This window comes from Dermacentor albipictus, unplaced genomic scaffold (genome assembly GCF_038994185.2).
Source record: "Dermacentor albipictus isolate Rhodes 1998 colony unplaced genomic scaffold, USDA_Dalb.pri_finalv2 scaffold_48, whole genome shotgun sequence".
In the NCBI taxonomy this organism is placed as follows: Eukaryota; Metazoa; Arthropoda; class Arachnida; order Ixodida; family Ixodidae; genus Dermacentor; species Dermacentor albipictus.
In genome coordinates, this window is record NW_027225602.1 from 678,538 (window position 1) to 805,385 (window position 126,848).

Here is a 126,848-nt window from a genome sequence, read left to right on the forward strand (position 1 = left end):
TATTAAATAGCAGGGGCGTAAAGTACATACAGGAGCAATAACTAAGCTTCGCCTTTGTGGCTCCTCAACCAAGCGTGCTCGATTGTGGCATAGCTTCAATGGTATTTTAGCTGATAAACTGCAGCCACGGTGCAATATGTTAACCCAAATATACTATCGTGTGCGTTCCTTCTATTCATCTTCCGATAAATTCATTGCCGCAAGGCTGGCCAAACCCAGTACCCGGTCTGTGTTCGCCTGACCGCACAACGCGGAGCGACGCCTGAAGCTAAGTTTCTCCATCGTCTCCACGTTCATTTGCCTGGCAACAAGACAACAGCACCAACAACCATGGGAGTCGCGCCTTCGCATGTCTGGGACCCGCATAGGCCAGTGCCGATGCCAGTGCTCAAGAAGTTCATTGAGGTGAAGGGTAACAGTGGAATTCATATCCACTACTCAGTAAGTATGCACACGTTTTCTATTTTGCCGGGAAATTGTTCAGTGAAAAGCGGTTTTCATTCATAAAGCAAACTCACCCCACGCAGGATTTTCATTACAACGCTATGCTAACATCCTTTCCGAAAAACACCCATCTGTAACTACGGAAGTCTGGAGGCCACATCGCTGAGCCACTACATGCATCAGAACATCGAGTACTGTGGATATTACATAGCTCATGCGATGGGATTTTGTTGCACCTTCATGCACTATGCTTTTACATATACTTCAAGAAAAATGCGGTTCGGTATACGAAGTGCTACGGTAGAAAGGAAAATGGCGGTCTACAAGTACAACTACCCCAGAAAGCAAACGGAGCACGCGAGGGGCGGCTGAACTGCGCCTTCATGTGCTAGCGGCGACAGCGCGCACTACAATGCATGCGCAAAAGTAATCTGGGGTAGCCGCGCGATGCGCTTCTCACCATTGTCTCATCGACGGAGCAGGCGAAGGAGAGCTAATTACAACGTACGCCGCTAGGGAAGCTCTTTGCGCTTGTAGCAAAAAATGGCGGTGATGTTTGTGGCGCACTGACGTGTTTTGCAAGGACTCCGTGGCGGCCACGAAAACGTTTTTTTTTTCTGCGTCCTTTGAGCTTGCTTCTGTTTTTGATTTGCTGATTCTGTTATCCTTTAAATACTAATTGGCTAGTTTTCTTTTTCTTTTCTTTTTTTCGTGTGCGCGGGTGTGTTTCGTGTATATTTGCTTTTGCAGGATAGTCAGAGCGTCCATTCGTGCCACGTTTTTCAAGACGTGCAACCGTGTGGGACGTTAAGTCTTTATAGCCTTTAATGGAAGTGGCAAGACCAGCTGATTATCGTGATTTTAGTCTGTGTGTGCATTAGTATAGGGAATAATGCTTTGGTAGGAAAATGAGAACGCGGCTGTGTGTTCGAATACGTGCGAGCACGTGTCTGTGCACCATTTATTGGTTCTAAAACATCGGTAATAATTACGTTGCGCCATTTTAAGGATTTAGATTCTGTGTGGATCAGCCTTTGGCGGAAGGCACGTGCTCTGAAAGCTTCGGTGTTTGCCTTAGAGAAAGGCAAGTGCAACACACGGCAAGAAAGACGGTAAAGCGTGCAGTGCGCGGGGGGTCCCTCAAGCTAGGCAAGGTGACGGATGAGAATGGAGAGGAAATCGAGCCAATCGGCAGGCACTGTCATGTCGGTGCTAGGCTAAATAAATTGGAGGATTTTCGGTGTGACCTTGTGAAACAGGTCGAAGAGCTCAAAAATGAGCTAAATATGGAGCATGAAGCACGGAAGGTGGTGGAAAAAAGGCTCCAAGCAGCCGAAGGAAAGCTTAACAGGGTCACCATCGTCAACGAGAGCGGTTGTGACAATGTGGCACTCAGGGGGCCAGTGTAGATGTTAATGAAGAAGGCCCCCTAGGGGAACATCAGAATAGCATTGCCGTCAGTAACAGAAAAAGGAGGAAAACAAGAAAGACAGCTGGCTATGCAGTAGGCTACATAAACATGCAGGGCGGCAAAAGCAAGAAAAAGGGGGCCGAGATTGAGGAGCAGTTAAATAGAGAACAAATAGGGGTGTATGCGGTTACAGAAACGCACCTTAGAGACCCCGAAGAGCAGCCAGTGATTAAGAATTATTTTCGCGAATGGTACAACAGAACTACATGGGAAAGAAAAGGAGGGGAGAATCAGAATGCTCATCCATCAGGGAGCCAAATGGAAAAGAGCAAATTCAAAATCTCAAGAGCATTTTTGGTTGTCAGGTACAATGAGTGGAAAGAAAACTTGGCTGGGTGTAACGCATTTGCGGACTGGAAACAATTGCGGAGAAAAGACTCAAGAGTTAGTGAAATGCATAAATGCTGATAATAAGGCTTTCGGGAATGATGCCGAAATTATTCTATTAGGTGACATGAATGCCCACATATAGGATCTAGATCTAGACGACAGCGAGAAGTCAATGTTAGACCTTTGTGAGCAACATAATCTCGTTGTCGTGAATACAGGGCCTGAGTGTGACAGGCAGACCGCATGGGAAGTGGGAAACCGGCAATCGACCATTGATTACTGTCTGATGACAGAAGAAATTCATGATAAGCGGAGAGAAATCGTCATTGACGAGGAAGGGTATAGCAGCATGGGAGTGACCATAAACGCATCATTTTGAAAATGGGATATGTAGTTGGGAAAGAGAGCAAGTAGCGCAAAATGGCCAGTCCAAATTTGAACGCTGAACAAATAACAAATATTGTCACAAGAGTCTAAAAACAACTTGGCAAATCGCCAAGCTCAGAGTGGGAATATGGTGAGCTTCTTAGGGTAATAACAACAGAAATACGGAAAGAGAAGCAACATGCTCTTTGGAAAGGAAAAAAAGAAACCGAAAAGCTGGTGGACCGGGGAGATACAAGAAGCGATCGCCGAACGACAGAAAGCGTACCGAGAGCAGAGGAAGGAAAAAAAAACTCAGTTGCCGCTGGATGAATTAGCCAGAAAATGGGAAATATACCGGGAGAAAAAATTTATGCTTGAAATACTGGTTCAAGCAAAGATAAAAGTTGAAATTGAACGCTGGTTGTAGGAAATACGTGACAAAAAGAAGGCCACATCTAGAATATTTTGGAACCACATAAACTCATTAGGCAGGAAGTCTGGCACAATACAACATATCCTAGACGAAGATGGAAACAGACTGGAAGGGGACGCTACATTAACTTACATCCGAAAAATAACAGTAGGATCTTTCCAAGGCAATGACGGGGATGAATTTGAGGAATATAAGAAAGGGCATGAAAGAGAAACAGATGGAAAAGGAGCTGGTGCTGACAAGTTTCAACTGGAAGAACGCCGAAGAGAAACTTTCTAAGCGCACAGTGACAGGGCTAGACGAGGTTTCCGTTAGGCTGATTTATGAACTAGGACCAAAAAATAAGGAATCTCAGGTGAAAACAGCAGGAAAAACTTTAAAAGATAGAACAACACCAGACAGTTGGCGACAAAGTAGAATGAATTTAATTTATTAAGGTAAGGAGGCGAAAGATAGAATTCACTCATATAGACCGTTGACCATTACATCGGTAATATACAGGTTAGCAATGTAGGCAATTGAATTAAAGCTGGAAGCATAAATATAATATTTGGGGTTTTACGTGCCAAAACCACTTTCTGATTATGAGGCACGCCTTAGTGGAGGACTCCGGAAATTTTGACCACCTGGGGTTCTTAAACGTGCACCTAAATCTAAGCACACGGGTGTTTTCGCATTGTAGGGTTTGAGGACGGACTTCGGTATGAAAAACAAAACTTGGGAAGGTTTATTTTACATTATGTACAGAGAGGTGAGGGTCAAGTAACAGTGGTACAGTCATTACGGGCCGGCAGCAACTCGGACGCTGCGGCCCGCGGCAAGAAGTTCGAGAGAGGTGAATCAGGGAATCAGGGAATGCTCTGGTCTCTCTGGAATGCTTCTTATAAACCCTTCGAGCACTGGATGTCGCGTCATGTTTGACCAATGGCAGAGTCCGCTCAGATGACGCCATTTTCGGCCAATCGTTGGCGCCCGTGTCGCGGTGTCATACCCGGCGGCTCTCTGCGGTCTTGCCTCGCTGACTTGCAATGCACTTCTTCTAAGGTGGAGAAGGGGGGACGCTCATGCTCCATTGTACGAGGGCCCACCTGCTCCCGGTGGTACGGCTCCGCAGTGGTGGCAAATGCCTTCTTCAAAGGCGAAGAGAGGTAGGCTTGGGCCTTCCCGGCACGTCCGGCTGTCATGGCGCATTACCGCCGTCTTGGTTTGGCACCCACTTTACTTCCAACAATGCCGTGCTATCCCCTCGCTTTCTGGAAAACTCAAGCATTGAATAGCTCCTCGGCGGCACACGACCTGGGGGCCGCAAACTTGTTTGCACGTGTCTTGTGGCCTTCAACTTGTTTGCTCGGGCGCTCCTCTGGAATGTGCTTTCCTGCTTCTGCATTCCTCAATTAGCTGTGCTGCGATTCGATGTGGTCTGGGGAACTCGAAGTAGCCTCAGGAAACGGCGCCATATCTAACAGCATTTCGCCCCCATAGAAATGCGGCCGCCGTGGCCGGGATTCGATCCCGCGACCTCGTGCTCAGCAGCCCAACACCATAGCCACTGAGCAACCACGGCGGGTAAGCTGCAAGCATGGGCAGAGCATAATGTCATTTTTGGAGAACATCAGAATGGCTTCAAAATAGGTAGACGTCTGAATGATAACTTATTTGACCTTACTCAGTGTATTGAGATATCCAGAGTAGAAAGGCGAACGTTATATGTGGCCTTTTTAGACATTACAGGGGCGTATGACAGCGTAGATCGCAACATTTTGTGGGATATTCTGGAAGGAGAAGGCTTAGGAGACGATTGTATACAGCTTTTGAGAAAGATTGAGCTAGAAAATACCATCTGCGTTGAATGAAGAGATGAGGACCGAGGAGAAAGTTGATACCAACAAAGGACTCAGGCAGGGATACCCTTTATCCCCACTGCTGTTTATGATTTACATGGTGACGATGGAAAGAGCGCTGGAGGGAACTAATATAAGTTTTACTCTCTCATTCAAACAGGCTGATACAGTAGTAGAGCAGCAGTTTCCAGGTTCGTCTTATGCGGACGAGAGTGTGTTGCTAGCTAACAAGCAAAGTGATATGCAACGTCTGGCTAATGTCTAGACAGGTAAGCGAGTACAGACAGTAAGCGAGAACAGACAGTGGCAGTACGGGGGCAGGAAATACCTCGGTTAAAATAATATAATATCTTGGTATATGGATAAACGAAGGCAATAGACATATGGAAACACTGGAAAAAACAGTAACAGTAAAGGGGAAGAGAAAGACAGCCATAATGAAGCACAGAGCGCTATGGGGATGTAATAGGTACGACGTGCTCCGGGGTATGTGGAAAGGTTAATGGTTCCAGTTCTTACGTTTGGAAATGTGGTTCTTTGCTTGAAATCAGGGGCACAATCACGACTCGATGGGAACCAAAGGTCAGTGGGTCGCCTCGCATTGGGCGCTCAGAGGAAGACTACAAATGAAGCTGTGCAGGATGATATGGGCTGGACAAGTTTTGAAGTGAGGGTAACAGTAAAATTGATTATGAAGAACGACTGAGGATTATGGAAGAAATTAAATGGGCTGGAAGAGTGTTGAGGTATTTGTGCAGGAAAAAGATTGATTCACAGTGGAAGAAAAGAATTAGAAAGCTTACCAGCAAGTATGCGGCCTGTAGGGTGGACAACACAGCAACAAAGAAGGTCAAGCGGAAAATCAGAGAGGTTGAGATAAGCTCATGGGCGGCGGCAATGGAAAAGAAACCTGATGTGAGTAACTACTTAAGAGGGAAAAACGAAATCAGGAAAGAAACAATTTACGATAACTCCAAGGGAAGCTCATTACTTTTCGAACCGAGATCAGGATGCCTTAGAACACGCTCTTATAAAGCGAGATACAACAAGTAAGAAGAATCATGTACTTGCAGCGGCAGAGCTAGGGAAACGACGGTGCATGCTTTATTAAAATGTGTAGATGTCTGCCTAGCGGTCGATTTATGCACCACTGGTCTCCTTGTACCTCTTGGGTTCAGCGAGGGCAGGGGTAAAGTAACCATGGGCCACATAACGTAAAACTATTCTAATATGTTTTTATTCCAATTTCCTGACGTCAAATTTGCGTAACCGGCGACGCAAGCACCGGGCGGTCACCCGCAGGGCTGTCTGAACAGACCAATCAAACGCTCTCCTCGTTCATAGGAGGTCACTTTTGTTTGCTGGAAAAACAAATAACATTGCCTATATACACTGAGCGGCTTATCGTATGTAATTAGCTGACAAGAGGTGAGGAGAATGCTCAAGTGGAGAGGCATTCGATGAGGCCTACACAGTGCAGTGAAAATCGATAACCGGTTGAAGACGGTGGTGCCGGCGTCTGCGATTGGTCCGCTTTCCTTTACTTAGGTTGCGGTGGCTGGTCGAAAATCGCGGCGGCATGCAACGGTAGCTTAAGAACGACGCTAAAACGGATTCTCAGCAAAGACGAGTTGGCAGAATAAGGTCGTAAGCGTGCCGAAAGTGCTCGGAAACGTTACACGGCCACGCAAGCAGTTTTATTATACGCAAATAAACCCATGCTCTCCGGCAGGTGCGAGTAGCCAGCGCCTGAGCGATCGGCGGCAGCCATCTTTTATTCCTTTCGGAACGGAGCAGCCTGCGCCTATTCAGAAGAAAATTCAGTTTTGTTCGGCATATTAATGCATCTTTAATGGGTACACGTCACTTTGACGCTGTGAGTATTCACGGTTTTGTGACGTCGCGTGACAGATAGGTGAAGTGGGGTTGGTCCAAAAATGTTTTTGACCAATCGCAGAGGGCTGATAGCAGAATTGGAATAGAAAAGTTTGGAGTAGTTTCACGTTATAGCGCCCCATGTCCGCAATAGGGATTAGTGAGAGGCGATCGGAAGATTTGTGGAAGAAAGTTATGGAAACGACAAACGGAGGCGTACAAAAACAAATTTCACAGTAAGAGTTCAGAAAGTTTGGTTATGGGAAGACATCGTGGTTCTTTTCTTTTGTTTTTATTTCTTCTTTAATATACTTAGGACATTAAGCAATATAATAAGAGCTTGGTGGTGCCACCCACCACCCCGTTCCAAAGGGGACGCTCATAGCATCTATCCATCCAACCATCCATCCATCCATTCATCCGTCCATCCAGCAACCATTTATCGGTAGCAAGCAGCTCTTGCCAGAAGCGCTTGCTTCCTGCACGTGTGCTGAGTGTCTCTGGCCGAGCTTTGTTTCTTTAAGAAGAAATAATCGCATTGTCAGACTTTGTAGAAGTCTACTTTTGTGCTCCTTGAATAACGCGTGCTAATTGGCTGTCGGTGGGGGTAGTCTATCGCGCTTAGAAATCACCGAACCGCGGCACGACCACCAAGTTTGTTCCCGGTAACGGAGAGGCAATGGCGATCGCCGCATGCCTCGATTAACAAAGCTCGGCCAGTGGTGCTAGTCCCGTGTGCAGGAAGCAAACAATTCTGACCATTGCAAGCAGAGCACTTTTGCTGGAGCCGTCGATGAGGCAGTGGTCAAATGGGCTTCTAACGGCCACAGCAGAGAACTTTTACGCATGCTCTGTAGCACGTGCATGCTGCCGACGCTACAGCGCACGGAGATGCCGCCGCTCGCGTGCTCCGCAAGGTAAATGTACCTGGTAGCGAAGCTTCCATAGGAGCCCATACGTTCAAAACATGGCGGTCCATCGGCGGTCCATGGGGCTTAGCGCCATCTGTATGTGGTGGGAACACTTCCGGCGGAAAAAAAAAATAATGTGACGCCATGTCCGTTAAAAGCAGAAGTGTCGTCATTTTGTTTTCGAAGGCGCGAAATTTGTTTTGTTGTTCTTCCTTTGGAGCTATATATTCAAATGCCCTGCCATTCGACTGGATGGACGTTTCGAGCTTTCAGCGTGGAAAGCGATGCAGGAAAAGGCCAGCCGTACGGTTGTCGAAATCGCATCCCTGCACAGAACATACTTTCTTTGGAGGCGGACGAAAGCTTTAGGTGTAGAGTGCTGATCCTATTGTTGGATGCCAAGCCCGTCGGCCAGCGCGGTCGCACGAAAACAACTGCACAATTATCTGGCGGTCGTAACTCACTACATTTGACTGAACAGATTAAGAAGCAATGAAGCTACCCACTTCACCAAATTCAGACAAACTTTGACAAGCAAGAAAGCACAAACTGTGAGGGGGGCGTATTTCAACAGGTGATTCGAGTGTGCCTTTCTGCCCATTTCAAGACGTGCGTTGCATTGCGAGTGATAGTGGCGTCAACGCCCCCTGTAGCGAAGGGCGCTTAAAAGAAATGCATTTATTAATAATAATAAAATTAAACTTGTATTTCCTTAACTCGTCAAGAATGTATAAAATTGTCTAGGAATTTTATTTTCGCTGCATGAATCTAACTGTGTCTCGTTTGAATTTAAAAAACGCGTTTTTCTTTCCCAATGTTTGTTCCCTCCAAACATAGTCGCGCTTCAATCGTTGCTCCCATAACCCCCCATGCTGATGTCGGTGACAATCTGTACTGAACCGCTTTTCGCCCGAAGCTTCGCGACCTATTTGGATCGACCTTGTGCTCCGTTTGCTTCCTTGGGCAGCTGTACGTAGTCGACGATGGCCCCAGTCTGTGTGACAAGCACTTTCATAACGTTCCGTGCCCCTATTAAAGGCAGCTGGGAACATCGACTTTCGATATTAGGAAAGTGGGAATCGTTCATGCGTTCCACGCCAATGTATTTACCGTTATTGCGCGCTCGTACATTTGTGCATGTCAATGAGTGTTTTGATTACTTCGAGGTACGAGCTGCAACGAGCAAATGAGATGGCATGTTGGTATATACTGCCTGAAACCAAGCCAATTCAAGCCGCTCACACGGCAAGCTGCTTGTGTTAACATAGCGACTGGCTCACGTCGGCGGCGACGCTGTCACTCATCGAAGAGGAAAGAACTAGGAGTTAGCGTGATGTAGCTAATTATAGCGTATCGAAGTCTGCCCAGCACGTAATCATATCGTGATTGATTTTAGTTTATTCCACCGTAGCCCACAGCGCGTGCTTTCCAGAAAATCCAACGCTATGTCAAGTCAAGCGGCTCAGAGGTCGCATGCTGGACTGACTTTTTGAGCTACGGGAGGTAAAAGAGAAAAGAGAGTGCCTTCGCGCAAAGTATGCTGGCGAAGGTTAGTAGAAGTACATCATGCTCCAGTCTCGCTTTTCCTTGTTTTGCTTCCTTAATGTCATCGGCCCTTGACATTGAAAACTACCGAGCTTTGCATCTGAGGTCAAGCGAAAGTCTGCAAAACATTCACGCACCCTCAAGGGGCCAAACGAATCACAAATTTCCACACGTTTGGCATGAAACAGGCTAGCTTGGAGCCGCCATGACGTTTTTTTTTTCCGCTTTACCCCCATACCAGAAATTAGTGGAAGACCTACTTACAAACCGCTTCTGCGGTGAATCCAATAAAGGCGGTAGGCATACGCATTCTCTCTCTCTCTATGATAGCAAGACGGGAAGAAGCGAAATTTTGATACAAATTGATTCCAAATGACTTCTGATTAAAACAAGCAAAAGTGTGCGTCTTAAGCTTCAATCAAATAAATCAGTAACAATTTTCAATCAGAACTGTAACTGTAACTACCTTTAGCAACACTTAAGAAGAAAAAATTCCCGAGTACAACTGTCTACCATGTTTTTCTGTTCTTATCATTCGCCAATGCTAATCGTTGTTGCTAAATATATAGGGGCATTTTTTTAGACAATGCGGATTTTTTTACAAGAAAGCTATAAGCAAAGGGAACATGGTGTTTCTGCGGACTAGTTCCTACACTCTGAGAAAGGTTTGCACCCTTTGAGTCGTATCTTGCCACACAACAATAAACGTCATCTTTCTTGTCCGCATTTCCTTTTTTTTAACGCTGCGAGCCCGGTACTTCCCAATAACGAACGGCATGCGCGTTATCAGCATGACATAGCATTGCCGACAGGAAAGTAACGAGCGCAGCGTTTTCACAAAGAAAGGAAACGCAAGCAAGGCAGATGACGATTATCGTTGTGTGGTAGATATACACCCCAAAGGGTGTAAACTTTTTTTTAGAGTGCACACTCTTAAAACGGCTGCACCCTTTTGGATGTATATTTGTCCCACAACGATAATCGTCATCTCTCTTGCTTGCGTTAACTTTCTTGAAAACGCCGCGCCTGCTGCGACAGATGACGTTTATTGTTGTGGGACAAGATAAGCCTCAAAGGATGTAATTTTTTTTAAAGGTGTAGGCGTAGCCGGACATACTTCGCCGCTAATAACGTGAGCTTCAGAAAACTAAGTAACAAAAATTTATTATTTAAGTTTTCTATTAGTTCCTTAGGGGCAGCTGCTTAAATGGCGAAATTGAAGGCAGTCACTAATAAATGGACCTTGTTGCGTACTCCAGGGTAGCGTATCGTACTGCTGCCGAATTGTAGCGACGCCTGCGTATCGAAGCTCGACCGACGTTACTATTGGGTAGCGTGGCGTTGTCGACGGGCTGCAGGCATCCGGTAGACCATGGCGACCGGGCAAGGACGAGACGATTTCTAGTGCGAAATTCGCACGTTTTATTCAAAGGTTGGTGAAAGATGAAGAGAAGAGAATGAAGTAATCTAAAAAAGCACGTTTCGGAGCCCCTTAAATAGGCTCTCTACAATCGTGGGAAGGATCTTGCTTCCGTCGACGTCACGTGTCCGGCACAGAGTCTGATTCACGGAAAGAAGGCCCCACCTCCTCCGGTTATAGCGAGCCTGCTGCAAGGAGGAGGGCGTCCCGCCTCCAGTTATACTAAACCTCAGGTCAGGGAATTGCAGACATTTGTCCTTCTCTTTTGGGCGTTGCTGGTTCGCGGAAGTTCCCCTGTAGAGCTTGACAGTTCGAGGAAACGGTCCCTCTAAAGTCGCACACACAAAGACAAAACAGGCCTGTAAACACTGCGGGGCTTCCGCCGGACCGGCAGACACTCGAGATGACCATGGCGAATTAGGAAGTCACGCTTCATTTCGATGTGGCATGGTTGAGTGAAAGTCCTTTCTGCACGAGGTGCTAGACGCCAACCGTAACAACCTTCATTTTGTAAATATCTCAGAAGTCGCGCCTGATTCTAGATATTCATCGTTAAATTTCAACGGTAAATCCAGACAATATGGAAACCGAGCGCCGCCTGAGCGCAGAAAAGGCGGCTCCATTATTAGAGCAGTCCAAAACGCCCCGTGATGATTAGGGCGAGGATGTTGGAAACCGAACGTCTCGGCCAGTTGCGGCAGCTACTGATACGGCACGATGTGCTTGGCACGCGTGTGTGGCTGTTTGTCGTGTTGGGATTTGCTGCGGCGCGCATTCGTTCAAACTTCGCCCCATACTTCTTTAGGGGGCGTTGCCGTCTGACGCGCAGTGGCGCGCACTAAGTCTCAATAATGCCTCGTTTGACTAGGGAATTTTATGACGGATACCTCGAACTAGGTGCGATTTTCAAAATATTTAAAAAAGATAGGTGGGCATAAAAACTGCCACCTCCTCCAGGTCTGTCATTTCGAAAACTGTCCTCAAATTACTAATAACAAACATTTAATGAATGAATTTTTATTAGTGTCTTCTGAAGAAGCCGACGTTATTAGCGGCAAGTACGCCCACCTCGCCTAGGAACTCGTCTGCAAAAATGCCACGTTCGCTGCGCTCATTCCTTTTCTATAAAGAATCTGTATTGTCCAGAAAAAAGACACTATTTATAATTTGGGGAGGTGAATTCGGCGTACTATTTGTGGTGTTTGCATATGCATCGCTAACTATGCCATATATTCGAATGCTATAGAAGACTATTTGCCTTACGAGGGGACAGAATGCGTCTACAAAAAGGAATCCCATCACTCTACACGCCGTAGCAAGAGCATAAAATTTTTTGAATATCCTCAATTAATGTTCACGACTACACACCCCACCGGTCCTTCTTGTGCCAGCACAATTACGAACATTAGACATAGATATATAGCGTCGCCCGTCAGGTTACCCATCGCCAACTTTCACCAGTCGTTTCCACGATATTTGTCACATTGTTATAGTGTGACGTCACATATCACTGCGCAGCCGGTGCGCGCATTCCTTTTTTACGGATCACGTGATCCTTTGTCTATATAAGTGCACTGTGAAATAAACGGTCATCCTTTTTCTTTTTGGAATGCTGCCTGTCCACTTTATTGCACACATGAACGCTACATTGCTGCTCAGACGTTATTTGTGGGGTATTTTGGAAGATCGCGTAAGGAATCTCTGGCATAAAAATAGACTAACGACTGATGCTTCCATGCGTGACGAGCAAGCAGGAGTAGACATATTCTGTCTGCACCTTTGCTGGTCTTTATTTCTCCACCTTCCTGACTTTATACCTACACTTTATACCGAATAATGGGCCATCGTTCTAGCTCTGTGCAGGCTGACATCAAATGGGTAGACATCTGCTATTTTAGCAGATTTCCAGTCCGCGTGCTCCGCGCCTATACTGGGAAAAGAAACTCGATTATATTGCGATCATTTCATTCCTTAATATCTTCACATTTACAGTGCTGGGTCGGTGCAGAGTCACTGTAGACTATACTTAAGTGAAGTAGCAAACTCGTTTGGCAACGTTTCCCGGAATGGCCTGGTGGTGCCCGTTTTTCGATTTATGGCGTGCATCTGTTCAGAAAGGCAGAGAAAATTCTGCCTAAATTAAGGCTCCACAAAACTTGGAACATTATGGAATTCTGACTTCCGCCTTTTGCATTTCGCTTGAAGTTATCGATGCTTTCCATCACGTCAGTATCAACTTGCATCTACAAGATTGGGATGCCGCATTCAGTAGGTAAACTTTTTTTTTTTACAGAGTTGGTCTGACGCAGTCCCCTCACTCCCATTTTTTTATTGAATCTGAGACAATTCGCCATTTCTTTTTGTTTTGTTGTCGATTCTCGCTAAAGGAAAAGTATTTTTCTAGGCTCCGTTTCGCCAACTTGGACTGCCATTTCCTTCTCCGATTATCCTTTTTTATCAAGGCATATCTTTCCTATCGGGAATCATCGTTATCATCAGTGCGATCGAACGCGGTTCTACCGGCCAGAGCGGCGGTGGAGACCTAAGCTACTCCGATACGATAATATAATTGCACTGCTTCAAGATTATTTAATGACAATTTCAACCAACGCTGGGATTGCAAATGACTCATCACAGTCTGAATAAAAATAACTCATTGGAATTTCTTGTGCCGAGCTTGATTGGTCTTTTCTTTTCGATTACGATATTTTATGTCAATTTGTTTGGCAGAGCTCATGGCAGTAATTCTCGCCCTGCGTAAATTAAGTAGTTCAAATAGCATAATCACTATTGTCAATGATTCTCTATCCGTCTGTTCGTCCCTTTCGTGTTCAGTAACTCTTCTCTATTACGACTGTTCCTTTCTCTAGTCCCGGCTCACCTGCAATTTATTTGATTTATGAGGGTGTCAGGTCACAATGATTTTAGGCTCACTAGCCAAGGCATCACTTAACAACCCTGTTCTTCCTGCGAATATGCCAGTTTGAAACTGCGGTTAGATTTCGCACGCGTACAGTTAAGGTTGCGTTGCCTGACCCCATGATACTGCTCCTGAACATCGACGCTTCCTATATCGCTGGCGTGTGAACAATTCAATACACGAAGGCTTGAAGTGCCCCTCACCAAATTTCGCTGTCGAATTCCTTTCCTGAACTTTCACCTACACACGTCTGGCTTGAGGCATTCCCCCTTTGCATTTTCACCTACACAGGTCTGGCTTGAGGCATTCCCCCTTTGCATTTTCTGTAATGAGCACGAAACAACAAACAACATTTTCTTTCTTTCTTTCCACAGCCGAACTGCGTCATATATAAGACGCCACGCGTACTACCACCGGGCTCCTCTCTCGCGCTTCCTCCTGGGCACGCTGCGCCATCGAAAACGCCGCCGCGAAATCCGCTAGGCCCATCTCTGAATATATACTCAGACAAACTGTCCACCTACTGGACATGTCATTTCGTCTGCTGCTGGAGCTCTGATTGGCTGGACTGATGTACGCACCAGGAGACAGGTGCACCCAGCCAATCATCCCTTCAGCAGCCGCCGAAATAGACATGTCCGCTAGATGGAAACCTGCAGAATAGCACCCCTAGTATGCGGTAAAGTGGACCACGACGGGAGCCTAGTGGCGAAAGAGTGCCGACGCTGGACTGAGGCACCGCGATCGCGGCGAGCGTAGCCTCCTTGGAGAAGGCAAAGAAGCCTGCCAAAGAGAAAAAAACCGGCTTCCAAGACCACCAGGTTGGTGAAGCGTCAGCTGGCTGCTGCCGACGATCGTGCTTCCAAAGAAGCTGCCAAGCGGCCACGCGCTACACCCGCCCAGGACCCGTCCTCAAAACCGACAAACCACTCTGTGAAGACGGCAACATCAAAAGCCATCGCCACCATGACTGCTGAAAGACTACAAAAGCCTTGGACGGGCCGCCACACGAGGCTGATGTGAATGTTCGGTAGATTAGCCAGGGACTTTCGCAAAAGGTCGGAAGGCGCTATCAAGGAGCTTCTCCCCGAAAACTCTCCATAGAGCCGTTGCCAAATGTTGGCGTCGCTCACATTGTCATTACCGTGGCAGCAGCAGTGGACATGCCGAGATGTGAAGGAGATATTGATATTCGTCCCGCAGCGGTCATGAGTGAAGCAGACTTAGAAGCAGAACACAGCGTCGACAGCAGACGAGGAGGAAGAAATAGGAGCCTCGGATAGAGCCCCGAAAGTGCCTTCTTTGCCACAAGCGCGAGCAACACCATCATCATCATCATCAGCCTGGTTACACCCACTGCAGTGAAAAGGCCTCTCCCATACTTCTCCAATTACCCCGTTCATGTGCTAATTGTGGCCATATCCCTGCAAACTTCTTAATCTCATCCGCCCACCTAACTTTCTGCCGGCCCCTGCTACGCTTCCTTTCCCTTGGAATCCAGTCAGTAACCCTTAATGACCATCGGTTATCTTCCCTACTCATTACATGTCCTGCCCATGCCCATTTATTTGTCTTAATTTCAAGTAAGATGTCATTAACTCTCGTTTGTTCCCTCACCCAATCTGCTCTTTTCTTATCCTTTAATGTTACACCCATCATTATTATTTCCATAGCTCGTTGCGTCGTCCTCAATTTAAGTATAACCCTTTTCGCCAGCCTCAAGGTTTCTGCCCCGTACGTGAGTACTGGTAAAACAAAGCTATTATACACTTTTCTCTTCAGGGATAATGGCAACTTGCTGTTCATGATCAGAGAATGCCTGCCAAACGCACCCAAGCTCATTCTTATTCTTCTGATTATTTCCGTCTCATGATCCGGATTCGCCGTCACCTATTGTAAATTGCTGTTCTCTTCCGAGACTGTTAAACATTACTTTAGTTTTCTGCAGATTATTTTTTAGACCCACTCTTCTGCTTTGCCTCTCCAGGTCAGTGAGCATGCATTGCAATTGGTCCCTTGAGTTACTAATCAAGGCAATATCATCAGCGAATCGCAAGTTACTAAGGTATTCTCTATTAACTTTTATCCCCAATTCTTCCCAATCCAGGTCTCTGAATACCTCCTGTAAACACGCTGTGAATAGCACTGGACAGATCGTATCTCCCTGCATGACGCCTTTCTTTACTGGGATTTTGTTGCTTTCTTTATGGAGGACAACGGTGGCTGGGGAGCCGCTATAGATATCTTTCAGTATTTTTATATACGGCTCGTCTACACTCTGATTCCGTAATGCCTCCATGAATGCTGAGGTTTCGACTGAATCAAACGCTTTCTCGTAATCAATGAAGGCTATATATAAGGGTTGGTTATATTCCGCACATTTCTCTATCGCCTGATTGATAGGGTGAATACGGTCTATTGTTGAGTAGCCTTTACGGAATCCTGCCTGGTCATTTTCTTGACAGATGTCTAAGGTGTTCCTGATTCTACTTGCGATTATCTTAGTAAATAGTTTGTAGGCAACGGACAGTAAGCTGATCGGTCTATAATTTTTAAAGTCTTTGGCGTCCCCTTTCTTATGGATTAGGATTATGTTAGCGTTTTTCCAAGATTCCGGTACGCTCGACGTTATGAGGCATTGCGTATACAGGGTGGCCAGTTTCTCTCGAACAATCTGCCCACCATCCTTCAACAAATCTGCTGTTACCTGATCCTCCCCAGCTGTCTTCGCCCTTTGCATATCTCCCAAGGCTTTCTTTACTTCTTCCGGCGTTACCTGTGGGATTTCGAATTCCTCTACACTATTTTCTCTTCCATTATCGTCGTGGGTGCCACTGGTACTGTATAAATCTCTATAAAACTCCTCAGCCATTTGTACTATCTCATCCATATTAGTAACGATATTGCCGGCTTTGTCTCTTAACGCATACATCTGATTCTTGCCAATTCCTAGTTTCTTCTTCACTGTTTTTAGGCTTGCTCCGTTCCTGAGAGCATGTTCAATTCTATCCATATTATACTTCCTTATGTCAGCTGTCTTACGCTTGTTGATTAACTTCGAAAGTTCTGCCAGTTCTATTCTAGCTGTAGGGTTAGAGGCTTTCATACATTGGCGTTTCTTTGATCAGATATTTCGTCTCCTGCGATTGTTTACTGGTATCTTGCCTAACGGAGTTACCACCGACTTCCATTGCACACTCCTTAATGATGCCCACAAGATTGTCGTTCATTGCTTCAACACTAAGGTCCTCTTCCTGATTTAAAGCTAAATACCTGTTCTGTAGCTTGATCTGGAATTCCTGTATTTTCCCTCTTACCGCTAACTCATTGATCGGCTTCTTATGTACCAGTTTCTTCCGTTCCCTTCTCAGGTCTAGGCTAATTCGAGTTCTTACCATCCTGTGGTCACTGCAACGCACCTTGCTGAGCACGTCCACATCTTGTATGATGCCAGGGTTAGCGCAGAGTATGAAGTCTATTTCAGTTCTAGTCTCGCCGTTCGGGCTCCTCCACGTCCACTTTCGGTTATCCCGCTTGCGGAAGAAGGTATTCATTATCCTCATATTATTCTGTTCTGCAAGCTCTACTAATAACTCCCCCCTGATATTCCTAGTGCCTATGCCATATTCCCCCACTGCCTTGTCTCCAGCCTGCTTCTTGCCTACCTTGGCATTAAAGTCGCCCATTAGTATAATGCATTTAGTTTTCACTCTACCCACCGCCGATTCCACGTCTTCATAGAAGCTTTCGACTTCCTGGTCATCATGACTGGATGTAGGGGCGTAGACCTGTACTACCTTCATTTTGTACCTCTTATTAGGTTTCACAACAAGACCTGCCACCCTCTCCTTATTGCTATAGAATTCCTGTATGTTACCAGCTATGTTCTTATTGATCAGGAATCCGACGCCCAGTTCTCTTCTCTCTGCTAAGCTCCGGTAGCACAGGATGTGCCCGCTTTTTAGCACTGTATATGCTTCTTTTGGCCTCCTAACTTCACTGAGCCCTATTATATCCCATTTACTGCCCTCTAATTCCTCCAGTAGCACTGCTAGACTCGCCTCACTAGATAACCTTCTAGCGTTAAACGTTGCCAGGTTCATATTTCAATGGCGGCCTGTCCGGAGCCAGCGAGTCTTAGCAGTGATTCTTGGTTAGCCGATCACGAAGTCGCGGGATCGAATCCCGGCCACGACGGCCGCATTTAGACGGAGTCGAAATGCGAAAACGCCCGTGTACTTAGATTTAGGTGCATGTTAAAGAACCCCAGGTGGTCCAAATTTCAGGAGTCTCCCACTACAGTGTGCCTCATAATCAGATCATGGTGTTGGCACGCAAAACCCCATTATCTTTTTTAAACCGTCCTTGTTTATCGTTCAAAAGCAGCTATGTCCTTACCTGCTTCGAAAAGAAGCAGAAAATTGAGTGAAATATAAAATGCTAGCTTCTTTCCTTGGTACAGACTAGAAGTTTAAAGTTCTAATTTGTGTAATGCAATGTGAATTCACACTGTCTTCGACACCATATATATAGATCGTAGGCCACCTCTCGCTCACCATTTGTCATGTAACCTCAAGGAAAATTAAAATTAGCTGACTCTGCTGCTGTCAACGTAACGAGTGTGGCCGCTACGCAGACGTTACGCAGACACAGGGATTCTAATTACCTGTCTTCAATGTATACATCGAAATTCTGTCGTATCTTTGTAATTCGTTCGTAAGTATCTGCCTCCTCTTGATGAAATTGCGCATGCGCCATGCGCCAAGTCGATAGCACTGTGCAGCATATCGCCATGGCGAAAGATTAAATGTACTGCATCGAACCGGTTTGTGAACCGGTTCAGTGCTGTAAACCGATTCGCGAACCATTATACATTTATGCATACATTTATACATTTATTATATCATTTATCATACATTTATACATTTTTATACATTTATTATACATTTATACATTAAACAGAAACGGAATTGGAACGAAATCAAAGGGCGCTGAACCAGGACTTGAAAAAAAGCGCTATTTCTTTCGGTTCGACACCCTGGTTCCACACACGTTAGTGCATTAAAAAAAGAAAGAAAGAAACTATTATTATACTAAGTGCGTTGTACAGTAGGCTCTGTCATCACTCACAAGCGCCTCATCATCAGGTGAGGCGTCAAAACGGTAAAACGTGATTACGCGTCGCTTCATGCGCATTACTGCAACACACGTTCTCTAAAACGCCGCGAAGGCTCACCCGCGAACTTAAGGCGAAGAAACAACATACGATGTCTTCTTGTGCAGCACCAACCGAGTAGCGCAGTGGGCCAACCGGTGGATAGAGTTCAGGAGGCAGGGAGAAAAAGAGCGGGCGGAGGGGGCAACTTAGTCACAAAAAGGCTATATGCTCTGCGCACAGCAAAAGGGGCGAGGAGCGACAACTTCGTTGCGGCAACTCTAAAGCCGGGTGTGTCTAGCAGAGATGCTTGTCAAAAAAAAAAAATTTGCCGATCCCTCTTTCAGGGGTATTGCAAATGACACGAATGTGAAACGTGTATCCTTAGGGACAGTGGCAACTTCCTTATACATTGAGAAACGCAAGTACATAAATGTGCACAGAATTTTATTAATTACAGTTTCGCTGGAACGTCGAAGCAATGACAGCAATAAGCAAGGACGTGAAGCCTGCGCTGCAGCGTAAACAGCAGCCCGGTGTCTACCAGTCGTCATAGGTATATCCGAAGCAACTGCGACTGCTCATGTGAGGAAACTGCGTTGTTAGAGCTCACGTGCCATCGCGCGCCAGCACACGTGTTCAATTGGGAGCTGGCGCGCGAAAACGGCGGAAGCCGCATCCGACGCTGCAGAGCCATGACGGTAGGGGGGAGGGGGGATTCCCTTCCAAAAACGCCAGAAATGCGCCGATAATGCCGTCGCCCGTAGTGGCGGGCTGGGTGAGACCACAAGACACGCCCAAGCACTACCATCTTTACTGCTCTTGCACGTGCCGAGCCTGACGGCTATATTATCTATGGAATTACTCAGCGAAAAAGACCTAAATAGACCTTATGTTTGATGTCGCGACCAAAGAATGTCTTTAAGACTCTGTGATTGACCCGCAACCGCATGATACAGAAGAATATGCTCAATTCTCGTTCAAAATTAAATAACGCTGATACTCGCAGCGCCCACCAGTCACTACACCCTCTCTTCCTCCCCCCCCCCCGCCACATTCGTCCCAGATCTGAACCTATCGCTGTTGCTGGGTGCCTTGCAGGAAGATTTATTAACAAAAAATAATCACAGCTTTAATACTGCGTTGTCAAATGCTCCCCCGATTACTGCAACTTTGCACCCAGCCAACAGTTTATTGAAATAACTAGAGGCTCGATTTCACGTGTAAAGGCCGCCTTTTGTACTACTATTGTGGAACTTGTACGACAAACTTCTCAGAAGGGACCATCAAATTCAGTGTCTGGAAATTATAACACAAAAACGCTTAACTATAGAAAAAAGCGGATATCTGTAAATAAATGGTTTGACTTTTACAAACAGAGGTCGAGACACCTGGTGAGTTCTTTTTGCGTGATGCGCTACTGCGACATTTTTCAACTAGTCAAGTACTTAGGTTCTTGCTGAGGCTAGGACTGCTGGGAAACAGCTCGAACATCCCTGTTAACATGGTCGCGAAATCGATGCAAGCTGCTCTTCGCCTCGGCGTCGGTTCGCCGCACTCAACCCAACTGGAAGGTCTTCTTTCGATGGCCAAAGACGCTGGGATGATTTCGTACGCTATCTCCTCCCCTACAAGAGATTATGAGGAACCAAGGAGCTTTTTTCATGCAACAGTCGTTAGGTCGTATAATGTTAGTAGTGGATGCGGGCATGATGCGGCGTCTGTGTGTGCGGTTCCAACCTCGCTACGTGGTAATTATGCTGACGTATTGTGATTTGTGAGCACGAAAATTGCAGTGGTACGTCTCTGCGTGTCCCGCACTGCTCTTACGGCGACGTGAAGTACGTGAGTGGAAAAGCTTCGGCGAAATGGCCCAGTGTTTCGGTTGTAGAGATAGGCCGACTTGTGCGTATCCGAAATGCGCTAAACAACAAGAACGGTGTCAAAAAAATAAAAAATAATAATAACGAATGAAGATGTGGGAGCGTAGTCGTGTGAAAAGAGACTGAGATATATGCTCTCATATATGGTCTGATATATGTGACAAGGCAGGATAGGTATGAGCGCTGCATTCCGGGCAAGATGGTTGCGCTTGGTTGCGCTTGGTGTGTCTTCTCCTTTTACGTCCGTGTCATTTTTTGTTGCGCAATATTACTTGAGCAAAGTGTAGGCATGTCACGTTTGTGTGCTGATCGAGGCGGCGAAAAAGAGCCTCTTCTGAGACGGAAGGGGGGCCGCGTGGTTCTAAGCGAGCGTTCTATATATGTGGCGCTGAGCCGTGCTCACTCAAGGGCTGCAGAAGCTAGTGCTAACGTTTCCTTTCTCCTATATTTGCTTCGTTCTCTACTGCTACTAAACCTCTTCCAAAAATTATTTTTGGTTAAACGCTCCTTCCACTGTCATTTACAAAGTCTAGTGTACATTTTTGATCTGATGGATGGATGGATGGATGGATGGATGGATGGATGGATGGATGGATGGATGGATGGATGGATGGATGGATGGATGGATGGATGGATGGATGGATGGATGGATGGATGGATGGATGGATGGATGGATGGATGGATGGATGGATGGATGGATGGATGGATGGATGGATGGATGGATGGATGGATGGATGGATGGATGGATGGATGGATGGATGGATGGATGGATGGATGGATGGATGGATGGATGGATGGATGGATGGATGGATGGATGGATGGATGGATGGATGGATGGATGGATGGATGGATGGATGGATGGATGGATGGATGGATGGATGGATGGATGGATGGATGGATGGATGGATGGATGGATGGATGGATGGATGGATGGATGGATGGATGGATGGATGGATGGATGGATGGATGGATGGATGGATGGATGGATGGATGGATGGATGGATGGATGGATGGATGGATGGATGGATGGATGGATGGATGGATGGATGGATGGATGGATGGATGGATGGATGGATGGATGGATGGATGGATGGATGGATGGATGGATGGATGGATGGATGGATGGATGGATGGATGGATGGATGGATGGATGGATGGATGGATGGATGGATGGATGGATGGATGGATGGATGGATGGATGGATGGATGGATGGATGGATGGATGGATGGATGGATGGATGGATGGATGGATGGATGGATGGATGGATGGATGGATGGATGGATGGATGGATGGATGGATGGATGGATGGATGGATGGATGGATGGATGGATGGATGGATGGATGGATGGATGGATGGATGGATGGATGGATGGATGGATGGATGGATGGATGGATGGATGGATGGATGGATGGATGGATGGATGGATGGATGGATGGATGGATGGATGGATGGATGGATGGATGGATGGATGGATGGATGGATGGATGGATGGATGGATGGATGGATGGATGGATGGATGGATGGATGGATGGATGGATGGATGGATGGATGGATGGATGGATGGATGGATGGATGGATGGATGGATGGATGTATGTATGTATGTATGTATGTATGTATGTATGTATGTATGTATGTATGTATGTATGTATGTATGTATGTATGTATGTATGTATGTATGTATGTATGTATGTATGTATGTATGTATGTATGTATGTATGTATGTATGTATGTATGTATGTATGTATGTATGTATGTATGTATGTATGTATGTATGTATGTATGTATGTATGTATGTATGTATGTATGTATGTATGTATGTATGTGTGTGTGTGTGTGTGTGTGTGTGTGTGTGTGTGTATGTATGTATGTATGTATGTATGTATGTATGTATGTATGTATGTATGTATGTTATTAGCGTCCCCTTTGGAACGGGGCGGTGGGGTGCAACCAAGCTCTTTCTATTATATTGCCTAATGTACTACCTCCGTTAAAAAACAAAAGGAAAAAAAATACTCACGATGAATTCCCATAACCAAAGTTTCGGAACCCCTATTGTGAACTTTGTTTTTGTACGCCTCTATTGTTTGCCGTTTCCCCACATTTTTTCCACCAATCTTCCCCCAATGTTTATGCGCACGAGTGTTATTCAAATTGGCCCTACTAAAACGTTATTCAGGCGAGTGGGGAGAGGCATTCTAACGGCGATTCTGTGAAATTCTTGACATCGCAGCAGAGTTTTGCAAAACTGTCATCGTCTAGCAGTGCAGAGAACCGACACGGACAGGAAGATTGATCCGTGGGGTAAACAATCCAGAATGACACTGGGGCTTGGAGGACTCCGGATAAATTCCGACCACCTCAAGTCCTTTACCGAGCACCAATGTATATGCGCACGAGTGTTATTAAAATCGGCCGCCGCCAAAACGTGGCCACGCGGCCGGGAATCGAGCCCGTAACTTCGTACATCGGACCCGTGATCTCGTGGAAAGCAGCGAAACAATACAGGCCATGAAACAGCGCCGCGGGCACGGCCAAGAAGAGACGACACATGTGCTGTTCTTACCTACCTATAATAGCACCTACAGACCGAAAACATGTGGTTACATATGATTCAGATGCGCGCAGTCATACTTTGTTGTACAAATGGGCGCTGACTTCCCATGCCTGCATCACGTGCATGCTTGTGAACATGATGCGCTTCAGTCATTTCACGGGTACGCTGATCCTTCTGTCTCATGACAATGTCAGTATTTGCGAAATCCGGTGCGATTGCAACATAACCGCTCACGGAAACAATGCTAGAAATATTGATCAGCTCGTATTATTTTTTTTCTTCTTTCCATGCTCATTAGTTTGGCTGCATGAAGGACATCAGGACAACTCTTCCAACACCATATTTTCACGGCATGACAGCAAGAGTATTTTGCTTTGTCCCAGATACAACGTATGTTTCAACCGTTCTGCATTCATCTGCGGCATAGATTGCTCCCACGTTGTTCATTAGCACCGCATGATGTCTGTCTACGTTGTGGCTCGGCCGGAAACAGCTGTAGAGCCTTTAAGAGAAAGATTTGGCAGCGGAAACAGAAAGTGCATGGGAAAGATAAATCACTTTGCTCGACATCCAGTGCACAGAATTGTATTAGCTTTATCACATTCAAACGGAAAAGCTGAAATCTAGTGACTTACTCAGGTAGCAAACATTTCAGAAGTCGTTGAATACTGCATAATAAAACAAACAATACTCGCGTACCATTCTTGAACTCCATAACTAAGTAATATATATATATATGTATATATATATGTAATCACAATTTACTGAATTGCAGCTATTAAAATTCTTAATGGTGACAAAACTGATGTATTATTCACCAATGTAAAATATGCTAGCAATTCCTCAGTAGGGCTTTTGCAATACTTTCGTAAGCTTTATGAAAATTTCACTCAAATTGTAACGCATACGCGGAGTTTGGGCACTTAGATGTTGTAACAGATGCAGTTAACAGAAACGCAATATCGCTTTTTGGTGCAGAGTTGCGGATTTGTAAACTTCATTCTTCAGTTTTATTATCCACTTTTTCGTGAAACCTACCAATTCCTGCCAACTTTTGTTTCTCACAGCTTTTACAATTTAGGTTTCTTTCTCGAAAGCTACAATGTTCACTCAGATCGGTCCACCGATTGTCCAATGATAGTAGTTCTGCGTTTTACATGTATTTTGATTAGGAAATTTGAGTTGGCGCCCCCAAGTTAAACCTACCTCCGATATCTGCGTCGTTCTACATATGCCCATCCTGGTTTTTATGTGAGCTGTTTCAAATCAAAATGCTTTCTCCTGAGCGTTCTGCATCACATGAGACAGCGCGAACTGGGCGACTTAGACGACCACAGGTAGCCAGCCGGCGAGGGAGAGATTACGGATACTTGCATGTATCGAAGCATTTATTCTGTTCGCGAAACCTTAGACTTCTTTGAGTCTGGCTGCTATAATTATTTACGATTAATTTTGTTTTATACGTGGAAGACAGCGTGCGCACGGTTCTCGCCGATTTCACCTGTTTAGGACAGGGCAAGCTACGCCTGCGTCAGCATCTTCTGTTTGTTCTTGTCTCCGAGATTTGTTCTGAGCACAATGCCACTCTCCGAGTCTTTGTTGCGCATTCTCCCAGACCTTCACTAGCTCCCACCCCCTAGGCGTCGCAAGGGGCCTAATTCTCATTCCCGGGGGCGCTTGTGAGTAATATATTCTGCAACACATATATAGCGCATGACTTACGTACGATGTCATTCACTTTCTTTACGATGCTCGCTTATGTATACACGTTCGACTTCGGTTCTTACTATTAGTCCTCATGGTAGAACACAAAACAATGGCGTTCGTCTGTTCAAACTTCATACAATGGGGTACAGGAACACTTCATTCTTGTGAGGTGCTAGCACGGCTGGTAAAACAGGTATTGGAAGTAACGTCTACACTTTTCACCGTACACTGCACGTGCAGCGGCACTGTTCTTAACGGTCCAATATTTCGTTCCACACACATCACGATGTTCGAAGTTGTCCCGGAAAAGTCCATGGAAATCAAAATTTCGGGTCAATTAAGTACTAGAACACATTTTTTCGAAACACTTCTTCATAAATGGGGATTTCCCACCGGTGGCATGTTCCAGTTAAGTCAGTGGGTCTTCCTGACATGTTTTCAACCTGAATGAAAGAGAAATCAAGACCTTGTAGCCGCCATTCATTGATTTGAAAAGTACGCCTGGCGCATTTTCTAGCGCATTTCATAAAACGGAGGTAATCTCAGTATTCGTACACTTAATCCACCGTAATTAGTCATTTTCCCCTCTCTCGAGAGAGAAAGAGAGAGGGAGAAATGCTGCAGTAACCTCCAAACTATGATTTTTGAAGTTATAAAGATGAAAACGCAAGTCACTCAAAACCGCAACCACGTCAAAATGTCTCATCGATGTATCCGATCATCTATGCAACCAATAAAGCAGTGTCGTTTGACGCGAGTAATTTTGTAACTCAACGTTGCACATTGAGGCACCTAACAATTTTTTGCATCCCTTATTTGACTTTTGGGCAGTATGATTCAGCACTAATCGGAATGGCTCATAATCTTACAATGGAACTTCTGCGGCTGCGAGGAGAGCACAGACCACTTAATGTGTCACGGTCCTCATTATGGCATACAAAGACAATGAATGTCCAATGCACTGAGGCAACTAGATGATCGTCCACTGAAGGCACCGACACTACTGGGACACCGTCCCCACCTATCATCGGCACAGAAGACAGTTAAGGCACTTTTCTGCTTTTTGAAAACGACTGATGTGTGCAACTGACTCTGATTGCGTGGTGCAGCCCACACATGTGGACACATTCACAGCCTCTGTCTCTCTCCCTCATTTCTACTCCCTTTCTCCCTTCCCCCAATGTAGGGTGGCGACCCAGACACTTTTGCGATTGCCATCCCTGTCTTCTCCCGTTCTTCATCTCTCTCTCTCTCTCTCTCTCTCTGTCTCTCTCTGCAGTATATTTAACCCTGCGAGCAGGTCGCAGCACCATACAGGTGTTATTGCAGGCTTGCTTTTAAAAGTAGGCACTGTATGTCCTTTAGTACATTCTACCAGCCTCCATACTGATAACGCAGTCATATTTCAGCAGACTCCTTCGTATATTGCATGAGATTTGCTGTATTGTGTTAATCTGAACTTGTTCCTGTAGTTATTTAAAGGGCATGACTGCCGGGAGGGTAATAACTACTCTAATTTTCAGAACTCTCAGCGACGGTTCTCAGCATTTAAGTGTTCTGATCGGCGCCGCGCAGAGCTCCTCACAAAAGCCCTGAGCTATTATTCTCCATTTCATCCAAATCGCTAGTGCATTCTTCTGGTGCGTCTCGTCGTTTTGCTGGCATATGAAAGGGACCCACTAAGTCATCTGTAGGCTCTCAAGTCAGGTGCCGGAACAATGCACATTATTCTTAGGTCGGTGGCGTGGCTCAAGCATTGTTCTCCAGACCTGTTAGACTCGTACAACTCGACTTCTTGTTTGCGATAGCCGTTTGCGGGATCTTTTTAGTTGATAGTTCGCACTCTACAGAGCAAACTTATACCATCCAAACCTAGTTCAACATTGGACTAAAGCTCTTGCAATGGCCCGATCCTGCTCATAGCTTAACATTATCTGCACAGATCGCAAAGTGCAGATTTCGTGTTCGATCAAGCCTAATTGCTAGGTACATCTTTGGTAAGTTATAAATGGTGAGGGAGGAACATCACAGCGAAGCCTTGTGCATGGTAGAGCTTGGTTCAACTATTGAGCACTGAGTTGACATTCCGCTATGATTTGGAATACCGGGTTCTCGAGGAAAATTCAATATATATAAGCACACATGTCGGAAAGTTGGCGTTTAGCTACTCAACAATCTGCGCTCCTAATCTATCCATTAATATGTCGAAAGAGGCAGCTTTCAACCACTGTCTCAAAATGTTGCTCGGAAGTACATGTGTAAGCTACTTCGGGACACAATGGCTCATGGAAGTATTCGCCGTCAGCTTTCAACACGAGATTTGACTGTGCGGTAAGGTTCGGTGGCTTGCTTTCGTCGCCTCGTTGTTGCTTTGCTCGGCCCCGTCACCACGCACAGTAAGGTACATTATTTTTTGCATCATGCAGTAATTGTCGCCACGTCGGTGCGTCACGTCATGGCACAACAAGCAATCTGAATGAGTCGTCTCGAATTCCTACATATCCCATAGATGAGATGAATATTTACAATTATTGTTAGGGTTTTAATTATATTCGAGTGCTGATTGCTGTGCTATCGTGTGCGTATCATAGCCACGCACGCTTATATCGCCTTCCGTTTCTCTACCACGGGTGCGCTTTAAAACCACGGCGCTGCAATTTTGCTTTCCTTTCCTTCACTCTTCTCCGCCCATATAACTAGCTCTCTTCACTAATACACGCAGAGACAAAGCAACAACGCGCGCATGCGATCCCATAGATGAGATGAATACATATATATATAGAAAATTATCAGTCATAGCTCTCGTAGTATAGCCTTCTGGGCCGTTTCCTTTCTTTTTTTGTTCTTTCTAAAGTAGTCCTATTAGGGTTATTATAATTACACGAAGGTATTTCGCCCTCGTAAGGTCAGGCCTTGAGATAGCTATTCTGGCGGCTAGCTTCCCACGCTATGCGTGCCGCCCTCGCACCTGTTTAAGCTTTTCCTAGACGCTAGAGCTATACTACTATGTCCGCGCAACTTTGAGCGATCGGAAAGCGCGTTTTCCCCTCTTGGCCGGCGGAGAAGGGAGGCTTCGTTCCGGCCGCGAAGCTCCCCACATCTCAGTAAGGTACCTGGTGGTGGTCTCGTGCTGACGATGCCCTCTCGGTGAGCGCATATTTCCCCCCTCATCTTTTCCTCCCCCCATTTTCCCAAGAAATTCAGTCCCTTTCCACGTAAGTATGAGGCTCGGAGCAGGAGCTATGGCGCTTGAAAGTAACCTGGAGCCTGACGAACCAACCAACTGAGCTATCTTTCCGGGCAACATCCAAGGGTCATGAGTTCAAATCACCTGTCATGTTCCCGTTTTTCTTTCTTTTTAATGTCTTTTCCTTTATTTTATGACTGTACGGGAACCCTCCTAAAAAAAATTATATACATCCTCAATTAGGTATGGCGACACATGTGCAAGTCATAAATACCAGGTTCTCTAGCCGAGTGCCATCCGTGCGGTATAACCGAGCTCAGATTGGTCAACCTTGACTGATCAAATAGGGCACCACTGTAGGTTAAATGAGGCGTACAACTCCTGCGGGACCCGCCGTGGTTGCTCAGTGGCTATGGTGTTAGTCTGCTAAGCACGAGGGCGCGGGATCGGATCCCGACCACTGCGGCCGCATTTTAATGGGGGCGAAATGCGAAAACACCCGTGTACTTAGAATTAGGTGCACGTTAAAGAACCCCAGGTGGTCGAAATTTCCGGAGTCCCCCACTACGGCGTGCCTCATAATCAGAAAGTGGTTTTGTCACGTCAACCCAAACCCAAACCCATAATTTAATTTTTAATTTAACTACTACGGGGACGGTAGAGTATCCGTCTCCCGTGCAAGAGGACCGTGGTTCAAATCCCGCTGCCGCGCAATTCTCCACCGGAAAATACAAAAAAAACCGTGTGTTGAGAAAATTGCACAAACAGGCCTGGAGTGCGGCCTGATCCCGGCGACCAGAACCGGTAACGCACTCTCTCACCTGAGCAGGATTGGCCACCCTGGTGCAGTACTTGGCCACAACATCCCATCTGAATACAACAACCAAACCCCCCCCCCCCCTCAGTCCCCAGCAGCCGCGAAGCAACTGACCACGGCGGCGGTCAGATCTGTGACGCTGCAGAGGGTGCTAAGAATACCTGGCTCCGGACAGGCCGCCATTGCAATCTGAACCTGGCAACGTTCAACGTTAGAACGTTATCTAGTGAGGCGAGTCTAGCAGTGTTATTGGAGGAATTAGAGGGTAGTAAATGGGATATAATAGGGCTCAGTGAGGTTAGGAGGACAAAAGAATCATATACAGTGCTAAAAAGCGGGCACGTACTGTACTACCGGGGCTTAGCGGAGAGACGAGAACTAGGAGTCGGATTCCTGATTAATAAGGAAATAGCTGGTAACATACAGGAATTCTATAGCATTAACGAGAGGGTGGCAGGTCTTGTTGTGAAACTTAATAAGAGGTACAAATTGAAGGTGGTACAAGTCTATGCCCCTACATGCAGTCATGATGACCAGGAAGTCGAAAGCTTTTATGAAGATGTGGAATCGGCGATGGGTAAAGTCAAAAGAAAATACACTATACTGATGGGCGACTTCAATGCCAGGGTAGGCAAGAAGCAAGCTGGAGACAAGTCAGTGGGGGAATATGGCATAGGCTCTATGAATAGCGGAGGAGAGTTATTAGTAGAGTTTGCAGAACAGAATAATATGCGGATAATGAATACCTTTTTTCGCAAGCGGGTTAGTCGAAAGTGGACGTGGAGGAGCCCGAATGGTGAGACAAGAAATGAAATCGACTTTATACTCTGCGCGAACCCTGGCATCATACAAGATGTACACGTGCTCGGCAAGGTACGCTGCAGTGACCATAGGATGGTAAGAACTCGAATTAGCCTAGACTTGAGGAGAGAACGGAAGAAACTGGTACACAAGAAGACAATCAATGAGTTAGCGGTAAGAGGGAAACTAGAGGAATTCCGGATCAAGCTACAGAACAGGTATTCGGCTTTAACTCAGGAAGAGGACCTAAGTGTTGAAGCAATGAACGACAATCTCATGAGCATCATTAAGGAGTGCGCAATAGAAGTCGGTGGTAACGCCGTTAGACAGGAAACCAGTAAGCTATCGCAGGAGAGAAAAGATCTGATCAAGAAGCGCCAATGTATGAAAGCCTCTAACCCTACAGCTAGAATAGAACTGGCAGAACTTTCTAAGGTAATCAACAAGCGTAAGACAGCGGACATCAGGAACTATAATATGGATAGGATTGAACAGGCTCTCAGGAACGGAGGAAGCCTAAAAACAGTGAAGAAACTAGGAATTGGCAAGAATCAGATGTATGCGTTAAGAGACAAAGCCGGCAATGTCATTACTAATATGGATGAGATAGTTCAAGTGGCTGAGGAGTTCTACAGAGATTTATATATTACCAGTGGCACCCACGACGATCGTGGAAGAGAGAATAGCCTATCGGAATTCGAAATCCCGCAGGGAACGCCAGAAGAAGTAAAGAAAGCCTTAGGAGCTATGCAAAGGGGGAAGGCAGCTGGGGAGGATCAGGTAACAGCAGATTTGTTGAAGGATGGTGGTCAGATTGTTCTAGAGAAACTGGCCACCCTGTATACGCAATGCCTCATAACCTCGAGCGTACCGGAATCTTGGAAGAACGCTAACATAATCCTAATCCATAAGAAAGGGGACGCCAAAGACTTGAAAAATAATAGATCGATCAGCTCACTGTCCGTTGCCTACAAAGTATTTACTAAGGTAATCGTAAATAGAATCACGAACACCTTAGACTTCTGTCAACCAAAGGACCAGGCAGGATTCCGTAAAGGCTACTCAACAATAGACCATATTCACACTATCAATCAGGTGATAGGAAAATGTGCAGAATATAACCAACCCTTATATATAGCTTTCATTGATTACGAGAAAGCGTTTGATTCAGTCGAAACCTCAGCAGTCATGGAGGCATTACAGAATCAGGGTGTAGATGAGCCATATGTAAAAATACTGGAAGATATCTATAGCGGCTCGACAGCCACCGTAGTCCTCCACAAAGAAAGCAACAAAATCCCAATGAAGAAAGGCGTCAGACAGGAAAATACGATCTCTCCAATGCTATTCACCGAATGTTTACAGGAGGTATTCAGAGACCTGGAGTGGGAAGAATGGGGGATAAAAGTTGATGGAGAATACCTTAGCAAATTGCGATTCGCTGATGATATTGCCTTGCTTAGTAACTCAGGAGACCAATTGCAATGCATGCTCACTGACCTGGAGAGGCAAAGCAGAAGGGTGGGTCTGAAAATAATCTGCAGAAAACTAAAGTAATGTTTAACAGTCTCGGAAGAGAACAGCAGTTTACGATAGGTAGCGAGGCACTGGAAGTGGTAAGGGAATACATCTACTTAGGGCAGGTAGTGACCACGGATCCGGATCATGAGAGTGAAATAACCACAAGAATAAGAATGGGCTGGGGTGCATTTGGCAGGCATTCTCAAATCATAAACAGCAGGTTGCCACTATCCCTCAAAAGGAAAGTGTATAACAGCTGTGTGTTACCAGTACTCACATATGGGGTAGAAACCTGGAGGCTTGAGAAAAGGGTTCTGCTGAAATTGAGGACGACGCAACGAGCTACGGAAAGAAGAATGATCGGTGTAACGTTAAGGGATAAGAAAAGAGCAGATTGGGTGAGGCAACAAACGCGGGTAAATGACATCTTAGTTGAAATCAAGAAAAAGAAATGGGCATGGGCCGGACATGTAATGAGGAGGGAAGATAACCGATGCTCATTAAGGGATACGGACTGGATTCCAAGGGAAGGGAAGCGTAGCAGGGGGTGGCAGAAAGTTAGGTGGGGGGGGTGACATTAAGACGTTTGCAAGGACAACATGGCCAAAATTAGTACATGACCGGGGTAGTTGGAGAAGTATGGGAGAGGCCTTTGCCCTGCAGTGGGCGTAACTAGGCTGATGATGATGATGATGAATTCAAGTACCACGGTATGGCTACGAGCAACGCCATAGCGCAGTTGGTGCCTCGTGATTGTCTTTTTCTACGTAATTTCGTTTTACCATTTTCCGAAATATCACCACACGAGAGCCTTTTTGGTCGACCTGCATTAGAACATATCCGGCTCAATCAGGAATTGTACCGGCGACTTCGTGCTGAGCGACAGCTTCCCGATACCGTTGATCGACCCTGACGGGACTCCAGGCCATGTAGGACAAGTGTATGCTACTGCTTTTTGTAGGACTTTTACTAACTTCCGTTTAAAAGCTATAAGAAAGCATAATTCCTCACTTCCCTAATTGATCATGGAAGAATTTGTGGCAAGGACGTCGAATCAGTTGTTCTGAGAAAAACAGAGTTTGCACACGTTTGTGCGCCCGAGTACAGGCTTAACGCTCAAACTATCACGAGATGCCCTAGCTGTGTTTGCCACCATAAAGTCGTCCGGACGAATGTCGGTTTTTGGAAATGTAAAGCGTGATTGAATTTTAGCCTCACAGTTTCTCTTCTCTCCGACGAACTCCTAAGTTTGGCCAATGCCAGCATACAGGAAGGAGGACAAAGGCTATAGGATATATTTATTTCTCAATTTTTTGGTGAGGTACTGAGGCAAATTTCTCCGAGAATTCGCACTTTGTATGACGTGCTCTTAACTTAAGGAACTACTAGTTGCGCTGCACTTTTTCGTATTTCGCGGGATTTCTTTCAATATCCATCCCTGTTGAGCTTCAACTGCTCTGTTTGATGTATGGGCAGTCATATTATTCCTTGTCATGTTGAATGCAGCCACGTACACTTGGACCTGCGATTGAGTGGACCATTTTCATATGTTTCCACAGCTCTTCGTCTTTCTACTAAACATCACGGCAGGTGTCCACGTACAATCCAAGACACCGTACATTACCATAAAAGGTGCTCATTGCGCACTGACAATTTAAAAACAAATTTCGGAGCCCCTAACTAATGACAGAATGTAAGGAACAGTCTAAAAGTGACGCTAAAAGAAAATGGAGTAATGGTATGGCACAATCTCACAATATGAAACGGTGAAGGCTAAACATCGCCTAGCTGAGAACGTGTAAATCATGCGGTTGCCTGTGTCATTCTTTTCGTTCGGTCTCTTGCGCGCAGCTTGTGATACAATGGATCTCAAGAGAAAAACTAATTTAACGATCGACGTGTCTACACAGTCGAGTTTTTGATGGGGCAACGAAAAAGCGACTGAGCGTAGGCACATAAATGTAAAGGTACATATAGTGAAATGTCGGATAAAATAAATCTAGAAAACCTGAAGCTCTAGAAATCTCCTGAGAAGCAACGGTTCCCTTTATTCCTAAATTTAAGCCGGCTCCAGCTTGGATATTGAATCCTGATTATCTCTGTTATGGCTCAGTTAAACTCGCAAAACAGCTGAAACGCTGTTACGCACGACTTCGCAGCGCCACCGGGTCGCTCCGAAATCACCAATCGAAGATGGCAAAACTTTTTAAATTTAACTGTTTATGTGCAGGAAGCAGGTTGAGCTCCTGATATGCGAAGACGGTCACGAGGACGAATGGTACGCAGGCTTCAATATAACCAACGGTTACGTGTACTACAAGGCGTCGGAAGGCTATCGCGGCAAGAAGACCGCCTACACCTGGTCCAACGCAATCGTAACGGCCTATTACAGCGTCGCCGTTCGGATGGTGGAAGACCACTCGTTCAAGGTACAGTCACGCGCCCTACTTTTGGCACTTTACTTACAGCAGCTTAACTATGGAGAACAGCAGGGTCTTCCACTGTTATCCATAACGAACATTGACTAAACCCGATTTGACATACTTTTTAGAGTCTCTTTTTTGCTACGGCACCGAAAGCAAACACTATCAGGGAAGGCACGGCGTGATCTATAGCGCTCTTTACCGACAGGAAACTGACCAGGTCATTTTCAGTTACATACAGAAAAAATACCTACAATTTTCTCGGCGAATTGCATGGTGCAATGTATGCTATAAGTGTCATTGCGATAGCGCGCAGTGTTCGTGCTCAAAAGGGTGCAATGCCAAAGGACGCGAGTTGATCATTACGGCCTCTATGGGGGTTTAGAAACAACAATTATGCATCCTCACTTATCGTGCAGCGTTCAGAATCCTACTGCTTTAATTTTTCTGGTATCCTTCTTTTTTTTTAACCTTTTGTGCGCTGTCTCGCCTTTTCTTGTGCAGCAATCAAATCAAATGAATCCAAACAGGCAGTTTATGCTAGTTGCAGTACACGGTCTAAGCAATTTTTCCTGCCATGTGGCAGTGGGATGGCGTGCACGGTCTGGTCGCACAGCCTAAAACTTGGAAAGGGAATGCAGGGTGCTTTGCGCCGGGTACAACTCTTAGCGTAGACTCCCAGAAAATTCCTTCGTCGGTAACGTTACCCACTTTGCGTTATCTGTCGTACCTCTTTCACTCAATCACCCAAGTTGTAACAAGATTGAGACGCTAGATATTTGCTGGCTGCAGTCTTGCCGAGCAGACAACATGCGTCCCTGGGTATACACCCGAATAGAAAACTTGTTGGCTGCCGTCTGGCCTAACAGACAACTTCGGCCACTGGGTATGTGATATTGGTATATGTGCGCATTCTTGCTTCGCCAAACCTTCAGAATGTATGTGCTACGGTGGCACAAGGCGTATGTAGCGTTAAGCGTATAAAAGCGATAGCGCTGCATCCACAACAGACGACTATGCGTCGAGCGCGGCCGCTTGATGGAGAGCCACTGCAACGAAGTTGCAGCCAGTATGCTAGGAATACTATGGAGCTTCAACGGGGGTGCTGTGATTAATTACAACAAGATATACTGCGTCGTGGTGTCATTGTGCATTGAGGTTGGCATAGAGATTGCCATTTCGTTCATCCGCAGTGGCAATCCATTTCTTTAATGCTAATTGCATTAACGGCAACATTCATCGTGAGATAGGGAGTGATGGAATGTTGTTTTTACAAGGCGTTGATTACAGCTACAAAAATGAAACGGACGTTGTGCGTCACGTTGTCTTCCTTTCCAGCTTTACTTTGATGACAAGGAAAAGTTTACTGCCAACATGGACTCAATTTCAGGTATGAACGATGCTATCTTTTTTTCATTCTATCTATTCTACCACTACTCTTCATGTCACTACCGCCTATCTCACCCTCTCCTCCCCATTAAGCATACTAGTCAGCCTATAATATACAGGGTGGTTCCTTCTAAAATGGATTATACAATTATTGGGATAGCGATCATATGGGCACTCCAGGCGCATTTCTGTTGTCGCCGTCGCCGTGAAGTTCCGTGTAAAGTCCAAGGGTGATAACATCCTCGCCGCGCGCTGTACTTGCGAGTGGAAGCTTGCCGGGGTGAGCAGGCCAGCGCAACTCAATCTCGCGTGCAAGAGGGGAAGGCGCGGTCCAGAAGCGCGCCCTCTCCTGTCGCGCGCGAGGCACGGGTGTGAGGCGACGGAGGGGGGCGTTCTTCTCCGGCGGCTGCTGCTTACGGCGCGGCGGTGCAGGCGCCGTATCCTGAAAGCGATCTGCGACGTGGCCAAAATGCGCGCCCGCGCGGGCCTCAATCTTCAAAGTGATCTGCAATGCTTTCCGTGCGCGCGTAGTGCCGGTAGCTTCGTATGCGCTGTGCTTCCGCCGTTTGGTTCGCGCCGAAGCGAGAGATCCACCAAGGTAATATCGCTCGCAGCTGCTTCCGCGATTCCTCACTCCAGTATTTCGACAACGAGTTTCCGGGCTAATCGAGCGAAATGTGTTCATGATTACCTGTGCGCGTGTGACACCGTGCTTGTTAATTTAGGTAAAACACGTAGGCAAACTAGTTGGTTGAGTCCATAATAGAATGTGTAAGAGCGACTGAACGAGAACGAAGAAAGAAACATACACACAGAGGCAGCGCTGTCTCTGTGTGTCTGTTTCTTTCTACGTCGTTCAGTCACACTTACGCGTTCTATCATTGTTAATTTAGTTAGTAAGCGAATGTTTACAACTTTATAATCGCGATAATACACTGTGGGCAACAAAGTGTGAATACCTGTTCTTGATTTCTACCTTGCTCTGGTGTCCCGCTAAGGTGAGATTGGTGCAAAAAAATGTCTTCCCAATGTATGCTTTCTACGTCATTGTTAATTTAGTTAGTAAGCGAATGTTTACAACTTTATACGGCCCCTAAAACTGAAATTCTTACTTCGTAATGCAATCTACTAATTTTCTATCGCAATTGCTGCTTCGCCTTGCGGGCGAAACTGCGACATTTCTTTAGATATTCAAGCAATGATTATATCAGCGCCTGCAATGCTCCCCTCCTGGTAGTTTATAAGCAAGTCTCGACTTCAAGAACCTACACGCGAACCGTTTATGTTTTTTTTTCAATTTCAATGAAAATACCCTTGGCCAAAGATAGTGCTGCTTTCATGTGGCTCAACACTGTATAAGTTAAATGCACTTTCAGTGGCAACTTAGACATTTCACTTCCTTACATCAGTGACAAAGTAAGTTTGCATTATTGAAAGTACCTAGGCCGGCGTTGAGCTCGCAGGTACCATGACATTGAACAGCTATTAACGTTTTTTTTCTCGTCACTTGCCACTGCAGGAAAGAAGTGGAACTTGAAATTCACTGTTGCAAAACACGTTTTATGGTCACTACACTACACCGACGAAATCAAGACATACTTTCCTCAAAATGGATTGGTGAGAATATTTATACATTTTTGTTTCACGACATATATAAAAATGGGAAACGATGTGGGCGTGCTAAAGAAAGTGCAGGAACGTGCAATAACGTGTCATGGCACGTTGAATATACATTATAGGATCCATGTAAACTTATGTGGTAGGTAGTGCTGCTCGCAGAGACTCACTGAGTTGCGCCCCTAACATCAATTTCTTTTCTTTCTTTCTTATTAGTTTGTTGTTGTTGTTGCAGAGGAGGTCCGTCGCGTTTATATTCGTGATAAATGTACCAACGCTAAGCTACACACTACGTGAACTGCTACAAAATCTCCATGTGTTGTCGCACAGCGAACTTCGTAATTCCCTAACTCAACATATTTGAACTCTATTTTGCACGATCAGTACCTATGGCGTTTCATCGCACTGTAGTAGTCCTTTGTAAGTTGTTCTCCAGGATGTCCTCTGCCTTTTGCTAGGCGAGTATCGAAACAATTTAGCAACGGCCTTAATGACGTTGAGCTCTCATTTCCTACCATGTTTTCGATCCGCGTGTTTGAGCTATCGCTTGGAATGTAGCGTACGTCCTCGTCGTCCGACGCGAAACACGTCCGACGCGGTTACGTGTATCTCACGGTCAATCCGCGTAGAACACTATCGCTGCTTGTACGTACAGCTACAATTTCTGCTAGTTTGTCTGTCTTATGGAACGTAAGAAATCAGAAATAAATGTAGGCACGGCAAAACATTTTTTAGGGAAAGGATAAATCACATTAAGAATGTGTACGAACGTATTGGGGTACGTCGTAAAAGCGAGATGTTCGCATTTTTCCTTCCTACAGCGCAGTGCAGCCAACCAGACGCTTTTCTTGTTGGCATCTCTGCCTCTCTGCCTTTTTTTTTCTCCTCCTCTGCCGGTGTTCCGAGTGACACGCGTACTGTTCAAGTACGTTAAGTCAAACACAGAAAAAAAAAGAAACGGAAAACAGGACATACTTTTGCTTTAGATGAGCGCGATGAAAAAGTCGCGCGTAACATCAATAAATAACGCTGAAGCCTCTTAGAATGAGTTATCTGGTAATATTAAAGCTTGCATATCCTCAGCAACAACAATTGTAAAGTGCCGTAAACATTTTGCCTCCCCATCAAACCCTTGGCTTGCACCAGGATTGTTGAAGAGCATGCGCAAGAAAAAAAATCTGTATCGTAAATGCAAAAATAGACCATTTAAATAATCTCTTAAGCTTCAGTAAAACTAGTCTTGCACCTTACTAACATATCTACTTAAACAAGCGAAGAAAACTTACTATGAAAATGTAATAAATCAAACCGGGAACGATTCCCGGAAGCAATGGCAGATACTTAATGCGTTTCTGAATAAGAATTCTACTAGGAATAGAATAACGAAAATTCAAGAAAAAGACTGCATACTTACAAACCCTGAAGATATTGCATGCGCATTCAGCAACTTTTTTGCTACTGTGCCTGATATCCGTGGTGGTAATGACACTCGCATGTCGCGCTTGTCACAACAATCATATTATCCCTTCCCTTACTACACCCAGTGAAGTTCCCGCAACTGTTATGAATCTTAAAAATTGCAGTGCTGGTTTTGATTCCATATGCTCGTACCATATCAAAGAAATAGTTGACAGCATATGGGAAGCTTCCAGTCACGTTGTCAATTTAATCTTTAAAACTGCCGTTTTTCCTAGTGACTTGAGAAGATCAAAAATAATTCCTGTGCACAAAAAAGGCGACGTCACCTTACTAGCAAACTAGAGGCCTATATCCATCTTGCCGTGTTTCAGTAAAGCAATAGAAAAACTAATACCACAGCGCCTATCTAACTACTTGGACAAGTTCCAACTATTAACACCAAGACAGTTTGGTTTTCGTGCTGGATATTCTACTAATCTAGCTTTAATCACACTCACTGACAAGATCAAAGCGGAAATTGATAGGGGCAGATTCGTAGGATCTGTATTTATCGATTACTCGAAAACATTCGATTCCCTTAATCACAACATTCTCTTTACTAAATTCAGCGCATATGGCATAACAGGTTCATTTTTAGAGCTACTGCGAAGCTATTTACACAATAGACAGCAACAGGTTTGAATTTCAGGAGTGCTGTCTAACACAAAAATAATTAACACTGGCGTTCCACAGGGGTCTATACTCGGTCCCCTCTTATTTCTAATCTTCATTAATGATTTCCCAAACTGCCTAACTTCTACAGAATGTCTTTTGTACGCGAACGACACCACTGTTTACGCCTCCCATAACGACATCTTTACGTTAACTGAGCGTTTAAATGATGAACTAAAAAATATCAGTAGTTGGTGCAAAAAAAAATTGCTAATTAACCCACAGAAAACAAAGTTTATTGTTTTTAGTTCACACAATAAACCTTGACCTAACCTTCCACCACTGTACATCTGTATTAAATTACGTTTTTACGCGTAACTTTTCTAAACACGCTCATGTAACGCGCCAAACTACACTATCTTACGACTACGCCGCAATGCACCCTTAATAATCGAACCCGTTGACATAGAAAAAATAATCGCATCATTGAAACTCTCATCCGCTCCTGGCTGTGACTTAATTAACACAAAGTTTCTAAAAAACACTAGCACATATTGTTCCATTATTCTTGCAAAGATTTTCCAGCAATCACTTGACAAAGGTTCATTGCCTGCTGATTGGAAGGTGGGGAAGGAGATTCCACTATAAAAAACAGGTACTAAAGATTCCCCACTGAACTATCGGCCTATTTCCTTAACCAGTACACCATGCAAAATTATCGAGCATATTCTGTTTTCTCATATTGCTAACTTCTTAGAAGAAAACTCCTTTTTTTTCTGAGTTTCAACACGGCTTCCGCAAAACATATTCATGTGACACCCAACTAGTATCATTCACGCATTAACTAAACCTATTGCTTGACCACTCTTCAGTTGCAGATCTAATTTTTTTGGACTTCGCAAAAGCGTTCGATAAAGTGTGCCACAGCTTATTAATCTACAAACTGCAACAACTAAACCTTGACCCTAAAATTTTGTACTGGCTTGAGCTTTTCCTCACTAACCGTTCACAGTTTGTTTCAGCTAACGAAGTTACCTCTAATCTGAGTCCTGTTTATTCAGGTGTATCACAAGGCTCCGTGCTTGGACCCCTCCTATTTCTCATGTATATTAACGACTTACCTTCCTGTGTTTCATCTCAAATTCGCCTATTCGCTGACGACTGCGTAATTTACACCGAAATAACTCGCGACGAGGATGTAACCAGGCTTCAAGCTGACCTCAACGCTGTTTCTGCATGGTGCAATTCATGGTTAATGTAACTAAATGTTAACAAGTGTAAATTCATGCGTGTATCTCGAACTAGCAGTGAACCACCTGTGTACTCCCTTAATAACGCTCCATTAGAATTGGTAACAACTTACAAGGACCTTGGCCTTCACATCAACTCTGATCTTACTTGGAATGCCCACATCACCCATATAATAATTAACGCTAACAGAACGCTAGGTTACTTACGACGCAACGTTTCCAAAGCACCTTCTTCCTTAAAATTATTCCTCTATAAAACTTTATGACCACCTAAACTTAAATATGCTGCTTCAATCTGGCATCCAGGTCAAGTAAATCTAATGCACTCACTGGAAATGGTTCAGAATAACTCTACTCGTTTCATTCTTTCTAATTATAATAGAACCGTGAACATCAGTGCCATGAAATCTAGCCTTAGCTTACCGTCCTTGTCATCACGTCGAAGAATGTTCCGTTTTTGCCTTTTTCATAAATTATTTCAACACCCGCTATTACGCAACAAACTTATTTCTCCGCCTCCGTATGTAGCGCCCAGACTAGATCACATTCATAAGCTCGGCATTTCATTATGCAGATCCAACGCTGTTTTGCAGTCATTTGTACCATGCACTGCCAATGAGTGGAATCGCCTTCTCGCTTCGATGGCCACTATCGCAGATCACCAATTATTCAAGATTGGCATAGCTAGCACTGTATAACTAGGAACCTTTTCTTTTCACATTGTTCAACCTGTACTCACAAACGCCATGGCTATATATATATATATATATATATATATATATATATATATATAAACAAATAAATAAATAAATAACTTCTCAGCCAATATTACCATTTAATGATTGCTCATTTTTAGGTATTCAATTCGACGCCCTTCTAAAGTTTCATTTGCACGTCCGCTTCATAAAAAAGAAAGCAGCCTATGGTATCAGGGAGCTTTTAAAGGGCAGACAGTACTTTCAAAAGCACACTCTCCTGACATTGTATTATGCCTTTATTTATAGCCATTTAAATTACTGTATCAGTTCTTGAAGTCTTACATATCGCTGTCATAGAGCTCCCTTGCAGCACATCCAAAATAACGCTGCCCGTATCATCGCTTCAGCTCTTTATAACGCTCATGTTACCCCCATCTTCACTTAGTTAAGTATCCTCACAATAAATAAAATTATGTGGTACAACCACAGCGTCGTTATTTACCACCTTCTTAAAAACCCCCAATTACATTATATCATTGGCAGGAATAGTCTTGCTAATCCTAACACTACCGGGTTCTCTTTACAAAATAACATTTTACTTCCAAAATCACGCAGCAACTATGACAAACTAACTGTTGCCTTTGCTAGTGTGAAAATGTGGAATAATTTACCTGCTCACGTGAAATCCTCACCTACATTATCGTCATACCAACGTTCACTGAGAGTTTATATTAATGCCTTGTAAACTGCATCTCTCCTTTGAAGTATTTTTATGTTGCTTATAATGCACATTTTTTTATGTTGTGATGTGTTGCCACAGTTTTTATTACTTTAACACTCTAGAAATTGTGTAAACCGTTCTTTGTTTATAACCGCACTTGACGCCTTTTTAGTTATATATTATTATGTAACTAAAAACAAGAGGTACCACTGCAGTTTCTAACTGTGGGACCTCCTTCTGTATAACTTCTACTGCATATATGTACCACTATTGAATGAAGCAATAAACTTGAAACTTGAAAAAAAAAAGCGTGAGGTCAATGTCGAAGACACAGGCTTCGTCGAAGCGTGATACGTGGAAATAAACGCAACGTCATCTGGACTTAGGGGCGTACCTGTAAAAGCGGCATGTGCTGCGCTGAAACTGAATACATGGTCACTTTGTTTTCGAACCTCACTCGGCGGCTAGATAGGTAATCTGCTAATGGCCGAATACTGTATAGAGAAAACAACGCCTTAGCTGGTCCTGCACTAGCAGCGTACTTCCCGGTATACTGCGTTTGTATTTCTTTAATCAGTACTCTTACATTTGCGATGTCCTTAGAAGAACCTAGGCACATTCATCGAGCGAAAAAGGCGTGGAATACGCCGAGCTTCGCGGCAGTTAGTGGGACAATGTATACGGATTAGCGAACCTGAGATTCAACCACAACAACGTTGATGAATGCGCATCACAATTTCATTTCCCAGTGAGGCGTTCTGTTACGGTGCGCTTTCTCGCACTTCTGTGAACGCCTGTAACTCAGAAGCACCCCAGATACCATTTCTGACCGTTTTTGTAGAATGCTGCCGATACCGCAATATACTCTCAGTCAAGTGCTCCGCTCCCAAAGAGTAAATTGCAGGAGTATTGAGATCTGTGGGGCGCCCACCTTCCTATCTGCAGGGACCGTCGTTCTGGTTTCCGGGAACTAAACTGGTGGTCGGCACAGTGATCAAGTTTCAGGGTGAAGTCCACCGGTTCAACGAGACGGATGTGTAAGCACAAAATATCCGTTGTCTTGTTAGTTTCCTTGCCATGGAAGTAAATAAAAAAAAGAATGTTAGATCAGTGCTATTTCGTGCGGCACATAGCAGATTTTTTCTCGCTGGCTCCCTCCTTCCTCCCCCCCCCATGTCCCCACCATTTAAATGCCTATACACGGAATTTTGATTGGGGGTCTTTTTTGTCGATTTTGCTTTTTTTTTCTTAGACATCGCCTATACCACCTTGACCTTGAAGACAAACCAGCGGTTTTACTCTCCCCTTCGGGTGTCTGCAGTGGGGCGCTCTCGGCTCATATGTCTCCGCGTACTTCTTTAAAATGACGCGGTACTTCTCGCGTAATACGCCACTACCGAACATTACGTCCGCCCTTTTTTCTTGTTTGAAAGCATCAACTTCTGCTGATGATGACTCCGCGCTTCTCGGCCACATTCTATTGCCGATGCACACGCAGTGCAAAACACGCTACAAGATGTTAAATAAGCTGATTACACATAACGGGCAAGCAAGGCAACAAGGGAGAACGACATTGGAACTACGTGGCGAAAGCATACTCGGGCCGAATTTTATAACGGTTCGGAAGAGAACCGGTTCACTTGGCCTCCTCTGATTGGTCAAAATTTTGCTTGCGTCAGAGGCCATCAGAGACAGCGGGCGGCACCGCAAATTATGATTACATCACGCATCTGTCAATCATTTCCAAAGCGAACCCGTGTTTGGCTAATAGCGGAACCGGCGAAGGGGTAGTCTACTTTGGGTTCCGTTCCTGTGGCTTGGCTGTTGGCTTGCGACCCTGGCCGCGGACACCGGTCGCGCGACCCCGAAGACACGCGGGCGCCGCGCGCGCGTGCGTTGGTTTCTTCTGAGGCTATTGCTTGCCTTTGTCGTCTGCTTAGCGTTGCTCTTTCCGTGTCGACCACGGCTGGAAGTGCGATACGCGTTCAAAGAGGTGACGGCTAATTATTTGCACCACCCCTGCCGGCTTTCTAAGTAGACCTTTTGCAGGCTACGCTATCAACCGGAGGAGACTCGGGTGCAAGCGTACCAGTGGTCATTCCACGCAGAGGAAGCAATAGCGCGCTGCGGTTAATCGCCACGGTCCTGCAGCTCCCAGAGGTCGGTCGGAAGCGAAACATTCATCGGAATTGCCTATATCGCTGCTGCCGACACTGTCCACGAAGTTTATCTCGCAATTACTGTGTTGGCCGGTAGAAGGGCTGCATCAGCTTTCCCGTGACCTCCACTTCAAAGTCAGGGCCAAGGAGATATTTGGACGGTGAGATCGAATTCCCAGTGCAATCACCAGCGTGAATAGCTCGCAAACTGCCGTTCAGCAATCAGAAGGTTCAACCTAGGCTGGTCCAGCGCTTCCTTCGTTAGGGTGATAAAACTATGCAGTCAGGACGGGAAGATATTGTGGAGATCTCTTATTTGGCTGCCCTTTTTCTTCTAGTTCGGGAGTGCGGCACTTTGTTCCTCAATTTCACGGCATAGTGCGCACCGTGTGCACCACGCTCTTGGATTTTACTTCGCGCAGGCAATGCAGGGCCCGTATATCGGGATGTTCGATTTCGAGTTCCACTGCTTCTATCACGCGACGCGCCGTGGGGCAGATCGCAGGGATAGCGGCAGCGCGGCGGCGAGCGAGTCATGTCCGAGCCGATGACAAAGGGTGAAAAAAGAAGGAAAATTGATATAGTCGGCTAGTAAAGGTGACCCTAAGAAGCAGTTCACGGTTTTGTCGTGCTCGCGACTTAGGAAGTGCTGGCAGTGCATTCCTATTGCGTGCATGGTGCGAGCTCCTGCTAGCAGACGGCATAGCGCTGCGCTCTGCCAACTCATTTACGCTTGCGATACCGCCTGTCGGCTGAGAATAAAAAAGAATGACATTAATAAATTGTTTATGCATTGCGTAAACGCCCGGCACCACACGTTCATACTTTAGAACTAGCTGTGTAACATGTAACTTATATTTTATATTTAATCAGCAAGCAGAAACATTCAGCAGATCCTCGATTAGCTCGTCATAGGACGACGTACACTTCAGAGGTAGCACCCTCTCGTCCGTTGGTCGCGTCCTGCCCTTCTTCCACCTCCAGCTTGGTAGTGGCACCTTTAGTGACGAAAGCGGCGAAATGAACGGTTCGTTTTCCGAACCGTTATAAGATTCAGCCCTTGGAAGCCTAATCGAAACAGATGTCCCTAGTATGTAGACCAACCGAGTGACTTTAGCCTGGTGACTTCACGACTTGCGAAGAAGGATCTGAAGTGAAGGCGCGACAACGACGGTGGACGAAGAGGGAATACACACACACACACAGGGCGAAGAAGAGACCGGAACAGTACGAAGAGGAGCACACGAGTCAATTTTGAATTTTCAGATGTTGTTCGAGTGTATTTTAATATTATTTGTACTAAATAATTTATCGGAACCAGTTTGTACAATCCAAACTAATTTTAATAGCTTAAAAACACTGTTCACTTCCAACGCTGTTTCAATCTGTTTCAATTTCTCAATATATTAAAGTTAGTGCAATGTAGAGAAACGTGACGTCACAAAATAAACGAGTGCAATAGTGGATGGGCGCGAAATGTGGCGTTCTTGAGAATTAATGCTCTAAAATGTACCGTAATAGTAGCATGAAGAGCGGAGTCCCTAATTATTTTAGAGATAGTGACTACGCTGCTTCATGAGTACATTAAAAATAACGCAGAATCTCACGTTTTTTTCAAGGTCGAAATGTTATTACATTTACCAAATCTGCACGGTACAGTGAATGATGGGGCTCCCATCAGGCAACCTGGAACGAGAACCAGGAGGGGTGCGTCAACTGTCCACCGCTAATCCCCTGGGCCCAATGCAAGTGAAACGAAAGGGTCCAAAAGAATTGACAACATAAAAATCACTAGTACTCCTCTCTCATACATGCGCACAGATATTATTCATGATTATATTAAACCACTTCCACTTCAGTGTGCTTCAGTGTGTGTAGTTGATGTGGCATAGCATAGACACAATGCTGCAAGACGAGTGTTCTCGAGACCCTTGAAGACGACCTTCAACAAGCTTAACTCTGCCATTCGACGCCATACTAACAAGCTCTCTAGGTCGCAGTGGGCGTCCTTCTGCGCTAGCTTGACTGTTTTTTCCCCGATGACGAGAATTTGGCGAGTCATCGGTAGCCTTGCTGGTGATTCTCGTCGTAGTAAGCCTTTCGAAGCGCTTGCACTGCTCAAGCAGAGACCTCTCGCGTGCTTGGCAGAGGAATTTGCAGATGCATTTGTATGTGCAAGCTCAGGAACTTATCCATGTGCTCTGTCTGCAACACCTACGTCTGTTATGGATGCCCCGTTCACACTTCGAGAGCTGCAGACAGCACTCAGCAGCCTGCGGCGTCGATGTGCACCAAGTCCTGACGAAATTACCAACCAGATGATGAAGAACCTACCTCTAGAACACCGGAAGATGCTCCTAAGCTGTCTCAATCAAGAATGGTAGACTGGCGACGTTCCTCCTTCATGAAAGGTGGCTTGCGTTTTCCCCGTGCTGAAGCCCGGCAAAGAAATGACAAACTTGGCCTCGTATCGTCCTGTATCACTGACGTCGTGTGTGGCTAAGCTCATGGAGAAGCTCGCAAGTGGGCGTTTATCATGGTGGCTCGAAGACAGAAGAGCTCTGCCAACATGCATGACTGGATTCTGCACAGGTTTAAGCGCGCAAGATAGCGTCCTGGACTTGATAAGCCACATTGAACATCAATGAGCTTTCGGTCTCTCAACACTAGCTATTTTTTTAGACGTTTCAAATGTTCATGATAGCGTCCTTCAGAGCTCAATACTAAATAGCTTGCAGGCCATAGGCGTACAGGGCTATCTACTGCGATTCATTCACTCACTTATCAGTGATCCTAAAATTCAAGTGCGGTTAGGAAGTACGACAAGCACCGAAAGGGCGGTATCGCGAGGTGTATCTCAGGGAAGTGTTCTTTCCCCAACGCTCTTTAACGTTGCAATGGCTGGTCTTCCCGCTGAAGTGCAAAAACATTGCAGGCATATCCATATGTGGACATATGCGGACGACATTTGTATTTGGTTAAGCGGATATCAACAAAAGCGTTTAGCTCTGATAACTCGACAGGCATTACTTTCAGTTCAAAATTACCTTCAAGGTGTTGGGTTGACTCTCTCGGTGGAAAAATCTGACTTCATCATGTTTCCAGGTAGAGGAAGACGGTATGCGAGGCTGAAGATAGACCTTGATCAATGTTGCCTTCGTCAATTGAAGCACAAGCGCTTTTTGGGCGTCATTATTGACTACCGTCTACAGTGGCGACGAGCTGTGGACTCTATTGTGACATCCCTGTCTCCGCGTCTTAATGTGATCCGTAGAGTTGCAAGTGAGCAATGGGGAAATCACCGTTCTCCAATGATCAGGCTGCACGATGTACTAGTGACGAGCCGAGTAATGTACCAGCTCCCTTTAATTCACCCCTCGCTATCACAGCTGAAACGACTTGAGGTTTTGCACAGAAAGGGCCTTAGGAGGGCTCTTGGCGTTCCGCAGACTGCTCCTAACAATGCAATAACAATGCAGTACAGTTTCTATCGAGACCTCTTAGCCTAGTCGCTTAACAAAGGTTATTGATGCAAATTGGCCGCATCAGACAGACGATAGCCGGGCGAGCCTTTCTACAGAGCCTTCGAAAGAGATCTCAACTCTTGGTTACCTGGGCCTTGACGCTAGAGGTCAAACTAAGAGGTTGAAACCACCTTGGTTTTTCTCGAGCCTCGATTGTTCGTTGACAATTCCTCACGTTCGTGCTAAGCGGAGTTCTCCTTTGGCGGTCTCCCGTCTCTCCACGTCGGTCGACCTGACCGCCCGCTCTTTGCGATGCTAGAATGAACAAGTTGTTCTGTTAGCAGTCGACTCATGCTTTGCCAGGACCTTCGGATGCTTCCAGTGGTGCTCCAGGCCGCCAGGCCAACGCTACCCTTGGGGCTTGCGACCCATTTGCAACAACTCGTGCCAGCGGTGCGACTGCAATAACGGGTGTCAGCACTGAGGTTCTAACAACCGGTGCCATCGGTGGGATTCAAACAGCGGCAACGCGTTCGTTTGTACTGGAACATCTTGAAACTGAACATGCACGTCATCTTCAAATTCTTACTGATGTCTCTGTGGACAAGGTCAGAGGATCTAGTGCAGCTGCTTTTCACATTCCCTCTCTGAAGTATGATTCGTCGGTTCACTTCACAGCAGTCGTGTCCTCCACAACGGCCGAAAGCGTTGCCATTGAGGCAGCTCTAAAGAAGCTACGGTTTTGTACGCCTCACCTTGTAACCTGTTGTCATTCTTAGATTCGAAATCCGCCCATCAAAGGTTAGAGCACGGGTTCCCTACTGATGCCTTATGTCTAAGCTCCCTACGCTCGGTGCACAATCTCCATATCAAAGGCTTCTCCATATGATTTCAATGGGTGCCTTCGCACCCATTGGATTGATAGGTATCATAGGCAACGAGATGGCGGACAGCCTCGCTCATAAAGCGCTGCCTGGGAATCCTTTGAGAAAAGTGCCTCAAGAGGACAAGATACACTTCAGAGAAGCGGTGTTATGCCACTTCAGCTCTTTGTGGAGCTCACCTCACAAGCCATGTGTGACCAAGGGTCTCAAAAGAAACCAAGCCACTTCACTGCTCCGCATTCGCACGGGCTCTGCTCGTACCCCTGAGTGGATGTATAAGACTGGCCTAGTGTTGTCTCCATTATGTTCAACGCGTGGTGTGTGCGGTGACATAGAACATTACTTATTGTGCTGCACTCTGTATAACGCGGAAAGGAGTGCGTTATTCGGGTCCCTCAAGAAGGCAGGAATTCCCCACAGTTCTCTGCAGGACATTGTTTTCCCGCGCGGGAACCAGTTAGATAGGAAGGAAGTTTCTCGCCTTCTTTCAAATTACCTGCAGGACACGGATTTGGCCTCCATATGCTGACCTTAGGAGTGACTATGTGTAGTTGTGAGGTCTGTGTCTGATTTATATGATTTCGGCATTTTAAGTGTCTCTGCGGTGGAGCAGTTGCCGGCAGCTACCGCAACGCTAATCCCACCAGTAGCCTACAACCACTCAACTCAACTCAACTCAACTTCTCGACAGAAACGACAGCAAGATTGCGCATAAAGCTACCACTTAACGTTACAGTGGCATATTTGCTACCATCCACATAGCCGACAAGGTATAGCTAACGTGCGAAAAACTGGAAAATGGCCACCTGCCATTAGCGCAAGTATTTTGTGACATTCTGCTGATTTGAATTGCACTAACAACAGTTCAAGCGGAGGGTATTAGAAAGGCCTTTATTACAGGACTTCTAATAAAAATTTCTAATAACCATTCGTTTGAATTTCCCTGCATGGTACATACCAACAAAACCAGACAGTAGTCGTCAGAAATGAAAGCGAATCACTTGGCCATTCACTGGGTTCATTTTGATTTTCGGGAGATCCCTCTGCAAAATTGAGTGGATTTATTGAAGAACCATTCCTGTATTGATTCAAACCATACCGAGAAATTTCGAACACTGCCACTTTGGCTATCTGTTAAACTTCGCCGCAACACACCAACGTAACTCAACGGGCAGCACTTTCAAAAATTAAATTTCGAAAGATCAACCTAATTTCACCACGGTTTCGTCAACACCGTGGAGAGTGAATTTCCTGATGATATGTGGTGTTTAATGGCGCAAGGGCCAAGTATGGCCAAAGAGCGCCATGCCAAAAGGTTATTGTGACAATGCATTGTGAATGCAGTGGACAGTGGATTCATCATGGTAAATGTGACATGACTGTAAAAAGGCCTAAGAACTGTCGCTGTAAATGGCGTAAAATAAATAGGTACTAAAATGATGACACTGATTAGGGCATGGACGATGGCAATTTGGTTTCGTTAAAAAAGAGAGCGAATTTCCTGACATACACATTTATGGCACTTAGTGCTAACTACACTGCTGTTTCATCATCATCATCAGCCAATTTTATGTACACTGCAGTACGAAGACCTCTCTCTGCGCTCTCCAATTACCTCTCTCCTGCGCCAACCGTTCTCAACTTGCGCCTGCTAACTTCCTACTCTCATCACCCCGCTGGTCTTCTGTCGTCCTCGACTGTGCTTCCCTTCTCTTGGCACCCATTCTATAACCCTAATGATTCACCAGTTACCAAACCTACGCCTTACATGGCCTGCCCAGCCCCATTGTTTTTTCTTAATGTCAATTAGAATATCGGCTATCCCCATTTGCTCTCTGATCCACACCGCTCTCTTCCTGTCTCTTATCGTTACGCCTATCGTTCTTTGTTCCATCGCTCTTCGCGCGGTCTTTGTACTCGAGCTTCTTTGCCAGCCTCCAAGTTTCGGCCCCATATGTTAGCACCGGTAGAATGCATCGACTGTACAGCTTTCTTTTCAGTGATAGTGGCAAGCTTCCGGCCAGGATCTGACAATGACTGCCGTATGCACTCCAACGCATTTTTATTCATCTGTAAATTTCCTTCTCATGATCAGGGTCCCCTAAGATTATTCGACCTTGGTAAACGTACTCCTTCACAGACTCCAGAAGCTGGCTGGCAATCTTGAACTCTTGTTCCCTTGCCAGGTTATTAGATAGATAGATTTATTTCTCTCAAAACAAAGTATAGAATGAGAGAGCACGGAAGGGAAAAGGCTGCCAAATGCAGCTTGAGGACCTCCTACACCCCACAGAGCAGCAGTGTGGTGAAAAACAAAGGCAATGCGATAGTTTGCAAAGTATACACAACAACAGAATTCAAAATCTCTGAAAAACATTCTCAATACCCGTAGTCTATAGCATATTTGTAATTTTGCACGTAATCTATTGCGTAATTGTGATTTTACACAATTAACGCAATTACACAAATTCGCGCCAATTCCCATTACAGAATTCTAACGCCAACGTAGACAAAAATACAGATAAATAGAATGCATTCAAGTCCCTTACAATGCAGTGTCAAACAGTTACACAGGTAAGCTATTCAATCGAAGGCTCGCGAAGACTTATCAATATTCCATGAAAGTTTGTGTAGAAAACAACCTAACAGAAAAACGATTATCTTCTAGAACATCTAAGTACCTCGGCAGATTGTACGATAAAGATTGCGTGCGGTATTTGGTGCGACTTAACGGTAGGGTCCACGATATAGAGTGAGGTGCATCATATGTAGGTTCATGACGTACTAACTGAAACATTGTTAGCGTAAGGCTATTGTTCGTTGCTACAGCAGTGTTGTAAATTCAAAGCAGTTTGAACACATACAAGGTAGTTATTCTTAAAATATTCAACTGCCTGAAATATTGTCTGGTGTGAGCATTCCACGGCACTTTAGCTATCAGTCTTATCGCACGCTTTTGTACAATAAGAAGGCGCTGTTTACTGTGCTGTGTCGTCGTACCCCAAACTGAGTTGCAATAAGTAGTCACTGGCGCTATATATAAATTTTTGATGAGAAGTTTAACCTGTGTGGGAAGGGTTAACCTATGTTTGCATAACACGCCATTTAACCTGTTCATTTTAGCACGAATATTTTCAATTTGTAGGTCCCAATTGAGCGTCTCAGAGAATACAACGCCAAGAAATATTATACTGGGTACAATATCAATCTTGTCATTACCTAATAATAGTTCGATATCACCACTTACTACTTTATTTTTTGTCCTTTATATCACAGCCTTTGTATTATTCGTATTAGGTTTAAGGCAATTTTCATTGCACCAGTAATGCAAATATTCCAAAAATTGGTTGAAGCGGAGAGATAACTCAGCTAGTGGGTTTCCTGTGGCGAGCATTGTAATATCATCAGCGTAAGCTACGAGATGAATCGGAAAGGGGGTGTGAAAAAGGTCATTTATGTACACTAAAAACAACAAAGGCACTAAAATGCTTCCCTGGGGTACACCAGACGAGATTGGCTCAACAGCTGATGAGGTTTCTTTTAAACACACCATTTGTTTACGGTACTTTAGGTAAAACTGTATTAAAGCAAGACTGATGCCCGTAATGTCATAGTGAGTGAGTTTAGTGATTGAGCTGTGATTTAGTGATTGACTGAGATAGTGATTGAGCCTTATTATTGTCTTCTGCATATTAATTTCCAACTCTACTGTACACTCTCTCTGTTAAGGTCCTCAATCATGTATTGTAACTCGTCTGAGCTGAGCAGGACAATATCATCTGCAAACCGAAGATTGCCGAGATATTCGCCCTTGATCCTCACTCCTAAGCCTTCCCCATTTAATAGCTTGAATACTTCTTCCAAGCATGCAGTGAATAACATTGTAGAGATAGTGTCTCCTTGCCTGACCCCTTTCTTTTATAGGTATATTTCTACTTTGATTGTGGAGAATCAAGGTAGCTGTGGAATCATTGTAGATATTTTTTTCGAGATATTTAGGTAAGCTTCCTGTACTCCTTGATTACGTAATGCCTCTATGACTGCTGGTATCTCTACGGAATCAAATGCCTTTTCGTAATCTGTGAAATCCATACAGAGCGTCTGAGTGTACTCTGCAGATTTCTCGATTACCTGATGAATGACATGAATGTGATCCATTGGTGAGTATCCCTTCCTAAAGCCAGCCTGTTTCCTTGGTTGACTGAAGTGTTGCCCTTATTCTGTTGTAAATTACCCTGGTGAGTATTGGTGAGATTGGTGGTGAGATTGCTGGAAGTAAGCTAATCGGCCTATAATTTTTCGATTCTTTACCGTCTCCCATATTGTGGATTAGTGTAATGGTGGCATTCTTCCAGTTCTCTGGAACTTTTAAAGTCGTGAGACATTTCGTATAAAGGGCCGCAAGCTTTTCAAGCACCATATTTCCTCCATCTTTGGGTAAATCGACTGTTATTCCGTCTTATTCTGCCACTTTCCCTGTTTCATGTCTTGCAAGGCCCTACTAACTTCATCGTTAGTTTTAGAATTAGCCTCTGTGACCTGTTCATTACTACTTCGAATGGAGGTATAGTGGCTGCCATGGGTACTGCACAGGTCAGTATGGAATTCTTCCGCTGCTTTTTCGATATCTTTGAAATTGCTGATGATATTACCATGCTTACCTTTCAGTGCATACATCTTCGCTTGTCCTATGCCAAGTTTTCTTCGCACTCATTTCATGCTGCGTTCATTTTTTACTGCTTCCTCAGTCTTTCTTACATTATAATTTCCAAAATCCCTTACTATCTCCTTGTTGATCAGTTTTGACAGTTCCACAAATTCTGTCGGATCTCTTGAGTTGAACACTTTCAATCTTTGTCGTTTCTTTATAAGGTCTTTCGTTACTTAGGAGAGCTTACATACTGGTTACCTTGGTGCCTTATACCCTACTTGAGATGTAGTGTACTGGTGGTGAATTCGAGACTACCACTTTCAGACCAAAAAAAAAAAGAAAGAACCTGAGGATTTTAAATTCTGACTATGGCAACCGAGCAAACGAGATAGCTCAGTTAAACCCTGCAGGCCGCGAGGCCACCTTATGGCGGAGTCCACCTCCCTTGATTTATACGCCATGCGATATTTTCGACGAGCTTGAACAGCACTCAATAGTAGTAGCGGAGAAAATTTGTGTTTTACAGCTATAAACCTGCAGAGAAGTAAGCACTAAGTGTCATAAATGCGGATGTTATTAGAAGGAAGTACCATCTCGACGTTGCTTGTTGAAACTCGACCAATCTTTTGAAATATAATTTTTGAAAATGTTTCCCACTGACTTGCGCTGGTGCATTCCGGTGAAGCTCAACAGATTGCGGAAGGGACGGCATCGATATTCCTGAACATGCAAAAATTATTAAAGTGGTGAAATAGGCTAACCAAAAATGTATTTCACGCCTTATCAGCCACATACCGGCGGGTAGAAAGGTAGTGACTGGTTGTTGGAATAGGAATCAGAACAATTTTCTTGAATACTAGTGGAAGAAGTAAAAGGTAACAGCGAATATAAATTCGAATTCAAGGACAGGGCAGCCTAAAGCGTTGACTTCCGAAAATATTAAATTGCATAAATACAAAAAAAAAGTGCACTGATATGCGCTTCTCATGATTACACAGCTTTAGTTAGGCGTCCGCAGCAGCTCTGCGTACGCATCGAACCCGCGGAGGCGTCAGTGCGCATGCGCAGTACGCAGGAGCACGCGCGGCATCTTGCGTGCGCCCGCAGCTCTTCAAAAGCTGCGTAGCGCGCGCTGCGGGCTCAGCGGGCTTTGCGGGACGTTCTCGCGTGTTCTCGCGTGTCCACGAGAGCGGATTTTTCGATATCGCTCTTGCCGAATATATCACTCCGGCTTGTGGTTTGATTTCGCGGCCGATATTGGCTACACTATTCCAGAAGGTTGCATATGGCGGCGCTGAGTATGTAGCGCGCTACTGGTTCCTACGAGTGCAACTCAGCGATCCACTTCTCAGCGTTCGCGCCCGGCCAACTATTGCCGCATCGTGGGCGCGCGCTTCGCTACGCACGCGCAGCCTCGAGCGCTGCGTACGTGGGTGGTTTACGGACGCCCAACTAAAACTACCTATTGTCCGTTCCCAATTGTCTGTTGTACATTTTTTATGGAAGCGTTACGCTAGTACCGTGATAGGGGGGACGTCGCTGCACTGAAAGGCCATGAACACAACGCCACTCCTCGTGTGACGTTAGCTTGGCACTCGAAACGGAATAAATTAGCCAGGGGAACAGTCAATCCAGTCTAATCCGGAACCTGGTGACATCTGTCCGTGAGTCCGCCTGACAGGAAACCCCATAGTCGCGTGAGGTGTACCGAAGTGCAACAAATAGGTATTAATAAAATATTTTACTAGAGGAAAATATTTTATTGAAGTTTGGAGCGTATTAGCAGGTGGCGAGGTCCGCTACTAAAGTTCCACGCCTGCCGGCGGTTGTTCCAGACCTCGCAACTAGCGTTAGTCATCCGAGCAGACAAAATTACTTTGACATACCATCTTCTCAGGGGTCATAGAAGCTCATTCACTGAGTCATGGTCTGTAGTTCATATTTCGGTAGCAGGTACACGGAGCTTCGTTTACGACATCCATATGCCCGCCAAAATAAACCAATGTTGCGGCTTAACGGTGTTCGCCATAACACTGATCGTAATTCTTAACCAAATGAATGAATAGAATTTATTGATAGGAAATACAGAGAGGTCGACCTGAGCTAGTGCGCTCTAGTCTGCTGCTCTGCACTGGGGAAGAAGGAAGGGGAGTGAAAGTATTGGGATGGATGATGATGATAAGAGAAGTGGTGAGTGCTTATGTACATCAGACAGTTGCCTCGTCGAGCTTGGTGTCCTGCAGGAACTTCAACAATACTTTTTGTTGCACGCATTGAAATTGCAGTGTCAGGCCATGGGCCGAGGATAGCTTCCTCCGACAGTAGTTGTCTGCCAACGTTGGCTAGGAAACTGTCTAACGTTGCACAGTTGCACAGTTGCACAGTTGCACAGTTGCACAGTACGTGTTGCAGTGTTTCGGGCATCTGGCAGTGTACACAATCAGGGCTGTTCGATTGGCCGATGAGGTGTGCGTAGCGACGGGTGAAAGCAACGCCGAGCCGAATCCTGTGTAGCATTGATGTTTTGCTCCGTGTAAGCTTCGGGGGCAAACAGAATTTACCGTCTCGGTCAATCATATGTAGACGTCTGTGAATGTTATCAGAGTGGGCTCTGTAAGCCTTTGTAAGGTCCTGCATGAGTGCCTTGATCATGGAGTTGGTGTCAGGTCGCGAGTAGGCAATCCGTACTTCATCAGAGGAAGAGGAGGCCGATCTTGCCTCACTGTCAGCGAGTTCATTACCAAAAACACCACAATGGCTAGGCACCCATTGAAAAATGATCACGTGGCCACTTAACTCGGCACTGTGATAAAGTTCGACGATTTCTAGCACGAGCAGATAGTATGGTCCTTTGTTTAAAAAGTATTTTAGCGCCTTTAGCGCTGATTTGGCATCGCACAATATTGTCCATTTATGGGGTGTCAATATACGCTTCTCAAAGGTGAAAATACGATCAATAACGTGTTCCGTTTGTGGAGGGAGGATAATTAGCCGCTAAATCCGTTAAACTATCGGAGGTATCATTGGAGCTGGGTCCTGAAGGCATGGTTCAAAAAACAACGTTAAGGTGCTTTCAACTTTGCTCTTTACACACCCAGCGAATGTCGGCCAGCACTAGCCTAAATGAAACATTTTTATTATATTCATCATTGCCGTTTGGAGAGCGAAATTTTGTAACACTGTATGACGTAACTGTATAGTGGTGGCTGCACCCTTTTCTTGTGTCGCACTTGCGGTGTTTTATTGGGCTGGTGTTCCGTTTTCAGAAAAAGTTAGCGGCGCTTGCCTTAATTTCTGCACTAAACACCTGCGACCAATTTCCAGAGATGGCTAGAAGTGCGCCTGCAGGTAACTTTCACAGCTTTTACTCTTCCCGTTTGACAAATGGCTTGCCTGAACATCAAGTAAAGAAATTATTAAAAGGCTGGAAACTGCCTCCGAAAAGACCACAAAGCTCCCCGATTCCCGCCTTGAGAGACAGCACGAGCTGTGTTACCACTTCCGTCTAAATGGAGTTCGCAGTATGCCTCCCAGGCTATAGCCGCTGTCTCTAAAACGTAAAAAAAAATTGAACAAAAGCAGATTTATATAAAAAAATGAAGCTACTTCGTAAATATATTCGATATTGCCGCCGTTTACAGGCAAAGGCTTCAAGCCTACTTCAACAAGTGATAGAGAACAAATACTCAATGAAACATTTTTAGCCCTCCAAATAGCGTTTATATTGTTAAGGGCCGAGCAAGAAAAAAAAAATGGAGCTCTAGCTTCGATATAAGTAACTTATTCATCACCGTATGCATCTGTAAGCCTACTCTTCCTTTTTACAGGATCGAAGCGAACTTTGGTCCACCGGCGATGAAGCTCTCCTACAAGTCTAACGCCTGGTTTCAGGGCAAAACTATCGGTTTCATTGTCAAAAAAACGGAACAGTCTTTCATTTTGATGAGTGACTTTGGCGACGAGGCTGCAATCAGAGTCACACCGAGCGAGGAGCCTTACAAGAGTGGCGAGATAAAACCCGAGTTCAGCGACAGCTTTCGCTTGTTAAACGTTTACGTTGTAAGTATAGCGCACTCATTACTCGTTACGTAGTAGTTTTTTTTTTTAAATATGTGAATTTTACAAAATACCTTTTCGCCTATTGGTAACATTTGACGCCTTGCCGTTGTCTATTTGTCGTGTATTCGTCCTCGTAACAGCACTAATGACAGCTGATTTATTACATCAATTTGAAATGTTTAGTAAGAAGGATTCATGATAGTAAGCTATTCAGTAACGACCTTGTGCCTGGACGCAATGTCCTTACTTCATTTTTTATGCTACAAAGTTTCGGCAGAATACCAGAACTTTCCTGAAACGTTTTACAAATGATTTTGTACAGCCACGCAAGATTCCTGTTCATAGTGCGACAATATCTACAGATACGCCAAAAAATAAAGCACGCTGTATGCACAAATAAAGGCAAGATTGAGAGTAGCGTCGGTTTATATGGGGGGAACAGCACGCACAATTGCACTAGCAGCTCAGTGACATTTCCTTGCCATTCCGGGAAGATATATGTGTCAATCGTGACGCATACAATGTCTCAGCAACGCTAACTGAAGCTTGCAGCGGCTCCTAAATGGCGCTTCGCCATTTACCAAGCGATAGTCGGTTTATGAGGTGTACGCCTTTAGCTAAACTTTGCAAGAGATTGCAATATGTTCATAATATGCCTCCTTCAGGAAAGATACATCGATTTTGGCTTTGCTACTGTGTGCTAGTTAGCAAGAGTATTTTCTAAACGCAGGCGCCGCGAGGAACACAAACCCTGCGCTGGTGATGTCGGAGAACCCTAAGTTAGCGGGGCCGATAACTACCATGAAAATATTGCTTGATAGCTTTCGCAGAGTAACGTGGATTTTTTTCTTGACTCGTTGACTCATAATACGGTTTTGTAAGCGCAACAAAGCGGCTAAATGTTTCCTAGAATGCCACCATAAGTCTGCATTAAATAGGGCTTCAAAAGGCCCTGTTCCTAGCAAGTAAAAACAGGCCTGCAGAAGAACGGAGATCGTAAAGAAAAACACCGCTCTAGCGTTGTGAGTTCAAATGGCACGAATCCTAATCTCACCGCACGAACCGCGTCTTGAATTCACGCGAAGCCGATGCACACCCACAAACTGCTGGAAAATGAATACACGTGGTAATCAGCGCAAGGTAGTTAAACCCAACTTTGACGATCTTTAATGAAGGTGATCTTCTCAGAGCATATTCCGACTATCCATATGCTTTGTCTCTCAGTCCGCATTCTTCGTCAGTGTCGCTTAAACTCAGCATGGTTGCATGCAGCCACGAGTTCATCTGAGATATACTGACGTTCCACTGCAGGCAATCTGCTTCCGTTTCATCTCGTTCTTTTTTTTGGGGGGGGGGGGGGGGTCTACTTGCGCCTGAGGAATTGAAAGCAGCAGCCTATTTTCGGCCTGGCGTTGGTCGTCATTGACGCGTCCGTTTCGTTCCTCGCTATGTCCCTGTAGTAATGCCGGCCGCAATGTACGGCACGTGGTTCCTTGCTGAAGAGGACAGCCCCCGGTACGCATTATGAGCCTGATTACAGCGCCGTTCCCTCGCAGCCTGGAATAGACGCCCCGACGCTGGGTCACGCTACGTCGTAAACCTGTCATAAGTAGGCTTCGTTCGGCTTCCTTTTTGGTCTCCGCTTCAAATTCACGCTCGCACGCTCGTACACGTGCGTGCGTATATGTGTGCTTGCAGGCTCTGTCGTTTCTTCACATTGAAGGAATCAGCTTTTTTGCAAATTTCTTGTATCACGCATAATTTGGTACCATGTGAGAAAGTTCACGCGCTGCTTGCATCTGCGCGAAATGTGCATGTTATCGCGAGAAATATTTCGTGAGAATACTGCAAATGCAGTGTCAATGCTTCGGCGCCTCGTCGCGTTTCTTCCGCGCCCTGTGGCCCTGTGATGGGATTGATAGTTTCCTATCCCGCTGACACCACGAATCGAGCTGTAAATAGCTCTAACAGCTATCGCTTCAAAGGTATGCAACGTTGTTTTCTATACCATAAAGACAGCTTGCGCACCGTTTCTTATAGAAACTGATGGATATAGATACATCGATACTGATCAACATATGCAGTACTTTGGATGACACTCGTTGCACTCGACAAATGTTTGTTCCTGTTCCTGTTTTCTTTCTCTTTTTTTTTTCAGGAGTGGAGCACATTTGTCTCATAAAGTACGACATACGCACTTCGGAGAAGTCAGATGCCACTAACTTGCAATCTTTGAATTCACAAGCCGCATGCACATACGACGTTACGAAGTTGGTTACGACGTTGTCGCAGTTCATCAGCCAAATTTGGGGCGAATAAAAAAGTCGAATATTTCAAGCACCGGCAAATGATGAACATGTCTCTTTATAGACATTGCAGCTTGTGCACACAAGGTGTCATTGTCATTAATGAAAGGAAAGGCAGCTGTAATCATCTTGGTTTTCAGCCGTGCAACTAGTTTAAGCAATCATAATTATTCCAGAAGATGTAAAATTCTACGCTGAATAGCTGCCTTATCGATCATATTCGAGGCGCAAGAAATACATAGATTTCCATGCCCGTGTAGCTAAAAAAGCAGTGCAAGTAATGCAGACTATGGAAACAATGCTGATTGTGTTACATTAGTCTTAAAGCACTGTTACCGCATGTGTGTGACATTATGGATTTGTTTCATTATGACATTTGCCTGTTGCCAGCGTCTAACTCTCTCATTTTTTACTTCCCTACGTGTGGACTAGCAAATCAAAACCATGTCCTCAAGGCTGACCTCTCTTCTTTTGCAACATTGAAACTCTCTCTCCCTCCTTTGCGTCCCATGGCGCTGTAAGTGCAAAACCAAAACGCCGCCGATTTCATGTTTCGGTAAGTTTACTATCTGACAGTTCTCAAATGGACAACGAACACGCTTATGAAATGCCGATCACGTCGATTCCTCCCCCTTTTGCTTTTATCGTACTGTGCTCGTAAAAGTAGCTAAATGTGCAACTCATCACAGTAGTATCTTAAAGTTCCTCTATTTGAATAGCCGCGTCGACGTCTATTGTCTATACATATTTATAGGCTACCCAATTCTATTGCGATGGCGACACGTTGACAGGTGACACCTTGCATAACGGGCAGTTCATGTGATCTAAGCATGCTTCATGCCCGCAATTATTTATCCTGTCACCCTACCCCGTTAGGCTACTCTTGTTTATCTCTACCATTCTGAAGCTCAAACACAGTGCCGCAATGCCCTTTATTAGGCGCTTTAAGAGAGAGGAAGGCACTGTAATAAAGGGTAGTTTCCCAAGTAACTCTCCATTGCAGAATCGCCGAGAAGTGCTGCTGAAGTGACAATTACATTGCAAGTGTCGCGCTGCCCTCCTGCCATCCATAAGACATTAGACAGCATAAGACAGTTTAACGGGGGCGTCGCTTACCATACGCTTACTCAGATTTGACTTGTTCATACATTATTGAATTGCCGCTGATTTCGCATTTCTGTAAGCGCGTCCCTCCCACGCCAACAGTTTGGCTGCAAAGGCTCAATGGGCTCGGCATCAGAGCGCGGACAGCGCCTTGTCCTGCTGGTTCTTCCTTCCAGTACCGCAATAAGCGTTGTGCGAACACTAGCGTTCTCACTGCTGAACTGTGTGCAAGTTTTAAGGATGCACTGGTCTGAACGGCCGATAAACGTTGAGCTAAAAAGGTATACGGTTCATCTAAACCATGACAAAACTGGAATCATGCGATCGATGGATGCCGCACTGTGTAAGCCTGATGGGGATGAAGCCACAGTGTGGCGAAGAGTACCAACGGCCTATATGGCGCGACTGTGGCTAACATAATTGCGGCAACGAGTACGATGGTTTGAGAGTGCCACTGCAGCAAAAGTTTAGTACCAGCCAAATTGCGTCACTACTGAGTATGAAATAAACTAAAAAAATTGAATTGTGCGGTTTCGCGTGCCAAAACCACGATCTGATTATGAGGCAGCATGTAGTGGGGGATTTCGGGTTAATTTTGACCACCTGGGGTTCTTGAAATCTAAGGGCACATTCGCACCGGCGACTTGAGGAGGTCGCGCGACCATTTGCGACTCGCAATCAAAAAGCGACCGAAGGCGACTGATGTTCACGCCGGCAAGCCCGGCTGAGCGCGACCCGCAAGTCGCAATCCCGGAGATTATCGTTCTAGCCCTTACAAAAATGACTTTAGACTGTCTATAGAAAGTCTATAGACTTCTTATAGACGACCTTTCCTTTCTATAGATTTGGACTTTTGTTGATACAAAGTGTGTAGACTGTCTATAGACGAAAGTCGATAAAGTTTCTATTTATTTTTGTCTATACGCAGTCTATAGACGGTCCATAGAAAAAAGTCGATAAGGTGTTTGCTCTTTTTTGCCTACTTCCCCTCTATGGACTACCTATAGACGAAAGTCGATACAGCTTCTATCTATTTTTGTCCATACTTTGTCTATAGACTTTCTATAGACGAAAGTCGATAAGGTTTCTATTTCTTTTGTCTACTCGTAGTCTATAGACAGTTTATAGAAAAAAGTCGATAAGGAGTTTGTTCCTTTATTGTATCCTTCCCCTCTATGGACTACCTATAGACGAAAGTGGATTACGGTCTCTATCTATTTTTGTCTATACTTTGTCTATAAAATTAAATTAAATTATGGGGTTTTACGTGCCAAAACCACTTTCTGATTATGAGGCACGCCGTAGTGGAGGATTCCGGAAATTTCGACCACCTGGGGTTCTTTAACGTGCACCTTAATCTAAGTACACCGGTGTTTTCGCATTTCGCCCCCATCGAAATGCGGCCGCCGTGGCCGGGATTCGATCCCGCGACCTCGTGCTCAGCAGCCTAACACCATAGCCACTGAGCAACCCTTATGAAAATGAACCATGAGTTTCTGTAGAGGACGTCATGTGTTCCTAAGGTGACATCAGACATGCATAAGAAATGCATCGTCTAATGTTTTTTGGCATCACAAGTACATCAGAGACTCAAATGACAATGCACCTTAAGATTTCTGATGAGAGGAGTATACAGCTTTTTTGTGTTATTGCTAATGTCAAAGTACATCACGTATGATTGTGTACGATGCCATGTCGTGAAAAATTCTTTGTAGTAATGCAATAGCATTAAATGGCTCATGAGCCGGAAAATCCGGCATTGTCGGCCTGGGCACTCGATGTACAAAGAGGTTACAAACTCCCAACCTTTCATGGGAGTTAAACCCACTACCTTTGGCGGTAATTAAGGCTACGAACCCACGACCTTTGGTGTTGATTAAGATACCGTTAATTAAGACAGTTATTGAAGATATAGTTAATTAATGCACTCGAACGCACGTATCAAACTTAGTGGAAGTCGAAGCATGTTAATTAATCTGTTAATTAATGTGCACCTGATTATTATGTCGTTAATTAAGACACTCGTACCCACGACCTTTGGTGTTAATGAAGGCGCTGTTAATTAAGGCGTAGTTAAGATACAGTTATTTGAGGCACTCGAAACCACGACCTTTGTTAATGATGACGATGCTAATTAAGGCGCAGTTAATTACGACCTAGGAATTAAGTCACTCGAACTCATTTCCCTGTGTGGGAATCGAACCCACGAATATTGTTGTTAATCAAGGCGGTGTTAATTGAGCACAGTTAAGATACAGTTATTTGAGGCACTCGAACCCACGACTTTTGTTAATGATGATGGTGCTAATTATAGCACTGTTAATTAAGATCTAACAGTCAAGTCACTCGCACCCAGTACCTTGGGTGGGAATCGAACCCACGACCTTTGTTGTTAATGAAGGCGATGTTAATTAAGGTACTGTTAATTAATATAGTCACTTCAGGCACTCGATCCCACGGCCTTAGTTGGTAAAGTTTATGTTAATTAAGGCATATTCAATTAATATATTGTTAATGAAAACACTCGAACCCATGATCTTGTGTAGGAGTTGTGTCCACGAACGTTGTCGTTAATGAAGACGATGTTAAGTAAGGTACCGTTAATTAGGATACAGTTAATTAAGACACTCGGACCCTTGGCCTTTGCTGGGAGTGGTTTTGATTCATCGTTGGGGGCAGTCTAAGAGACAAAAATGAAGAAAACGATAGAGTAGAATGAAGAAAGCGTTTCCAGAGTACTCTGGAAACGCTTCCGATATATCAGGGCTAGGCACAAAACAACGACATCATTTTCTTTCCTTTTTAAAGAGCACTGTAAGATTGTGTTACCCCGATATCACATTTGGTAAACAGTGCCAAACTATAGCGTATGCCTTGTTCTGGGCAGTTTGATTACTCGGATGTGTTACTAGTCTTTAAGTGGCAAACCGACAATTCTGCAGATTGACATGATTATGACATGGAAAACTGCTCGTAAAAAATTATGGGGTTTTACGTGCCAAAACCACTTTCTGATTATGAGGCACGCCGTAGTGGAGGACTCCGGAAATTTCGACCACCTGGGGTTCTTAACGTGCACCTAAATCTAAGTACACGGGTGTTTTCGCATTTCGCCCCCATTCAAATGCGGCCGCCGAAGCCGGGATTCGATCCCGCGACCTCGAGCTCAGCAGCCCAACACGACCCTAGCCACTGAGCAACCACGACGGGGAAAAAACAAAAGAAAAAGAAAGTGCGCGTAAGCGGCAGCGTCTATTTGCTGGAACGCACTGCAGTACTTGGTTGCACGCACATCGTACGCCTGCGCACACTTCTGGCATATACCACATAAGACAAATGCACGCTGCCGAGACATGTGGGTTTTTCGAGGAATCTTCGTGGGTAGCACGATCAACACAGAAGGCACGAGCGACAGGAGTGCAACCCGCGCACGTTAAACACGCCAACACGAAAGCAAGATACGGACGACAGGGGTGTAAGCTGCGCCACACGAGCAGATTTGATGATTTCTGAATGACACTGTTGCAACGGGCACTAAAACATCGCACACTTCACATGTGTCGCTCGGAGATCGCGTCAACGATGTCTGAGGCTATATAGTTGATGTGATCGACAGCAGGAAGTTATTTAAATTGAAGTGACGGCGCAGGTAGCACGGGGAGCAGCGAAATGCGTAATTCACGGTTTTTATAAGAGGTAACTGAAGTGAAAATCGTTCGAATAGCGTCACCGCAACGGCTTTCTATAGGGTTAACATTTTCAGATCTCGAAGGCCATGCTTTTGCTGGCTGCAGATAGCCGAAGCGATTCAAATTGAAAATGCGTTATAGAATTTCTTTCTATGCCAAGCTATAGCTTACAATATAGACTTATCTTTGGTTCTCTTTGGCTTGCAACAGCTATGCGCAATTAGGCAGCCGCACAAATCCTCAGATGACGCTAGCCGAGACATTGGCTGGCCCCAACCGACCTGTTCGTGGCGCCATCTACCGTCCCGTTTCCTATCCAATCCAATCCAATCAGTCTGTCGCTCTGTTTTCGAGTCGGTCGGGTGTGCGAGCTGCAACGATGTGCTTGTTAGATCGTGTGTTTTTGTGTTTGCTGTAACCAAATGTGACTTAGTTCGCGTGCGCATAAGCGCCACAGACAGCTTGTGTCTCGCTGCAAACTCGCCGTGTGCGTGGCGCGCCAGCGAAATGTGGACCAACGATGTTCATGCTGTGGAGTGCGTTCCCTTTGTCTCTGGTTGTCGTGGAAAGTTGGGTGGACGTCGCGAAGAAATAATGCGTCTTGTTAGCGTGCCACTGCTCGTCCACTATGCACCGGTATGTCTGCTGGGAGTAGCATCGAAGCACTGGCAACTTGGAGGGCGCTTTTCGACTGCGTCGGGCCGTTCAAAACGTGAGTAACCGTGCTTGCTAACTACACTCGTGTTGTGCGTGCTTCTCGTGTGGGCATAGGGTGCCTTGCGAACGTAGGAAAGAGAACTCCCACGACAACAGTGAAACCTATGCCGATGCTTGCTGGGTGTCAGAGTTTAGTTGCGCGAATTAATTGCCATAATGCAGAATTGAAAATCTTGATAAGCGTTTTCTTCTGATGAGAAAGATTACGTTCAGAAATAGTCGTGTTCATCATGTGCGCTTGTGCGTGAGCTCCCGTTTTTCTGCTGAAGTCGCATGATAACGACTCATCTACCTTTTGACCGATTCTCACTGCTATGACGTTTCCTCGCTTATAAATGATTCGACGTTGTAGATAATGTCTGCTTACAAGGTTTTCGATTTACGAGCAGTATTGGGGAAAAAAATGTAAGCAATCACAGCGTGCTACTAGTACAGGTTTGTTTTGAAGGGGTGTTGCCATAACTTCGACGTAAGTAAACATTACAAGGGATAGTTACTTAAAGTTATAAAAGAAACTCTAGAATCGTTATGTAAACAAACATTCATGTAATGCGCTGCTGCTCCTGCGTGTGAAATTTTGCCTTGTTGAAGGGGTCCCTGTTATCGTGACATTCATCAGTAACTTTGACTTTGTGCTCTGTTGCCACCCTGCACCAGTGCAGGCATTGTTTTCATGACTGTTTTTACATGCTCCTTGCATGTGTTCACTATGTGATAGTCTTACTGTGCCACAGCTATAAGGTAACACAGAATTCTCTTTGTAGTGGTGAAGCCGTGACCCACAACAGTGTCCACATAACCCGTGGCCATGGCTGCAGCAACACGGCGTGTAATCTGGATGGATATGTCAGGTATGCTTTAAGTGTACGTGTTCACAAAAGTAGGATCTCGGTATCATTAGTGCATAAGTGTATCGACATATTACTTAATACATCTTGCTAAATAGGCTAAATATTTCTGCAACATCATTCCACTTGCAGCTTATTTGTGTTTGTAGATATTATGCACACATTATCTTGTTCTGTTAAAACTACATGTCACATGTCCTGACGTTTAGTATTTTTCTCGCATCAAATGCTTGGCTGCAAGTCCATTTTATTTCTGCCTATTACACAGTACGTTTCTTTTTATCTTGGTTTAATTTCTTTGGAACTGTTTCTTATGCTGTAGCCCATATTTCCCTGTTTTCCTTTCTGCTTATGATACACACATGTGCTGTTTTTGTCCATGTAAGAATTCGAAGTGTAGTGTGCCATATATGTCACAGGTCTAAGCACGCAGTGTGCCTACCATTGTTTAACATTGATATTTACAATCATGTCTGTCTTGTTCTCAGAATAACTGTCACTGGCAAATACACATTTGATGAACTAGAATTTCTTGAAATGAAATAGGAAGGCCAGTATTCATTGTGCTGCAGTTACTTAAGTAGTGAGGTGTTTTCTGGTAAGCTTTCTATTTTTTCTCTCACTTTCTTCGTATTCTTTTCTTTGCAAGCTGCCCTTATTCATGCTGGTAGGCATTGTAGCAGTTGTCAGTGTGTTTACTGCAGCAATGTCACAGCTAGTTTGCACACACTACAGGATGCCAACAGATACCCATCACTGTTTTTGTGCATTTCTGAGAACCGGCTGTGTTCACTCGGCGAAACTTGTAGTGTCCATTTGAATTTACCAATCAGTTCATGTAACATTTCAGGACAAAATTTATGCAGTGAGAGAAGGGAGACTATGCAACATGACCTTGGCTAACAACTGACTGTTTAAGTTGTTCGAAGGACTAACAAAAATAGCACTGGATGTGCACTTGTTTTGTGCACCAGTTAATTTGAGAGGGATGGCAGAAGTTATAATTCAAAGGAATAAAATCATGGTAAATGGTGTCTGCATAAAAAGAAGTAAATAGGCACAGACTAATTTCTATTCCTTGTAATCTACAAAGGATGCCTTTCTTCATGCATTGATAATGGGGGCTGGCTCACACTTATTGTTATTTATGTGGTGCGCCTGACTGATTTCTCTTGCCAATTTTCAGCCATGGGTGAAAACAGATAAACAATTCTAATCTGGCCTGAAGCCCCATTGCAGATATGTGTGGCCAAGTCGGACGAGCATACTGGTCTTTTGAATGAAATATGGTGATCTCACAGGTACATATTTAGGCACCAGCCAGTCTGCGCTATGTACATTTGACCACATGTGAAAGGAATACAGCACAGTGCCTCTGACACGCACTGGAAAAATTTGGTGCTACCTTTAACCAAGCAAGCCTCGCTTGCCTCCTTGCATTTCTCGATTCAATTTTCAATTCAATCAGTTCATGTAACTTTTCAGGACAAAATTTGCGCAGCGAGGGAAGGGAGACCATACAACATGACTGTTGTGCATATGCTGCCTAATTTATTTTTGCTGAAAATGTACGTACATTGCACTCCACAAGTGAATTGACAAAGGCACCCAGGCATTGGAGGCTTGCTTAGTTAAAAATACCCAAAATTTGTCTCGTATCTTTCAGGGTTAATGTAGGCTACTCTTTTGATCACGTGCATATTTGGTCCAATGTACATCGGGCACGCTGACTAGCCGGTGCCTCAGCATGCGCCTAGGAGAGCACCATAATTCACTCAAAGGAACAGTGTGCTCGTCTTATTTGACCATGCATTGACACGACAAGCTGTGCACTGAATTTAGCTTGTTTATCTGTTTCGTTCGCCTATGGCAGCCGACTGATACAACAAAATCAGTGAAGAATACCACAGCCAAAAATGGGACGTGTGTCAGTCGACGCTCATTATGATTGCATGACAAAGAGGAATACTCTCTAATGACGTAGCATAGCAACCACCATGCTTATTTATTAAATTATTTTTATGCAAGCTTGTTTTTCATGCTTCTACGCATTTGTTTTTCAACTTGTGCCCTCCCTCTGAAAGCAGTGCTCGGGTGTAAATGATAAAAAAACCCAGACATGGTGTGGTGCATTTCTTGAGTGGGATATATGCCATCATTCAGGAGGCCAACACATGCATGACATAGTAGGCTTGGAATGTATGAGAACTGTGCCCGTAGCTGATGCAAATATTCTATAACGACTGGCACTTGGATGTCTCTGGGATGCATTGGGTTGCCCATACACAAACACTCCTACGCTCATTTCCATGCCAAGTAATTAGTGAGAATTTCTCATTCACGCTAGCAATCCACAGACACTGCTGTCCTTTGTCAAGTGGAAACCGATATAGCTGAAGTAGTTCACGACATGTACACACGCCACAGCTGACCCATGTTGCACATTTGTTCAGCCAAGAGCAATTTCTGCTTACTGCAGTTACTGCTGCACCCAAAGGCCACACAGTGATTCCTCAACTTTGTGTGAACCGACACCACATAAATTTTTCGCAGAACTAGCTATAACGTCTCCAGACCGTTCTGCAGCAAGTGATACAGCGTGTATTTCTGTGGTTGATTGCCAAGTTTTGTTAATTATCTGTCCTTTCTACCATGCAGGGTACACATGCACTTCAATATGACGACACTCCACCTCAAGAACAGCCTCTCCTCAGTGATAAGTAGCGAGATTAAATGAAAGGGAGATATCACATCCGTAACCAGGCTGATACTGTGTTTTCCTTTCATTTAACCTCCTTCTGCATTTAAGGAAGCATTGATGTGCCCAATAAATGTTTTTGTTAAATTTCTTTCGTTGAGTAATGTCTAACATGCAGCATATGTAGGGCCCATGTACATGTCAGAAGTGCTGCATCTTCACTGGACATACATGAATACAGGCTGCATATATATAGCACCAAAGATAGTCACGCACAGGTAACATACTTAAATAAGGTCTGACTGCCATTGGGACACATGAGAAAATGTTACCACACGTGGTGGCCAATTTTGTTATAGGAGTAATACGAGCACCGGCAGTCTAATGTATAGGCTCATTAGAGATTCGCTAGGAAGACGTGAGAAAGTCACAAGAAAACTGCCTTGGAGCGCACATCAGGAAGACATTTCATGCTCACAAGAAAAGCACTCGTCAAGAGTTCTACAGAAAGACGGTGGCCAATATGTTATAGAATGACATCAGGAATACATCAGAAAATTCCAAAGAAACTCATCAGAAAGTCTAATGGCTGTGATGTCAAAACACGTCAGACTTTCATGTGAAACTCATCTCATATTTTCATAAGGGAACCACGGCGGGTATACTTTGTCTATAGACTTTCTATAGAGGAAAGTCGATAAGGTTTCTATTTCTTTTTGTCTACTCGCAGTCTATAGACAGTCTATAGAAAAAAGTCGATAAGGTGTTTTTTTTGTATCCTTCTCCTCTATGGACTACCTATAGATGAAAGTGGGTACGGTCTCTATCTATTTTTGTCCATACTTTGTCTACAGACTTTCTAAAGACGAAAGTCGATAAGGTTTCTATTTGTTTTCGTCTACTCGTAGATTATGGACGGTCTATAGGAAAAAGTCGATAAGGTGTTTGTTTCTTTTCTGTCTACTTCCCCTCTATGGACTACCTATAGACGAAAGTGGGTACATGTCTCTGTCTATTTTTGTCCATATACTCTGTCTATAGACTTTCTATAGACGAAAGTCAATAAGGTTTTTATTTTTTTTTGTCTACGCGCATTCTATAGACGGTCTATAGAAAAAATTCCGTAAAGTGTTTGTTTCTTTTTTGTCTGCTTCCCCTCTATATGGACTACCTATAAACGAAAGCCGATACAGTCTCTATTTATTTTTGTCCATACTCTGTCTATAGACTCTCTATATTAGACAGTTAATAATAATAGTCGGCTAAGGTTTCTATTTCTTTTTCTCTCCTGGTGTATTGAATGTCTATATAAGAAAGTCGATAATATGTAATGCCGAGTTCCCATACTCCCCGCCCTCTGCGAAGGCGATGATATGGCACTGGTTCATGCGCGACCAGCACCGCGTGCAACCTCGGCGCGGCGGGCAAACCGTGCAGACTGATAGTCGTCATTTGGTGCAGCTGCACCGAAGGAGGATTGCGGCGGAACAGGCAACGTCCGAGTCGCAAAGGTCTTCCAGGCACCCGAAGGCCCTAAACCTGGCTGCTTCCCGGACGTACACTTCGCGAGACCAGCTGGTGAAGGTCAGATGGTGATGATGTGGCAAAGGTAGTGAATAAGTCGCGAAAGCCGGCAGACCAGGTGGTGAATTCACCACCTGGTCTGCCTCTGAGTTGTCGTGGTATTGCATGTCTATAGATTAACAATAGACAAACATCGTTAATCTGGGCCCAACCCGTGTACGCTGTAACCAAGCGCAGGTACCCGTGGATAATACGTAGCTGCGTTTTATATAAGCCACTGAAGTTGTATACTGCTCAGATTGCTGTAGAGCCTATTTGTAGACATTAGTATACACATAGTGTATACCTCCGCATTTGTTGACCACATGATATGATCTACATAGTCGGTCTCGGCAATCCCAAGACAGTCTTCACAGTTGTCGCATCACTTTTGCGGCAGTAGAATAAAGAAAGCAAAACGCCGATCCAATTGTTATAATTGTTGTTATGAACGCCAGCTTCAGCTACAAGTGGATTCCAAACAGGCATCGAGCTAACAGCAAGGACACTCGTAATGTTTGTAGCTGACAACGCGGACTTTGTGAATGTGCGATGAACCGATGTCGCGCATGTGGTGTTCGCGTTTTGTGTCGTCCGATTCTCGGGTACTTTTCACATTTTCTTCATACCTCGGCTGCGTCACTAACATAGGGCGGTTTTTTGTTGACTGATATCCTGCACTATAAACCCATCAAAGTTTCTCATTCACTTAAAATAGGTGCCAAATCATCAGAGCCCACCCAGTATTTCGCCGGCGGTATGCCTGGGCAGCCACGCATATGAGTACCTCAATGCTGTACTGATTGCTTTGACCTATCACCGGAACAGAAAATTAGCACTAACATACGTGCGGGCATCACACTTGGTGGTACGCTTGAAGATATGCTACATGTACGCTGTATTACTAATCGACGCTGGCAATAATGCGTCTGAAACGTTTGAAGGGCCCTGTAATGGCTTTTACAAACAGCGCATTCAAGTTAGCGTTCCAGTCTCATACGATAGCCCACAGCGTTTGTTATAGAACCTGCCAGCGCATTTCCTTCGTCCACGAAAAAAGATGAATAATGGTGATAAAGATGAATAAGCCACCCGTTCCGGCGCGCATGGCGCGCAGAGGGAGAGCGAAAAAAAAATGAAGGAGAAAAAGGCGCTCACACTCCTCCGAGCGCGCGCGTCCTCGCGCGCGGAGCTCCTGCGCATGTTCGGAGATCTTGCGCATGCGCGGCGGTGCGCCATCTCAACGAGTGCGCCGGGCACGTAAGCGGTTGTACTGGTTGTACCGGTGTGCGGTGTCCGCCTGAACGTTGGTGTCTGTGTATGCGTGTCATCTTTGTGGCATCACACGTCAACTACACTGAACGGTAAGCTTTAGCAAAGATGTTTTGCGTCAATAGCTCATGATTATGTGAGCGCATTTGGTAGCGCGAAGCGGCTGCATGTAGCGCAGGCGACTCGGGTATAGTGTCGGTTTGTCGTTGACATGGTTTCATAACGCGCTCTTGTTCTCGCTTCTACTATACGGAATGTTTTACGGCGAGCGGTCGCTCGGGCATGTTGATTTTCGCATAATAGTTTAGGTGCGTAAAGAAGGAAGCCACACCATGTTTTAACTTGATATTGAGCTAACACTAAGCGGATTGTGTATGTTGGGCAGCCAGTGTGGTAGATCTCATTTCGTGGCGCTTGATCCGGCCGCGATGAATGCTGCGCCGCATGTGTAGTGAAATTCTCGTGACACGCTTTACGTATATATCTCGAAATTGTGCTAGCGTCAAGAATGTTCTGACAGACACGTATAGTTAAATACCTGCTAACGTACTCGGATGAAAGGCCGTGTTTGCGGGGCATGCATCAGCAGTGTGTGCACTGCCGTTTTCGCATTGGTTAAAGGTAGCAGTACTTTTAAGGTTTCTGGCAACCAATCTAAATAATTTTGGGAAGTTACCGCAAGCAAAACTCGAGACTTGAAGAAATGTCAAGCGAAAATCTCTAGATTCACCCAATCTGTTTATATGCAACCACAAACGCTTTTGGAGCATGAAACCTGCGATAAGCTCAGTCACTCGCAGCTTCGCAACTTAGCAAAAAAAATTGGAGCACAATAAATTAGTCGCTCCGGGAAGCACCTTTACACGTTTCAGACTGAAGGCATTGCGTTTGACGGTAGTTGGAAGATTTGTTTTTTGTCTCTTTTTTAAACAGTTTAGCAGCAGAAGTTATCTTTCGAGCTATATGAAAAGCGTTAAGCGCCTTTCGATGCTTCGGGGTTATGCAGTTTACGTGCTCTTAATCTCTAGGCAGCTGCTGGCGCAGATTCGCATTGTGCCAGTCGTGCACGGTATGAAGCCCTTGTCGTGCGCAATAAGTGTTCCGGTTTTCATTACTGTTGCATGTAGTGCCGTCGTCTTGGACAGACTGCATACTATATGCGCTGTACAAAAGAAAAAAGAGCCAGATTATCAATTTGGTGGTCTTTTCTTAGTAGATAACGCACAGATTATTCAAATAATTCAGTGGACATTGCATTTGTTCTACCCTTATTAACACACCTAAGATATAGTAATATGTTTTAGTTGATAAGTGACCTGATCAGTACGCCCCCATTCATGTGCATTCTACTGAAAGTGTGGCAAATGTATTCATCTCGAAGTATGAGAAAAGAGACAATGCAGACTGTTCTAAGCGGAAATAAATTGCAAATGTTAACGTGATTGTTCAAAACTGCAGTCAGTATGCTGAGCATGTTCGATCGGCACGGGCACATTGCATTAACAGCTGAAAAATGTGCACAGTCCAGCAGGGTATCTTTGTTTCAACAATTATTATTATAGAAATCGTTTGGGATTCTCACATTTCTTTTAATTTTGTAAGTACACTGCGTGTTACATGAACCTGTCTTGAAACGAAACGTACCGTTGCTAACACCGGCGACCATTATGGTTGTCTAACTGCTTATCATACTATAATATAACGAAACATCATAATGGTACTGATTAATATTGCCATGTAGTCTTTAGTCATAGGTAAACAAAGTTAACTAGAGGCATAAGTGGTGAGAGCAAATTATATAGAAAACTACAATTGAACCGTAAAAATAACTCATTGTATAGTTTTCCCTCACATTGTTGCATTTGTTTTACGCGTGGCTCTGTGTCTTCCGTGCTGTACTCGTGTGGCCATCAATTACGAACTTGCCGAAGCCCTTGTCAGCTTTATTAAACAAGGGATTCAAGTCAGTTGCATCTAATCCTACATGTTAAGTGACTGACGTGTTATTCGTTTTATCTAAATATTATGGACTGGCACTACTTGGCAATTATTAAACCATAGTATATTTTATTGCACTTAAGCTGCAGGCGTCATAGATAGCCAGAAAAATTTCATGAAAACAGCCAGGAAAGGCTTGGAAAAATATCGGGAAACTTTAAATTGCCCACACAGGTATGCTGTCTTGTTACATGTCAAAGTTTCCAGAAAGTCTCTGTGTTAAATATATTTTTAAAACGTTTCACTTCATAAAAGTTGAAGGAAATTGGTTCTATTTATTGAAAAATAAGAAAGTCAAGCAGGCTGACAAGGCATTTCTTACTCAGTATGTTTTTTTTGCGTTAACTAAACGTCCTGAACCTCGATAGCCTAGAAAAAATTTTCATCTTTCAAAGCACCTTAATTAATTTACTGTGATAGAATTCATTCGAACTATACTATCAGTTCTGTTTCCTAGGAGGTGCATATCTGTCGTGCCATGACACAAAGTGCTCGTGTGGTATTTAGAGTGCTCATGTGGTATACCTAACTTGGAAACCTGTTAGCATGCCCAAGAGGCCTCATTACCTGCAAGAAATTAAGGTACCATATCAATACAATCAACCCATCTGCCATCTGTTGAAGTTATGGCTAATGACTCATTCATTTAAAAGTATGAGAAATACATTTCAATGTGTACTAAGCAAAATAAATTACAATCTTAGGCATGATACTGGGAATATTCCAGTCACGTCTTCTGAAAACATCCCTCTGCACGGGCATACTTAACTACCAGCCAAAAAAACTGTACAGACAGCCCAACTGGGTAACGTTTCCGCAATAAATATAGGGACCATTTGGGATAAGTACATTAATGCATCATATATGAACTTGTCATAAAAGGGAACATACTGTTGCTGACACGAGCAGCAGTTGTGACTGTTTAATTGTTCACCATACCATGAATAAAACATTGCATAAAGGTACTGATTTGTATTGACAAGCAGCCATTAGTCATAGTTAAACCGCATTAAGTATTGACTTAGATGGTTTGAGTAAATATATTCAGCTGCTTAATGAACATACAAAGAATACACATCTGTTATTTTTGCCTCATATTGCTGCATGTACTTATTTGCAGCATACACCTGCAGCACCTTTGGGACTAATGACACAAAGGTCAAGGCCAGCCTGGCGACCATGCTTGCCAAGGAGTAGTGTAAATATTTAATCTGTTTCCATAATAGCATAAGACAAGAATTTAAGGAATTCATGTATTATATCGCGCAATAAAAACGGTTAATGCATTGCCAGTGCATTTGTTTTATTTTTTGCACTGTATGATTCAGCACTATATAAATTCTTTCTGTTTATGCAACATATATGAAAGTACAGCTTGTTCAGGAGCTTTATTAATCTACTAAGTGCAGATGAAAAGGAACAGGTGCGCATGCATAATATCTGCATTCCATGCATTTCTATGCATTTCATATCTATAAAATGAAATGAAATACATTCAAAACGTTTTGCTACCGCATGTAATGAAAAATGTAAACTAACTTGTAGATAGCCGCTATGGAGTTATGGCCTTATACACTCTTTGTAGACTTGTCTATAAAATGTCTGTCTCTATAGAGTGTCTACAAATTAATGAAAATGCATGTTTGTTGGAAAGTGTATGCAGAATGTCATAGAAAAAAGTGTATTGGATTATAAAGTTCTGTTTTTATAGACTAGTCCATAAAAAAGTGTATGGCCATAAGTCTATAGACGGTCTATAGACAGTCTATAGACTTAGACTTCTTATAGACTAGTCTATAAAAAGTGTATGGCCATAAGTCTATCGAAAGTCTATAGACAATCTATAGACTCAGACTTTTTATAGACTAGTCTATAAAAAGTGTAAGGCCATAAGTCCACAGACAGTCTATAGACAGTGTATAGACAGTCTATAGACTCAGACGTTTTATAGACCAGTCTATAAAAAGGGTGCGGCCATAAATCTATAGACTGTCTGTAGACCAGTCTAAAGAAATGTCTATAGGCAGTCTATAGACTTCATAGACAAATGTCTATGGACTGTCTATGGACTTTCTATAAAAGTTTTTGTAAGGGCTCAGCGAGAACTCTCGGAATCTACGCGGAATTTGAATGCGACGCCGGAGGAGGCCGGATGTAGACACACAAAAGATCACTTCCGATGCGCCGCTGATTGGTTTATCAGTTTTGCGACCACGGTCGCGCGACTGAAAAATCGCGCAGAGAGCGACTCGCCCAAAATGGTCGCTTTTCGAGAAAGGCGACCGTTTGCGACCATTTGCGACTGGTCGCGCGACCTCCTCAAGTCGCCGGTGGGAATGTGCCCTAAGTACACCGGTATTTTTCACTTCATCCTCATCGAAACGCGGCCTCCGCGGCCAGGATTTGATCCCGCGATCTCGTGCTTAGCAGCGCAACACCAAAGCCACTAAGTCACCACGGCGGGTATGAAATAATTTATGCGAGCAATAAAATTGCTACAAAGCATCATTGTGGTTTGTCAATATTGTTGTTGTTGAAGAGGTGCATCACGAGGTTACTCATTTAGACTCATAAATGAGCTCGGATAACTCCCTTTCCGAAAAGGACCCTTACCAAAATAGAGATTCTCCTTTGTCGTAAGTCATCGCGCGCGTACACCTTTCCGATGGATGTCTCTTAGACCAAAGGCCCTTGGAGTGCCCATGTGGCATACAAAAAGTTAAGCAAACGTCTCAGCATGTTCTTCTCTCCTTTCCCGCGAGTTGTGACAATGCGAAGATAGCACCTTGCTTTTCGGCGTTTGCAAATCGATTCAGAACTGTAGTTTATTGTACAGAAGGCGTTTCACCATCACTCCTTCCCTTTGAAACGCAAAAGCTTGAAATTAGCTAACGATGCCGTCGGCGCCGTGGACTAAACTCTGTTTTGCGCAACACTGATGTTTCATTTTTTCAGTGATGTTATCACTTGTGCTTATCCGAGCTAAAGGGCATCATGAAGCAGCCTGGGCCGTTCAAGAGTATGCATACAGTTAGCCGATCACAGAAATGTCGTAGAATCCGCCGCCGTACGGAAGCCTTTGTGTAGTGTGGCTACAAATTTTACCATTTTCGCTTGCACTTGTGACCTTGTCGGCCGACAAAAATGCATCAGTACTGCCAGCGTTGTGTAGGCACGCTCTGCTGACTAACAATGCGTCCACATCCTACCTTGTATTGTCTCGTTTAAGATTATTACTCAAAACGCCTAGTACTCGGCACAACGTGCGAACATGTGGCGTCCTGAAGTGATTATACGGGAGACTAAAAATAGTCAATTCCAAGTTGATTCTTCTGCTAGATGCACTTTATCCATGCTCACAAAAGGGCTTTCCGGTATGCATTTATCTCATCAAAAGTGAACAACAAAACAAAACATTTCACATGAAATGGTTTTCAATGAAGAAATACATTTGCGGCCTGCATGTATTTCCATGACCGTACTCAACTATTCCCCGACGATCTCAAACACATGGTTACATTCATGTGAAGAAAGCAGACGCATGCTTTCACAGTCATTTTGTTTTGGTAATAGACGATGTAACGGAACTGAAAAGAAAGAAAAAAAAAGAATCGTTTTGCCTTCAGAATATAGTGATGATTGGGCGTTGTGATGATTGGGCGTAGTAAGAAAGATCAGCACCGTGGAACGAAAAAAATTTAGTGATGTTTTAGGACAAGGAATGGTTGCAAATAATATAATTCAGCTTCATCGGGTTGTTGCCGTCGGGAAAGTTGGTTCAGAAGTGAAGACGCATAGATACTTAGGGTGGTTACAAAATCTGTGGTTCGAGAATTTTGCGTGAATACCAGCATCAGAAAACTAGCGTCAACTTAAAACAGGTATAGTGCAAAAAATACACGGATATCACGCACTGTATAGAGGAAGAGAGGTGGGGAGAGATAGCTATTTATTGCAAACACAGTGTGATTAGCCAGCGTATTTTCGCCTACATACTACTCAGCAGGGAACCGGACTGCAGGACTCCTGCTTAAGCGATGCTTCCGTTAGTGTTTTCGACGACGCTATGCTTGTTCAGAGTTGATCTACAAGAAGAGCAAACAACGTGATTGACTACGTTTTGAGCGCGAAACGCCTCGCTCAACATAGACCTGTGGCCCTGCCGACACTGCAGATCGGGACCAGGGTCCATTGCACGCACTACGCACTCCACCTAAACGAACTCTTCCCCGGTGGAGCATTTCTCAAAGCACTTGTTTGCACCTGTAGGCGCCATGCTCCGGTTCCGCCGCGACCTCCAGCTGCCTAATCCAGGCGTATAGACTTCACCCCACTTCGGATTTTGGAAGCAAGTGGGCACTCGCACCCTAAACCATCCAATCTGCGTTAAAAAATACCTGTACTGTTCGCGCGCATCTGGAGGACATCACTTTCTTTTTTCTCTAAAAATAAAAACAACTCAATCGAGGATTGGCGGAGAAAAACGCGGTTCAACAACAACAAAGTTATATTACTTAATGCAAAAGCACCTCCACCTTTTCTTCATTTTTCTTGTTCCACCTTATAATGAATTTCTGTAGCAGAATAACGTCTTGAATCACGCGCACGCGAGTCTACGAAGACGACTTTAAGAGCAAAGTCTTCCAATTGCCGTTTTGCATTAAGCAACAAACCTTCATTGGTGTTGAGCGGCATTTCTATAGATAAGCAAGCCCTCCAAGCAGAGTTATTCTTTGAGAAAAAGGAGAATCCTCGAATGCCCCACAAGCACTCGTGGTTTTTCGCGTCGGTTACCTCAGTTCCTAACCAGTTGAGGACGCATTACAATATACTTCCCAGCAGCTTCTCTGTCTTCGCACAGAAAGACGGAGCTAGGAATGCGGAAAGACAACCTTGTCCTGCCTCTCTCTGATGAATGCTTCGCAGCACGCCTCCTCACGCGTACCGAAGTATTTCGTCGTGGATGGAATACGAAGGAAAAATGGACGGTCGATTCGACACGCACGCTGGATTTATTAGTCGTGACGCGCAAAAAACTGTGTCTATCGGGCGCAGAGGGCAAGCCGCAAGCTGCTAATTCCTGACGCACGCTTTGCGACAGGCCTCGAGTGAAGCGAACTGGTTGGACCCGATGAGGCAGCGGCGCGACTTCAGCGTGCGCCGGGACGCGTTGACGCAGCGAGCGCCACCGCGCGCCTGCATGTCGGCGAAATAAGGGTGTCTCAGCTGGCGAGGCGAGCACGCCTCAGCTGGAGGCGTCTCGTCGCACTCCGGCTCCGTGCGGAGCACGCAGCGCCCGCGACACTCTCCGAAGCTGCGGAACACGCCCCCGCGACCCATGGACAAGCAGGCGCCCTGCGGGAAGCTCCCCGCGACGCAGTTCTTGCCGTCGAAGTACCACGGCACGTCGAGCACGTCTTGCCTGCGTAATACGGGGTGGGAAAGGCACGAGTGAGGTGCATATAATAGGGGTAGCAGTGCTTTATTAAGACAGAAAAATGTACGTGCCCATAAAGTACTTGCTTTAGGGCAGATCATACGTTTACATGAAAGCACGTGCACACAATACGTATGTACATTAGGAATGCAAGGCACATATATGGTACCTGATGGATCTCTCGCAAGAATATCAGAACAATTTCAATAACTTTTTGTTTCGCTTTGCCTTATATATACTGCGATAGCAGCCATGCGGACGCGCGTAGGTATCGACGGTGCCTACCCGGCTCGCGCGTGGCGAACCTTGTCTTCAAACGCGTGACAGACGCGCAGTGCTTGTGGCTTCCGTGCAGTACTTCCGTGCAGTAGTACATGTCGTCCCTGCGTACCGGCTAAACCCCATGAGCACGATTTTGTGCGCGACAGCGACGAGCGACGGCTTCGAGCGACGGATCGGGCCGTCGCGTGAACAGATCGCTCGGTGTTGTCGCGCGATTGCTCGCTTCTACAAATCTAGAATTCGTCGCTCGTCGTCCGGAAGTGCTATGAGCCAGTAGCCAGTAGCGCGAAGCCGGAACTGGATGTACATAACTCAAGTATTTCCGATTGTCGCACGGAACGAGCAAACGATTGAATTTTTATACATGCAAAGATAAGAACCTACTGGAAGACCTTCAGAAATATCTTATGCTGCTTTTTACAGTAAAACACATCAACTTAAGTTAATAAAGCACTCGTCACGCAGATTTCGGTGCCTATATTGCTGCCCTCATACCGGCAACACTGGAGAGACGTCGCTCGAAGTCGTCGCTCGCATGGGGTACGACTTGTAGGCGACGAGCGAACGCGTCAGTCATCTCCATCGCGTCGCTTGTCGCTGTCGCGTGCAAGATCGCTTGCATGGGGTTTATACTTAATGGTATGTTACCGTCCGGGAAGTTTCAGCGCACGGTGAACATTGCTATCGTTGTCAAGGCTTGGGTTTTCATGTGAAACTCCTACTTTTTGTTGTTTTTTTTAGCGCAGTTCATGGGCACACGTTCCTGAGCTGATCGTCGGCGTCCCTCGGCGTAACCGAGTGAACGAGCACAGCGAATGTTGAAAGAGCGAAAGCGGAGCGCGGCGGAGGGTGAAAGACAGCGATGGCGAAGAGAGCGCTCGAAGGAAAGCGGAGGAGAAGGATACGGCTAAAGCGTGAGATGAAAAGCGTAGTGCCGCGCAAGACGGGCTCGGCGGCGACGACCCCTACGAGATGGTGCCAGAGTAGCCCGTCGTCATCTGTTCACCGATGACGGCGCACTCCACCGATATCATGTATGGAAACAAAGCGCTGCATAAGCAAAGTCTGTCTATGGCGGATGCTATGAAAACGCCCACGCGTCACCAACGCGCTGCCTCTAGCGCATACCCAGGAATTCTGGACATGCGTTTAGTTTCTTTTTTCGCCACCACGTGGCGTATCAACCTTAAAGATTTGAAATTCGCGCCATGACGTATGCAATGACGCACAATTAAAGAAAACAATAAAAAGAAGCACACCCTGAGACTGTTGCTTCCCCTCAGCACTTGGAAACGAGCGCGCTTATGTATCAGCGTTATCTTGAAGACAACCTGCCACTTGCTCGACTTGCAATGAATCCACGATTTTCTAGACACATTATGCAAACTAGAAGTGAGGCGTGCAGACAGGACACAAGAGTAGAGAAGTGGACAACACGAACGCCGTTACACAAGAGTAGGGAAGTGGACAACATTACACAAGAGTAGAGAAGTGGACAACAACTTCTAGTTTGCATAATGAATCCTTACCAACTAGCTCAGCTTTCTGTCGTTCTTTCTAGACACCTTGCCAGACAGCTCGTCGACATTCCGGGTGAGATGTCTAGCCGAGATAACAGCTCCCGCAAACCTTGCGTTGGGCTCCCTTTCTTTGTTGTTTTTTTGTTTATTTGTGCACAACTGCGGCCGCGGGCTTCGTTATAGTCAGCGTTATTTTTCTTGTGTTTTCTAACAACCAGTGTGATTCAATAAGAGGAAGCTTTAGCTCGGGCCCTTCTTCGATGCCGGCTGCTCAAATACATGTAAAACGAATAAATGATTTTATGAGAAAATCGCTCAACCGATATGAATGAGAATTGTTGCATTCAAGAGAGAACGTTAGATCACAGTGATCGCTGCAATAATAATTTTGATCTAGGCCATGGCATTACTGACAAGAATTATCGGAAATCGGCTAATTTGAAAAAGAAGTACGAAATTTACAAATCCGTTAGCGCGGATGAAAACTGATATCGCGTCCCTCTAAACTGCATCCCTTGGAGCATTTCAATCGCACAAATTCGATGTATGAATTTATAAATTATGTGAAGTTACAATGTCTGTTAAATTTTGCGAATACCATATTCAGGAGTTGGTGGTGTATTTCAGGGTGGCATATGATATATCATTTTTGTCTGCATTAAATGAAATATTAGGTGCAGTTTAGCGAATTCCGACATCATCTTTAGTTGCTGAGGTACAGAGTCGTATACTTCGAGTATTGTTTCTTGAGATTTCGCATTTTTTTTAATTTAGAAAACTGGAAGCTAAACAAAAATTTGGGTTTCTGAAATCTAAATTTAACTGTCTCTTTTAAGTTCAACATAACTCATGAATTGCGGTGCAGTGGTCGTAAGAAGAAAGGATTGATGATTTCCCAGGTAGGAGCTAAAGCTTCCCGTTAAGTTAGGTTTAGACTAACACTTTTCTATTAGTCTAAACTTGTATTTGTAGAGAAGAAGCAAGACGAGTAGCGCATACACATTGTGGCGGCCGCAGTTCGATGGGGGCGAAATGCGAAGACACACGTCTACTTAGATTTAGGTGTACGTTAAGGACGCCCAGGTGGTCTAAATTTTCTAGATTCCCCAACTACGCCATGCCTCATAATCAGATCATGGTCTTGTCACATATAACCGCATATTTTTCTTTATTTACAGAATGTACAGTTTTTTACAGTAATTGACAAAGCAGGCTAGTCATTAAACCGTTCACTTCTTCAGACCTAAGCTCGTGCTCTTGTTCCTCAGCTTTGTGCAGAGCTGCGTAACATATTTCCACTTGGCATGGAAGCGCCGTCCCGCTGCTTTTTAGGCAGAAAAGGACTGGTAGCGTTTTAGGCGGCCGACCTGAACGACGTCATAGGAAGTCTGGATGAAGCGAGTAGTAGGTGTGACCGAAGACATATCGTAGGTTACGTAAGTTACCTGACAGAGGAGCCGGTAAGCGCCGGAGTAGCGGGATATAAGTTTTTCCGAGAGGCCGAAACAGCGGGTGGGAAATCGAAGAGGGACAAGATCCCCGAGATTATAATCGGCGTCCCGGTGACTACTGTCGCAAATGCTGTTACTCTTGTTCTGAGAAGCACAAAGGCGACGGTGAGCAACTTGGCGTGTTTCTTGGGCTCGAGTAATGACATCGCTTCTATACTAAGACACGGGCTCTTGAGGGGTAGGCAGTATTGTATTAAAAAGCAATACTGAATCTCGGCCGCACAATAAATGAAACGGCGAGTAACGTGCAGTGTCGTGGCGTGATGAATTGTACGCTAATATGACAAACGGGCGAGCAGTATCGCAGTCACGATGGTCATCAGAAACATATATGAAGAGCATGTCTGTTATTATTCGATGAAGCCGCTCCGTAAGATCATTGGTGTGCGGATGACATGCATTAGTAAATTTGTGCTTGGGAGAATAAGGACGTAATAAGGAATGTGACTCGAGCAGCTGGTCGCGCAGCAATGTATATATATATATGTGTATGTGTGTGTGTATGCGTGTGTCTGTGTGTGTATGTGTATGTATGTATGTATGCATGTATGTATGTGTATTTGTGTATGTATGTGTGTATGTGTGTGCGTATGTGTGTGTGTGTGCGTGTTTGAAGAACTACGTAGAGTGGGAATAGACACGAAGAAATATACACCTTATTGACTCTCGTCTATAGACAGTCTAAAGACGAAGAATGAACAACACCAAAGAGAGGCTGTATCGACTTTTTTCTATAGACTGTCTATAGACTGCGAGTAGACAAAAAGAAATAGAATTCTTATCGACATTCGTCTATAGAAAGTCTATAGACAAATACAGAGAAAAATAAATAGAGGCTGTATAGACTTTCGTCTATATGTAGTGTATAGAGAGGAAGTAGACAAAAAAGGAAGGAAAACCGTATCAATTTTTTTCTATAGACTGTCTATAGACTACGAATAGACAAAACGAAATAAAAATCTTATCGACTTTTGTCTATAGAAAGTCTATAGACAAATTACAGAGAAAAATAAATAGAGGCAGTATCGACTTTGGTCTATAGGTGTCTGTTGTGGGAAAGCAGACAAAAAAGAAACGAACACCATATCGACTTTTTTCTATACACTGTCTATAGACTGCGCATAGACAAAAAGAAATAGAAACTTTATCGACTTTTGTCTATAGACAGTCTATTGACTTTGTATCAACAAAAGTCCAAATCTATAGATTCTGTAGAATCTATAGAAAGGCAAGGCCGTCTATAAAAAGTCTATAGACTTTCTACAGACAGTCTATGGTCATTTTTGTCAGGTTTAGCAGCCCAACACCACACACACTAAGCAAGCACGGCGCGGATATAGAGTTTACTTGAATCTTATTTATATCCACAGAAACAAGATTGAATGGCACTGCCTTTATACCATTATCACTTTCTGAAAGCGAAACCGACGCTTAAAGAAAAAAAAATATATACTAGAAGCCATTCCACTCTGTGGAGATGGATGACCAGTTAAGCTGTAGCACATCAGACAGGATTAGACAAGGGGTCATGTATTTATTTTCACCATTTGGTAATGGTAGTGACGATAGCCTTGTGGTTACTGTGATATATGCGGGTTGGCCGGGTTACAACCTTAGACAGAATCTTGGCCAAAGTAGAATCTATGCACGACCGTTGCTACTTAATTGAGTTGCTTCGATTGATCTAGCACTTCAAACCAAATTCTTGTTGCACAAGCCCAGTGAAACATTTCTTTTCTGGTTTTGAAATGCCCACATTGAAGCCTCCAATGGTGATCACAAGGGTAGTGTCATCGCGGCTAACCAATGCAAAGTGCGTGGTCATGAACTTCTTAATACCACAGTTGGGTGTGCCTGAATATATATAGACAGTGGATATCAAAATTCCGTCTTTCGTTTGTACAATACACACAACTCCACAGTCGGTGCCCCTCTCCTCTTAAGAGTTAAGGTTGTATGGTAGTATACATACATTTCCTCTCCTGCATATATGGCAATGCCTTCTGCGCGTGAAGCCATGTGCGATTCCAGCATACCCATCGACGGGAAACAATGCATCTTCATTATTATTATTATTATTGGCGGAGCACTCGAAGCCTGCTTCACCTCCGCCGCATGACAGTCCGATACTCCGCAACCTCAGGGATCGGCCGGCATTTTTGCTCCCTGACACAACAAATGCATTTCGGGCCAAAGGTACATAGCTTCGCTGTGTACGCGCCTGGGCAGTTAGTATTGCCGCCCTGTATTTTGTATCGACGGCACTATCACCATCGGCACGGTACCGCGAGGAGCTGCTAGCGGTTCGCGTTCGTTATCTCCCTTGCCTCTTGACGGCGATGACGCGCTAAATCTGCTCCATCATTGCGTCGTGCATCCCTCCTTCGACCAAGCAACTTTTCGGCTTCACACGTTTGCTTTTGTATTGACATTAAAGCTTTAAACTGCTCGATTTCGAGAGAGAAAACGAATGTACATCGACAGCGGACGGGCGGGCCGCAAGGAATGTACAGTACTCACGGAGCGATGCCATTGATCAGATTATCACAAAAGACTGGGCTCTGTCAGGTCGCCCTTATAAACGTTCTTTTTCAGCTCAGTTATGCTTTAAAATAGATTGCTTTTAAAACATTTGTGCAATTCAGACGCACGTTTAATAATTATTCGCTCAGCTAGATAATCTCGAGGACTGGCTCCAAGCTAATCATGTCCGTTAGCTGCCTAAGATCACATATTGGCAATTTAATTATCGTACCTTCGTTTATTACGCGAACAACTAATTAACTTACGCCGTATATAGAGGCTATAGGCTAGCAATTTAAACACTCGAATGATAACAATAATGTCAGCAAGATTTTCATCATCAGCCTGGTCACGCCCACTGCAGGGCAAAGGCCTCTCCCATATTTCTCCAACAACCCCGGTCATGTACTAATTGTGGCCATGCCGTCCCTGCAAACTTCTTAATCTCATCCGCCCACCTAACTTTCTGCCGCCCCCTGCTACGCTTCCCGTCCCCTGGAATCCAGTCCGTAACCCTTAATGACCATCGGTTATCTTCCCTCCTCATTACATGTCCGGCCCATGCCCATTTCTTTTTCTTGATTCCAACTAAGATGTCATTAACTCGCGTTTGTTCCCTCACCCAATCTGCTCTTTTCTTATCCCTTAACGTTACACCTATCATTCTTCTTTCCATAGCTCGTTGCGTCGTCCTTAATTTGAGTAGAACCCTTTTCCTAAGCCTCCAGGTTTCTGCCCCGTAGGTGAGTACTGGTAAGACACAGCTATTATACACTTTTCTCTTGAGGGATAATGGCAACCTGCTGTTCATGATCTGAGAATGCCTGCCAAACGCACCCCAGCCCAGTCTTATTCTTCTGATTATTTCCGTCTCATGATCCGGATCCGCAGTCACTACCTGCCCTAAGTAGATGTATTCCCTTACGACTTCCAGTGCCTTGCTGCCTATTGTAAATAGCTGTTCTCTTCCGAGACGGTTAAACATTACTTTAGTTTTCTGCAGATTAATTTTTAGACCCACTCTTCTGCTTTGCCTCTCGAGGTCAGTGAGCATGCATTGCAGTTGGTCCCCTGAGTTACTAAGCAAGGCAATATCATCAGCAAATCGCAAGTTACTAAGGTATTCTCCATTAACTTTTATCCCCATTTGTTCCCAATCCAGGTCTCTGAATACCTCCTGTAAACACGCTGTGAATAGCATTGGAGAGATCGTATCTCCCTGCCTGACGCCTTTCTTTATGGGGATTTTGTTGCTTTCTTTATGGAGGACTACGGTGGCTGTGGAGCCGCTATAGATATCTTTCAGTATTTTTACATACGGCTCGTCTACACCCTGATTCCGTAATGCTTGCATGACTGCTGAGGTTTCGACAGAATCAAATGCTTTCTCGTAATCAATGAAAGCTATATATAAGGGTTGCTTATATTCCGCACATTTCTCTATAACCTGATTGATAGTGTGAATATGACCTATTGTTGAGTAGCCTTTACGGAATCCTGCCTGGTCCTTTGGTTGACAGAAGTCTAAGGTGTTCCTGATTCTATTTGCGATTACCTTGGTAAATACTTTGTAGGCAACAGACAGCAAGCTTATCGGTCTGTAATTTTTCAAGTCTTTGGCGTCCCCTTTCTTATGGATTAGGATTATGTTAGCGTTTTTCCAAGATTCCGGTACGCTCGACGTTATGAGGCATTGCGTATACAGGGTGGCCAGTTTCTGTAGAACAATCTGCCCACCATCCTTCAACAAATCTACTGTTACCAGATCCTCCCCAGCTGCCTTCCCCCTTTGCATATCTCCCAATGCTTTCTTTACTTCTTCCGGCGTTACCTGTGGAATTTCGAATTCGTCTAGACTATTTTCTCTTCCATTATCGTCGTGGGTGCCACTGGTACTGTATAAATCTCTATAGAACTCCTCAGCCACTTGAACTATCGCATCCATATTAGTAATGATATTGCCGGCTTTGTCTCTTAACGGATACATCTGATTCTTGCCAATTCCCAGTTTCTTCTTCACTGTTTTTAGGCTTCCTCTGTTCCTGAGAGCATGTTCAATTCTATCCATATTATGCTTCCTTATGTCAGCTGTCTTACGCTTGTTGATTTATATTGTTCTATTAAAGTTTGGCACCGTGAAAAAACTGCCTTGATATTCATGGTGCAGTAGGCTTCTTAAAAAGCAGGTGCGATTGCTTCGACGGGTCTTCTTGGCGCAATTCAACTTCATCAACTTAAGCACCTGTGCCCAACAGTGCACTTCTGCTTCTGCTCCTACGCTATACAAGAAACACTTCAGCGCTATGGTATATCACACACGGTGTGCGAGAACTTTGTGCGTGCTCCCGATTACTATATTAGCGTTGGTGCTATCAAGGTCGGTTTTGTGGCGTCATTAAGCTGCCGGGTGGAGAGCAACGGATAATTTTTAGTACATTGTATGAAATAGAGTAGCGCGCACGTGTGTGTTAGAACAAAAAGTACTGAAGTATTGGGGTGAGTTCCTTGCGGAATATATTTTAAGTGTCTATTGTGAACACATAAAGAAAAAACCGGATTTTTTTTTTAGAATTAATGTTGACATAAGTATGCTAGTCAAGGGAAACATGAGTTCCGACCCCAGTGCCCGAGGTGGAAGCAGCCCCAAACCGCACGGCTACATTGGCACACGGTTTATTAAGGCGAAGGGCTCAAGTGGCTCGTAGCAATGGCTCATACACCCCCCCCCCCCCAATAAGCGGTGTCTATTCCAGTGATACAAAGTAGAAGAGTGATACAAGAAAAGTAGAGGAATGGTAAAAAAAATACCTGCAGCAATGGCTCCTTCCCGAAAAAAGAACGACATAATCAGGAATGGCTAATACCTTCGTAAGGAAGCAAAGATGCAGTGGCTGAATATGAATGAAGAAACCAAAGGAAAAAAAGAACGAAGGAAAGAAAGAAGGAACAAAAGAATGAAAGAGAGAACAAAGAAAAAAACGAGAAAAGAAAGACAAAGAGAAAGTAAAAAAAATCATGAGCCATTCCACTCCGTGAAGGTGGTTGACGAGCGAAGCTATTATATGACTCGGAGGTGACACATAATTTTGAACAAAAGGTACAAACTCACTTATTGTCCTGAGGGTCGTCATTATTTCACTCGCAACTGCAATCACAATCTTTGAGAATGTCAAATCGGTGCACGTACGCCGCTGGATGGACGGTTGGGCCGGATCAGTGTGGCATCGCAAGGGGTATGTCTGCAACACGGAACGCGTAAACCACTCCCTTTTCGATACCCACACATACACGTTGAAATCACCGACAACAACAACAGAGGTAGTGTCAGCGCAGCTAATTCACGCAAAGTGAGTAGCCATGAACCTTACGGGACTATGAGTCATTGCATTTTTTGCTTGCTTACTGGGGTATGAGCCATTGATGATGACATTCTTCGACATTCTGCTTTGTATGTTGTATGCGTGATTAGAAAGAATTTAAGTACTGTTCGCTTGACTTTACTGAGGGCTCGTAGCCTCTGTCTTAGGGGGCTATGAGGCATTGCATTTTTTGTTTGATTGGGAGTATTCGTTTTGCTATACAGTTTTCTCATTGACACTTTTAACCGAATTATAATATTTGAGAAGTTGAATAATAATTAGGGCTAGTTATTTAATTAAGCCAAATAAAAAAAAAATTAATCTGAGTATCTCCAAGCGATGGCAAACAACATTACCTTGAGTCTGTTCAGCTACGTTGTATTTGCATATTTTTAATGTTTCAAGTTACGTGGGACACCCTGTATATACGCATAGGTATATAGAGTGCTTGACTATGCGTATGACTTGCTGTTGAATTGACACCATGTAATTATTCGTCCTTTCATTACAGATTATAAGTCCCGATTTCTCTGTGTAAACTTAAGGTCTAGGTTTGTCACTGCCTTGCCACAAATATTCGCAAGTGTCTAAATCACATGCGTTGTCCATTAGTGGCAGAATGTCGTCATCATACATCAGTCCGGGGACCTTCTGTTGCGCGATTTGTCCATTACTCATGCAAGATAAATCAGACCCTAATTAACTGTTTTCCAGTCGCCCCCCCCCCCCCGCCCCGACAACAGTGCCACTGTGAAGTGATCGCGCATCGCGACAAGTTTGGAGAGGTCGGTTTTCACGCCTCCCGTTTCCAGCCAGCCTAAAGATGTGACTTCGGCGTGGCGCCGCTAAGTCAGAGGGTGTGGGTTGGAATGCCAGCGGAGGCGAGCGCATTTCCACGGCAACTAAATGCAAGAAGTGTAGCGCACCGTGCATTGTGTGGAAGTTGAAAGAACGCCCAGGTAGGCAAAATTAATCGGGAGTCTGCGACTACGATGTGCCTGATAATCATATCGTCGTTTTTGCTCGTAAAACCGAAGGATTTATTATAATTCACTTTAAACAATCAATCTATTCGCGGCAAAGCACTCATCATAAAATTCCGATATTTTCCGCCCCAACCCAGATCTAATCGGGTCCGCACTGCCCCATCTGTTACGAATTACGGAAAAACATTATCCAATGCTTTCCCCCAGAGAGAGAGAGAGCAAATGATAAAGGAAAGGTAGGGAGGTTAACCAGGACTGAGCCCGGTTGGCTACCCTGCACTTGGGAAAGGGAAAAGGGGACGGAAAGATTAAAAGAAGAAGGGAAAGTCCACTGGGGATATCGTTCGGTCACTCAGTCCGGATCACAGACGCTTACTCAGTCCAGTAGCCTTCAAATATCGCAGCAGAGATTGTGTGGCCTTTTGTAGCTGCGATATGTGAGGCCATGGTCCCAAGATCTTCTTCAAGGTGAACGGTGTTCTATCTAGCTGATTGAGAGCTGTGCAGTGGTCATGTCTTTCGTTTTGAAAAGATGGGCAGTAGCACAGTAGATGTTCTATAGTTTCCTCCGCACCACAGGCATTACAGTCGGCGCTATCAGTCATTCCAATCAAAAATGTATATGCATTGGTGAATGCGACGCCCAAGCGTAAGCGGCACAGCATTGTTTCCTCATTTCACAGAAGTCCTGGTAACAGCCGTAGTTGCATAGAGGGGTCGAGGGAATGCAATCGTTGTTGGGTGAATTCAGTTGTGTGCCACTTCTCTAATGTCATACGGTGTGCTACCTTGCTTAGGTGTTGGGCTGCGTCGGTCCGCGATAAAGGTACAGACACAAGGGTTGCTCCTTCGTGTGCTTTCCTAGCAGCCTCGTCAGCGAGGTCGTTGCCGGAGATACCGCAATGGCCAGGCAGCCACTGAAACACGACGTCGTGTCCTTTCGCTATCATACGATGGTGCATTTCTCGTATCTCCGACACTAGTTGTTCACACGACCCGCGACGAAGAAATGATAGAAGACATTGCAAGACCGCCTTCGAATCGCAGAATATTGCCCACCGATGTGCGGGTTGGTTGTTAATGTAATCAACGGCACCTCGGAGGGCAACAAGCTCCGATCCGGTCAATGTTGTCATGTGAGAAATCTTGTATTGGGCGCTAATTGATCGTGATGGTATAACCACTGCGCCTATGGAGCTGGTCCGAGTGGAAGAGCCATCCGTATATATGTGAACTTGGTCAAAGTAGAAAGTGTTCAAACAATCCAGAGCTGCTTGCTTCAGGGCCAAGGTAGGCAGGTCGGTCTTCTTTCTTATCCCTGGAACTGTGAGACGCACTTGAGGTTGTTCTAAACACCACAAAGCTGAGGTCGAACGTGCTGAGGGTGTGAAGCCCGATGGTAGACAGGCACGATGGACGCTGACCTTGTTGTAGAACGACGCCTGTGGTCGTCGCTCTGGCAGGCAGGCAAGAGAGCTTGATTGCATGCGTGAAACATGACGAACATGGGCCCTAAGCGTGTCGATGCTAATGTAAGTTGTGATCGGATGGTCTCGAGCCATTATAATGGTTCCTGCTGTTGAGGCGCTCCGCGGAAGTCCTAGGCAAACACGTAGTGCCTGTGCTTACACGCTCTGTAGTTCTCGAAGATTTGACTCTCATGTTTTAGCAAGCACGGGAGAACTATAACGTAGCGATCCGATAAAAAGTGCTCGATATAACTGTAGCATGGAGCCCACTGACGATCCCCATGTTTTCCCGGCGATAAACTTGAATACATGAACAATAGATGTGAGCTTCTTCTTCAATTGGGCAACATGAGGGCTCCAAGAGAGGTCCCGGTCCACGATGACACCAAAAAACCGATGATTTCTCTTGTACGAGATAGGCTGGCCATTAATGCGTACTGGATAACGAGACATTTGTTTTCGTGTAAAAGCGACTAATGCTCATTTTTCTGTTGAGATGGTAAGGCCTTGTGTCTGAAGATAGTGAGATGCCTGTGTTCCTGCTTTCTGCAGCCTTGCGCGAACCTGCAGACGAGTGACCGCTGATGACAAGATGCAGATGTCGTCGGCGTAGATGGAGACACTCACTGTTTCCGGTAGGGATTCGGCCAGCCCAAGAAGCGCGAGGTTGAAAAGAATAGCGCTTAGGACCCCACCTTGGGGAACTCCTGGACATATGTAGTGGTAGGTAGTCGGACCATATTCCGTACGTATGAACAAGGACCTTTGTGTCAAGTAGTTTCTGATCCATCGATATACTCGCCCTCTTAGTTCAATTGTCAAAAGTGCGTCTAGAATGGGTTAATGGGAAACGTTGTCGTAAGCGCCTTTCACGTCCAGAAAGAGCGCTACTGATAATACTTTCCATGATTTTTGCTGCTCTACATATGACACTAAATCGATGACACTGTCAATCGATGAACGGCCTCGTCGAAATCCCGCCATAGAATCAGGGTAAATCTTGTGGTGTTCTAGGTACCATTCGAGACGCATGAGGATCATGCGTTCTATGAGTTTCCCGACGCAACTAGCAAGTGCTATAGGCCGATACGATGCCAGTTCGAGCGGCGACTTTCCTGCTTTCAGTAGAGGTACCAGGCGGCTGCATTTCCACTACTGTGGGACGACACCATCTTGCCATCAATTATTAAAAAGGCTGAGGAGTTCTCTTCGTGCTTCTCGGCCTAGGTGGCGCAAAGCAGTATATGTTATGCCATCGGGCCCTGGTGAAGACGAACACCTACAGAGCGCCATAGCAGCTTCTAACTCTTCCATAGAGAATGGAGCCTCCATACTGGTATCTCGTGGACCGGGGATGTCGCTTAAAGCCATGGCAGGGACTGAAACTGTGCCGCCAGTGATTTTCGCGCAAAATTCCTCTGCAACGTCTATCTCGCGGCGGTTTTGATCGAGTAAGGGCGTTAAAAGGGTGTCGTTGCTGGGGTCTTGAGCAAAGACCCCGTAGGGTACGCCACACACGGGACAATGGCTTGCGGGGGTCTAGTGACTCGCAAAAGCATTTCCATCTTTGATTCGCTAGCTTATCCATTCGGCGTCTTATCTTCTTTTGCATGCGCCGAGCTTCTCTGAGGTCAAGAATTGACTTTGTGCGCCTGTACCTCCTTTCAGCACGGCGTCGTATTGTACGAAGCCTTTCCAATTCAGTGTCATTCTCTGTACACTTTTTCGAATGTGTGAAGCAACGCGTGCAATCTTGCATTGCGTCTGCAATTACGTCTTCTAATCTGCGTGCGATATGTTTCTTGCAGGTGTCTTCTACTCGATCTTGAAAGACTGACCAGTCGATTTGGCGAGATACATCCGGTAATGCGGCGTCTAGTCCATCGATTCTCACATAGGTCGGAATATGATCACTGCCATGTGTTTCAATATCAGTGAACCACTGCACGCTTGAAGTCAGGCAACGTGAAACCAAAGTCAAGTCAAGGCAGCTGCTGTACGTTGTTCCTCGCAGAAATGTCGGACTTCCGTCATTTAGAAGACACAGGTTGTGGCCTGATGCAAAGAATATTAGTGACCTGCCCCTCGAATTTATCCTGGAGCTTCCCCATATATGGTGGTGAGCGTTGAAGTCCCCTGTTATTATCCTAGGACCGGGAGTAGCAGCCATAATATCTTCTAGTCTCTTGCTGTCAAACTGACTTGTTGGGGATAGGTAGACGCCAATAATAGTAAAAGACAGTCTCTTCTTTTTCACACTAACACAGACGTATTGATTACCGTCGTGTGGCGCTACGGGTTGCGAAAAATACGTGAGGTCCTTGCGAATGTACACGAGCACCTTACCACTATGGACACACGTTCTTGACACAAAAGGTTCATATCCTGATAGTCTTATGGAAGCTGATAAGTTTGGTTCACAGATCACCAGTATAGGAAAGTGGTAGTCAAACACGAACTGTCGAAAATCCGAAATACGTGACCTTAGGCCTCTCGCATTCCATTGGAATATGGAGGCACTTCTGACATCTTCCCGGAATGATCGCTGTTGCTGTCGATGAGCCATGGTTCTGCTGTAGAAGTTCTCAAGCACTGGACTTCTGAAGGCTCGCTACAACCGGATTGATGGCATCCAGCACTTGCAATGCACTTCGAGCTGTTGGTGTCCGTATCTTGTCCAGAATAACACGAATAGCACTCACCAGAGAGCTGATCATGACAACAATTTGTTGATCTTGGTCCGTCAGTTTATCAGGAACAGTCGAAGTGTCCCTTGCTGTAGAAGTCTGGTTTCGCTCAGTAGGAGCATGTAGCCTCGGGAGTGCAGGCCGCGCGTCTGCAGCAGGGCTGTTCGTTGCATCTTTGTCCTTTGATGTGACTGCGTTTGGCTTGGGCGGAAGAGTGGGTGGCAGTGTACGTGGCTGGCGCTCTGCAGAGGCTTTGGTGGTTCGTGATCGACGTCGGCGGCGCGATCGTCGCCGCCTAATAGAAATTGCTGCTTCTCGGTGAGACGAGTGGTCTCTAACCATTTTCCTTAATATTGCCATTTCCTTACGAATTAAAGGGCATTCCTTCGATGAGGCATCGTGAGGGCCGCTGCAGTTTGTGCACTTCAGCACACTGGCTTCGCACGTGTTAGTGGTGTGGGGCCCGGTGCAGCGAGAACAGACGGTAGTGTTCGTGCACACACTACTCACATGCCCAAACTTCATGCACTTCCAGCACTGCAGTGGTTTTGGGATGAAGGGGCGAACTGCGTGTCGGAAGTGGCCCAGTTTTACATGCGAAGGTAGGGATTCGCCTTTAAATATGATTTTGACACACCATGACGTGCCGAGACGAAACGCGTTTGTGATGATGGCGTTTTCCGTAGCTGGCTTGATTAAGATTGACAGATCGGAGTCGACAATGGTCTCATCAACATCGTAAATTACGCCACTACTGATGTGTTTGCCCAGCGGAATATGAGGGCGGACTTTCATCCCGTCAAGTTCCGTGACATTGCGCAAAGAATCCAACGCAGCCGCGTGTTCTACGTCAATCACTAGGACGTTCTTACGGGTATTCACTCTGATGTCTTTGATTTCATTCGGAACCAGTGCCTCTAGATGTGAAGACACGGCTTGCCTGTTGAGGTGTCCAGGTTGTCAGTAGCGAGAACTGGCGTGAAAAGGATGGTGAGCTCCTCGGTATTGCGCGAAGATCTTACGGTGGACTCACTCGAATTCGAGGATGCGCTGAGAAACCTTCGTTTTGCTTTACGACTCCGCACCAGCTCGAAGGCTTCGTCTCAAGAATCTTCACCGCTGACATAGTACTGCATGGTGTCGTCGCTGCCAGTGTCGCTCTCGGTGCCGTTGCGCTTCCTGGAGGCAGCCGCCGCGGGCACTGCCGAGTCCGGTGGACGCGCGTGAGACTCCATCTCCATCGCAGTCATGGAGGAAATAGCAGTCCACTAGCAAAGTCTAAGAAATTCACAAAATAAGTAGAGCTGGAAGACTCCGCGTTCTGCCTGAGAGGCACTTCATCTTTGTCTTCGTTTCCCCCAGAGAGTTGCTATTAGGGTAAATAGCATTATTTGCCTTTAATCAGCCATTTCGAACCTATCTGTCCATCCGTTTGTCCGTCCGTCCATCCGTCCGTCTGTTCGTCTATCTGTCTGTAATCTTACGCCGACCCAGTGGCGGAAGTAGTCTACCTGCTTGGGCCCCTAGCTATGTGATCCTTTCATTCCTGATGACGCAAGGAAACCAAGCCTGATGCCACCAATGCTCAGAAATCTATTAGCGCAAATAATGCTCCCGCACACCTTTTTTGATGTACCATGGCACTGAGGCGTTTCTTGTACAATGTAGGAGAAAACATTGTAAAGACAGAGGTGCACGGTTGGGTGCGTCTGTTCTAAGTTCAACTTGAATTGCGTCAAGAAAACCTGTCCGAGTATTCGCACCTGCTTTATTAGGTGCCTACTGCACCAACAATATACAGGCGGTCTTCTTTACCGGCACCAAATATTAAGGAATAGATCAATGTAAATCTTCCTGACATTATTGTTATCATTCGAGTGTTCAGATAGTAACCTCCGGATACGGATCAAGTTGAGCAGTTGTGTGCGCAATTTACGAATGTATGTTAATTACCATTTAAATAATTCTTTTGGGTGGCTAAAGCAAATTAGCAGTCTGGAGCCTGTCTTCGACATATTGTAGTTGAGTGAATATATGCTTAATAATCATGCTTCTGTAAGAGCTATGAACAAATATTTTGTAATTAAGCGCTCTCTGAAAGCCTAACTGACGCGGAAAACGATCGTGGGTAGCAACGACCTGACCGCTTCCAGCCTTTCGAGATATTGCGATGAATGGCACGGCTCCGTGAGCATGTTCCTTGCGGTCAGGTGACTGTCGATATTTATTCACATCGTTTTTCCGAAGGCAAGCCGTTTGAAGTTGAAATGTCAATGCAGCAACGAACGTGCGCTGCCGATAGCATGCTTGGCCACAGAAACGATGCACGATTGAATGATAGTGCAGATTTAGCGCGTCATTGCTCTCAAGGCATTGCGCTGCCGCCAACGGAAGCAAGATAAAGAAGTCGAACTGCTTGGCTGCTTCTTACGGGGCCGCGCCAGCCAAGGGCGGCAAAACTGACGTCAAAGGCGCATTTTTTTGTCGGTTTCGCTTTAAGAAAGAGATAATGCTACAAATGCAGTGTCATTCGTTCTTGTCTCGAGGATTTAAACACGGGTTTTAATGCTCTCCACACCGCGTTTGTTTCCAAGAGTAGGTGTCAGCAGGAAAATGTTCACTCACACCCGAAAACACACAAACACCCTCGCACGCACACATACGCACTCTCTCTCCCTCGCACAAGCACACACTCTCTTCCTCACAAGCACTCGCACGCTCTCTCCATCGCACGCACATATATCCATGCGCGCACAAACACGCACTTTTGTCCGTAGGCATGCATGCTGAAAGACGAATACGCACGGTCGCAGACGTGCACATTCACACGCCGCCATGCATGCGCCGCAAGCACGCAAGCGCGCGCACACATGCACTAACACGCAGATCCAGGCATGCACACACACCGCGAACACTCACACACGCATACACGAACTCGCGTGCATGCATTTGCAAATATGGAGGCACTAGCACGCACACACACTCTCCCCTTGCACGCACACACACGCAGTCTCTCTCTCCCTCGCGCATACACACGCTCTTTCTCCCTCGCACACAAACGCACTTTCTGTCTCCCCCGCACACAAACGCGCTCTCCCTCACACGCACGTACTCTCTCTCCATCCGTCATACGCGCGCGCGCGCGCACACACACACACACACACGCACACGCACACGCACACGCACACACACACACACACACACACACACACACTATACGCACGCACAGCCATCCACACAAACACGCACACATTTATTCGCAATCGTGCATGCTGAAATTCGAAAACCCGTTGGCACGCGTACGCGTTCACACGCGGCCATGCATGCACCATAAGCGCGCGCACATGCGCACGCACACACACTGCGAACGCTCACACACGTCGCGAACGCTGGCAAACGCATACACGCACTCGCGCGCATGCAAACGCAAATACGGAGCCACACGCCCGCACACTCATACACAGAGCGAACATGCGCATAGAACCATACCCAGGCACGCTCAAGACATGCAGATGCATAATTACTCTGTACCATCTCGGCTGCTTCTCAAAAGCCTGCACGTGCAAACAGGCTGCATAACACTCCCTCTACCAATACATTCTCAATGCCAACTGTAATAAATCGCTTTATGGTTTAAATTTGGCGCTTTTTCAAGCCAATGTGCCTTCTGGCGGGAGGGTGCAAAACGATTTTCTCCTGTCGTTGGACTTCACCAGCTTTGTCTGACTTTCTTTAACTGCTTTAACGTGCCACCATTGTTCCGACTAAGTGCCAAAATGCATATGTTGCTAGAAGGGACTACCCTCTTGTTGTAGTCATTTGAAACTTTTTGACCCTCGCCCTACATTCTGAAATATTAATTAGAAAAAAAAAATTCCCACTAAGTTACACTTGTGCGTTGCTGTGAAGTTCCGAAGGAGAATGTCCAGAATTCCTGGACATGCAAGTGCATGCAAAACGAAGAAACGCTTTTCTAAGATAACCGTTCGGCCGATTTTAATGACATTTGTTGCATTTGAACGAGGAGGTTAGATTGTAGTGAATGTGGGAAACAAAATTTCAAAATGATTCCAGATGTCCCGAAATCAATTTTCAAAAACTCGTAAGTTTCAAAAGAAATAGAAACACAAAGCTTAAAAATTCGCAGCTCTGCCCCTAGAATAAATATCGCAGTTCGAGAAGACGCATTCATGAGAGCATCCACATAGGACAAATTTGATATGTCGATTTATATCTTACATGAATCTGTTACATCGTTTACGAGGGTTTCGCAAAAGTTGTACTCACAAATTAGTGGTATTTTTGAGAGTCATGAATATAAATATGGTGCGCTTTAGATGAATTTTAGGTGCGCCATTCGAACCATGACAACGTTTTCTTCAACTGCGAGACTTTTCTTTCAAGGACCCGTATGGGTTTCCATCATTGTAGATATTGCTACGATTGCGTGGATGTCTGATTTCCCCTTTATTAATTAGTTTTCTCCACTTTGAAGGCTTCCGCTGAACTATTACGTCAAACTCTTGCCTTTGCTTTGAGTTGTGGACAAATTCGACTTCGCCCTGCCATCAGGTAGCTGCCTGGTTAGCTCAGATGGTAGAACGGCTGCCCCAGAAAGGCGGTAGTCCTGGGTTAGAGTTCAGGACCAGGACAAATTTTTCTTCAACTGCGAGGCTTTTCTTTCAAGGAACCCGTATGTTTTCCTATTGTAGCAATTGCTACGATTGGGTGGATGTCTCATTTTCCCTGTATTAACTGACAAAATTCTGATATACTGTTGGATTCGTGAGTTAAATATATCTTCGTTTTTTGAAAATATGCCATTTTTGCCAAGCCTTGTAAAAAAAAAATTCCCGACCCACAGTAACTATATTCGACCAAATTTTTCCTTTAAAGGCAGCAAACCTCTCAAAGTTGGTGCTGTGGTTGCCGAGGAAGCGATTTCTCAAGTTCTGTGTATTTAGATAGGAGGCCTGCCTTGAAGCTTTCTAAGCGTTGCGCAGTGTCTACGAGAGACGCCATCGAGGATGGATTTAGATTTTTCACTTAGTAATTCGTTAAGGTACCCCCTATTATTTCCCTAGAAATTAGGCTTTCCGTACTAATGGCCTGCTTCAGCAGCTGCAAATAGAGAAAGATGTGCTTAGGTATTAAGATGGGCGCATGATCAAGTTGGTTTTAAACCTTGGGGCAAAAGGTATGACAATAATTGTGCAAACTGTTTCTTTGTCGTCGTGCATCATCATGCCATGGCCGAAGCTGCTCACAAGATCACGCCACTTTTGCTGTTAAACGAGCCAGGTACGTCGTTGGGAATGACATATACAGTACTTGTATTTATTTTTTAAAGCACTGCCCCATCACGATTATTCACGTGCGGGAAAGATGACCACCATTTAAGACTATTGTGCAGTAATACAGGCAGGATTTCTCTGCTATGCATATTGTTTACCATGTTGCCATTCTCTTTTGTATAATAGAGACACAATGCAGACCAGCAGGTATCGAATGCCAGGAAGGTTGCCCAGTCTCACGCACAACTCCTAACACTTACTTGCGTTCAAGATCTGTGCGACTGTCGAGGGCATCATTAGGGAGTTTTGGAAGTTCGAGGAAGGTGACATTCGGCACATGAGGCAATTTGTTCGCATCCTCCTTGCGCGAATCTCGGTATCAGCCTTCGACGAATGGCACCGCAGAGCGCATTGCAATTAATGTGATGGCGTCCGCGTCCCAAACTTTAGAGCCGTGCCTCACCCTGGTAGGACTCACCAAGTAGGACTGACGACTAAGCATCTTGCTTATATGCGTAGTCATCCGATAAATGCCGGGTGCTGGCGTCGGTCATATGACCTACTGGACCCCTCTCTTCAACACTTGCCGACATTTTTGCCTTATTTCATACCATCGGGTTTCAGCTGAGCTCTTTCAACAGCCAATTTATTTGTCCTGAAATTTGGCCAGCATGCCAACGTATGCTAACGTTTTTATCTTTAAGATATATTTATATTTAGGTGAGCGCTGTCATAAGGTTTTCATCAGTTTCATCTTTCCCAAGATGCTCGCATTCTTGTCGGCTTCTCGTCCTATTTTCGGGCATTTATCACAGACTTTGAAACCAGGGAACAGCCCCCTGACCATGCTGCTCAAAAAGTGATTGTATTTTCCTAAGGCCCTCTGCAAGCCTCTGCTTTCCTGCCCTTAACCGACTTCGTGCATTCGCTATCAATTGTAGACCATTTTGACGAATACATTCCCACGGATGTCGGCAATGACGCAACGGCCATTGGATTGTGAACATTTAAATCAAATTTACCATGGACACAATAGGCAGTTTTCCCATTTCGAATATAACTATTCCATTAATAAGCGCGATACTTAGGCAGATAGCTCTACAGTCTAGAAAATTATGCGCATACTACGCACTGTAGGAATCGATGTAGGTGAAGCTCTCTGTGCTGTTTACTTGGATTGACAATATTTAGCGGGGATTATGACTGCGAATGTTTCATTTCTTCAGCGTTTGGTGCAATACGAGTACGAGAGTAGATAGTTGGTGGGAAATTTTACCTTGCGGTTACCGCTGCTGTTTGTTTATGTAGTGCACAGAACATACAGGAAGACATATTTGCTTGAAGCGTTGTTGTGCACCAATTTTTATAGTCTATGAGAAGGTTGAGCATTTTCGTTGCCTCGCGTGGCAAATCGCATCGCAGCAGAAGTGTTGGCAGAATTATGGAGCTGTATGTGCCAAAATTACGATCGAATAAGGCACGACGTAGTGGTCGACTCCGGAAATTTGAACCACCTGAGGTTCATTAACAAGCACCTAAATCTAACTACACGGGTGCTTTCCCATTTCAACCCCATAGAAATGCAGCTACCGTAGCCGCGATTCGATCCCGTGACCTAGTGATAGCGGCGCTCTGTAGGCAGTTTCGTCTTATGCGCGGTTGTTAACAGGCGTGATGGGCAGCAAAGTAACACGCCTACCCGAAAAGAAACATTCGGAATAACCATTAGTTCGACGGTTAGACATACGTCAAGTGCCCACGATACGAGCCACTTTCAAGTCGGTATTAGCTTGCAAAGTGGAAACTCAGATGAAATGTTTTCAAGCAGATGGGATTTTAATTATCATAAGGATATCTTTACTTAAATTTCCCTCCCTGACATGAGGTGAAAGCTGACCAATAAGCATATAAATTTTCTTTACCCTTAAAACCTCCTGTTAAAGTAAGGTTGCTCTCTTTTACAACCCCCTAAATTAAAAAGTAAGTTATGAATAACAAATGATTGCGTTAAATGTGCCAATGCGTCAGACACAAAAAAAAATGTCCTAGTCCATTTCACATTATTGACTCAATGAAAATGTAGCACACCAATACTGTCGCGTTCTAGTGATGCGAAGAACGAGGCAGTTCCAAAAGAGTGAGTCGCGAATCTAACTCATTATAAGGGCAGCTTAGCTGGAAAAAGCAGTCAAAGCAAAACGACGGCTGCCCGCACAGTAGTGCTTTGTGTGAATCTGATCTACAGATCTTAGGCATCGGTTCGTCAGTTGGAGCATTCGTACATTGCAGCACAATCTAGGGAGCTCAAATGTTATCGAGAATGTACGTCGGGATTCGCTGCACGCGTGCTATCTGACTTCATATCACTCCCAGTATAGAACTCGGGACGACAGTCTGGATATTAGAATTACATGTAGACGCCTCCTCAGCTAACCGGTAACGTTGGAACAGTGGTCAGACGGTAAAGGAAGCTCACCCAAAGAGCAAAAAAATAAATATATACAGTTGCTTTAAATATTACCTGAAACATAGCACTCGTTGTAGAAAGCACCTCCAAGTCATTTGTTCATTTGGCATTTTGTCATCAACAGGACGTCACCGAGAGCATGTTCCTTGCGGTTGCTCCACTTTCCATTTTTATTCACGTTGTTTTTCCAAAGACAAGTACTTTGACGTTTTAATGTCAATAAAGCAGCACACGTGTGCCGTCGAAAGTTTGCTTCGTCGCGGACGTGATGAATGACTCACAGGTGGTGTAGATTTAGCGTGTCCCTCGGCAGCAAGACAATGTGGGGCCGCCGAGGCAAGGAAGATAACGAAGGTGAACTGCTAGGTAGCTGCTTGCTGTGACGTGCCGATACTGACTGCGTTGATTTCGCTTTCAGAAAGAGATAATGCTATCAAAGCAGTGTCATTCGTTCTTGTCGCGTAGATTTAAATATGGAGGTAAATAAACTCTGCATCCCATTCATCCCCGAGAGTAGGTGTAAGAATGGAAATGTTCGCTCGCTCGCTCGCTCGCACACACACGCACACACACACGCACACACACACACACGCACACACACACACACACACACACACACACAAACACACACACACCAACACAAACACTCACACACACACACACAACCCAACACAAACACATACACACACACACACACATACACACACACACACACACACACAAGACACATGTTCTACCGCATACAAATTTGCATGCGCCCACGCATGCACACACGCACAAAAATGGACGCACGCACACCTGTGGAAATGCACGCAAACACAAAGACATGTATGCTTACGTGCGCATTCACGTACGCAGACACAAACACGCGCATGCGGAAATGCAAACGCACACGCATGCACGCTCAAGGCGTGCACACGCATATACGCTCCCTCTCCTTCCCTGCTGCCTCACAACAACATGCGTGTGCAAACAGACTGAATGACACTCACTTCACTTACTATTCAAACTCGAGCTGAAATAAATCGCATTACGGTTTCAATTTGGCGCTTTTATAAGTGAATGTGCCCTCTGCCGAGAGGGCCCAAACGATTTGCTCCTGTCGTGTGACATAACATACAGAAAGAAACATTATTTACATCATTAGGATGATAATGAGCCAGCAATCCCTTACTAAAACATTGCTTTAAAGCGCCACGAATGTTTGGATTAACTGTCATAAATGCATATGTAAGAAGGGACCACCACCTCGGCGCTGTCAGATAAAAGTTGTTGATAATCGTGTGATACATTAAAATAAAGCATTGTAAAATTTTTACTACCCAGTTGCGCATGCGCAATGCCTTAAGGTTCCACAAAATTACGAAGCTACTATCTCCAGAATTCTCAAGTATGTTCATGCTACAAGGCCCAATAGTGTCTTATTTTTATGTAACAAAAAGACATGCGCATGGTTGTTGTTATATTGTCCAAAAAATAAAATCTGATTATAGCCGCGTGACTAAACTAAACAGCTACGTATTGCCACCTTTTAAGAAGGCAAATTAGCAAATAAATGAAGAGCACCACTAAAAAACCAAAACTAAAACCAAATCTTCAGTTTTGTGTTGCTACCATCTAGTGGGAAAATGCGGAACTACGTCCTAAGTGGCTTTAAAAAAAGAACAGGGTTCACGGTATTCAAGCGCTCCCTGCACGACACGGGATGATACACTCTAAGAACAGTTTACACCCTTTGGCTTGCCCCTTCTGCCACACAAAAATAATCCTCATCTGCCTTGATGCGTTTCCTTTCTTTATCGCTGCGAGCCCGGAACTTTCCAGTAACGAACGGCACGCGCGTTATCCGCATACACTCTTAAAACGGTTGCACCCTTTGGGGTGTATATTTGTCCCACAACAATAATCGTCATCTGCCTTGCTTGCGTTTCCTTTCCTGAAAACTCGGCGCTCGCTACTTTCCTGTCGAGAATGCTGCGTCACACTGATAAGGCGCATGCCGTTCGTCACTAGAAAGTTCCGAGCTTGCAGCGATAAAGAAAGGAAACGCATCAAGGCAGATGACGATTATTTTTGTGTGGCAGAAGGGGCAAGCCAAAGGGTGTAAACTGTTCTTAGAGTGTAGGGGCGCGCGTATATACCACCCGGTCATGGCTTCAGACGCTTCAGGAATGATACGTTTGAGTTTATCAAGATACCACGTGGATTTGTACGACTGTGTTTCGTGGATTGCTTTTGGGAATAGTATTACGCCATGTGTAGAGAGTCGAGATAGGCATCAAGCAAAAGCTGAGTCTTCGGAATACATACGCTGTAGCGGCGATTGCAATAGCAGCTGTGGTTTTGTCACAGCTACCATTTTTGTCCGGCAAAAGGAGTACACATTTTCGTAGAATCCATAAGCTTCCACTGATGAATTTTTAACCACCCTTCGAACAACATTCTAGCTTTCGACAGCAAGATCACTGCATTTGTCCCGTGTGGATTGTGTTGTAGAACATGCCTGTCACCTGCCTTTTTTGATAATTGACCTGCAGCTTTAATTGTTCGAGAAAAACCCATTCGTTCATTAGAAAACGGGCTAGCTTCATGCCGCAGCCGCTAGGGACGCTAGTGGGTACGTGTCTGGAAAAGCTGGATATGTTACGTAAATTTTATCTATTCCAGATGTCATTTCGCGAGTGCTAAAGGTTTTTCAATTCTTCTTGTCGTTTTTCTCAGAACCCACTCTTTCACGTTTCTTTCATGCACCAACAAGCACAATTATATTGGCATGGATAGTTTCTTATCTGCATCGGATGGCCGTATTTCACGGGCTAACGAGTGGTAAACGTTATCGCTCGGCGCAAGACGCGCCTCTGCGCATAGGAAGTTTCGCGAATGTTATCGATAGTTCTGTCGGTTGTCTGTTGTCGACGAACCTGTAGAATGTGATTACATGCGTGACACGAACTGCGTAGTACACTCTAAGAACAGTTTACCCCCTTTGGCTTGCCCCTTCTGCCACACAAAAATAATCGTCATCTGCCTTCATGCGTTTCCTTTCTTTATCGCTGCGAGCCCGGAACTTTCCAGTAACGAACGGCACGCGCGTTATCAGCATAGAACAGTTTACCCCCTTTGGAGTGCCTCTTCTGATAACGCGCGTGCCGTTCGTCACTGGAGAGTTCAGGGCTTGCAGCGATAAAGAAAGGAAACGCATCAAGGCAGATGACGATTATTTTTGTGTGGCAGAAGGGGCAAGCCAAAGGTTGTAAACTGTTCTTAGAGTGTAGTTTCTGGAAGGCGCACGGACGCCAGCGAATATGCTGAACTTTCGACAAGTGATGTATGAAAGCCGACGTGCTTGACCCGCAAATTTCGACGATTGCCGACTTTGCTCGCCGCTATGGTTGCGATTTGGTGTTTCTTTTGCTGGGCGCATGTTCGCCTGCTATAGAAATTAATTTGTTACTGTCAGTTTGGCTCTGCATCATTTGACTCTGCACCAGCCCGACTACAATGCATTTCCACACATCTTGCCAACTGTAACTGTTTGGGCGAGTGGCTCCACCCCATGCAGGAGCGCTGACCGAACTACTAGTTCATGGAAAGTTCATGGAAACATAGCTATAGAAAAGATTTCACCTAAAATACCGGCTCTAGTATGTATGTAATATGTATCGCAGCTCAGCTAGTACACCCACCTGTACTGGCGTCACCGATGAGCCGGTAGTCTTCGTCATGAGTTTACAGCGTCGTTGTCCTGAATAGCGTGACTGGTTGAGCGGAAATGTAATTTCCAGACTCGAAAGATCGCACACAGAGCCACATTAACCAAGAAATCACCGATTCAACCAACGGAGTTTCATTCAGCGCAGCGAAAAGATTTTCCACAGGAACTGGGACACATGACTACCTTATAAACGGAAAATGCAGGTATAGGACGCCAAATCATCAAAAACTTGGATTTAAAGAATCAGTTGTGGCGATGCAGAACAGGTTGACCGGTTGCCCATAGAGGTTAATAATATTGATATGAAACACTTTCCTCTTGCTTTTCAGAAAGTAACTGACATTTACTCGCTCCCAAGAGTTTAGCGTCATTAAAAAGGCAATGAAACTACTACGACGGTTAATGAAAATGCACTGACTCACTATGCTTGCGATCAAACCGGGCCAAATTTATTTACTTCCGCAGCGTCTGCTACCACGCCACCCCGCCGGGCAAACTGCGCTTGCGCGGATTATTGCTGCGGCACCTTAGCTCTGGTTTCGGGACAGAATGAAAAGATGGTGTCTGAAGAATAAGGAAAACGTAGCGCTGGCTTACATTGTAATTGAATTTACCAATAATTGAATACCCGAAACGTGAACTGTTCGATATTCACCTCATTTCGTTAGTTCTTCGCCAATGAACCTTCCAATAGCCATCCAGATTCTCGAATCATCAGGAACTCCTGATCGAGCTACACAACCGGTATTCGGCTTTAACTCAGGAAGAGGGCCTTAGATTTGAAGTAATGAACGACAATCTTATGGGCACTATTAAGGAATGTGCAATAGAAGTCAGTGGTAACTTTGTTAGGCAGGATACCAGCAAGCTAACGCACGAGACGAAGCATGTGATTAAGGAACGCCAATGTATGAAAGCCTCTAACCCGAAAGGCTTATTAGAACAGGCAGAATTTTCCAAGTTAATCAACAAGGGTAAGATACCTGACATAAGGAAGTTTTATATGGATAGCATTGAGAATGCTCTCAGGAACGGAGGAAGCCTAAATGCAGTGAAGAAAGTGGGAATAGGCATTAATCTCATGTTTGCGCTAAGAGACAAGGCTAGCAGCATCATTAGTAATATGGATAAGATTGTTCAAGTGGCTGAGGAGTTCTATAGAGATTTATACAGTACCAGTGGCACCCACAATGATAATGAAACTGGGAATAGTGTAGAAGAATGTGGCATCCCACAAGTAATGCCGAAAGAAGTAAAGAAATCCTTGTGAGTTACGCAAAAGGCGAAGGCAGCTGAGGAGGATCAGGTAAGAGCAGATTTATTGAAGGATGGTGGGCAGATTGTTCTATAAAAACGGGCCACCCTGTATGTGCAATGCCTCATGACCTCGAGCGTGCCGGAATGCTGGAAGAACGCCAACATAATCTTACTTCATAAAAGTGGGGACGCCAAGGCTTGAAAAATTATAGACAGATTGGCTTACTGTCCGTTGCCTACAAAGTATTAACTAAGGTAATCGCAAATAGAATCAGGAACATCTTAGAGTTCGGTCAACAAAAGGACCAGGCCGGATTTCCTAAAGGCTACTCAACAATGGATCATATTCACACTATCGATCAGGTGATAGAGAAATGTGTGAAATATAACCAACCCTTATATGTAGCTTTCATTGATTAAGAGAAAGCGTTTGATTCAGTCGAAACCTCAGCAGTCACGGAGGGATTACGGAATCGGGTTCCAGACAAATGTACGTAAAAATACTGAAAGATATCTATAGCGGCTCGACAGCCACCGTAGTCGTCCACAAAGAAAGCAACAAAATCCCAATAAAGAAAGACGTCAGACAGGGAGATGCGTTCTATCCAATGCTATTCACAGCCTGTTTCAGGAGGTATTCAGAGACCTGGATTGGGAAGAATTGGGGTTAAGATGTAATGAAGAATACCTTAGTAACTTTCGATTCGCTGATGATATTACCTTCCTTAGTAACTCAGGGGATCAACTGCAATGCATGCTCACTGACCTGGACAGGCAAAGTCGAACGGTGGGTCTGAAACTTAATCTGCAGAAAACTAAGGTTTAACAGTCTTGGAACAGAACAGCAGTTTACAATTTGTAGCGAGGAACTGAAAGTGGTAAGGGAATGCATCTAATTAGGCTAGGTAGTGACCGCGCATTCGAATCATGAGACTAAAATAATGAGAAGAAGAAAAATGGGCTGAAGTGCGTTTGGCAGGCATTCTCAGATCATGAACAGCAGATTGCAATTATCCTTTAAGGAAAAAGTGTATAACAGCTGTGTCTTACCGGTACTCACCTATTGGGCAGAAACCTGGAGGGTTTAAAAAGGGTTTTATTTAAATCGAGGACGACGCAATGAGCTATGGAAAGAAGAATGATGGGTGTAACGCTAAGGGATAAGAAGAGAGCAGATTAGGTGAGGGAACAAACACGAGTTAATGACATCTGAGTTGAAGTCAAGAAAAGAAATGGGCAGGGCATGTAATAAGGATGGAAGATAACCGATGGTCATTAAGGCTCACGGAATGGATTCCAAGGGAAGGGTAGCGTACCAAGGGGCATCAGAAAGTTAGGTGGGCGGATGAGATTAAGAAGTCTTCAGGGACAATATGGCTACAATTAGCACATGACCGGAGTAGTAGGAGAAGTATAGGTGATGCCTTTGCCCTCCAGTGGGCATAGCAAGGCTGATAATTATGATGGTGGCATCTCAAAAGCATGAATTTCAGCAGGAATTTCCGGTTACATTCGGAAAGCTTACATAGAGAAATTCTAATCCTTCCACGACCATCATTGTAGTGGAAATTTTCAAACAGTCTCTTGAATCAGGCTTCGTTGCTTTACATTAAAGAATTCGCAAACTTTTACCTTTTACATAAAGTGGCTAAGCCAACACTTACAGTCCCATAATTCTCGCTAGTGTATGTTGAAAAATAATGGCATGGTAACCACGACCACGTTGTCCACTCTAACTCCTCGTGATTTTTCTACTGCAAACCAACACGAATACTGATAAGGCTTTTCTTGCGAAGCTCAATTACCTTTTCGTGACGATATCAGAGAACATAACTTTCCAAATGATGCCATATTTCGCGATTATGATTATGAAAAAAAGCCTTGGATAAAGTAGCTCAACGTGGACATTACTAAAATTGTCGCGTCTAAGCCCACACACCTTAGTGCTAAAATCAAGATGGGGGCCTACAGAATGAGTAGTAATCGCGAGTGTAAATGTTACACACAGGGATAAAGTGCCTCATAGAGGCTCGCCCACCATTCGATAGGAGGACCTATTTTTGTCAAACGCGCTACTAATCCTGTTAAGACTAACCTGCCGAGGACGACAAGGCCGTCAGTAGAGCAACATGAAAGCTGCGGACACATTTTTGTGTTGCTCGGTACGTGCTACATACACACAAATATTTTCCGAGCATGAAACAAATCCGTGAACACATGGAAAATTACCCCGCAGGGGCGTCTGCGTCAGCAGGCGTTTGGTGTGTTGCGACACCACGTACCCGAGCTTATGGGGGTTGGACCCTCCCGCGTGTAGCCGTGCGCGGCTTAGCCGTGTCCAGGGAAATGGGATCCTGGGGGTTGAGCCGATGCCGGGTGTTAGGACCTTTACGGCCCCTCGGCGGAGGCAACACACCTCTTTGGCCTCGGCTTCGCGTAGACGGCACCCCCGGACTGACCCACCCGGGGGAAATCGGCAGTCGCCTTTTCCTGTCCTCCTCTCCAATCTTCGTCTTTCTCTCTCGCCTTTTTCATCTTTCCTGTCTTCTTCTCTCTTCCATTTACTTCCTTTCTCCACGGCGGCAAGGGTTAACCTTGTGTATGTGCCTCCCTTGGGTATAATATATTAGGTTATAGTGGCAGTGTACGGTTGACGCCTGCAGCCTCACCCGTTGTGTCCTGCAGCGTCCCCAATTTGGGCTCCATGGTGGGTGGCCGCCATTACTGCTGAAAACATACCAAATTACTATGGGAACACCCGCATTTCGCCGCCTACTTGATCGTCACCCTCAGAAGAGGGGACGCACCGAAGACTTAAGCACTTGTTTCAACCGCACGAAAGAGACCTATCCAAAATACCACGTAGCACACAGTGAGAGTCCTGAAAAACAAGCTAGATTTATTTCTCCAGTCATAGTAGCAAAATCTTTGACCGAAGCCTTAGGGTCAGGTTATAAGGTAACGAAAATGGCTAGCGGGGACCTTCTCCTTGAGATCCCTCAGAAACAACAGTACGGAAAGCTTGCCAGTCTTGTGACATTTGGTAACATACCAAATTCTATTACACAACACCGAACAATGAACAGCTCATGGGGAGTCGTGTCAGAGGCAGACCTCCTAGACTTGACAGAAGATGAACTCGTGGAAGGATGGAAAGAACAAAATATCACTGAAGTAAAATGTATTATACTCAGACGAGACAAGGAAATCCCCACAAAGCATCTTATCCTAACATTTGCATCCAGCACACTGCCAGAAACAATCGAAACAGGATACATCAGATTAAATGTTCGACCCTAGAAGAAATAGAATATCCCCATAGAAATATCCCCAACCCTAGAAGGTGTTTCAATTGTCAGAGGTTCGGCCATGGCTCGCAGAGCTGCCGTGGTCAAATAACTTGTGCAAAGTGTGGAGTGCAGGGGCACCTCTCCGACAACTGCAGTGGCACACCTCACTGTGTGAACTGCAGTGGTGACCATCCCGCTTACTCACGCTCCTGTTCAAACTGGAAGAAACAAAAAGATAAAATCACCCTTAAAGTCAAGGAAAATATTTCGTTTAAGGAAGCCCGTAAAAGGTGCTCTCCTTTCCACAACCCACCTTATGGTGATGCGGCGCGTCGGGGGGCGGTGTCGCAGTGGCCAATGCCCAGTGCCATGCCCGTATGCGGCGAGCAGGCACCTTTGGCTCCTGCCCCCAGGGTGGAAGTAGGTAAGCCTACTCCATCCAACCAGCAAACCGGCCAGGCTACCCTTTGGTTGCCGGCCCCACAAGAGTTATCTGCGGCAACCTGCGCTACACGCAGCTATCCCGCAGTACCGATAGTGGCCCCGAAGGTAGGTGCAGCCGAGGCTGCCTCGACCTCCCCGGCCCCTCCACAGCCGGCGCAGCCAAATTCCACAGGAAGCCCCATTAACCTCCGGGCTGGTGGGCGCAGGGGTTTTGCCTTCCGAGGTGAGACTCTCCCGAAAAACTTCTCGCTCGCAAGAGTGCGTGTCCGGCGCCTCACAAGAGGCAATGGACACAACCCCTATCCCCACGGCGCACCAAGCGCCTAAGGAGCAGCGAGGTTCCCTCGAACGCTTCAAAAAAGGCAAAACCCCGGTTACTGGTCCTCGAAAGAGCTCTGTAATCTAATGCATCACTTCCGTTTCCGTACACACAGCACTAATTCACATTAAATATGGATACAGAAATCATACAATGGAACGTCAGAGGTCTCCTTAGAAACCTTGATGATGTACAAGAACTCATCCACAAACACAATCCAAAAGTGCTGTGTTTACAGGAAACACACTTAAAACCAAAACACACAAATTTTCTTCGACAGCAGGTCACTTATCGCAAAGATCGCGACGATGCTATCGCATCATCGGGTGGTGTCGCCATTGTAATTCAAAAAAGCACAGCCTGTCAACGTTTGCAGCTACGAACGGCCCTTGAGGCAGTGGCGGTTCGAGTTATTCTGCTAAACAAGCTTATCACTATTGGCTCACTTTATATACCCCCACATTATAAACTAAACAAACATGAATTTAAGTCCTTCATTGATGAATTGCCAGAACCCTATGCTGTTCTTGGCGATTTCAATGCACATAACTACCTGTGGGGCGACCCTCGTATAGATGCACGAGGACGTCTTGTCGAACAGTTCCATTTTTCTTCTGGTCCTTGTCTGTTGAATAAAAAGGAACACACATATTACTCTCTTGCAAACAGAACCTATTCTTCCATAGACCTTAGCATAGTCTCCCCGTTTGTACTGCCTGAACTTGAATGGGAAGTTACCGACAACCCTTACGGCAGCGGCCACTTCCCTATACTGCTAAGATCATCGAAAGAAAACGAATATCCACCACACGCTCCTAGATGGAAGATTTAGACAGCTGATTGGGAGAAATTTTGATCTCTGTTTAGTATCTCATGGGCTGACCCGTCTTCGTTAGGAATTGATGCTGCAGTCGAGTTCTTTACAGCATTCATAATAGATGTCGCATCTAAATGCATATCACAAGTAAAAGGCTTGGCCTGCAAACGGCGTGTCCCGTGGTGGAACGACGATTGTAAGATGGCTCGTGAAAAATAGAACAAAGCGTGGGGGTTGCTACGCGCTTCTCCCACTGCGGAGAATCTTAGCAACTTTAAAAGAGTAAAATCCCAAGGCAGGCAAACTCGCCGACAGGCCAGACGAGAAAGTTGGCAAAAGTTTCTATCGAGTATTAACTCGTTCAGAGATGAGGCCGAAGCCTGGAACAGGGTCAATATGATAAGAGGACGACAAGCATATGCACTCCCTTTGGTAAACACAGAAGGCGATACCCTACACGATCAGGCGGACTCACTTGGGGAGCACTTTGAGAGCGTGTCAAGTGCCATCTATTACTCGCAATCCATTCTGAAATATAAACAAATAGAAGAATGTAAGTCACTCTTGAGAAAATGTCAACAGAATGAACCATACAACTGTCCTTTTAGCATTGCCGAGTTGAGAGCTGCCTTGAGCGCATGCAAGAGCTCTGCACCGGGATCTGACAGAATCACGTATGAAATGATCAAAAACTTACATAAAGACACCCAAGCTACACTAGTCACAATTTTCAACACCATTTGGGCTGCGGGATACCTCCCGACTGCATGGAAAGAAGCCATTGTGATCCCGGTTTTGAAACAAGGCAAAGATCCTTCCTCAGTGGCAAGTTACCGCCCGATAGCCCTGACAAGTTGCTTTTGTGGGGTATTTGAAAAAATGATCAATCGCCGTCTCGTGCATCTCCTAGAGTCCAGTAAAATGCTTGACCCATTTCAGTGTGGTTTTCGGGAAGGGCGATCTACAACCGACCATCTTGTGCGCATCGAAGCAAGCATTCGCGATGCCTTCGTGCACAAGCAATCTTTCTTACCTGTTTTTCTGGATATGGAAAAAGCGTGCGACACAACCTGGCGGTACGGAATCCTGCGCGATCTTTTTGAGCTAGGCATCCGCGGCAATATGCTAAATACTATAGAGAGCTACCTAGAGAACCGTACATTTCGAGTGAAAATAGGTCCTGCACTGTCGCGTACATTTATACAGGAAACTGGGGTACGCCAAAGAGGCGTGCTCAGCTGCTCACTCTTCATCGTGAAGATGAACACGCTTCGCGCTTCATTACCACCGGCAATCTTTTATTCTGTCTACGTGGACGACATTCAAATAGCTTTCAAATCTTGTAACCTTGCAGTCTGCGAGAGACAGGTACAGCATGGCCTGAACAAAGTCTCAGTGTGGGCAGACAAGAATGGATTTAAGATCAATCCTAACAAAAGCTCTTGCGTTCTTTTTACAAGAAAGAGAGGCCTGGTTCCGGATCCTTCCTTAGAACTGTGTGGACAACAAATACCTATCAGCAAAGAGCACAAATTCCTAGGTATCATACTTGACTACAGACTCACTTTCATTCCACACATTAAATATTTGAAAGACAAATGTCTAAAAACCATGAACTTAATGAAACTTCTATACCAGACTGTATGGGGTAGTGACAGGAAGTGTTTAATGAACCTATACAAGAGCCTAATTCGGTCTCGATTGGATTATTGTGCTGCAGTATATAACTCTGCCGCCCCGAGTGTGCTAAAGATGCTAGACTCAGTAGACCATCTAGGAATCGGACTGGCCACTGGGGCTTTCAGAACGAGTCCCATGCAAAGTGTATATGTAGAATGAAATGAATGGTATCTCCACCTACAGAGATCATACATCAGCTTTACATATTTCCTTAAAATACGATCTAATCCTGAACATCCATGTTTTGATACCGTTACCGATATGACGTGCGCTACACTTTTCAGCAATCGTCCCTCCATTAGACAGCCATTCTCGCTGTGTGTGAAGGGGCTTAGCGATGAAATGCATGTCCCACACCTCGAGCATCGCCTAATGCACCTAACCAAGCTCTTACCTCCTTGGGAGTGGCAGGTGATACAGTGTGACATATCCTTTATAAAAGTTACAAAGCACGCTCCTGGGGCCGAAATCCGAATGCATTTCCTAGAACTCCAGCACAAGCACTCCTGCGCAGAGTTCTACACAGACGCTTCGAAGTCAAATGCCGGGGTATCCTATGCAGCCGTCGGCCCATCGTTTTCGTAATCCGATGTACTGCATCCGGAAACAAGTATCTTTACGGCCGAGGCCTACGCATTACTCTCTGCTGTAAAGCACATAAGAAAATCGAAACTTCCAGAAGCAGCGATCCATACAGACTCTCTCAGCGTCGTGAAGGCCTTAATGTCACTAAGCAAACATTAAAATCCCGTATTTAATGAACTATATTCGGTCTTGTGCAAAGCGTACTCATCTAAGCAGAATATCATAATATGCTGGGTCCCTGGCCATAGGGGAATCGAAGGTAACGTTCTGGCGGACGAGATGGCCACGTCAATCACATTGCAAGCTGTTAACCCTACCGCTGCGGCGCCTGTCACAGATCTGAGGCCTTTCTTGCGAAGGAGGCTGCGAGATCACTGGCAACACATGTGGGATGCGGATACGGATAATAAGCTCCAACTGATAAAATCACAGCTGGATTTTGGCCCCCTACTACAAAATCGCGTCGAACAGATATCCTATTCTGTCGTCTCAGAATAGGACACACGTTTGGCACCCATAATTGTCTACTTACCGGAAGTGAGCCTCCAACCTGTGGTAGATGCGGGGATAGGCTGACTGTACTCCACGTCCCCCTGGAGTGTCGCAAAGCCGAATCTGAGAGAAAGAGACATTTTTCATTACCATACCGACAGCACATTCCTCTTCATCCTGCAATGCTTCTTGGTCCAGAACCGCTTTTTAATACAGACACAGTGCTAGGTTTTCTTAAAGATGTGGTCTTACATGTTATTAGTCCCATGAATTCGTAGCGCCTCGTCTCTCGAGAGGAGGCCACTGCGATAATTGTTTTGCATAGCACATGCCTCCAGGCCCTTGTGTTTCAAGGGCTGTAAGGAGGCAGTAGTGCTCTAGGATTTTTTACAATCAGATATATTTTACCTATCGTATCATTCTTTTTAAATGCATCTAAATGTTCATAGTACAAGTCATACGTCATCGCCATAATTTTATCATGCAGATTTTGCGCACTTTAGAGCGTATATTTTAAGGCCTCTTTACAGCCACCTCACACAAACTTCATTGTAATCATAATTACACCGCAAACTCATTAGCACAGGCATGGCGCTCTTTGGCCATACCTGGCCCTTGCGCCACAAAAAAAAATCATTATATCATGCCCACACACTGAAACACAGACAGAAACATTTCAAAAATTTGTACCACTTACATATACCTCTGCACCCTGCCTTAACCCATTAGGGACCGGTTTCTTTATTTTCTTGCTATCTTGAAATAAATGTCATATCTTAACTTACATTTATACTAATATTTCACATGCAAGAAATTATTACTCTTGCCTAATTAGTTTTTGAAATATAGCCCGTGACCATATGGTCACACTGGGCCCTTACACTACAGCAAAATACGCGAAGTTAAAAACATTTATTTCAAGCCATGAAACATCACAAAAAACATATATAGCGAATAGTCGAGCACTTATTTGGTGTGATATGATATAAATAATCGAATACAAATGCGGACGTCATATTTGTGCACCGCGCGGTTGCAATTATCTCATGCACACCTCCCCCTCTTGCCATTAGGTATTGGTGCACCAAAGTGGGCCACTTGGTCATACCGTGTACCAGTCAGCACATCACCAGCCTTTGGTATTCTGCGTTGACCAGGTCCTCTAGGCTTATTGTTCCATCGCATCAGGTAGCTTTGTGCAATTTGCCTGCGGAATCCCACCTGCGTGACGTTAAACCCTGTGCTACAAATTAGCGCCTAAGAGTTGCTGATAGATACATCGCAAACTGAAGTGAAAATCGGCCACCACCACTTTTTGCCACGGATTGGAATCCTATAGGCGCCTGCATTTGCATCCATCTGGTCCGTACCTCCTATTAATCTTGTACTTAGCAACAGTGTTCGGATGGGCCACCTTGATTCGCTTCTTCTCACCATACGAGTACTTGCCCTATCGAGTACAGCATTGTCAAAAAGATCGAACAACTCAACAAGTGAAAAGTCCCTGTAAGCAGCAAAGTTTGGGTCGGTAAATATGCCAAGGCTTGTCTGGAGATCACCCTTTGTCCACTTGGAAGCAGTGGATAATTTTGCCGGAATGGCCGCATCAACTACAGAAGAAGAAACCTCTGATATTCTGTCACCTTCCTCGCCGGGGTCGTCATCGTCCGAGTCGCATCCACCAATGCGGCGTCCGTCAGAGAAAACAGTTTCAGCGCCGGCTAATAGCTACCACCTGCTTAGAATGTCAATGAGCCCACCTGAGCCTTCATCAGACGAGTTTTCATCCGAATAGGTGCTAGCCTCTGGCGGCTCGATATAAACCACTGACACGTTGTCATGTTCCTCTATGACTGCTTCGCTATTTCTTCCAACATCAACCTATTCCGACAATAAAATAAGGAATAACCACTGTGCAAACGCGCCAGCAGCCGTGCACGAGATGAGAATGCAGGTAAAAAACATAAAAAGTTAGGTAGCCTAAAGGCCTAGCGTGACCATATGGCAACGCGCAAGATAACACGCATGTTCATGGATAAATCAAACATTATTCTTTCACAAATGCTCATAGGAGGTCACATATTCAAAGAACAATACGGTGGTAAGGATATCTGACTATTGTAGTGAAAGAAAAAACACACTTACCCCTTGGAGCGATGCATGGCAACGCTACTCGAAGAGAAACATTTATTCCTGCATTTGCGAGGGGCTCCAACAAAAAGTCTGACAGCTGCTGACACTTGGTATCCATTAAAGAAACCCTAATCTGTCAATCAGCATGTCAATGGCGATTTTGGTGCCGTTTTGTTAATCTTAATTAATTGAAATCCACTGTGCAGACTAATGTGACCATATGGTCACGCTGGTCCTTAATGGGTTAATATTGGGCGATGACCCACTAGTGCCATTCACTAACCTGTTCCAGTTTTTAGGTGAAATTGATTATCTACATCAACTTTAAGGTAAGCCGATAGCGCATTGTATCTTATACTGTCCTGTGACTGGCGCAGCATGGCCTTAGTCGCTTTTGCGCCATTAAACCCGAATTAACTAACATGCAAAATTACTACGCAACTGGCCGCTCGAGGCACTTTGCGTGTATTCGCGGCGTTCTTTCATGCCCGGAAGGAGTATTTTATGCCCGTATTGTGCCCGTAATTATTTGCCTATTTCAGGCGGTTTAGATCCATCCCATCCCATCCCATCCCATCCCATCCGTCCATTCCATTCCATCCATTCCATTCCATCCATCCATCCTCTTATGGTGACCCAGTTCGACGACTAAGCATGCGCATGTGGTCATGATGCCGTCGTGGCCATTCCATTGTCATTACAGCTGCGTCAAGTGACTCTTATCATGCCGTCATTGCCATGTCTTCTTGGCCAACTCAGTGGCTTCAGTTGTCTAATAGCTTGCTTCACTAGGTAGGTGCTCGTTGTCTTCATGCTGCCGTAGTCGTTGCGTCGTCGTTGAAGCTTTGTCATGCAATTCTCATCATTCAATCGTCGTTCGTTATCATACATTCGTTCTGAAGCGCGTTTGAATGCGCTAGCATTACGCAATTTCCGGGGTTAGCTATCAATATTTCTACGTTCGTACGTTTGTATGTAACGGTTATCCCACCTACCTGTTTCACTGGGTAGTCAATGGTGGAATAGGTAGGAATTGGGTCGAATGGGAATCGGGCTGTTGCACGGCAGTAGCCGGGTTCGAGACCAACCAGCTTGAGTCACTGTACATGTGGCGATGTTTAATTGGCAGAATTGTGGCGCAGCGAAGGCGAGACACGACAGAAGAGACATATACTGGCGCACACTTCCAACTGATTTACTTCCTGAAGGACACTATCTAAATCTGCATATGAGAAGATCTAGAAGAAGCTTTAGACAAATGCAAGGTATATCGCACTTTTAGATATGTAGGTAACATTTTAGTTATTTTAATGAAACCCTCAAGTGTATCGTTTAGGCAACGTGGGTGGGAAGTTTTCAATGTTTTCAAAGTGCACTAGAAAGGTCTTAATTTCAATCAGGAGATTCCTATTGATCAAGTTCATGGCACTGATGGTGGACACACTGTGAGACTTTGTGGAGATGCTAGTAGCGAGGTTCGACGCTAGTACCACTCTCTCTCACACATGGTCATCTTCCTTATCCATTTGTTCACTTCAACAATCACTACACACATAACCACAATTTTGAACTACGCGCACATCATGACAGAATTAGAGTTTAGCTTTTCGTCTTTGCAATATTAATAACAACAACGTCAGCCGTTTTGTAAGACAGCCGTGACCTCATCAGGCCTGTCCCCCATATGTATCGGCTCACTCTTTTGAAATACTACGCATCTCTCCGATGCCGGACCAGTCGATGGCTTTCTGGACACACACTGCCACAGCCGATAGCGCTAACACAACGACTGGACGTTCACGGAGGCCATACTCAAATAAATAATAACAACCGATGTTTTATATCCACGCCTGAGCTTCAGCGCACCTCTGGGGCACGATCGGAGACCGCTAATTGTTTGAAACGTGCGTTCAGTTTGCGTTCACTTTTGCCTCTAGACCAATCCCGTGAGCCGAAATTGAGCGCAAAATTAACGCGCATTTCCAACAACGTTCTCCATTGGCGCAGCTGCTGACCGAAGCGTCTGGGTGTGGTCCTTAAAGTCCGGGCGAGAGCAGGACTATCCGCCATGTGTGCTACATAGCGGAAACCCCGTGCCACCCTGAACCATCATCATAGATGGCTGTAAAGATGGGTGGCAGAAACGTTCCAGGACTCTCCTCGTTGCCTGTGATTACACAGACAGAAATTGGCAATGTTGTCAAAATAAAGTGGTCTCCTTCATTTCTTTTGTCTCCAGTTTGATCGCAGAAGAAACAAGCTGAGAATGACTACGTCGCCGTTGTATTATGACTTGGAGCACCAACGCTGTAAGCAGTATTGCCACAGTCAGATTGAGTCCAGCAAGCACGAAATAGAGCCTGTCCTAGGAGCCACGCTTATCCCTGAAAAATCCTGAAAAGAAAAATATATAGAGCACCTTTTAAAAGCACGAACGCATGTGCTCGAGTCGTCAAGCGAGCAGTAGTGAGCAATCTACAGGTTCCACTTTTGGCCCTATAGACACTCGTAAAGCGAAATACACAGAGAAAGAGAGAGAGAAGAACTTTATTAAGAGATGATGTTATCAGTCTAACTACATTTATTTGTTTATTGATTTATTTCTTTAACGTCAAGGCCTTTGGGCGTCACAGAGGGGGTGGGTACACGGCTAAACAAGAACGTAATGTAATGTTCCGGATGAAATCAAGAAAAAAAGGACAAAAGAACACACATTCAAAGTACAAAGATAAGCAAATGTGTTCAAGCTACGCCTGCAGGAAATTTTGCATCGCGTCTTTGAAGGCCACAGTGTCTTCTATACGGGCAATTGTTGGTACATGCCAGGTATACAACACCGGACGTCGATTATGAAGGAGGAATTAGCGTGAAAATGTTCTCCAAGTGCTTGCTCGTCACACAAATTTTGATAATGGACCATTGAGGACACCGCGTGGTGGTACAACGGCCGGCATCCACTGCAGCTTCCACAAGCGATTTCTAGCAAATTTGCTTGGAACGGGTAGCTTTACAATTTTATCAACCAGCGTTCATGATTCATCTAATATTTACACTAGATCTACCCAGTTTCTACCATGATCTACTTCATTATGGTCGTAAGTTGACAAACAGAGCACTGAGTTGACGAAAGACGCAGGAAGACGGGCCGATGAGAACGCTGTCCACTTTAATTCGTGTTTTCTCACCCCACTGCTCTATGCGCAGATAAGTAACACCGGAATAACTACATTGGCCAGCTTTACTGTTGAAAACTTATATTCATGTTATACAGTAAAAGCTCGGTAATTCGAACCGCAAGTGGAAGCCGCTGCAGTTCGAATTAACGAAAGTTCGAACTAACGAAAGTGAAGGAGGGCAACAGCTAGTACACTGCGATTTGGAAGCAGTAGGGCATGTCAGAAATTTGGCGTGTCAGAAAGTGATGGCGTGTGCCGCGGGCACACGCCATCTTCAAGTCGAAGCTCTGGGTCCGACTGTGCCACACCGATGTCCACCGAAACGATCGTTAGTTGAGGCTTAACACCATCCCAATGAATCGCGACGGCCGATACCTCCTAAGCTGAAAACAGAGGTGCACAACCGATGAAGACTGCCGAGACAAAGACGCTGAACACGTGAAGGTGGCGAAGGCCCTGATTCGTTGGTTCTTGATTGCAAGCGCAGCTGCGACGTACTTGATTCGCTGTGTTTTGGAGCTTGCCGTGTCATCTCCGCACAACATTAGCAGCTGTACAAGATTTGCAGAGCCTCCGAGATTCGCAACGGGCAAGAAGTCTCCGAGGTTACGTAGAACGGAGAGGCGGCAGCCGCCGCTGCCTTCTGGCTGACCCCGCGTCGGTTAGATTTTTTTCCGATTTTGCCTTCTCTCGCCGTTCTCTCCGTTTCGGAGGCAATACAGCCTTGTGTGTAGGCAGTAGGCGCGTTTCTCTGGCCGTGTGCCAGGCGAGCGTAGTTCGAATTATCCGTGAGGGAACCTTCTCGCGTTCGAATTAATGGACTTTTTTATACATAGACTTCTATGGAGCTTGGCCGGACCAAATCGTACAGTTCGAATTATCCATAAATTCGAATTATTGAAGTTCGAATTAACGAGCTTTCACTGTATACACTCAGGTACGGTACAAAACCTCTCCCAAGAAATTGTTGAAGGACGCCGCTTCTAGTCACCTACACAGAGGGACGTCATCGAAGGCTGTGTTCATTAGAGCGCGCCCACCTGAACTTTGAAGCAACGGCGAAACTTAGGGCTGAGCGTCTCACACACTTCTGCGCAAGGCATTTGCCACATCTGTGGGCATGCCACGAGTAGGAGCGTTCCACGTGGGTGTACATACCCCATGTGTGAATGTGTCACGTGCCTTTGCGTAGTGACATGTGCACGTTAAAATCGATCGAACACACACACACGCACGATGACAAACACACACACGCATGTACGCTTGCCTGGAGTAGAAGGCCGCGAGTAGTCTGAAAGAGCTAAGATTCGACACAAAATTTGGGAATAACTGGGCCCTTGCATTTGCGCAGTAAGTTCACTGATGAGCTAAACCTATAGAACGTGATTTCAACATAAAGGCACTATATGGCGATGACGACAAGCGCAAAATGGTCAGGCACGACAAATAGCATATATCAAGGACGTCGTAATGAATAACGTGTGGCTGTTTTGTTCTTTCTTGCTTTAAATAATTGACAGGTCTCCTGGCCGTTATCTTACACAAAGCCGTTGGTGCCACTATAGAATTTCTCAACACAATATATGTCTGTTTTCACGCTGTTCTAATAAAACTAGGTCACTCACAGCTTTGTATTTCGAGAAAATGTTGGCAACGTTCAGGGTGATATACGGACAAATCTTGAAGTGTGCGTATAAAATTGGTTAACTGAAAATTGCTATACCCTTGTTCTTGGCCTGTTTGGAGTCGTTATATAAAATGTTAAGAAAGTTGCAGCAGAAATGACAGCGATTTTCTATTTTGAGGCAGTGGGGGCTTATATATTGTCATGATGTCAAAAGAAAAAAAGAACAGGACGCAGGACCAGGATGATAGGAACAAAACCCAGCCCTGTATTCAAAGACCGCAAAAGCCGACGCCCCCAATTCGTTTTCATTCAGAAGGTTCGTGGTCGCTGTTCGTGTCCTTCAATTCATTTTCTTCTGTTGCTAGCCTTTAGCCATGACATTAGCCTCTCTTCCTAGGAACAGCGTCCCGATGCTTTATCGTCAGGCAACAGGATCAGTAAAACAGACGCGTGGGCGAGTTGATAAGACATATTTGAAAACGAACAGCGTGGTTTTCACGGTGACAAGCAGGGAGAAACGATGCGGACGTATCGTTTGTCACCGTGAAAACCTGCTTGTCACCGTGAAATCCGCACTGCTCCGTTTCAACACGACCAGGACACGCTTACGGCGCAGTGAATTGACTAGGACAAATGGCGCTTCATCCGGACCACGTGCACAACCTCCAGTAGATGCTGTCGACACCTTGAGCATTGCGGTCTATCGTTAGCAACCTCATATTTGACAGCAGTGAGCTGCCGAAGAACTTTATACGGCGCGAAGTAGCGCCTGCGCAGTTTCTCAGAAAGGCCACGACGGTAAATGGGAGTCCAAACCCAAACTCTCTCTCCGGGCTCATAGGAGTCTGGTCGGTGATAAAGATTATAGCGTCTCGAGTCGTAATCCTGCAGCCTATGAATCCGTATGCGAGTAAGTTGTCGCGCTTCTTCAGCACGCTGAGAGAAGTCTTCAGCATCCGTTTCTATGCCATCACATTCATGTGGCAGCATCGCATCTAGCGTAGTTGTGATTTCACTACCATTTAGGAGGTGGAATGGTGTCATTCGTGTTGTCTCTTTCTAAGGCGTGTTGTATGCGAAGGTGACATACGGCAAGATTTCATCCCAGTACTTGGGCTCCCTATCCACATACATGGAGGGCATATTCGGGAGCGTCTTATTCAGGCGTTCTATCAGTCCGTTCATTTGCGGATGATACGCCATTGTTCGCCGGTGGGCTGTTCCACTAAGTCTTAATACTGTGTCCAGTAGCCTTGTTGTAAATTCACTTGCTCTGCTAGTTAATACTACTGCTGGAGCGCCGTTCCTCAGTACATTCTGTATACAAAATCGGGCTCCTTCGCTTCTCGTACTCCGCTCCAGAGGCTTGGTTTCGGCGTAATGAGTGAGGTAGTCTGCGGCTACAATCACCCATCTGTGACCCGCAGCAGAACTTGTGAATGGGCCTAGAAGGCCTAGAAGCCTAGAAGACTTATGTTTCGGGCGCTTCAACAGGATGCAGGAAGCGTGCTTGTTTTTCTGATGGCACTTTTCGCCGCTAGCATTCAAGGCATGTCCGGATGTATTGTTGAACGGTCGTCGGCAGTCTTGGCCAATAGTATTTTTGCCCCACCCTATACAGCGTTCGTCTGTAGCCCAAATGACCGGATGTTGCTTCATCATGACATGCTTGTTGTACTTCAGTCCTGAGAGGTGTTGGAAGGACGAGTAAGTAGGTGTTTCCGTTCAGAGAGAAGTTTGCCTTATGCAGTACGTCGTTACGCAAACTAAATGATGGTAGTGCGACACTACAAGAAACTAATAATTGGTTGCAATTCCGAGTCATCGCGTTGCTGCTGTGCCATAGTAGCTGTGTTGACAACTCCCGACAAAGGCTGCATCGTTGTCATCGTCTGCATGGGCAGATTCGGATGGGACGCGAGACAGGCAGTCGGCATCCGTATGCCGCTTTCCCGGTGTATAGACAATAACCATGTAGAATTATTGAAGCTGAAGGCTCCAGCGCGCCAATCGTCCTGAAGGATCTTTTAAGTTCATCAGCCAACAAAGGGAGTGGTGGTAACGGACGACTATAAATTAGTGGCAGAACTAATACGGGCAAAATTTCATAACAGCCCACACACCCGCAAGGCACTCTTTTTCCGTGGTGGAATAGTTCGCTTCCGCACGGGAAAGGGTTCGGCTTGCATAAGCCATTACTCGTTCAGCGCCGTCTTGTCACTGCACGAGTACGGCTCCTAAGCCGACATTGTGGGCGTCGGTCTGGACCGCTGTCAGGGCGTCTTCGTATAGGTGGTCGAGGACTGGGAGCTTTTTGAGGCGTTGCCGCAACTCATTGAATGCTTGTTGCTATTCTTCACCCCATAGGAATGCGACGTCTTTCCTGGTGAGCCTGTCAACGGTGACGCAATTCGTGAAAAGTTCCGAATGAACCGTAGGTAATAGGCGCACAATCCTAAAAATCATCGAAATGCCTTTTTGTCAGATGGCGCTGCAAACTTTGTAACGAGTTTTTGTGTCGGGATATGGCGGTGGACCTTCACTGCTGACCACATGACTGACGAAGAACAGCTCTTCAAAACCAAAGTGGCAAGTTTCCGGCTTCAGCGTGAGACCGGCAGATTGGATGGCTTGAAAAACCGCATGTAGTCGCCTCAAGTGCTCATCAAAATTTACAGAAAACACAATCACATCGTCCAAGTATACTAAACACGTTTGCCACTTGAGGCCTGACAGAACTGTGTCCATTCGCTGCTGAAACCTTGCCGGCGTAGAGTACAAGCCGAAGAGAGGTACCTTAAATTCATAGAGGTCATCTGGCGTCACGAATAAAGCTTTTTCTCGATCTCTCTCCTCAACTTTTATTTGCCAGTAATGGGTCCCTAAATCCATCGACGAGAAATAAGGTGCATGTTGCAGTCTGTCGAAAGAATTATATGTACGAAGTAGCAGGTAAACGTCTTTCTTGGTGATCTGATTGAGCTTGCGGTAATAAACGCAGAAACGTAAACTGTCATCCTTTTTTTTACTAACACAATTGGCGATGCCCAAGGGCTCTTCGGTGGCTTAATAATGTCGTCTTCAAGCATTCTTTTTACCTGACTTTCTATGGACTCGCATTGCCGTGGCGCCACCCTATACGGGTTCTGCAGTAAGGGCCAGGTTGTATCATCAGTGATAATTCAGTGCTTGGTCAACGGCATTTGACCAACTCTCGACGTCGACGAGAATCAGTTGTGAAACTGATGTACAAGCTCCAAGAGGCTTTGTTTCTGCGCAGGCAGCAAGCCTGGGCCAGCATCGATAGATAGATCTGGAGGCGCGGCAGGCAGGCTGGTGCAACCACCTTCCTCTACAGTCAAGCAGTCTGTGGCCTGACTGAACTCTTCGACATACGCGAGTGTCATACTTCTTGTAAGATGCCAGCGCTCATAGCTTAAGTTTGTTACGAGAACTTCTGTGCCACCACGGTTAATCCTGACGACGCCTCTTGCAATTTATATGCCATGGCTGAATAGCAGCGCCGGAATTTGTTCCACGACAGCTTCCGAGTCGCACAGTATGTCGCATGTCACCGACAGAAGAGAGCATGAGCGTGGTGAGATGGACACGTCGTCACCGACGACGCCTAAACGTCTACGTCGCTGCTCTGTACAGAGTACAACTGAACCTGGTCCCATGCTAAAGGTGAGCCACCTGTCCGGAATGTTTATAGTGGCACCCTATTCACACAGAAAATCCATTCCCAAGATCAGGTCTTTGCTGCACTCCGGCGAAACGATAAACGTATCAATGAAGACAGAGGCACCGCCATTAATTCTAGCGGCAACTTTCCCCTGTGGGCTGCATCAACTGGCCTCCTGCAGTTCTTATGTGGGGGCCCATCCATGAAGTCTTGACTTTCTTAAGGCGGTCGGCGAGGTTTTCACTTTTGATAGAGAGAGAGAGAATGAACTTTTATACTAAGCCGTTAGTAACGGTTGGTGCGCGCTGGCACCAGATGGGGTGGAACCTTCTTCTCAGGTCCCATATGCGTCCAGCAGTTCCTGGCCCCTAGCCGCCAGCGCGAGCTTGGTCGGTAGGTCGGGACTGGACAACAAGGTCTCCAATTGCTCGGGGGGGTTGGGGCTGGGGAGGGTGGGGGGGTAGGAATGGGGGGGTGTTCTTGGGCTTAGTGCACTCTTCAAGGATGTGTGATAGAGTGCCTTTTGATCGTCTGCAAAACGGGCATGAAGTGTCATGTTCTGTTGGGAACACCTTGTGCAAGAGCATGGGATCGCTAGCGACCCCGCTTGCGTGCGTCGCCCGATCGTGTGCTGCATTCAGATGAGTTGCGGATGCGGACGAGGAAGTCTACATCGGCCGCTTTTGTGCATTTGTGTGATTTCTTTGAAACTTGTCACGGGGTGTGGCAGCTCTGGCTCGTCCTCGGCCCGGATTGACAGTTCTCGGGCATAGTGGTCGGCGAGGGCGTTGCCTTCCACTTCCGATTGAGCCGGGACCCGCACGAGCTCGACAGCCCGTTCCGGTGATTTGCATTTGGTGAGGGATCGCTAGTGCCGCGGGCGAGATGTTCCCCTTGCAGTAGCTTGCGTAGGCGGTCTGGGAGTCTGTGACCACGGTCATCACTCTCGGTTGCATGATAGAGAACTCCGCGCCCATCACTAGCGTCAGTACTAGCGCCAGTCAGTACTGGCGCTGTGAAGGGCGTCCATTTAGGTTACGGCGAGCTCGGCGCTAAGGATTTCATTGGAGCCGACGACGTGGTATCGTCCGGCCGTACTGGTGGCGTTGGGGCTCATCTAGCATCTCGACGGGTGGCATCAGGTGTTCGAGTCCCGCACATCCACCAGTGTCACGACGTAAAAAAAAAGCAGGACGCAGAACTAGCATGATAGTAACAAAAACCAGCTGTGTATTCAGAGACCGCTAGAGCCGACGCGCGAGCTTTGTCTTCTTTCAAAAGGAGCGTAGTCACTGCTTGTGTCCTTCAATTCATTTTCTTCTGTTGCTAGCCTTTAGTCGTGACATTATGCGACATGTCCCGAAACATTTAGGTGTCTATATTGTATAGTGCTTTGAAAGTAGTTACTCAATTGTTGTTTTCTCCCAGTTTTCATGCGTTATACACGACCTGCAACTGGTGTTCTCGCTCTCCTTGCTGGAGGCACGTTTTTTTTATGTTTCGTTGAGTAGGAAGAATGTTGTGACTCATGAGCGATAACTGTTTAATCTGTTTATATTAGTTAAAAGCTTTGTAGAATATTAGTTATTCAAGCGTTCGGGACTGGCTTAGTGCTGTTATCTGGCATATGTTCTAAAGTCATTAAATAACGACGCGAGAAACAAAGTAGAAATTTAGTGAAATTAAGACGCATGTTAATGCTAAAAAATGATGAAGCTCTCACGTTCCTCGCCTAATTAGAAGTGCTTTAAATACTTACGGTACCCATTATTTCCATCTTTATGCATTGTGTGAGATTCGTAGATTCATAGATTCGTAGTGTCCTCGGTATTCTAAACCAGGTACCTTGTTTATTCCATTACCCATTTATGTGTTAGGTGCTGGCAGAGTTCAGGATGTTTGGGTTATTCGAGGCCTTTGCAATAATTACATATTCAGGCTCTTCAGAGCGTTATCACTAAGCTTTACGAGCGGCAGAAAGCTTAGCAGGTTGCGCTGGCACAACTCCTAATACCCCCAAGATTAAACTTCATGGAAGTAGGAAGATTACGATGTAGACTCAGCTTGCGAAGCTGAATTCAATGTGAAATGAACACAGCGTTTGCGAGAAAATTCTCAACCAAGTGTTCGAAAGTGTCATACGACTGTTATTGGTTACGTTTCCCACTATCCCGAGAGGAATCTCCATTTAAAAAAAATATATTGGGCGATCTATTAGGTGTAATGTATGGCAATATTGTATAGTTTCTGGCCCAATGAAAGGCGTCGCAAACAATCATTTACCACTTGTATTTTATTTAAATTTTGCGTTATGCTATGTTCGAAGTATGTTTTCTTGATGTCGTTTGTGGACTAAACAAGGCGCGTTTATTATGCTGGCTAAAAGTAAGGTCAAGTTGTGGGTGATGTGTGTGGAAAGTTCAAAATAGGTGGTTTGTTTGAGGGATTGCAATATATTACGAATGTAAGTTAACAGCATTACGAGTGTGCTTTCCAAGTGGCAGAAAATTTGGCAAGCTACACTGGCATAACTAGAAACGCCACGAACATTAAGCTCGTCGAAAGTACAAAGACTGCTGAGTGAGATTATCACAGGGTAATCTGAGAACAAATTAACAACCATGTGTTTGAAAGTGCCATACAGCGATTATCGGCTGTGTTTCCCTTTGTTCCTACCCACACTATGTCACAAAAAGTTTACCGTTTACCATTCGTGGGCTATTACAATTGCAAATAAATACTGAACCCTAATTCTGTCTCTTTCTCTATCTCCCTTTGCGGTATATTGTAGTAGATTATGGGGGTGCCCTCGGTGAGCTAAACAAGGTACCTTCTTTATAGTTGTTTATAATTACGGAGAACTGTTAGATAAAGTGTAGGCGAAGTTTAAAGTCTGTACAGCAATGCAAGAAAACCCGAGAAACCTTATCACAGCGGCACCACTAGTAGCCCCAGGAGACGCAGACCAAAACTTCCCCGCTGAAACGTGGGAGGCTGCGATCTCCAAGCCTGACCTGGACGACCAGAGCCAACTAGTCGCCCGGGCCCGGATGGCGATCCAAGCCAGAGGGTTCCTGGAATAAGGGACCCTCCCACCTCGACTGACAAGTCACTGCTTCAAATAAAGGTTTCATTCTCTCTCTCTCTCCGAGGTGTACTTGCCAAAAAACAATTGAGCAACAAAAGAATCGTCGCCGTGTGCAACACACGCCTCTTAACACGTTGCCTGCAGCACACTTCATTAGCATTGTCTTAAACATTGTAGAGTTGACGTTTGTACCTCAAAAAACACCGCTACGCATCCCTTATTGTTCATAGGAATGCCTCTG

At 45.2% G+C, this 126,848-nt stretch overlaps 1 protein-coding gene and 2 long non-coding RNA genes across 3 annotated transcripts; all 3 read left to right on the plus strand.

Moving 5' to 3' along the window:
- Positions 1-205: 205 nt before the first annotated feature.
- On the plus strand, positions 206-58,917 carry LOC139052975 (uncharacterized). Its single transcript, XM_070530120.1, has 8 exons — positions 206-441; positions 23,450-23,541; positions 33,415-33,613; positions 34,946-34,997; positions 36,516-36,613; positions 42,298-42,389; positions 56,338-56,569; positions 58,728-58,917. Exons 1-8 carry the CDS (start codon positions 331-333, stop codon positions 58,749-58,751), a joined length of 900 nt encoding a protein of 299 aa, XP_070386221.1. The 5' UTR covers positions 206-330; the 3' UTR covers positions 58,752-58,917.
- Positions 58,918-64,008: 5,091 nt separating this feature from the next.
- On the plus strand, positions 64,009-68,076 carry LOC139052977 (uncharacterized). Its single transcript, XR_011510152.1, has 3 exons — positions 64,009-64,380; positions 65,150-65,236; positions 67,892-68,076. It is a non-coding gene; the product is annotated as an uncharacterized lncRNA (long non-coding RNA).
- A 2,672-nt stretch (positions 68,077-70,748) lies between these two features.
- On the plus strand, positions 70,749-74,051 carry LOC139052966 (uncharacterized). Its single transcript, XR_011510146.1, has 2 exons — positions 70,749-70,858; positions 73,885-74,051. It is a non-coding gene; the product is annotated as an uncharacterized lncRNA (long non-coding RNA).
- Positions 74,052-126,848: the final 52,797 nt, after the last annotated feature.

Excerpts from the sequence above, each read along its gene's own strand:
- LOC139052975 (XM_070530120.1), top strand. The coding sequence starts at position 331 with ATGGGAGTCGCGCCTTCGCATGTCTGGGACCCGCATAGGCCAGTGCCG. Across the intron at positions 36,614-42,297 it reads ACTTTCCTCAAAATGGATTG|GGACCGTCGTTCTGGTTTCC; the intron begins GTGAGAATATTT and ends TCCTATCTGCAG. Across the intron at positions 42,390-56,337 it reads CGGTTCAACGAGACGGATGT|GATCGAAGCGAACTTTGGTC; the intron begins GTAAGCACAAAA and ends TCCTTTTTACAG.